This window comes from Medicago sativa, chromosome 2 (genome assembly GCF_051527215.1).
Source record: "Medicago sativa cultivar Bolivia chromosome 2, Bolivia_mono, whole genome shotgun sequence".
In the NCBI taxonomy this organism is placed as follows: Eukaryota; Viridiplantae; Streptophyta; class Magnoliopsida; order Fabales; family Fabaceae; genus Medicago; species Medicago sativa.
The window spans coordinates 83,840,257-83,984,435 of NC_140750.1; positions in this window are offsets into that span (position 1 = coordinate 83,840,257).

Below are 144,179 nucleotides of genomic sequence, written 5' to 3' on the forward strand. Positions count from 1 at the left end.
TCGAAAACGAGTAATGTCCTAAATTAACGAGGATATTTTCTTAACCTCCATTTTGGCCGAATTTTTAGAGAATGCAAAAATATCCCATGGAAGTCGTAGTTATGTTGTTTACCTATCCAACGAATTGTCACATGCTAAGATTCAATACAAATCGGCCACATTATGTCCTTCCTACTAAAAAAGGGTTGAAAACGAGTTATGTCCTAAATTAACGAGGAGATTTTCTTAACCTCCATTTTGGCCGAATTTTTAGAGAATGCGAAAATATCCCATGGAAGTCGTAGTTATGTTGTTTATCTATCCAATGAATTGTCACATGCTAAGATTCAATGCAAATCGGCCACATTATGGCCTTCCTAGTAAAAAAGGGTCGAAAACGAGTAATGTCCTAAATTAACGACGAGATTTTCTTAACCTCCATTTTGGCCGAATTTTTAGAGAATGCAAAAATATCCCATGGAAGTCGTAGTTATGTTGTTTACCTATCCAACGAATTGTCACACGCTAAGATTCAATGCAAATCGGCCACATTATGGCCTTCCTACTAAAAAAGGGTCGAAAACGAGTAATGTCCCAAATTAACGAGGAGATTTTCTTAACCTCCATTTTGGCTGAATTTTTAGAGAATGAAAAAATATCCCATGGAAGTCGTAGTTATGTTGTTTATGCAAATCGGCCACATTATGGCCTTCCTAGTAAAAAAGGGTCGAAAACGAGTAATGTCCTAAATTAACGAGGGGATTTTCTTAACCACCCTTTTGGCCGAATTTTTAGAGAATGCAAAAATATCCCATGGAAATCGTAGGTATGTTGTTTACCTATCCAACGAATTGTCACATGCTAAGATTCAATACAAATCGGCCACTTTATGGCCTTCCTAGTAAAAATGGGTCGAAAACGAGTAACGTCCTAAATTAACGAGGAGATTTTCTTAACCTCCATTTTGGCCGAATTTTTAGAGAATGCAAAAATATCCCATGGAAGTCGTAGTTATGTGGTTTACCTATCCAACGAATTGTCACACGCTAAGATTCAATGCAAATCGGCCACATTATGGCCTTCCTACTAAAAAAGGGTCGAAAACGAGTAATGTCCCAAATTAACGAGGAGATTTTCTTAACCTCCATTTTGGCTGAATTTTTAGAGAATGCAAAAATATCCCATGGAAGTCGTAGTTATGTTGTTTATGCAAATCGGCCACATTATGGCCTTCCTAGTAAAAAAGGGTCGAAAACGAGTAATGTCCTAAATTAACGAGGGGATTTTCTTAACCACCCTTTTGGCCGAATTTTTAGAGAATGCAAAAATATCCCATGGAAATCGTAGGTATGTTGTTTACCTATCCAACGAATTGTCACATGCTAAGATTCAATACAAATCGGCCACTTTATGGCCTTCCTAGTAAAAAAGGGTCGAAAACGAGTAATGTCCTAAATTAACGAGGGGATTTTCTTAACCACCCTTTTGGCCGAATTTTTAGAGAATGCAAAAATATCCCATGGAAATCGTAGGTATGTTGTTTACCTATCCAACGAATTGTCACATGCTAAGATTCAATACAAATCGGCCACTTTATGGCCTTCCTAGTAAAAATGGGTCGAAAACGAGTAACGTCCTAAATTAACGAGGAGATTTTCTTAACCTCCATTTTGGCCGAATTTTTAGAGAATGCAAAAATATCCCATGGAAGTCGTAGTTATGTTGTTTACCTATCCAACGAATTGTCACACGCTAAGATTCAATGCAAATCGGCCACATTATGTCCTTCCTACTAAAAAAGGGTTGAAAACGAGTTATGTCCTAAATTAACGAGGAGATTTTCTTAACCTCCATTTTGGCCGAATTTTTAGAGAATGCGAAAATATCCCATGGAAGTCGTAGTTATGTTGTTTATCTATCCAATGAATTGTCACATGCTAAGATTCAATGCAAATCGGCCACATTATGGCCTTCCTAGTAAAAAAGGGTCGAAAACGAGTAATGTCCTAAATTAACGACGAGATTTTCTTAACCTCCATTTTGGCCGAATTTTTAGAGAATGCAAAAATATCCCATGGAAGTCGTAGTTATGTTGTTTACCTATCCAACGAATTGTCACACGCTAAGATTCAATGCAAATCGGCCACATTATGGCCTTCCTACTAAAAAAGGGTCGAAAACGAGTAATGTCCCAAATTAACGAGGAGATTTTCTTAACCTCCATTTTGGCTGAATTTTTAGAGAATGCAAAAATATCCCATGGAAGTCGTAGTTATGTTGTTTACCTTTCCAACGAATTGTCACATGCTAAGATTCAATGCAAATCGGCCACATTATGACCTTCCTAGTAAAAAAGGGTCGAAAACGAGTAATGTCCTAAATTAACGAGGGGATTTTCTTAACCACCCTTTTGGCCGAATTTTTAGAGAATGCAAAAATATCCCATGGAAATCGTAGGTATGTTGTTTACCTATCCAACGAATTGTCACATGCTAAGATTCAATACAAATCGGCCACTTTATGGCCTTCCTAGTAAAAATGGGTCGAAAACGAGTAACGTCCTAAATTAACGAGGAGATTTTCTTAACCTCCATTTTGGCCGAATTTTTAGAGAATGCAAAAATATCCCATGGAAGTCGTAGTTATGTTGTTTACCTATCCAACGAATTGTCACACGCTAAGATTCAATGCAAATCGGCCACATTATGTCCTTCCTACTAAAAAAGGGTTGAAAACGAGTTATGTCCTAAATTAACGAGGAGATTTTCTTAACCTCCATTTTGGCCGAATTTTTAGAGAATGCGAAAATATCCCATGGAAGTCGTAGTTATGTTGTTTATCTATCCAACGAATTGTCACATGCTAAGATTCAATGCAAATCGGCCACATTATGGCCTTCCTAGTAAAAATGGGTCGAAAACGAGTAATGTCCTAAATTAACGAGGATATTTTCTTAACCTCCATTTTGGCCGAATTTTTAGAGAATGCAAAAATATCCCATGGAAGTCGTAGTTATGTTGTTTACCTATCCAACGAATTGTCACATGCTAAGATTCAATACGAATCGGCCACATTATGTCCTTCCTACTAAAAAAGGGTTGAAAACGAGTTATGTCCTAAATTAACGAGGAGATTTTCTTAACCTCCATTTTGGCCGAATTTTTAGAGAATGCGAAAATATCCCATGGAAGTCGTAGTTATGTTGTTTATCTATCCAATGAATTGTCACATGCTAAGATTCAATGCAAATCGGCCACATTATGGCCTTCCTAGTAAAAAAGGGTCGAAAACGAGTAATGTCCTAAATTAACGACGAGATTTTCTTAACCTCCATTTTGGCCGAATTTTTAGAGAATGCAAAAATATCCCATGGAAGTCGTAGTTATGTTGTTTACCTATCCAACGAATTGTCACACGCTAAGATTCAATGCAAATCGGCCACATTATGGCCTTCCTACTAAAAAAGGGTCGAAAACGAGTAATGTCCCAAATTAACGAGGAGATTTTCTTAACCTCCATTTTGGCTGAATTTTTAGAGAATGCAAAAATATCCCATGGAAGTCGTAGTTATGTTGTTTATGCAAATCGGCCACATTATGGCCTTCCTAGTAAAAAAGGGTCGAAAACGAGTAATGTCCTAAATTAACGAGGGGATTTTCTTAACCACCCTTTTGGCCGAATTTTTAGAGAATGCAAAAATATCCCATGGAAATCGTAGGTATGTTGTTTACCTATCCAACGAATTGTCACATGCTAAGATTCAATACAAATCGGCCACTTTATGGCCTTCCTAGTAAAAATGGGTCGAAAACGAGTAACGTCCTAAATTAACGAGGAGATTTTCTTAACCTCCATTTTGGCCGAATTTTTAGAGAATGCAAAAATATCCCATGGAAGTCGTAGTTATGTTGTTTACCTATCCAACGAATTGTCACACGCTAAGATTCAATGCAAATCGGCCACATTATGTCCTTCCTACTAAAAAAGGGTTGAAAACGAGTTATGTCCTAAATTAACGAGGAGATTTTCTTAACCTCCATTTTGGCCGAATTTTTAGAGAATGCAAAAATATCCCATGGAAGTCGTAGTTATGTGGTTTACCTATCCAACGAATTGTCACACGCTAAGATTCAATGCAAATCGGCCACATTATGGCCTTCCTACTAAAAAAGGGTCGAAAACGAGTAATGTCCCAAATTAACGAGGAGATTTTCTTAACCTCCATTTTGGCTGAATTTTTAGAGAATGCAAAAATATCCCATGGAAGTCGTAGTTATGTTGTTTATGCAAATCGGCCACATTATGGCCTTCCTAGTAAAAAAGGGTCGAAAACGAGTAATGTCCTAAATTAACGAGGGGATTTTCTTAACCACCCTTTTGGCCGAATTTTTAGAGAATGCAAAAATATCCCATGGAAATCGTAGGTATGTTGTTTACCTATCCAACGAATTGTCACATGCTAAGATTCAATACAAATCGGCCACTTTATGGCCTTCCTAGTAAAAATGGGTCGAAAACGAGTAACGTCCTAAATTAACGAGGAGATTTTCTTAACCTCCATTTTGGCCGAATTTTTAGAGAATGCAAAAATATCCCATGGAAGTCGTAGTTATGTTGTTTACCTATCCAACGAATTGTCACACGCTAAGATTCAATGCAAATCGGCCACATTATGTCCTTCCTACTAAAAAAGGGTTGAAAACGAGTTATGTCCTAAATTAACGAGGAGATTTTCTTAACCTCCATTTTGGCCGAATTTTTAGAGAATGCGAAAATATCCCATGGAAGTCGTAGTTATGTTGTTTATCTATCCAAGGAATTGTCACATGCTAAGATTCAATGCAAATCGGCCACATTATGGCCTTCCTAGTAAAAAAGGGTCGAAAACGAGTAATGTCCTAAATTAACGACGAGATTTTCTTAACCTCCATTTTGGCCGAATTTTTAGAGAATGCAAAAATATCCCATGGAAGTCGTAGTTATGTTGTTTACCTATCCAACGAATTGTCACACGCTAAGATTCAATGCAAATCGGCCACATTATGGCCTTCCTACTAAAAAAGGGTCGAAAACGAGTAATGTCCCAAATTAACGAGGAGATTTTCTTAACCTCCATTTGGGCTGAATTTTTAGAGAATGCAAAAATATCCCATGGAAGTCGTAGTTATGTTGTTTACCTTTCCAACGAATTGTCACACGCTAAGATTCAATGCAAATCGGCCACATTATGACCTTCCTAGTAAAAAAGGGTCGAAAACGAGTAATGTCCCAAATTAACGAGGGGATTTTCTTAACCTCCATTTTGGCTGAATTTTTAGAGAATGCAAAAATATCCCATGGAAGTCGTAGTTATGTTGTTTATGCAAATCGGCCACATTATGGCCTTCCTAGTAAAAAAGGGTCGAAAACGAGTAATGTCCTAAATTAACGAGGGGATTTTCTTAACCACCCTTTTGGCCGAATTTTTAGAGAATGCAAAAATATCCCATGGAAATCGTAGGTATGTTGTTTACCTATCCAACGAATTGTCACATGCTAAGATTCAATACAAATCGGCCACTTTATGGCCTTCCTAGTAAAAATGGGTCGAAAACGAGTAACGTCCTAAATTAACGAGGAGATTTTCTTAACCTCCATTTTGGCCGAATTTTTAGAGAATGCAAAAATATCCCATGGAAGTCGTAGTTATGTGGTTTACCTATCCAACGAATTGTCACACGCTAAGATTCAATGCAAATCGGCCACATTATGGCCTTCCTACTAAAAAAGGGTCGAAAACGAGTAATGTCCCAAATTAACGAGGAGATTTTCTTAACCTCCATTTTGGCTGAATTTTTAGAGAATGCAAAAATATCCCATGGAAGTCGTAGTTATGTTGTTTATGCAAATCGGCCACATTATGGCCTTCCTAGTAAAAAAGGGTCGAAAACGAGTAATGTCCTAAATTAACGAGGGGATTTTCTTAACCACCCTTTTGGCCGAATTTTTAGAGAATGCAAAAATATCCCATGGAAATCGTAGGTATGTTGTTTACCTATCCAACGAATTGTCACATGCTAAGATTCAATACAAATCGGCCACTTTATGGCCTTCCTAGTAAAAATGGGTCGAAAACGAGTAACGTCCTAAATTAACGAGGAGATTTTCTTAACCTCCATTTTGGCCGAATTTTTAGAGAATGCAAAAATATCCCATGGAAGTCGTAGTTATGTTGTTTACCTATCCAACGAATTGTCACACGCTAAGATTCAATGCAAATCGGCCACATTATGTCCTTCCTACTAAAAAAGGGTTGAAAACGAGTTATGTCCTAAATTAACGAGGAGATTTTCTTAACCTCCATTTTGGCCGAATTTTTAGAGAATGCGAAAATATCCCATGGAAGTCGTAGTTATGTTGTTTATCTATCCAAGGAATTGTCACATGCTAAGATTCAATGCAAATCGGCCACATTATGGCCTTCCTAGTAAAAAAGGGTCGAAAACGAGTAATGTCCTAAATTAACGACGAGATTTTCTTAACCTCCATTTTGGCCGAATTTTTAGAGAATGCAAAAATATCCCATGGAAGTCGTAGTTATGTTGTTTACCTATCCAACGAATTGTCACACGCTAAGATTCAATGCAAATCGGCCACATTATGGCCTTCCTACTAAAAAAGGGTCGAAAACGAGTAATGTCCCAAATTAACGAGGAGATTTTCTTAACCTCCATTTGGGCTGAATTTTTAGAGAATGCAAAAATATCCCATGGAAGTCGTAGTTATGTTGTTTACCTTTCCAACGAATTGTCACACGCTAAGATTCAATGCAAATCGGCCACATTATGACCTTCCTAGTAAAAAAGGGTCGAAAACGAGTAATGTCCCAAATTAACGAGGGGATTTTCTTAACCTCCATTTTGGCTGAATTTTTAGAGAATGCAAAAATATCCCATGGAAGTCGTAGTTATGTTGTTTATGCAAATCGGCCACATTATGGCCTTCCTAGTAAAAAAGGGTCGAAAACGAGTAATGTCCTAAATTAACGAGGGGATTTTCTTAACCACCCTTTTGGCCGAATTTTTAGAGAATGCAAAAATATCCCATGGAAATCGTAGGTATGTTGTTTACCTATCCAACGAATTGTCACATGCTAAGATTCAATACAAATCGGCCACTTTATGGCCTTCCTAGTAAAAATGGGTCGAAAACGAGTAACGTCCTAAATTAACGAGGAGATTTTCTTAACCTCCATTTTGGCCGAATTTTTAGAGAATGCAAAAATATCCCATGGAAGTCGTAGTTATGTTGTTTACCTATCCAACGAATTGTCACACGCTAAGATTCAATGCAAATCGGCCACATTATGTCCTTCCTACTAAAAAAGGGTTGAAAACGAGTTATGTCCTAAATTAACGAGGAGATTTTCTTAACCTCCATTTTGGCCGAATTTTTAGAGAATGCGAAAATATCCCATGGAAGTCGTAGTTATGTTGTTTATCTATCCAAGGAATTGTCACATGCTAAGATTCAATGCAAATCGGCCACATTATGGCCTTCCTAGTAAAAAAGGGTCGAAAACGAGTAATGTCCTAAATTAACGACGAGATTTTCTTAACCTCCATTTTGGCCGAATTTTTAGAGAATGCAAAAATATCCCATGGAAGTCGTAGTTATGTTGTTTACCTATCCAACGAATTGTCACACGCTAAGATTCAATGCAAATCGGCCACATTATGGCCTTCCTACTAAAAAAGGGTCGAAAACGAGTAATGTCCCAAATTAACGAGGAGATTTTCTTAACCTCCATTTGGGCTGAATTTTTAGAGAATGCAAAAATATCCCATGGAAGTCGTAGTTATGTTGTTTACCTTTCCAACGAATTGTCACACGCTAAGATTCAATGCAAATCGGCCACATTATGACCTTCCTAGTAAAAAAGGGTCGAAAACGAGTAATGTCCCAAATTAACGAGGGGATTTTCTTAACCTCCATTTTGGCTGAATTTTTAGAGAATGCAAAAATATCCCATGGAAGTCGTAGTTATGTTGTTTATGCAAATCGGCCACATTATGGCCTTCCTAGTAAAAAAGGGTCGAAAACGAGTAATGTCCTAAATTAACGAGGGGATTTTCTTAACCACCCTTTTGGCCGAATTTTTAGAGAATGCAAAAATATCCCATGGAAATCGTAGGTATGTTGTTTACCTATCCAACGAATTGTCACATGCTAAGATTCAATACAAATCGGCCACTTTATGGCCTTCCTAGTAAAAATGGGTCGAAAACGAGTAACGTCCTAAATTAACGAGGAGATTTTCTTAACCTCCATTTTGGCCGAATTTTTAGAGAATGCAAAAATATCCCATGGAAGTCGTAGTTATGTGGTTTACCTATCCAACGAATTGTCACACGCTAAGATTCAATGCAAATCGGCCACATTATGGCCTTCCTACTAAAAAAGGGTCGAAAACGAGTAATGTCCCAAATTAACGAGGAGATTTTCTTAACCTCCATTTTGGCTGAATTTTTAGAGAATGCAAAAATATCCCATGGAAGTCGTAGTTATGTTGTTTATGCAAATCGGCCACATTATGGCCTTCCTAGTAAAAAAGCGTCGAAAACGAGTAATGTCCTAAATTAACGAGGGGATTTTCTTAACCACCCTTTTGGCCGAATTTTTAGAGAATGCAAAAATATCCCATGGAAATCGTAGGTATGTTGTTTACCTATCCAACGAATTGTCACATGCTAAGATTCAATACAAATCGGCCACTTTATGGCCTTCCTAGTAAAAATGGGTCGAAAACGAGTAACGTCCTAAATTAACGAGGAGATTTTCTTAACCTCCATTTTGGCCGAATTTTTAGAGAATGCAAAAATATCCCATGGAAGTCGTAGTTATGTTGTTTACCTATCCAACGAATTGTCACACGCTAAGATTCAATGCAAATCGGCCACATTATGTCCTTCCTACTAAAAAAGGGTTGAAAACGAGTTATGTCCTAAATTAACGAGGAGATTTTCTTAACCTCCATTTTGGCCGAATTTTTAGAGAATGCAAAAATATCCCATGGAAGTCGTAGTTATGTGGTTTACCTATCCAACGAATTGTCACACGCTAAGATTCAATGCAAATCGGCCACATTATGGCCTTCCTACTAAAAAAGGGTCGAAAACGAGTAATGTCCCAAATTAACGAGGAGATTTTCTTAACCTCCATTTTGGCTGAATTTTTAGAGAATGCAAAAATATCCCATGGAAGTCGTAGTTATGTTGTTTATGCAAATCGGCCACATTATGGCCTTCCTAGTAAAAAAGGGTCGAAAACGAGTAATGTCCTAAATTAACGAGGGGATTTTCTTAACCACCCTTTTGGCCGAATTTTTAGAGAATGCAAAAATATCCCATGGAAATCGTAGGTATGTTGTTTACCTATCCAACGAATTGTCACATGCTAAGATTCAATACAAATCGGCCACTTTATGGCCTTCCTAGTAAAAATGGGTCGAAAACGAGTAACGTCCTAAATTAACGAGGAGATTTTCTTAACCTCCATTTTGGCCGAATTTTTAGAGAATGCAAAAATATCCCATGGAAGTCGTAGTTATGTTGTTTACCTATCCAACGAATTGTCACACGCTAAGATTCAATGCAAATCGGCCACATTATGTCCTTCCTACTAAAAAAGGGTTGAAAACGAGTTATGTCCTAAATTAACGAGGAGATTTTCTTAACCTCCATTTTGGCCGAATTTTTAGAGAATGCGAAAATATCCCATGGAAGTCGTAGTTATGTTGTTTATCTATCCAATGAATTGTCACATGCTAAGATTCAATGCAAATCGGCCACATTATGGCCTTCCTAGTAAAAAAGGGTCGAAAACGAGTAATGTCCTAAATTAACGACGAGATTTTCTTAACCTCCATTTTGGCCGAATTTTTAGAGAATGCAAAAATATCCCATGGAAGTCGTAGTTATGTTGTTTACCTATCCAACGAATTGTCACACGCTAAGATTCAATGCAAATCGGCCACATTATGGCCTTCCTACTAAAAAAGGGTCGAAAACGAGTAATGTCCCAAATTAACGAGGAGATTTTCTTAACCTCCATTTGGGCTGAATTTTTAGAGAATGCAAAAATATCCCATGGAAGTCGTAGTTATGTTGTTTACCTTTCCAACGAATTGTCACATGCTAAGATTCAATGCAAATCGGCCACATTATGACCTTCCTAGTAAAAAAGGGTCGAAAACGAGTAATGTCCTAAATTAACAAGGGGATTTTCTTAACCACCCTTTTGGCCGAATTTTTAGAGAATGCAAAAATATCCCATGGAAATCGTAGGTATGTTGTTTACCTATCCAACGAATTGTCACATGCTAAGATTCAATACAAATCGGCCACTTTATGGCCTTCCTAGTAAAAATGGGTCGAAAACGAGTAACGTCCTAAATTAACGAGGAGATTTTCTTAACCTCCATTTTGGCCGAATTTTTAGAGAATGCAAAAATATCCCATGGAAGTCGTAGTTATGTTGTTTACCTATCCAACGAATTGTCACACGCTAAGATTCAATGCAAATCGGCCACATTATGTCCTTCCTACTAAAAAAGGGTTGAAAACGAGTTATGTCCTAAATTAACGAGGAGATTTTCTTAACCTCCATTTTGGCCGAATTTTTAGAGAATGCGAAAATATCCCATGGAAGTCGTAGTTATGTTGTTTATCTATCCAACGAATTGTCACATGCTAAGATTCAATGCAAATCGGCCACATTATGGCCTTCCTAGTAAAAATGGGTCGAAAACGAGTAATGTCCTAAATTAACGAGGATATTTTCTTAACCTCCATTTTGGCCGAATTTTTAGAGAATGCAAAAATATCCCATGGAAGTCGTAGTTATGTTGTTTACCTATCCAACGAATTGTCACATGCTAAGATTCAATACAAATCGGCCACATTATGTCCTTCCTACTAAAAAAGGGTTGAAAACGAGTTATGTCCTAAATTAACGAGGAGATTTTCTTAACCTCCATTTTGGCCGAATTTTTAGAGAATGCGAAAATATCCCATGGAAGTCGTAGTTATGTTGTTTATCTATCCAATGAATTGTCACATGCTAAGATTCAATGCAAATCGGCCACATTATGGCCTTCCTAGTAAAAAAGGGTCGAAAACGAGTAATGTCCTAAATTAACGACGAGATTTTCTTAACCTCCATTTTGGCCGAATTTTTAGAGAATGCAAAAATATCCCATGGAAGTCGTAGTTATGTTGTTTACCTATCCAACGAATTGTCACACGCTAAGATTCAATGCAAATCGGCCACATTATGGCCTTCCTACTAAAAAAGGGTCGAAAACGAGTAATGTCCCAAATTAACGAGGAGATTTTCTTAACCTCCATTTTGGCTGAATTTTTAGAGAATGCAAAAATATCCCATGGAAGTCGTAGTTATGTTGTTTATGCAAATCGGCCACATTATGGCCTTCCTAGTAAAAAAGGGTCGAAAACGAGTAATGTCCTAAATTAACGAGGGGATTTTCTTAACCACCCTTTTGGCCGAATTTTTAGAGAATGCAAAAATATCCCATGGAAATCGTAGGTATGTTGTTTACCTATCCAACGAATTGTCACATGCTAAGATTCAATACAAATCGGCCACTTTATGGCCTTCCTAGTAAAAATGGGTCGAAAACGAGTAACGTCCTAAATTAACGAGGAGATTTTCTTAACCTCCATTTTGGCCGAATTTTTAGAGAATGCAAAAATATCCCATGGAAGTCGTAGTTATGTGGTTTACCTATCCAACGAATTGTCACACGCTAAGATTCAATGCAAATCGGCCACATTATGTCCTTCCTACTAAAAAAGGGTTGAAAACGAGTTATGTCCTAAATTAACGAGGAGATTTTCTTAACCTCCATTTTGGCCGAATTTTTAGAGAATGCGAAAATATCCCATGGAAGTCGTAGTTATGTTGTTTATCTATCCAACGAATTGTCACATGCTAAGATTCAATGCAAATCGGCCACATTATGGCCTTCCTAGTAAAAATGGGTCGAAAACGAGTAATGTCCTAAATTAACGAGGATATTTTCTTAACCTCCATTTTGGCCGAATTTTTAGAGAATGCAAAAATATCCCATGGAAGTCGTAGTTAAGTTGTTTACCTATCCAACGAATTGTCACATGCTAAGATTCAATACAAATCGGCCACTTTATGGCCTTCCTAGTAAAAATGGGTCGAAAACGAGTAATGTCCTAAATTAACGAGGAGATTTTCTTAACCTCCATTTTGGCCGAATTTTTAGAGAATGCAAAAATATCCCATGGAAGTCGTAGTTATGTTGTTTACCTATCCAACGAATTGTCACATGCTAAGATTCAATACAAATCGGCCACTTTATGGCCTTCCTAGTAAAAATGGGTCGAAAACGAGTAACGTCCTAAATTAACGAGGAGATTTTCTTAACCTCCATTTTGGCCGAATTTTTAGAGAATGCAAAAATATCCCATGGAAGTCGTAGTTATGTTGTTTACCTATCCAACGAATTGTCACACGCTAAGATTCAATGCAAATCGGCCACATTATGTCCTTCCTACTAAAAAAGGGTTGAAAACGAGTTATGTCCTAAATTAACGAGGAGATTTTCTTAACCTCCATTTTGGCCGAATTTTTAGAGAATGCGAAAATATCCCATGGAAGTCGTAGTTATGTTGTTTATCTATCCAATGAATTGTCACATGCTAAGATTCAATGCAAATCGGCCACATTATGGCCTTCCTAGTAAAAAAGGGTCGAAAACGAGTAATGTCCTAAATTAACGACGAGATTTTCTTAACCTCCATTTTGGCCGAATTTTTAGAGAATGCAAAAATATCCCATGGAAGTCGTAGGTATGTTGTTTACCTATCCAACGAATTGTCACATGCTAAGATTCAATACAAATTGGCCACTTTATGGCCTTCCTAGTAAAAATGGGTCGAAAACGAGTAATGTCCTAAATTAACGAGGAGATTTTCTTAACCTCCATTTTGGCCGAATTTTTAGAGAATGCAAAAATATCCCATGGAAGTCGTAGTTATGTTGTTTACCTATCCAACGAATTGTCACATGCTAAGATTCAATACAAATCGGCCACTTTATGGCCTTCCTAGTAAAAATGGGTCGAAAACGAGTAACGTCCTAAATTAACGAGGAGATTTTCTTAACCTCCATTTTGGCCGAATTTTTAGAGAATGCAAAAATATCCCATGGAAGTCGTAGTTATGTTGTTTACCTATCCAACGAATTGTCACACGCTAAGATTCAATGCAAATCGGCCACATTATGTCCTTCCTACTAAAAAAGGGTTGAAAACGAGTTATGTCCTAAATTAACGAGGAGATTTTCTTAACCTCCATTTTGGCCGAATTTTTAGAGAATGCGAAAATATCCCATGGAAGTCGTAGTTATGTTGTTTATCTATCCAATGAATTGTCACATGCTAAGATTCAATGCAAATCGGCCACATTATGGCCTTCCTAGTAAAAAAGGGTCGAAAACGAGTAATGTCCTAAATTAACGACGAGATTTTCTTAACCTCCATTTTGGCCGAATTTTTAGAGAATGCAAAAATATCCCATGGAAGTCGTAGTTATGTTGTTTACCTATCCAACGAATTGTCACACGCTAAGATTCAATGCAAATCGGCCACATTATGGCCTTCCTACTAAAAAAGGGTCGAAAACGAGTAATGTCCCAAATTAACGAGGAGATTTTCTTAACCTCCATTTTGGCTGAATTTTTAGAGAATGCAAAAATATCCCATGGAAGTCGTAGTTATGTTGTTTACCTTTCCAACGAATTGTCACATGCTAAGATTCAATGCAAATCGGCCACATTATGGCCTTCCTAGTAAAAAAGGGTCGAAAACGAGTAATGTCCAAAATTAACGAGGAGATTTTCTTAACCTCCATTTTGGCTGAATTTTTAGAGAATGCAAAAATATCCCATGGAAGTCGTAGTTATGTTGTTTACCTTTCCAACGAATTGTCACATGCTAAGATTCAATGCAAATCGGCCACATTATGGCCTTCCTAGTAAAAAAGGGTCGAAAACGAGTAATGTCCAAAATTAACGAGGGGATTTTCTTAACCACCCTTTTGGCCGAATTTTTAGAGAATGCAAAAATATCCCATGGAAATCGTAGGTATGTTGTTTACCTATCCAACGAATTGTCACATGCTAAGATTCAATACAAATCGGCCACTTTATGGCCTTCCTAGTAAAAATGGGTCGAAAACGAGTAACGTCCTAAATTAACGAGGAGATTTTCTTAACCTCCATTTTGGCCGAATTTTTAGAGAATGCAAAAATATCCCATGGAAGTCGTAGTTATGTTGTTTACCTATCCAACGAATTGTCACACGCTAAGATTCAATGCAAATCGGCCACATTATGTCCTTCCTACTAAAAAAGGGTTGAAAACGAGTTATGTCCTAAATTAACGAGGAGATTTTCTTAACCTCCATTTTGGCCGAATTTTTAGAGAATGCGAAAATATCCCATGGAAGTCGTAGTTATGTTGTTTATCTATCCAACGAATTGTCACATGCTAAGATTCAATGCAAATCGGCCACATTATGGCCTTCCTAGTAAAAATGGGTCGAAAACGAGTAATGTCCTAAATTAACGAGGATATTTTCTTAACCTCCATTTTGGCCGAATTTTTAGAGAATGCAAAAATATCCCATGGAAGTCGTAGTTATGTTGTTTACCTATCCAACGAATTGTCACATGCTAAGATTCAATACAAATCGGCCACTTTATGGCCTTCCTAGTAAAAATGGGTCGAAAACGAGTAATGTCCTAAATTAACGAGGAGATTTTCTTAACCTCCATTTTGGCCGAATTTTTAGAGAATGCAAAAATATCCCATGGAAGTCGTAGTTATGTTGTTTACCTATCCAACGAATTGTCACATGCTAAGATTCAATACAAATCGGCCACTTTATGGCCTTCCTAGTAAAAATGGGTCGAAAACGAGTAATGTCCTAAATTAACGAGGAGATTTTCTTAACCTCCATTTTGGCCGAATTTTTAGAGAATGCAAAAATATCCCATGGAAGTCGTAGTTATGTTGTTTACCTATCCAACGAATTGTCACATGCTAAGATTCAATACAAATCGGCCACTTTATGGCCTTCCTAGTAAAAAAGGGTCGAAAACGAGTAATGTCCTAAATTAACGAGGAGATTTTCTTATCCTCCGTTTTGGCCGAATTTTTAGAGAATGCAAAAATATCCCATGGAAGTCGTAGTTATGTTGTTTACCTATCCAACAAATTGTCACATGCTAAGATTCAATACAAATCGGCCACTTTATGGCTTTCCTAGTAAAAATGGGTCGAAAACGAGTAATGTCCTAAATTAACGACGAGATTTTCTTAACCTCCATTTTGGCCGAATTTTTAGAGAATGCAAAAATATCCCATGGAAGTCGTAGTTATGTTGTTTACCTATCCAACGAATTGTCACACGCTAAGATTCAATGCAAATCGGCCACATTATGGCCTTCCTAGTAAAAAAGGGTCGAAAACGAGTAATGTCCCAAATTAACGCAAGGATTTTCTTAACCTCCATTTTGGCTGAATTTTTAAAAAAAGCAAAAATATCCCGTGGAAGTCGTAGCTATGTTGTTTACCTATCCAACGAATTGTCCCATGCTAAGATTCAATACAAACCGGCCACTTTATGGCCTTCCTTATAAAAAAAGGGTCGAAAACGAGTAATGTCCTAAATTAACGAGGAGATTTTCTTAACCTCCGTTTTGGCCGAATTTTTAGAGAATGCAAAAATATCCCATGGAAGTCGTAGTTATGTTGTTTACCTATCCAACAAATTGTCACATGCTAAGATTCAATACAAATCGGCCACTTTATGGCTTTCCTAGTAAAAATGGGTCGAAAACGAGTAATGTCCTAAATTAACGACGAGATTTTCTTAACCTCCATTTTGGCCGAATTTTTAGAGAATGCAAAAATATCCCATGGAAGTCGTAGTTATGTTGTTTACCTATCCAACGAATTGTCACACGCTAAGATTCAATGCAAATCGGCCACATTATGGCCTTCCTAGTAAAAAAGGGTCGAAAACGAGTAATGTCCCAAATTAACGCAAGGATTTTCTTAACCTCCATTTTGGCTGAATTTTTAAAAAATGCAAAAATATCCCGTGGAAGTCGTAGCTATGTTGTTTACCTATCCAACGAATTGTCCCATGCTAAGATTCAATACAAATCGGCCACTTTATGGCCTTCCTAGTAAAAATGGGTCGAAAACGAGTAACGTCCTAAATTAACGAGGAGATTTTCTTAACCTCCATTTTGGCCGAATTTTTAGAGAATGCAAAAATATCCCATGGAAGTCGTAGTTATGTTGTTTACCTATCCAACGAATTGTCACACGCTAAGATTCAATGCAAATCGGCCACATTATGTCCTTCCTACTAAAAAAGGGTTGAAAACGAGTTATGTCCTAAATTAACGAGGAGATTTTCTTAACCTCCATTTTGGCCGAATTTTTAGAGAATGCGAAAATATCCCATGGAAGTCGTAGTTATGTTGTTTATCTATCCAACGAATTGTCACATGCTAAGATTCAATGCAAATCGGCCACATTATGGCCTTCCTAGTAAAAATGGGTCGAAAACGAGTAATGTCCTAAATTAACGAGGATATTTTCTTAACCTCCATTTTGGCCGAATTTTTAGAGAATGCAAAAATATCCCATGGAAGTCGTAGTTATGTTGTTTACCTATCCAACGAATTGTCACATGCTAAGATTCAATACAAATCGGCCACTTTATGGCCTTCCTAGTAAAAATGGGTCGAAAACGAGTAATGTCCTAAATTAACGAGGAGATTTTCTTAACCTCCATTTTGGCCGAATTTTTAGAGAATGCAAAAATATCCCATGGAAGTCGTAGTTATGTTGTTTACCTATCCAACGAATTGTCACATGCTAAGATTCAATACAAATCGGCCACTTTATGGCCTTCCTAGTAAAAATGGGTCGAAAACGAGTAATGTCCTAAATTAACGAGGAGATTTTCTTAACCTCCATTTTGGCCGAATTTTTAGAGAATGCAAAAATATCCCATGGAAGTCGTAGTTATGTTGTTTACCTATCCAACGAATTGTCACATGCTAAGATTCAATACAAATCGGCCACTTTATGGCCTTCCTAGTAAAAAAGGGTCGAAAACGAGTAATGTCCTAAATTAACGAGGAGATTTTCTTATCCTCCGTTTTGGCCGAATTTTTAGAGAATGCAAAAATATCCCATGGAAGTCGTAGTTATGTTGTTTACCTATCCAACAAATTGTCACATGCTAAGATTCAATACAAATCGGCCACTTTATGGCTTTCCTAGTAAAAATGGGTCGAAAACGAGTAATGTCCTAAATTAACGACGAGATTTTCTTAACCTCCATTTTGGCCGAATTTTTAGAGAATGCAAAAATATCCCATGGAAGTCGTAGTTATGTTGTTTACCTATCCAACGAATTGTCACACGCTAAGATTCAATGCAAATCGGCCACATTATGGCCTTCCTAGTAAAAAAGGGTCGAAAACGAGTAATGTCCCAAATTAACGCAAGGATTTTCTTAACCTCCATTTTGGCTGAATTTTTAAAAAAAGCAAAAATATCCCGTGGAAGTCGTAGCTATGTTGTTTACCTATCCAACGAATTGTCCCATGCTAAGATTCAATACAAACCGGCCACTTTATGGCCTTCCTTATAAAAAAAGGGTCGAAAACGAGTAATGTCCTAAATTAACGAGGAGATTTTCTTAACCTCCGTTTTGGCCGAATTTTTAGAGAATGCAAAAATATCCCATGGAAGTCGTAGTTATGTTGTTTACCTATCCAACAAATTGTCACATGCTAAGATTCAATACAAATCGGCCACTTTATGGCTTTCCTAGTAAAAATGGGTCGAAAACGAGTAATGTCCTAAATTAACGACGAGATTTTCTTAACCTCCATTTTGGCCGAATTTTTAGAGAATGCAAAAATATCCCATGGAAGTCGTAGTTATGTTGTTTACCTATCCAACGAATTGTCACACGCTAAGATTCAATGCAAATCGGCCACATTATGGCCTTCCTAGTAAAAAAGGGTCGAAAACGAGTAATGTCCCAAATTAACGCAAGGATTTTCTTAACCTCCATTTTGGCTGAATTTTTAAAAAATGCAAAAATATCCCGTGGAAGTCGTAGCTATGTTGTTTACCTATCCAACGAATTGTCCCATGCTAAGATTCAATACAAACCGGCCACTTTATGGCCTTCCTTATAAAAAAAGGGTCGAAAACGAGTAATGTCCTAAATTAACGAGGGGATTTTCTTAACCTCCATTTTGGCCGAATTTTTAGAGAATGCAAAAATATCCCATGGAAGTCGTAGCTATTTTGTTTACCTATCCAACGAATTTTCACATGCTAAGATTCAATACAAATCGACCACTTTATGGCCTTCCTACTAAAAAAGGGTTGAAAACGAGTAATGTCCTAAATTAACGAGGAGATTTTCTTAACCTCCATTTTGGCCGAATTTTTAGAGAATGCAAAAATATCCCATGGAAGTCGTAGTTATGTTGTTTACCTATCCAACGAATTGTCACACGCTAAGATTCAATGCAAATCGGCCACATTATGGCCTTCCTACTAAAAAAGGGTCGAAAACGAGTAATGTCCCAAATTAACGAGGAGATTTTCTTAACCTCCATTTTGGCTGAATTTTTAGAGAATGCAAAAATATCCCATGGAAGTCGTAGTTATGTTGTTTACCTTTCCAACGAATTGTCACATGCTAAGATTCAATGCAAATCGGCCACATTATGGCCTTCCTAGTAAAAAAGGGTCGAAAACGAGTAATGTCCTAAATTAACGAGGGGATTTTCTTAACCACCCTTTTGGCCGAATTTTTAGAGAATGCAAAAATATCCCATGGAAATCGTAGGTATGTTGTTTACCTATCCAACGAATTGTCACATGCTAAGATTCAATACAAATCGGCCACTTTATGGCCTTCCTAGTAAAAATGGGTCGAAAACGAGTAACGTCCTAAATTAACGAGGAGATTTTCTTAACCTCCATTTTGGCCGAATTTTTAGAGAATGCAAAAATATCCCATGGAAGTCGTAGTTATGTTGTTTACCTATCCAACGAATTGTCACACGCTAAGATTCAATGCAAATCGGCCACATTATGTCCTTCCTACTAAAAAAGGGTTGAAAACGAGTTATGTCCTAAATTAACGAGGAGATTTTCTTAACCTCCATTTTGGCCGAATTTTTAGAGAATGCGAAAATATCCCATGGAAGTCGTAGTTATGTTGTTTATCTATCCAATGAATTGTCACATGCTAAGATTCAATGCAAATCGGCCACATTATGGCCTTCCTAGTAAAAAAGGGTCGAAAACGAGTAATGTCCTAAATTAACGACGAGATTTTCTTAACCTCCATTTTGGCCGAATTTTTAGAGAATGCAAAAATATCCCATGGAAGTCGTAGTTATGTTGTTTACCTATCCAACGAATTGTCACACGATAAGATTCAATGCAAATCGGCCACATTATGGCCTTCCTAGTAAAAAAGGGTCGAAAACGAGTAATGTCCCAAATTAACGCAAGGATTTTCTTAACCTCCATTTTGGCTGAATTTTTAAAAAATGCAAAAATATCCCATGGAAGTCGTAGCTATGTTGTTTACCTATCCAACGAATTGTCCCATGCTAAGATTCAATACAAACCGGCCACTCTATGGCCTTCCTTATAAAAAAAGGGTCGAAAACGAGTAATGTCCTAAATTAACGAGGGGATTTTCTTAACCTCCATTTTGGCCGAATTTTTAGAGAATGCAAAAATATCCCATGGAAGTCGTAGCTATTTTTTTTACCTATCCAACGAATTTTCACATGCTAAGATTCAATACAAATCGACCACTTTATGGCCTTCCTACTAAAAAAGGGTTGAAAACGAGTAATGTCCTAAATTAACGAGGAGATTTTCTTAACCTCCATTTTGGCCGAATTTTTAGAGAATGCAAAAATATCCCATGGAAGTCGTAGTTATGTTGTTTACCTATCCAACGAATTGTCACACGCTAAGATTCAATGCAAATCGGCCACATTATGGCCTTCCTACTAAAAAAGGGTCGAAAACGAGTAATGTCCCAAATTAACGAGGAGATTTTCTTAACCTCCATTTTGGCTGAATTTTTAGAGAATGCAAAAATATCCCATGGAAGTCGTAGTTATGTTGTTTACCTATCCAACGAATTGTCACACGCTAAGATTCAATGCAAATCGGCCACATTATGGCCTTCCTACTAAAAAAGGGTCGAAAACGAGTAATGTCCCAAATTAACGAGGAGATTTTCTTAACCTCCATTTTGGCTGAATTTTTAGAGAATGCAAAAATATCCCATGGAAGTCGTAGTTATGTTGTTTACCTTTCCAACGAATTGTCACATGCTAAGATTCAATGCAAATCGGCCACATTATGGCCTTCCTAGTAAAAAAGGGTCGAAAACGAGTAATGTCCTAAATTAACGAGGGGATTTTCTTAACCACCCTTTTGGCCGAATTTTTAGAGAATGCAAAAATATCCCATGGAAATCGTAGGTATGTTGTTTACCTATCCAACGAATTGTCACATGCTAAGATTCAATACAAATCGGCCACTTTATGGCCTTCCTAGTAAAAATGGGTCGAAAACGAGTAACGTCCTAAATTAACGAGGAGATTTTCTTAACCTCCATTTTGGCCGAATTTTTAGAGAATGCAAAAATATCCCATGGAAGTCGTAGTTATGTTGTTTACCTATCCAACGAATTGTCACACGCTAAGATTCAATGCAAATCGGCCACATTATGTCCTTCCTACTAAAAAAGGGTTGAAAACGAGTTATGTCCTAAATTAACGAGGAGATTTTCTTAACCTCCATTTTGGCCGAATTTTTAGAGAATGCGAAAATATCCCATGGAAGTCGTAGTTATGTTGTTTATCTATCCAATGAATTGTCACATGCTAAGATTCAATGCAAATCGGCCACATTATGGCCTTCCTAGTAAAAAAGGGTCGAAAACGAGTAATGTCCTAAATTAACGACGAGATTTTCTTAACCTCCATTTTGGCCGAATTTTTAGAGAATGCAAAAATATCCCATGGAAGTCGTAGTTATGTTGTTTACCTATCCAACGAATTGTCACACGATAAGATTCAATGCAAATCGGCCACATTATGGCCTTCCTAGTAAAAAAGGGTCGAAAACGAGTAATGTCCCAAATTAACGCAAGGATTTTCTTAACCTCCATTTTGGCTGAATTTTTAAAAAATGCAAAAATATCCCATGGAAGTCGTAGCTATGTTGTTTACCTATCCAACGAATTGTCCCATGCTAAGATTCAATACAAACCGGCCACTCTATGGCCTTCCTTATAAAAAAAGGGTCGAAAACGAGTAATGTCCTAAATTAACGAGGGGATTTTCTTAACCTCCATTTTGGCCGAATTTTTAGAGAATGCAAAAATATCCCATGGAAGTCGTAGCTATTTTTTTTACCTATCCAACGAATTTTCACATGCTAAGATTCAATACAAATCGACCACTTTATGGCCTTCCTACTAAAAAAGGGTTGAAAACGAGTAATGTCCTAAATTAACGAGGAGATTTTCTTAACCTCCATTTTGGCCGAATTTTTAGAGAATGCAAAAATATCCCATGGAAGTCGTAGTTATGTTGTTTACCTATCCAACGAATTGTCACACGCTAAGATTCAATGCAAATCGGCCACATTATGGCCTTCCTACTAAAAAAGGGTCGAAAACGAGTAATGTCCCAAATTAACGAGGAGATTTTCTTAACCTCCATTTTGGCTGAATTTTTAGAGAATGCAAAAATATCCCATGGAAGTCGTAGTTATGTTGTTTACCTTTCCAACGAATTGTCACATGCTAAGATTCAATGCAAATCGGCCACATTATGGCCTTCCTAGTAAAAAAGGGTCGAAAACGAGTAATGTCCTAAATTAACGAGGGGATTTTCTTAACCACCCTTTTGGCCGAATTTTTAGAGAATGCAAAAATATCCCATGGAAATCGTAGGTATGTTGTTTACCTATCCAACGAATTGTCACATGCTTAGATTCAATACAAATCGGCCACTTTATGGCCTTCCTAGTAAAAATGGGTCGAAAACGAGTAACGTCCTAAATTAACGAGGAGATTTTCTTAACCTCCATTTTGGCCGAATTTTTAGAGAATGCAAAAATATCCCATGGAAGTCGTAGCTATGTTGTTTACCTATCCAACGAATTGTCCCATGCTAAGATTCAATACAAACCGGCCACTTTATGGCCTTCCGTATAAAAAAAGGGTCGAAAACGAGTAATGTCCTAAATTAACGAGGGGATTTTCTTAACCTCCATTTTCGCCGAATTTTTAGAGAATGCAAAAATATCCCATGGAAGTCGTAGCTATTTTTTTTACCTATCCAACGAATTTTCACATGCTAAGATTCAATACAAATCGACCACTTTATGGCCTTCCTACTAAAAAAGGGTTGAAAACGAGTAATGTCCTAAATTAACGAGGAGATTTTCTTAACCTCCATTTTGGCCGAATTTTTAGAGAATGCAAAAATATCCCATGGAAGTCGTAGTTATGTTGTTTACCTATCCAACGAATTGTCACACGCTAAGATTCAATGCAAATCGGCCACATTATGGCCTTCCTACTAAAAAAGGGTCGAAAACGAGTAATGTCCCAAATTAACGAGGAGATTTTCTTAACCTCCATTTTGGCTGAATTTTTAGAGAATGCAAAAATATCCCATGGAAGTCGTAGTTATGTTGTTTACCTTTCCAACGAATTGTCACATGCTAAGATTCAATGCAAATCGGCCACATTATGGCCTTCCTAGTAAAAAAGGGTCGAAAACGAGTAATGTCCTAAATTAACGAGGGGATTTTCTTAACCACCCTTTTGGCCGAATTTTTAGAGAATGCAAAAACATCCCATGGAAATCGTAGGTATGTTGTTTACCTATCCAACGAATTGTCACATGCTAAGATTCAATACAAATCGGCCACTTTATGGCCTTCCTAGTAAAAATGGGTCGAAAACGAGTAACGTCCTAAATTAACGAGGAGATTTTCTTAACCTCCATTTTGGCCGAATTTTTAGAGAATGCAAAAATATCCCATGGAAGTCGTAGTTATGTTGTTTACCTATCCAACGAATTGTCACACGCTAAGATTCAATGCAAATCGGCCACATTATGTCCTTCCTACTAAAAAAGGGTTGAAAACGAGTTATGTCCTAAATTAACGAGGAGATTTTCTTAACCTCCATTTTGGCCGAATTTTTAGAGAATGCGAAAATATCCCATGGAAGTCGTAGTTATGTTGTTTATCTATCCAACGAATTGTCACACGCTAAGATTCAATGCAAATCGGCCACATTATGGCCTTCCTAGTAAAAAAGGGTCGAAAACGAGTAATGTCCCAAATTAACACAAGGATTTTCTTAACCTCCATTTTGGCTGAATTTTTAAAAAATGCAAAAATATCCCATGGAAGTCGTAGCTATGTTGTTTACCTATCCAACGAATTGTCCCATGCTAAGATTCAATACAAACCGGCCACTTTATGGCCTTCCTTATAAAAAAAGGGTCGAAAACGAGTAATGTCCTAAATTAACGAGGGGATTTTCTTAACCTCCATTTTGGCCGAATTTTTAGAGAATGCAAAAATATCCCATTGAAGTCGTAGCTATTTTTTTTACCTATCCAACGAATTTTCACATGCTAAGATTCAATACAAATCGACCACTTTATAGCCTTCCTACTAAAAAAGGGTTGAAAACGAGTAATGTCCTAAATTAACGAGGAGATTTTCTTAACCTCCATTTTGGCCGAATTTTTAGAGAATGCAAAAATATCCCATGGAAGTCGTAGTTATGTTGTTTACCTATCCAACGAATTGTCACACGCTAAGATTCAATGCAAATCGGCCACATTATGGCCTTCCTACTAAAAAAGGGTCGAAAACGAGTAATGTCCCAAATTAACGAGGAGATTTTCTTAACCTCCATTTTGGCTGAATTTTTAGAGAATGCAAAAATATCCCATGGAAGTCGTAGTTATGTTGTTTACCTTTCCAACGAATTGTCACATGCTAAGATTCAATGCAAATCGGCCACATTATGGCCTTCCTAGTAAAAAAGGGTCGAAAACGAGTAATGTCCTAAATTAACGAGGGGATTTTCTTAACCACCCTTTTGGCCGAATTTTTAGAGAATGCAAAAATATCCCATGGAAATCGTAGGTATGTTGTTTACCTATCCAACGAATTGTCACATGCTAAGATTCAATACAAATCGGCCACTTTATGGCCTTCCTAGTAAAAATGGGTCGAAAACGAGTAACGTCCTAAATTAACGAGGAGATTTTCTTAACCTCCATTTTGGCCGAATTTTTAGAGAATGCAAAAATATCCCATGGAAGTCGTAGTTATGTTGTTTACCTATCCAACGAATTGTCACACGCTAAGATTCAATGCAAATCGGCCACATTATGGCCTTCCTACTAAAAAAGGGTCGAAAACGAGTAATGTCCCAAATTAACGAGGAGATTTTCTTAACCTCCATTTTGGCTGAATTTTTAGAGAATGCAAAAATATCCCATGGAAGTCGTAGTTATGTTGTTTACCTTTCCAACGAATTGTCACATGCTAAGATTCAATGCAAATCGGCCACATTATGGCCTTCCTAGTAAAAAAGGGTCGAAAACGAGTAATGTCCTAAATTAACGAGGGGATTTTCTTAACCACCCTTTTGGCCGAATTTTTAGAGAATGCAAAAATATCCCATGGAAATCGTAGGTATGTTGTTTACCTATCCAACGAATTGTCACATGCTAAGATTCAATACAAATCGGCCACTTTATGGCCTTCCTAGTAAAAATGGGTCGAAAACGAGTAACGTCCTAAATTAACGAGGAGATTTTCTTAACCTCCATTTTGGCCGAATTTTTAGAGAATGCAAAAATATCCCATGGAAGTCGTAGTTATGTTGTTTACCTATCCAACGAATTGTCACACGCTAAGATTCAATGCAAATCGGCCACATTATGTCCTTCCTACTAAAAAAGGGTTGAAAACGAGTTATGTCCTAAATTAACGAGGAGATTTTCTTAACCTCCATTTTGGCCGAATTTTTAGAGAATGCGAAAATATCCCATGGAAGTCGTAGTTATGTTGTTTATCTATCCAACGAATTGTCACATGCTAAGATTCAATGCAAATCGGCCACATTATGGCCTTCCTAGTAAAAAAGGGTCGAAAACGAGTAATGTCCTAAATTAACGAGGAGATTTTCTTAACCTCCGTTTTGGCCGAATTTTAAGAGAATGCAAAAATATCCCATGGAAGTCGTAGTTATGTTGTTTACCTATCCAACAAATTGTCACATGCTAAGATTCAATACAAATCGGCCACTTTATGGCCTTCCTAGTAAAAATGGGTCGAAAACGAGTAATGTCCTAAATTAACGAGGAGATTTTCTTAACCTCCATTTTGGCCGAATTTTTAGAGAATGCAAAAATATCCCATGGAAGTCGTAGTTATGTTGTTTACCTATCCAACGAATTGTCACATGCTAAGATTCAATACAAATCGGCCACTTTATGGCCTTCCTAGTAAAAATGAGTCGAAAACGAGTAATGTCCTAAATTAACGAGGAGATTTTCTTAACCTCCATTTTGGCCGAATTTTTAGAGAATGCAAAAATATCCCATGGAAGTCGTAGTTATGTTGTTTACCTATCCAACGAATTGTCACATGCTAAGATTCAATGCAAATCGGCCACATTATGGCCTTCCTAGTAAAAAAGGGTCGAAAACGAGTAATGTCCTAAATTAACGAGGAGATTTTCTTAACCTCCGTTTTGGCCGAATTTTTAGAGAATGCAAAAATATCCCATGGAAGTCGTAGTTATGTTGTTTACCTAGCCAACAAATTGTCACATGCTAAGATTCAATTCAAATCGGCCACTTTATGGCCTTCCTAGTAAAAATGGGTCGAAAACGAGTAATGTCCTAAATTAACGACGAGATTTTCTTAACCTCCATTTTGGCCGAATTTTTAGAGAATGCAAGAATATCCCATGGAAGTCTTAGTTATGTTGTTTACCTATCCAACGAATTGTCACCCGCTAAGATTCAATGCAAATCGGCCAGATTATGGCCTTCCTAGTAAAAAAGGGTCGAAAACGAGTAATGTCCCAAATTAACGCAAGGATTTTCTTAACCTCCATTTTGGCTGAATTTTTAAAAAATGCAAAAATATCCCATGGAAGTCGTAGCTATGTTGTTTACCTATCCAACGAATTGTCCCATGCTAAGATTCGATACAAACCGGCCACTTTATGGCCTTCCTTATAAAAAAAGGGTCGAAAACGAGTAATGTCCTAAATTAACGAGGGGATTTTCTTAACCTCCATTTTGGCCGAATTTTTAGAGAATGCAAAAATATCCCATGGAAGTCGTAGCTATTTTGTTTACCTATCCAACGAATTTTCACATGCTAAGATTCAATACAAATCGACCACTTTATGGCCTTCCTACTAAAAAAGGGTTGTAAACAAGTAATGTCCTAAATTAACGAGGAGATTTTCTTAACCTCCATTTTGGCCGAATTTTTAGAGAATGCAAAAATATCCCATGGAAGTCGTAGTTATGTTGTTTACCTATCCAACGAATTGTCACACGCTAAGATTCAATGCAAATCGGCCACATTATGGCCTTCCTACTAAAAAAGGGTCGAAAACGAGTAATGTCCCAAATTAACGAGGAGATTTTCCTAACCTCCATTTTGGCCGAATTTTTAGAGAATGCAAAAATATCCCATGGAAGTCGTAGTTATGTTGTTTACCTTTCCAACGAATTGTCACATGCTAAGATTCAATGCAAATCGGCCACATTATGGCCTTCCTAGTAAAAAAGGGTCGAAAACGAGTAATGTCCTAAATTAACGAGGGGATTTTCTTAACCTCCTTTTTGGCCGAATTTTTAGAGAATGCAAAAATATCCCATGGAAATCGTAGGTATGTTGTTTACCTATCCAACGAATTGTCACATGCTAAGATTCAATACAAATCGGCCACTTTATGGCCTTCCTAGTAAAAATGGGCCGAAAACGAGTAATGTCCTAAATTAACGAGGAGATTTTCTTAACCTCCATTTTGGCCGAATTTTTAGAGAATGCAAAAATATCCCATGGAAGTCGTAGTTATGTTGTTTACCTATCCAACGAATTGTCACACGCTAAGATTCAATGCAAATCGGCCACATTATGGCCTTCCTAGTAAAAAAGGGTCGAAAACGAGTAATGTCCTAAATTAACGAGGAGATTTTCTTATCCTCCGTTTTGGCCGAATTTTTAGAGAATGCAAAAATATCCCATGGAAGTCGTAGTTATGTTGTTTACCTATCCAACAAATTGTCACATGCTAAGATTCAATACAAATCGGCCACTTTATGGCTTTCCTAGTAAAAATGGGTCGAAAACGAGTAATGTCCTAAATTAACGACGAGATTTTCTTAACCTCCATTTTGGCCGAATTTTTAGAGAATGCAAAAATATCCCATGGAAGTCGTAGTTATGTTGTTTACCTATCCAACGAATTGTCACACGCTAAGATTCAATGCAAATCGGCCACATTATGGCCTTCCTAGTAAAAAAGGGTCGAAAACGAGTAATGTCCCAAATTAACGCAAGGATTTTCTTAACCTCCATTTTGGCTGAATTTTTAAAAAATGCAAAAATATCCCGTGGAAGTCGTAGCTATGTTGTTTACCTATCCAACGAATTGTCCCATGCTAAGATTCAATACAAACCGGCCACTTTATGGCCTTCCTTATAAAAAAAGGGTCGAAAACGAGTAATGTCCTAAATTAACGAGGAGATTTTCTTAACCTCCGTTTTGGCCGAATTTTTAGAGAATGCAAAAATATCCCATGGAAGTCGTAGTTATGTTGTTTACCTATCCAACAAATTGTCACATGCTAAGATTCAATACAAATCGGCCACTTTATGGCCTTCCTAGTAAAAATGGGTCGAAAACGAGTAATGTCCTAAATTAACGACGAGATTTTCTTAACCTCCATTTTGGCCGAATTTTTAGAGAATGCAAAAATATCCCATGGAAGTCGTAGTTATGTTGTTTACCTATCCAACGAATTGTCACACGCTAAGATTCAATGCAAATCGGCCACATTATGGCCTTCCTAGTAAAAAAGGGTCGAAAACGAGTAATGTCCCAAATTAACGCAAGGATTTTCTTAACCTCCATTTTGGCTGAATTTTTAAAAAATGCAAAAATATCCCATGGAAGTCGTAGCTATGTTGTTTACCTATCCAACGAATTGTCCCATGCTAAGATTCAATACAAACCGGCCACTCTATGGCCTTCCTTATAAAAAAAGGGTCGAAAACGAGTAATGTCCTAAATTAACGAGGGGATTTTCTTAACCTCCATTTTGGCCGAATTTTTAGAGAATGCAAAAATATCCCATGGAAGTCGTAGCTATTTTTTTTACCTATCCAACGAATTTTCACATGCTAAGATTCAATACAAATCGACCACTTTATGGCCTTCCTACTAAAAAAGGGTTGAAAACGAGTAATGTCCTAAATTAACGAGGAGATTTTCTTAACCTCCATTTTGGCCGAATTTTTAGAGAATGCAAAAATATCCCATGGAAGTCGTAGTTATGTTGTTTACCTATCCAACGAATTGTCACACGCTAAGATTCAATGCAAATCGGCCACATTATGGCCTTCCTACTAAAAAAGGGTCGAAAACGAGTAATGTCCCAAATTAACGAGGAGATTTTCTTAACCTCCATTTTGGCTGAATTTTTAGAGAATGCAAAAATATCCCATGGAAGTCGTAGTTATGTTGTTTACCTTTCCAACGAATTGTCACATGCTAAGATTCAATGCAAATCGGCCACATTATGGCCTTCCTAGTAAAAAAGGGTCGAAAACGAGTAATGTCCTAAATTAACGAGGGGATTTTCTTAACCACCCTTTTGGCCGAATTTTTAGAGAATGCAAAAATATCCCATGGAAATCGTAGGTATGTTGTTTACCTATCCAACGAATTGTCACATGCTAAGATTCAATACAAATCGGCCACTTTATGGCCTTCCTAGTAAAAATGGGTCGAAAACGAGTAACGTCCTAAATTAACGAGGAGATTTTCTTAACCTCCATTTTGGCCGAATTTTTAGAGAATGCAAAAATATCCCATGGAAGTCGTAGCTATGTTGTTTACCTATCCAACGAATTGTCACATGCTAAGATTCAATGCAAATCGGCCACATTATGGCCTTCCTAGTAAAAAAGGGTCGAAAACGAGTAATGTCCTAAATTAACGAGGGGATTTTCTTAACCACCCTTTTGGCCGAATTTTTAGAGAATGCAAAAATATCCCATGGAAATCGTAGGTATGTTGTTTACCTATCCAACGAATTGTCACATGCTAAGATTCAATACAAATCGGCCACTTTATGGCCTTCCTAGTAAAAATGGGTCGAAAACGAGTAACGTCCTAAATTAACGAGGAGATTTTCTTAACCTCCATTTTGGCCGAATTTTTAGAGAATGCAAAAATATCCCATGGAAGTCGTAGCTATGTTGTTTACCTATCCAACGAATTGTCACATGCTAAGATTCATTACAAATCGACCACTTTATGGCCTTCCTACTAAAAAAGGGTTGTAAACAAGTAATGTCCTAAATTAACGAGGAGATTTTCTTAACCTCCATTTTGGCCGAATTTTTAGAGAATGCGAAAATATCCCATGGAAGTCGTAGTTATGTTGTTTACCTTTCCAACGAATTGTCACATGCTAAGATTCAATGCAAATCTGCCACATTATGGCCTTCCTAGTAAAAAAGGGTCGAAAACGAGTAATGTCCTAAATTAACGAGGGGATTTTCTTAACCTCCTTTTTGGCCGAATTTTTAGAGAATGCAAAAATATCCCATGGAAATCGTAGGTATGTTGTTTACCTATCCAACGAATTGTCACATGCTAAGATTCAATACAAATCGGCCACTTTATGGCCTTCCTAGTAAAAATGGGCCGAAAACGAGTAATGTCCTAAATTAACGAGGAGATTTTCTTAACCTCCATTTTGGCCGAATTTTTAGAGAATGCAAAAATATCCCATGGAAGTCGTAGTTATGTTGTTTACCTATCCAACGAATTGTAACACGCTAAGATTCAATGCAAATCGGCCACATTATGGCTTTCCTACTAAAAAAGGGTTGAAAACGAGTTATGTCCTAAATTAACGAGGAGATTTTCTTAACCTCCATTTTGGCCGAATTTTTAGAGAATGCGAAAATATCCCATGGAAGTCGTAGTTATGTTGTTTATCTATCCAACGAATTGTCACATGCTAAGATTCAATGCAAATCGGCCACATTATGGCCTTCCTAGTAAAAAAGGGTCGAAAACGAGTAATGTCCTAAATTAACGAGGAGATTTTCTTAACCTCCGTTTTGGCCGAATTTTTAGAGAATGCAAAAATATCCCATGGAAGTCGTAGTTATGTTGTTTACCTATCCAAGAAATTGTCACATGCTAAGATTCAATACAAATCGGCCACTTTATGGCCTTCCTAGTAAAAATGGGTCGAAAACGAGTAATGTCCCAAATTAACGACGAGATTTTTTTAACCTCCATTTTGGCCGAATTTTTAGAGAATGCAAAAATATCCCATGGAAGTCGTAGTTATGTTGTTTACCTATCCAACGAATTGTCACACGCTAAGATTCAATGCAAATCGGCCACATTATGGCCTTCCTAGTAAAAAAGGGTCGAAAACGAGTAATGTCCCAAATTAACGCAAGGATTTTCTTAACCTCCATTTTGGCTGAATTTTTAAAAAATGCAAAAATATCCCATGGAAGTCGTAGCTATGTTGTTTACCTATCCAACGAATTGTCCCATGCTAAGATTCAATACAAACCGGCCACTTTATGGCCTTCCTTATAAAAAAAGGGTCGAAAACGAGTAATGTCCTAAATTAACGAGGGGATTTTCTTAACCTCCATTTTGGCCGAATTTTTAGAGAATGCAAAAATATCCCATGGAAGTCGTAGCTATTTTGTTTACCTATCCAACGAATTTTCACATGCTAAGATTCAATACAAATCGACCACTTTATGGCCTTCCTACTAAAAAAGGGTTGTAAACAAGTAATGTCCTAAATTAACGAGGAGATTTTATTAACCTCCATTTTGGCCGAATTTTTAGAGAATGCAAAAATATCCCATGGAAGTCGTAGTTATGTTGTTTACCTATCCAACGAATTGTCACACGCTAAGATTCAATGCAAATCGGCCACATTATGGCCTTCCTACTAAAAAAGGGTCGAAAACGAGTAATGTCCCAAATTAACGAGGAGATTTTCTTAACCTCCATTTTGGCCGAATTTTTAGAGAATGCAAAAATATCCCATGGAAGTCGTAGTTATGTTGTTTACCTATCCAACGAATTGTCACACGATAAGATTCAATGCAAATCGGCCACATTATGGCCTTCCTACTAAAAAAGGGTCGAAAACGAGTAATGTCCCAAATTAACGAGGAGATTTTCATAACCTCCATTTTGGCCGAATTTTTAGAGAATGCAAAAATATCCCATGGAAGTCGTAGTTATGTTGTTTACCTTTCCAACGAATTGTCACATGCTAAGATTCAATGCAAATCGGCCACATTATGGCCTTCCTAGTAAAAAAGGGTCGAAAACGAGTAATGTCCTAAATTAACGAGGGGATTTTCTTAACCTCCCTTTTGGCCGAATTTTTAGAGAATGCGAAAATATCCCATGGAAGTCGTAGTTATGTTGTTTACCTATCCAACGAATTGTAACACGCTAAGATTCAATGCAAATCGGCCACATTATGGCTTTCCTACTAAAAAAGGGTTGAAAACGAGTTATGTCCTAAATTAACGAGGAGATTTTCTTAACCTCCATTTTGGCCGAATTTTTAGAGAATGCGAAAATATCCCATGGAAGTCGTAGTTATGTTGTTTATCTATCCAACGAATTGTCACATGCTAAGATTCAATGCAAATCGGCCACATTATGGCCTTCCTAGTAAAAAAGGGTCGAAAACGAGTAATGTCCTAAATTAACGAGGAGATTTTCTTAACCTCCGTTTTGGCCGAATTTTTAGAGAATGCAAAAATATCCCATGGAAGTCGTAGTTATGTTGTTTACCTATCCAACAAATTGTCACATGCTAAGATTCAATACAAATCGGCCACTTTATGGCCTTCCTAGTAAAAATGGGTCGAAAACGAGTAATGTCCGAAATTAACGACGAGATTTTCTTAACCTCCATTTTGGCCGAATTTTTAGAGAATGCAAAAATATCCCATGGAAGTCGTAGTTATGTTGTTTACCTATCCAACGAATTGTCACACGCTAAGATTCAATGCAAATCGGCCACATTATGGCCTTCCTAGTAAAAAAGGGTCGAAAACGAGTAATGTCCCAAATTAACGCAAGGATTTTCTTAACCTCCATTTTGGCTGAATTTTTAAAAAATGCAAAAATATCCCATGGAAGTCGTAGCTATGTTGTTTACCTATCCAACGAATTGTCCCATGCTAAGATTCAATACAAACCGGCCACTTTATGGCCTTCCTTATAAAAAAAGGGTCGAAAACGAGTAATGTCCTAAATTAACGAGGGGATTTTCTTAACCTCCATTTTGGCCGAATTATTAGAGAAATATCCCATGGAAGTCGTAGCTATTTTGTTTACCTATCCAACGAATTTTCACATGCTAAGATTCAATACAAATCGACCACTTTATGGCCTTCCTACTAAAAAAGGGTTGTAAACAAGTAATGTCCTAAATTAACGAGGAGATTTTCTTAACCTCCATTTTGGCCGAATTTTTAGAGAATGCAAAAATATCCCATGGAAGTCGTAGTTATGTTGTTTACCTATCCAACGAATTGTCACACGCTAAGATTCAATGCAAATCGGCCACATTATGGCCTTCCTACTAAAAAAGGGTCGAAAACGAGTAATGTCCCAAATTAACGAGGAGATTTTCATAACCTCCATTTTGGCCGAATTTTTAGAGAATGCAAAAATATCCCATGGAAGTCGTAGTTATGTTGTTTACCTTTCCAACGAATTGTCACATGCTAAGATTCAATGCAAATCGGCCACATTATGGCCTTCCTAGTAAAAAAGGGTCGAAAACGAGTAATGTCCTAAATTAACGAGGGGATTTTCTTAACCTCCTTTTTGGCCGAATTTTTAGAGAATGCAAAAATATCCCATGGAAATCGTAGGTATAATGTTTACCTATCCAACGAATTGTCACATGCTAAGATTCAATACAAATCGGCCACTTTATGGCCTTCCTAGTAAAAATGGGCCGAAAACGAGTAATGTCCTAAATTAACGAGGAGATTTTCTTAACCTCCATTTTGGCCGAATTTTTAGAGAATGCAAAAATATCCCATGGAAGTCGTAGTTATGTTGTTTACCTATCCAACGAATTGTAACACGCTAAGATTCAATGCAAATCGGCCACATTATGGCTTTCCTACTAAAAAAGGGTTGAAAACGAGTTATGTCCTAAATTAACGAGGAGATTTTCTTAACCTCCATTTTGGCCGAATTTTTAGAGAATGCGAAAATATCCCATGGAAGTCGTAGTTATGTTGTTTATCTATCCAACGAATTGTCACATGCTAAGATTCAATGCAAATCGGCCACATTATGGCCTTCCTAGTAAAAAAGGGTCGAAAACGAGTAATGTCCTAAATTAACGAGGAGATTTTCTTAACCTCCGTTTTGGCCGAATTTTTAGAGAATGCAAAAATATCCAATGGAAGTCGTAGTTATGTTGTTTACCTATCCAAGAAATTGTCACATGCTAAGATTCAATACAAATCGGCCACTTTATGGCCTTCCTATTAAAAATGGGTCGAAAACGAGTAATGTCCGAAATTAACGACGAGATTTTCTTAACCTCCATTTTGGCCGAATTTTTAGAGAATGCAAAAATATCCCATGGAAGTCGTAGTTATGTTGTTTACCTATCCAACGAATTGTCACACGCTAAGATTCAATGCAAATCGGCCACATTATGGCCTTCCTAGTAAAAAAGGGTCGAAAACGAGTAATGTCCCAAATTAACGCAAGGATTTTCTTAACCTCCATTTTGGCTGAATTTTTAAAAAATGCAAAAATATCCCATGGAAGTCGTAGCTATGTTGTTTACCTATCCAACGAATTGTCCCATGCTAAGATTCAATACAAACCGGCCACTTTATGGCCTTCCTTATAAAAAAAGGGTCGAAAACGAGTAATGTCCTAAATTAACGAGGGGATTTTCTTAACCTCCATTTTGGCCGAATTTTTAGAGAATGCAAAAATATCCCATGGAAGTCGTAGCTATTTTGTTTACCTATCCAACGAATTTTCACATGCTAAGATTCAATACAAATCGACCACTTTATGGCCTTCCTACTAAAAAAGGGTTGTAAACAAGTAATGTCCTAAATTAACGAGGAGATTTTCTTAACCTCCATTTTGGCCGAATTTTTAGAGAATGCAAAAATATCCCATGGAAGTCGTAGTTATGTTGTTTACCTATCCAACGAATTGTCACACGCTAAGATTCAATGCAAATCGGCCACATTATGGCCTTCCTACTAAAAAAGGGTCGAAAACGAGTAATGTCCCAAATTAACGAGGAGATTTTCTTAACCTCCATTTTGGCCGAATTTTTAGAGAATGCAAAAATATCCCATGGAAGTCGTAGTTATGTTGTTTACCTATCCAACGAATTGTCACACGCTAAGATTCAATGCAAATCGGCCACATTATGGCCTTCCTACTAAAAAAGGGTCGAAAACGAGTAATGTCCCAAATTAACGAGGAGATTTTCATAACCTCCATTTTGGCCGAATTTTTAGAGAATGCAAAAATATCCCATGGAAGTCGTAGTTATGTTGTTTACCTTTCCAACGAATTGTCACATGCTAAGATTCAATGCAAATCGGCCACATTATGGCCTTCCTAGTAAAAAAGGGTCGAAAACGAGTAATGTCCTAAATTAACGAGGGGATTTTCTTAACCTCCCTTTTGGCCGAATTTTTAGAGAATGCGAAAATATCCCATGGAAGTCGTAGTTATGTTGTTTACCTATCCAACGAATTGTAACACGCTAAGATTCAATGCAAATCGGCCACATTATGGCTTTCCTACTAAAAAAGGGTTGAAAACGAGTTATGTCCTAAATTAACGAGGAGATTTTCTTAACCTCCATTTTGGCCGAATTTTTAGAGAATGCGAAAATATCCCATGGAAGTCGTAGTTATGTTGTTTATCTATCCAACGAATTGTCACATGCTAAGATTCAATGCAAATCGGCCACATTATGGCCTTCCTAGTAAAAAAGGGTCGAAAACGAGTAATGTCCTAAATTAACGAGGAGATTTTCTTAACCTCCGTTTTGGCCGAATTTTTAGAGAATGCAAAAATATCCCATGGAAGTCGTAGTTATGTTGTTTACCTATCCAACAAATTGTCACATGCTAAGATTCAATACAAATCGGCCACTTTATGGCCTTCCTAGTAAAAATGGGTCGAAAACGAGTAATGTCCGAAATTAACGACGAGATTTTCTTAACCTCCATTTTGGCCGAATTTTTAGAGAATGCAAAAATATCCCATGGAAGTCGTAGTTATGTTGTTTACCTATCCAACGAATTGTCACACGCTAAGATTCAATGCAAATCGGCCACATTATGGCCTTCCTAGTAAAAAAGGGTCGAAAACGAGTAATGTCCCAAATTAACGCAAGGATTTTCTTAACCTCCATTTTGGCTGAATTTTTAAAAAATGCAAAAATATCCCATGGAAGTCGTAGCTATGTTGTTTACCTATCCAACGAATTGTCCCATGCTAAGATTCAATACAAACCGGTCACTTTATGGCCTTCCTTATAAAAAAAGGGTCGAAAACGAGTAATGTCCTAAATTAACGAGGGGATTTTCTTAACCTCCATTTTGGCCGAATTATTAGAGAAATATCCCATGGAAGTCGTAGCTATTTTGTTTACCTATCCAACGAATTTTCACATGCTAAGATTCAATACAAATCGACCACTTTATGGCCTTCCTACTAAAAAAGGGTTGTAAACAAGTAATGTCCTAAATTAACGAGGAGATTTTCTTAACCTCCATTTTGGCCGAATTTTTAGAGAATGCAAAAATATCCCATGGAAGTCGTAGTTATGTTGTTTACCTATCCAACGAATTGTCACACGCTAAGATTCAATGCAAATCGGCCACATTATGGCCTTCCTACTAAAAAAGGGTCGAAAACGAGTAATGTCCCAAATTAACGAGGAGATTTTCATAACCTCCATTTTGGCCGAATTTTTAGAGAATGCAAAAATATCCCATGGAAGTCGTAGTTATGTTGTTTACCTTTCCAACGAATTGTCACATGCTAAGATTCAATGCAAATCGGCCACATTATGGCCTTCCTAGTAAAAAAGGGTCGAAAACGAGTAATGTCCTAAATTAACGAGGGGATTTTCTTAACCTCCCTTTTGGCCGAATTTTTAGAGAATGCGAAAATATCCCATGGAAGTCGTAGTTATGTTGTTTACCTATCCAACGAATTGTAACACGCTAAGATTCAATGCAAATCGGCCACATTATGGCTTTCCTACTAAAAAAGGGTTGAAAACGAGTTATGTCCTAAATTAACGAGGAGATTTTCTTAACCTCCATTTTGGCCGAATTTTTAGAGAATGCGAAAATATCCCATGGAAGTCGTAGTTATGTTGTTTATCTATCCAACGAATTGTCACATGCTAAGATTCAATGCAAATCGGCCACATTATGGCCTTCCTAGTAAAAAAGGGTCGAAAACGAGTAATGTCCTAAATTAACGAGGAGATTTTCTTAACCTCCGTTTTGGCCGAATTTTTAGAGAATGCAAAAATATCCCATGGAAGTCGTAGTTATGTTGTTTACCTATCCAACAAATTGTCACATGCTAAGATTCAATACAAATCGGCCACTTTATGGCCTTCCTAGTAAAAATGGGTCGAAAACGAGTAATGTCCGAAATTAACGACGAGATTTTCTTAACCTCCATTTTGGCCGAATTTTTAGAGAATGCAAAAATATCCCATGGAAGTCGTAGTTATGTTGTTTACCTTTCCAACGAATTGTCACATGCTAAGATTCAATGCAAATCGGCCACATTATGGCCTTCCTAGTAAAAAAGGGTCGAAAACGAGTAATGTCCTAAATTAACGAGGGGATTTTCTTAACCTCCCTTTTGGCCGAATTTTTAGAGAATGCGAAAATATCCCATGGAAGTCGTAGTTATGTTGTTTACCTATCCAACGAATTGTAACACGCTAAGATTCAATGCAAATCGGCCACATTATGGCTTTCCTACTAAAAAAGGGTTGAAAACGAGTTATGTCCTAAATTAACGAGGAGATTTTCTTAACCTCCATTTTGGCCGAATTTTTAGAGAATGCGAAAATATCCCATGGAAGTCGTAGTTATGTTGTTTATCTATCCAACGAATTGTCACATGCTAAGATTCAATGCAAATCGGCCACATTATGGCCTTCCTAGTAAAAAAGGGTCGAAAACGAGTAATGTCCTAAATTAACGAGGAGATTTTCTTAACCTCCGTTTTGGCCGAATTTTTAGAGAATGCAAAAATATCCCATGGAAGTCGTAGTTATGTTGTTTACCTATCCAACAAATTGTCACATGCTAAGATTCAATACAAATCGGCCACTTTATGGCCTTCCTAGTAAAAATGGGTCGAAAACGAGTAATGTCCGAAATTAACGACGAGATTTTCTTAACCTCCATTTTGGCCGAATTTTTAGAGAATGCAAAAATATCCCATGGAAGTCGTAGTTTTGTTGTTTACCTATCCAACGAATTGTCACACGCTAAGATTCAATGCAAATCGGCCACATTATGGCCTTCCTAGTAAAAAAGGGTCGAAAACGAGTAATGTCCCAAATTAACGCAAGGATTTTCTTAACCTCCATTTTGGCTGAATTTTTAAAAAATGCAAAAATATCCCATGGAAGTCGTAGCTATGTTGTTTACCTATCCAACGAATTGTCCCATGCTAAGATTCAATACAAACCGGCCACTTTATGGCCTTCCTTATAAAAAAAGGGTCGAAAACGAGTAATGTCCTAAATTAACGAGGGGATTTTCTTAACCTCCATTTTGGCTGAATTTTTAAAAAATGCAAAAATATCCCATGGAAGTCGTAGCTATTTTGTTTACCTATCCAACGAATTTTCACATGCTAAGATTCAATACAAATCGACCACTTTATGGCCTTCCTACTAAAAAAGGGTTGTAAACAAGTAATGTCCTAAATTAACGAGGAGATTTTCTTAACCTCCATTTTGGCCGAATTTTTAGAGAATGCAAAAATATCCCATGGAAGTCGTAGTTATGTTGTTTACCTATCCAACGAATTGTCACACGCTAAGATTCAATGCAAATCGGCCACATTATGGCCTTCCTACTAAAAAAGGGTCGAAAACGAGTAATGTCCCAAATTAACGAGGAGATTTTCATAACCTCCATTTTGGCCGAATTTTTAGAGAATGCAAAAATATCCCATGGAAGTCGTAGTTATGTTGTTTACCTTTCCAACGAATTGTCACATGCTAAGATTCAATGCAAATCGGCCACATTATGGCCTTCCTAGTAAAAAAGGGTCGAAAACGAGTAATGTCCTAAATTAACGAGGGGATTTTCTTAACCTCCCTTTTGGCCGAATTTTTAGAGAATGCGAAAATATCCCATGGAAGTCATAGTTATGTTGTTTACCTATCCAACGAATTGTAACACGCTAAGATTCAATGCAAATCGGCCACATTATGGCTTTCCTACTAAAAAAGGGTTGAAAACGAGTTATGTCCTAAATTAACGAGGAGATTTTCTTAACCTCCATTTTGGCCGAATTTTTAGAGAATGCGAAAATATCCCATGGAAGTCGTAGTTATGTTGTTTATCTATCCAACGAATTGTCACATGCTAAGATTCAATGCAAATCGGCCACATTATGGCCTTCCTAGTAAAAAAGGGTCGAAAACGAGTAATGTCCTAAATTAACGAGGAGATTTTCTTAACCTCCGTTTTGGCCGAATTTTTAGAGAATGCAAAAATATCCCATGGAAGTCGTAGTTATGTTGTTTACCTATCCAACAAATTGTCACATGCTAAGATTCAATACAAATCGGCCACTTTATGGCCTTCCTAGTAAAAATGGGTCGAAAACGAGTAATGTCCGAAATTAACGACGAGATTTTCTTAACCTCCATTTTGGCCGAATTTTTAGAGAATGCAAAAATATCCCATGGAAGTCGTAGTTTTGTTGTTTACCTATCCAACGAATTGTCACACGCTAAGATTCAATGCAAATCGGCCACATTATGGCCTTCCTAGTAAAAAAGGGTCGAAAACGAGTAATGTCCCAAATTAACGCAAGGATTTTCTTAACCTCCATTTTGGCTGAATTTTTAAAAAATGCAAAAATATCCCATGGAAGTCGTAGCTATGTTGTTTACCTATCCAACGAATTGTCCCATGCTAAGATTCAATACAAACCGGCCACTTTATGGCCTTCCTTATAAAAAAAGGGTCGAAAACGAGTAATGTCCTAAATTAACGAGGGGATTTTCTTAACCTCCATTTTGGCTGAATTTTTAAAAAATGCAAAAATATCCCATGGAAGTCGTAGCTATTTTGTTTACCTATCCAACGAATTTTCACATGCTAAGATTCAATACAAATCGACCACTTTATGGCCTTCCTACTAAAAAAGGGTTGTAAACAAGTAATGTCCTAAATTAACGAGGAGATTTTCTTAACCTCCATTTTGGCCGAATTTTTAGAGAATGCAAAAATATCCCATGGAAGTCGTAGTTATGTTGTTTACCTATCCAACGAATTGTCACACGCTAAGATTCAATGCAAATCGGCCACATTATGGCCTTCCTAGTAAAAAAGGGTCGAAAACGAGTAATGTCCCAAATTAACGCAAGGATTTTCTTAACCTCCATTTTGGCTGAATTTTTAAAAAATGCAAAAATATCCCATGGAAGTCGTAGCTATGTTGCTTACCTATCCAACGAATTGTCCCATGCTAAGATTCAATACAAACCGGCCACTTTATGGCCTTCCTTATAAAAAAAGGGTCGAAAACGAGTAATGTCCTAAATTAACGAGGGGATTTTCTTAACCTCCATTTTGGCCGAATTTTTAGAGAAATATCCCATGGAAGTCGTAGCTATTTTGTTTACCTATCCAACGAATTTTCACATGCTAAGATTCAATACAAATCGACCACTTTATGGCCTTCCTACTAAAAAAGGGTTGTAAACAAGTAATGTCCTAAATTAACGAGGAGATTTTCTTAACCTCCATTTCGGCCGAATTTTTAGAGAATGCAAAAATATCCCATGGAAGTCATAGTTATGTTGTTTACCTATCCAACGAATTGTCACACGCTAAGATTCAATGCAAATCGGCCACATTATGGCCTTCCTACTAAAAAAGGGTCGAAAACGAGTAATGTCCCAAATTAACGAGGAGATTTTCATAACCTCCATTTTGGCCGAATTTTTAGAGAATGCAAAAATATCCCATGGAAGTCGTAGTTATGTTGTTTACCTTTCCAACGAATTGTCACATGCTAAGATTCAATGCAAATCGGCCACATTATGGCCTTCCTAGTAAAAAAGGGTCGAAAACGAGTAATGTCCTAAATTAACGAGGGGATTTTCTTTACCTCCCTTTTGGCCGAATTTTTAGAGAATGCGAAAATATCCCACGGAAGTCGTAGTTATGTTGTTTACCTATCCAACGAATTGTAACACGCTAAGATTCAATGCAAATCGGCCACATTATGGCTTTCCTACTAAAAAAGGGTTGAAAACGAGTTATGTCCTAAATTAACGAGGAGATTTTCTTAACCTCCATTTTGGCCGAATTTTTAGAGAATGCAAAAATATCCCATGGAAGTCGCAGTTATGTTGTTTACCTATCCAACGAATTGTCACACGCTAAGATTCAATGCAAATCGGCCAAATTATGGCCTTCCTACTAAAAAAGGGTCGAAAACGAGTAATGTCCCAAATGAACGAGGAGATTTTCATAACCTCCATTTTGGCCGAATTGTTAGAGAATGCAAAAATATCCCATGGAAGTCGTAGTTATGTTGTTTACCTATCCAACGAATTGTCACACGCTAAGATTCAATGCAAATCGGCCACATTATGGCCTTCCTAGTAAAAAAGGGTCGAAAACGAGTAATGTCCGAAATTAACGACGAGATTTTCTTAACCTCCATTTTGGCCGAATTTTTAGAGAATGCAAAAATATCCCATGGAAGTCGTAGTTATGTTGTTTACCTATCCAACGAATTGTCACACGCTAAGATTCAATGCAAATCGGCCACATTATGGCCTTCCTAGTAAAAAAGGGTCGAAAACGAGTAATGTCCCAAATTAACGCAAGGATTTTCTTAACCTCCATTTTGGCTGAATTTTTAAAAAATGCAAAAATATCCCATGGAAGTCGTAGCTATGTTGTTTACCTATCCAACGAATTGTCCCATGCTAAGATTCAATACAAACCGGCCACTTTATGGCCTTCCTTATAAAAAAAGGGTCGAAAACGAGTAATGTCCTAAATTAACGAGGGGATTTTCTTAACCTCCATTTTGGCTGAATTTTTAAACAAATGCAAAAATATCCCATGGAAGTCGTAGCTATTTTGTTTACCTATCCAACGAATTTTCACATGCTAAGATTCAATACAAATCGACCACTTTATGGCCTTCCTACTAAAAAAGGGTTGTAAACAAGTAATGTCCTAAATTAACGAGGAGATTTTCTTAACCTCCATTTTGGCCGAATTTTTAGAGAATGCAAAAATATCCCATGGAAGTCGTAGTTATGTTGTTTACCTATCCAACGAATTGTCACACGCTAAGATTCAATGCAAATCGGCCACATTATGGCCTTCCTACTAAAAAAGGGTCGAAAACGAGTAATGTCCCAAATTAACGAGGAGATTTTCATAACCTCCATTTTGGCCGAATTGTTAGAGAATGCAAAAATATCCCATGGAAGTCGTAGTTATGTTGTTTACCTTTCCAACGAATTGTCACATGCTAAGATTCAATGCAAATCGGCCACATTATGGCCTTCCTAGTAAAAAAGGGTCGAAAACGAGTAATGTCCTAAATTAACGAGGGGATTTTCTTAACCTCCCTTTTGGCCGAATTTTTAGAGAATGCAAAAATATCCCATGGAAGTCGTAGTTATGTTGTTTACCTATCCAACGAATTGTCACACGCTAAGATTCAATGCAAATCGGCCACATTATGGCCTTCCTAGTAAAAAAGGGTCGAAAACGAGTAATGTCCGAAATTAACGACGAGATTTTCTTAACCTCCATTTTGGCCGAATTTTTAGAGAATGCCAAAATATCCCATGGAAGTCGTAGTTATGTTGTTTACCTATCCAACGAATTGTCACACGCTAAGATTCAATGCAAATCGGCCACATTATGGCTTTCCTACTAAAAAAGGGTTGAAAACGAGTTATGTCCTAAATTAACGAGGAGATTTTCTTAACCTCCATTTTGGCCGAATTTTTAGAGAATGCAAAAATATCCCATGGAAGTCGCAGTTATGTTGTTTACCTATCCAACGAATTGTCACACGCTAAGATTCAATGCAAATCGGCCAAATTATGGCCTTCCTACTAAAAAAGGGTCGAAAACGAGTAATGTCCCAAATGAACGAGGAGATTTTCATAACCTCCATTTTGGCCGAATTGTTAGAGAATGCAAAAATATCCCATGGAAGTCGTAGTTATGTTGTTTACCTATCCAACGAATTGTCACACGCTAAGATTCAATGCAAATCGGCCACATTATGGCCTTCCTAGTAAAAAAGGGTCGAAAACGAGTAATGTCCGAAATTAACGACGAGATTTTCTTAACCTCCATTTTGGCCGAATTTTTAGAGAATGCAAAAATATCCCATGGAAGTCGTAGTTATGTTGTTTACCTATCCAACGAATTGTCACACGCTAAGATTCAATGCAAATCGGCCACATTATGGCCTTCCTAGTAAAAAAGGGTCGAAAACGAGTAATGTCCCAAATTAACGCAAGGATTTTCTTAACCTCCATTTTGGCTGAATTTTTAAAAAATGCAAAAATATCCCATGGAAGTCGTAGCTATGTTGTTTACCTATCCAACGAATTGTCCCATGCTAAGATTCAATACAAACCGGCCACTTTATGGCCTTCCTTATAAAAAAAGGGTCGAAAACGAGTAATGTCCTAAATTAACGAGGGGATTTTCTTAACCTCCATTTTGGCTGAATTTTTAAACAAATGCAAAAATATCCCATGGAAGTCGTAGCTATTTTGTTTACCTATCCAACGAATTTTCACATGCTAAGATTCAATACAAATCGACCACTTTATGGCCTTCCTACTAAAAAAGGGTTGTAAACAAGTAATGTCCTAAATTAACGAGGAGATTTTCTTATCCTCCATTTTGGCCGAATTTTTAGAGAATGCAAAAATATCCCATGGAAGTCGTAGTTATGTTGTTTACCTATCCAACGAATTGTCACACGCTAAGATTCAATGCAAATCGGCCACATTATGGCCTTCCTACTAAAAAAGGGTCGAAAACGAGTAATGTCCCAAATTAACGAGGAGATTTTCATAACCTCCATTTTGGCCGAATTGTTAGAGAATGCAAAAATATCCCATGGAAGTCGTAGTTATGTTGTTTACCTTTCCAACGAATTGTCACATGCTAAGATTCAATGCAAATCGGCCACATTATGGCCTTCCTAGTAAAAAAGGGTCGAAAACGAGTAATGTCCTAAATTAACGAGGGGATTTTCTTAACCTCCCTTTTGGCCGAATTTTTAGAGAATGCAAAAATATCCCATGGAAGTCGTAGTTATGTTGTTTACCTATCCAACGAATTGTAACACGCTAAGATTCAATGCAAATCGGCCACATTATGGCTTTCCTACTAAAAAAGGGTTGAAAACGAGTTATGTCCTAAATTAACGAGGAGATTTTCTTAACCTCCATTTTGGCCGAATTTTTAGAGAATGCGAAAATATCCCATGGAAGTCGTAGTTATGTTGTTTATCTATCCAACGAATTGTCACATGCTAAGATTCAATGCAAATCGGCCACATTATGGCCTTCCTAGTAAAAAAGGGTCGAAAACGAGTAATGTCCTAAATTAACGAGGAGATTTTCTTAACCTCCGTTTTGGCCGAATTTTTAGAGAATGCAAAAATATCCCATGGAAGTCGTAGTTATGTTGTTTACCTATCCAACAAATTGTCACATGCTAAGATTCAATACAAATCGGCCACTTTATGGCCTTCCTAGTAAAAATGGGTCGAAAACGAGTAATGTCCGAAATTAACGACGAGATTTTCTTAACCTCCATTTTGGCCGAATTTTTAGAGAATGCAAAAATATCTCATGGAAGTCGTAGTTATGTTGTTTACCTATCCAACGAATTGTCACACGCTAAGATTCAATGCAAATCGGCCACATTATGGCCTTCCTAGTAAAAAAGGGTCGAAAACGAGTAATGTCCCAAATTAACGCAAGGATTTTCTTAACCTCCATTTTGGCTGAATTTTTAAAAAATGCAAAAATATCCCATGGAAGTCGTAGCTATGTTGTTTACCTATCCAACGAATTGTCCCATGCTAAGATTCAATACAAACCGGCCACTTTATGGCCTTCCTTATAAAAAAAGGGTCGAAAACGAGTAATGTCCTAAATTAACGAGGGGATTTTCTTAACCTCCATTTTGGCTGAATTTTTAAAAAATGCAAAAATATCCCATGGAAGTCGTAGCTATTTTGTTTACCTATCCAACGAATTTTCACATGCTAAGATTCAATACAAATCGACCACTTTATGGCCTTCCTACTAAAAAAGGGTTGTAAACAAGTAATGTCCTAAATTAACGAGGAGATTTTCTTAACCTCCATTTTGGCCGAATTTTTAGAGAATGCAAAAATATCCCATGGAAGTCGTAGTTATGTTGTTTACCTATCCAACGAATTGTCACACGCTAAGATTCAATGCAAATCGGCCACATTATGGCCTTCCTACTAAAAAAGGGTCGAAAACGAGTAATGTCCCAAATTAACGAGGAGATTTTCATAACCTCCATTTTGGCCGAATTGTTAGAGAATGCAAAAATATCCCATGGAAGTCGTAGTTATGTTGTTTACCTATCCAACGAATTGTCACACGCTAAGATTCAATGCAAATCGGCCACATTATGGCCTTCCTAGTAAAAAAGGGTCGAAAACGAGTAATGTCCGAAATTAACGACGAGATTTTCTTAACCTCCATTTTGGCCGAATTTTTAGAGAATGCAAAAATATCCCATGGAAGTCGTAGTTATGTTGTTTACCTATCCAACGAATTGTCACACGCTAAGATTCAATGCAAATCGGCCACATTATGGCCTTCCTAGTAAAAAAGGGTCGAAAACGAGTAATGTCCCAAATTAACGCAAGGATTTTCTTAACCTCCATTTTGGCTGAATTTTTAAAAAATGTAAAAATATCCCATGGAAGTCATAGCTATGTTGTTTACCTATCCAACGAATTGTCCCATGCTAAGATTCAATACAAACCGGCCACTTTATGGCCTTCCTTATAAAAAAAGGGTCGAAAACGAGTAATGTCCTAAATTAACGAGGGGATTTTCTTAACCTCCATTTTGGCTGAATTTTTAAACAAATGCAAAAATATCCCATGGAAGTCGTAGCTATTTTGTTTACCTATCCAACGAATTTTCACATGCTAAGATTCAATACAAATCGACCACTTTATGGCCTTCCTACTAAAAAAGGGTTGTAAACAAGTAATGTCCTAAATTAACGAGGAGATTTTCTTAACCTCCATTTTGGCCGAATTTTTAGAGAATGCAAAAATATCCCATGGAAGTCGTAGTTATGTTGTTTACCTTTCCAACGAATTGTCACATGCTAAGATTCAATGCAAATCGGCCACATTATGGCCTTCCTAGTAAAAAAGGGTCGAAAACGAGTAATGTCCTAAATTAACGAGGGGATTTTCTTAACCTCCCTTTTGGCCGAATTTTTAGAGAATGCAAAAATATCCCATGGAAGTCGTAGTTATGTTGTTTACCTATCCAACGAATTGTAACACGCTAAGATTCAATGCAAATCGGCCACATTATGGCTTTCCTACTAAAAAAGGGTTGAAAACGAGTTATGTCCTAAATTAACGAGGAGATTTTCTTAACCTCCATTTTGGCCGAATTTTTAGAGAATGCGAAAATATCCCATGGAAGTCGTAGTTATGTTGTTTATCTATCCAACAAATTGTCACATGCTAAGATTCAATGCAAATCGGCCACATTATGGCCTTCCTAGTAAAAAAGGGTCGAAAACGAGTAATGTCCTAAATTAACGAGGAGATTTTCTTAACCTCCGTTTTGGCCGAATTTTTAGAGAATGCAAAAATATCCCATGGAAGTCGTAGTTATGTTGTTTACCTATCCAACAAATTGTCACATGCTAAGATTCAATACAAATCGGCCACTTTATGGCCTTCCTAGTAAAAATGGGTCGAAAACGAGTAATGTCCGAAATTAACGACGAGATTTTCTTAACCTCCATTTTGGCCGAATTTTTAGAGAATGCAAAAATATCTCATGGAAGTCGTAGTTATGTTGTTTACCTATCCAACGAATTGTCACACGCTAAGATTCAATGCAAATCGGCCACATTATGGCCTTCCTAGTAAAAAAGGGTCGAAAACGAGTAATGTCCCAAATTAACGCAAGGATTTTCTTAACCTCCATTTTGGCTGAATTTTTAAAAAATGCAAAAATATCCCATGGAAGTCGTAGCTATGTTGTTTACCTATCCAACGAATTGTCCCATGCTAAGATTCAATACAAACCGGCCACTTTATGGCCTTCCTTATAAAAAAAGGGTCGAAAACGAGTAATGTCCTAAATTAACGAGGGGATTTTCTTAACCTCCATTTTGGCTGAATTTTTAAAAAATGCAAAAATATCCCATGGAAGTCGTAGCTATTTTGTTTACCTATCCAACGAATTTTCACATGCTAAGATTCAATACAAATCGACCACTTTATGGCCTTCCTACTAAAAAAGGGTTGTAAACAAGTAATGTCCTAAATTAACGAGGAGATTTTCTTAACCTCCATTTTGGCCGAATTTTTAGAGAATGCAAAAATATCCCATGGAAGTCGTAGTTATGTTGTTTACCTATCCAACGAATTGTCACACGCTAAGATTCAATGCAAATCGGCCACATTATGGCCTTCCTACTAAAAAAGGGTCGAAAACGAGTAATGTCCCAAATTAACGAGGAGATTTTCATAACCTCCATTTTGGCCGAATTGTTAGAGAATGCAAAAATATCCCATGGAAGTCGTAGTTATGTTGTTTACCTATCCAACGAATTGTCACACGCTAAGATTCAATGCAAATCGGCCACATTATGGCCTTCCTAGTAAAAAAGGGTCGAAAACGAGTAATGTCCGAAATTAACGACGAGATTTTCTTAACCTCCATTTTGGCCGAATTTTTAGAGAATGCAAAAATATCCCATGGAAGTCGTAGTTATGTTGTTTACCTATCCAACGAATTGTCACACGCTAAGATTCAATGCAAATCGGCCACATTATGGCCTTCCTAGTAAAAAAGGGTCGAAAACGAGTAATGTCCCAAATTAACGCAAGGATTTTCTTAACCTCCATTTTGGCTGAATTTTTAAAAAATGCAAAAATATCCCATGGAAGTCATAGCTATGTTGTTTACCTATCCAACGAATTGTCCCATGCTAAGATTCAATACAAACCGGCCACTTTATGGCCTTCCTTATAAAAAAAGGGTCGAAAACGAGTAATGTCCTAAATTAACGAGGGGATTTTCTTAACCTCCATTTTGGCTGAATTTTTAAACAAATGCAAAAATATCCCATGGAAGTCGTAGCTATTTTGTTTACCTATCCAACGAATTTTCACATGCTAAGATTCAATACAAATCGACCACTTTATGGCCTTCCTACTAAAAAAGGGTTGTAAACAAGTAATGTCCTAAATTAACGAGGAGATTTTCTTAACCTCCATTTTGGCCGAATTTTTAGAGAATGCAAAAATATCCCATGGAAGTCGTAGTTATGTTGTTTACCTATCCAACGAATTGTCACACGCTAAGATTCAATGCAAATCGGCCACATTATGGCCTTCCTACTAAAAAAGGGTCGAAAACGAGTAATGTCCCAAATTAACGAGGAGATTTTCATAACCTCCATTTTGGCCGAATTGTTAGAGAATGCAAAAATATCCCATGGAAGTCGTAGTTATGTTGTTTACCTTTCCAACGAATTGTCACATGCTAAGATTCAATGCAAATCGGCCACATTATGGCCTTCCTAGTAAAAAAGGGTCGAAAACGAGTAATGTCCTAAATTAACGAGGGGATTTTCTTAACCTCCCTTTTGGCCGAATTTTTAGAGAATGCAAAAATATCCCATGGAAATCGTAGGTATGTTGTTTACCTATCCAACGAATTGTCACATGCTAAGATTCAATACAAATCGGCCACTTTATGGCCTTCCTAGTAAAAATGGGTCGAAAACGAGTAATGTCCTAAATTAACGAGGAGATTTTCTTAACCTCCATTTTGGCCGAATTTTTAGAGAATGCAAAAATATCCCATGGAAGTCGTAGTTATGTTGTTTACCTATCCAACGAATTGTCACACGCTAAGATTCAATGCAAATCGGCCACATTATGGCCTTCCTAGTAAAAAAGGGTCGAAAACGAGTAATGTCCCAAATTAACGCAAGGATTTTCTTAACCTCCATTTTGGCTGAATTTTTAAAAAATGCAAAAATATCCCATGGAAGTCGTAGCTATGTTGTTTACCTATCCAACGAATTGTCCCATGCTAAGATTCAATACAAACCGGCCACTTTATGGCCTTCCTTATAAAAAAAGGGTCGAAAACGAGTAATGTCCTAAATTAACGAGGGGATTTTCTTAACCTCCATTTTGGCTGAATTTTTAAAAAATGCAAAAATATCCCATGGAAGTCGTAGCTATTTTGTTTACCTATCCAACGAATTTTCACATGCTAAGATTCAATACAAATCGACCACTTTATGGCCTTCCTACTAAAAAAGGGTTGTAAACAAGTAATGTCCTAAATTAACGAGGAGATTTTCTTAACCTCCATTTTGGCCGAATTTTTAGAGAATGCAAAAATATCCCATGGAAGTCGTAGTTATGTTGTTTACCTATCCAACGAATTGTCACACGCTAAGATTCAATGCAAATCGGCCACATTATGGCCTTCCTACTAAAAAAGGGTCGAAAACGAGTAATGTCCCAAATTAACGAGGAGATTTTCATAACCTCCATTTTGGCCGAATTGTTAGAGAATGCAAAAATATCCCATGGAAGTCGTAGTTATGTTGTTTACCTATCCAACGAATTGTCACACGCTAAGATTCAATGCAAATCGGCCACATTATGGCCTTCCTAGTAAAAAAGGGTCGAAAACGAGTAATGTCCGAAATTAACGACGAGATTTTCTTAACCTCCATTTTGGCCGAATTTTTAGAGAATGCAAAAATATCCCATGGAAGTCGTAGTTATGTTGTTTACCTATCCAACGAATTGTCACACGCTAAGATTCAATGCAAATCGGCCACATTATGGCCTTCCTAGTAAAAAAGGGTCGAAAACGAGTAATGTCCCAAATTAACGCAAGGATTTTCTTAACCTCCATTTTGGCTGAATTTTTAAAAAATGCAAAAATATCCCATGGAAGTCATAGCTATGTTGTTTACCTATCCAACGAATTGTCCCATGCTAAGATTCAATACAAACCGGCCACTTTATGGCCTTCCTTATAAAAAAAGGGTCGAAAACGAGTAATGTCCTAAATTAACGAGGGGATTTTCTTAACCTCCATTTTGGCTGAATTTTTAAACAAATGCAAAAATATCCCATGGAAGTCGTAGCTATTTTGTTTACCTATCCAACGAATTTTCACATGCTAAGATTCAATACAAATCGACCACTTTATGGCCTTCCTACTAAAAAAGGGTTGTAAACAAGTAATGTCCTAAATTAACGAGGAGATTTTCTTAACCTCCATTTTGGCCGAATTTTTAGAGAATGCAAAAATATCCCATGGAAGTCGTAGTTATGTTGTTTACCTATCCAACGAATTGTCACACGCTAAGATTCAATGCAAATCGGCCACATTATGGCCTTCCTACTAAAAAAGGGTCGAAAACGAGTAATGTCCCAAATTAACGAGGAGATTTTCATAACCTCCATTTTGGCCGAATTGTTAGAGAATGCAAAAATATCCCATGGAAGTCGTAGTTATGTTGTTTACCTTTCCAACGAATTGTCACATGCTAAGATTCAATGCAAATCGGCCACATTATGGCCTTCCTAGTAAAAAAGGGTCGAAAACGAGTAATGTCCTAAATTAACGAGGGGATTTTCTTAACCTCCCTTTTGGCCGAATTTTTAGAGAATGCAAAAATATCCCATGGAAATCGTAGGTATGTTGTTTACCTATCCAACGAATTGTCACATGCTAAGATTCAATACAAATCGGCCACTTTATGGCCTTCCTAGTAAAAATGGGTCGAAAACGAGTAATGTCCTAAATTAACGAGGAGATTTTCTTAACCTCCATTTTGGCCGAATTTTTAGAGAATGCAAAAATATCCCATGGAAGTCGTAGTTATGTTGTTTACCTATCCAACGAATTGTCACACGCTAAGATTCAATGCAAATCGGCCACATTATGGCCTTCCTACTAAAAAAGGGTCGAAAACGAGTAATGTCCCAAATTAACGAGGAGATTTTCATAACCTCCATTTTGGCCGAATTGTTAGAGAATGCAAAAATATCCCATGGAAGTCGTAGTTATGTTGTTTACCTTTCCAACGAATTGTCACATGCTAAGATTCAATGCAAATCGGCCACATTATGGCCTTCCTAGTAAAAAAGGGTCGAAAACGAGTAATGTCCTAAATTAACGAGGGGATTTTCTTAACCTCCCTTTTGGCCGAATTTTTAAAGAATGCAAAAATATCCCATGGAAATCGTAGGTATGTTGTTTACCTATCCAACGAATTGTCACATGCTAAGATTCAATACAAATCGGCCACTTTATGGCCTTCCTAGTAAAAATGGGTCGAAAACGAGTAATGTCCTAAATTAACGAGGAGATTTTCTTAACCTCCATTTTGGCCGAATTTTTAGAGAATGCAAAAATATCCCATGGAAGTCGTAGTTATGTTGTTTACCTATCCAACGAATTGTCACACGCTAAGATTCAATGCAAATCGGCCACATTATGGCCTTCCTACTTAAAAAGGGTTGAAAACGAGTTATGTCCTAAATTAACGAGGAGATTTTCTTAACCTCCATTTTGGCCGAATTTTTAGAGAATGCAAAAATATCCCATGGAAGTCGTAGTTATGTTGTTTATCTATCCAACGAATTGTCACATGCTAAGATTCAATGCAAATCGGCCACATTATGGCCTTCCTAGTAAAAAAGGGTCGAAAACGAGTAATGTCCTAAATTAACGAGGAGATTTTCTTAACCTCCGTTTTGGCTGAATTTTTAAAAAATGCAAAAATATCCCATGGAAGTCGTAGCTATGTTGTTTACCTATAAAACGAATTGTCCCATGCTAAGATTCAATACAAACCGGCCACTTTATGGCCTTCCTTATAAAAAAAGGGTCGAAAACGAGTAATGTCCTAAATTAACGAGGGGATTTTCTTAACCTCCATTTTGGCCGAATTTTTAGAGAATGCAAAAATATCCCGTGGAAGTCGTAGCTATTTTGTTTACCTATCCAACGAATTTTCACATGCTAAGATTCAATACAAATCGACCACTTTATGGCCTTCCTACTAAAAAAGGGTTGAAAACGAGTAATGTCCTAAATTAACGAGGAGATTTTCTTAACCTCCATTTTGGCCAAATTTTTAGAGAATGCAAAAATATCCCATGGAAATCGTAGTTATGTTGTTTACCTATCCAACGAATTGTCACACGCTAAGATTCAATGCAAATCGGCCACATTATGGCCTTCCTACTAAAAAAGGGTCGAAAACGAGTAATGTCCCAAATTAACGAGGAGATTTTCTTAACCTCCATTTTGGCCGAATTTTTAGAGAATGCAAAAATATCCCATGGAAGTCGTAGTTATGTTGTTTACCTTTCCAACGAATTGTCACATGCTAAGATTCAATGCAAATCGGCCACATTATGGCCTTCCTAGTAAAAAAGGGTCGAAAACGAGTAATGTCCTAAATTAACGAGGGGATTTTCTTAACCTCCCTTTTGGCCGAATTTTTAGAGAATGCAAAAATATCCCATGGAAGTCGTAGCTATTTTGTTTACCTATCCAACGAATTTTCACATGCTAAGATTCAATACAAATCGACCACTTTATGGCCTTCCTACTAAAAAAGGGTTGTAAACAAGTAATGTCCTAAATTAACGAGGAGATTTTCTTAACCTCCATTTTGGCCGAATTTTTAGAGAATGCAAAAATATCCCATGGAAGTCGTAGTTATGTTGTTTACCTATCCAACGAATTGTCACACGCTAAGATTCAATGCAAATCGGCCACATTATGGCCTTCCTACTAAAAAAGGGTCGAAAACGAGTAATGTCCCAAATTAACGAGGAGATTTTCTTAACCTCCATTTTGGCCGAATTTTTAGAGAATGCAAAAATATCCCGTGGAAGTCGTAGTTATGTTGTTTACCTTTCCAACGAATTGTCACATGCTAAGATTCAATGCAAATCGGCCACATTATGGCCTTCCTAGTAAAAAAGGGTCGAAAACGAGTAATGTCCTAAATTAACGAGGGGATTTTCTTAACCTCCCTTTTGGCCGAATTTTTAGAGAATGCAAAAATATCCCATGGAAATCGTAGGTATGTTGTTTACCTATCCAACGAATTGTCACATGCTAAGATTCAATACAAATCTGCCACTTTATGGCCTTCCTAGTAAAAATGGGTCGAAAACGAGTAATGTCCTAAATTAACGAGGAGATTTTCTTAACCTCCATTTTGGCCGAATTTTTAGAGAATGCAAAAATATCCCATGGAAGTCGTAGTTATGTTGTTTACCTATCCAACGAATTGTCACACGCTAAGATTCAATGCAAATCGGCCACATTATGGCCTTCCTACTAAAAAAGGGTTGAAAACGAGTTATGTCCTAAATTAACGAGGAGATTTTCTTAACCTCCATTTTGGCCGAATTTTTAGAGAATGCGAAAATATCCCATGGAAGTCGTAGTTATGTTGTTTATCTATCCAACGAATTGTCCCATGCTAAGATTCAATACAAACCGGCCACTTTATGGCCTTCCTTATAAAAAAAGGGTCGAAAACGAGTAATGTCCTAAATTAACGAGGGGATTTTCTTAACCTCCATTTTGGCCGAATTTTTAGAGAATGCAAAAATATCCCATGGAAGTCGTAGCTATTTTGTTTACCTATCCAACGAATTTTCACATGCTAAGATTCAATACAAATCGACCACTTTATGGCCTTCCTACTAAAAAAGGGTTGAAAACGAGTAATGTCCTAAATTAACGAGGAGATTTTCTAAACCTCCATTTTGGCCGAATTTTTAGAGAATGCAAAAATATCCCATGGAAGTCGTAGTTATGTTGTTTACCTATCCAACGAATTGTCACACGCTAAGATTCAATGCAAATCGGCCACATTATGGCCTTCCTACTAAAAAAGGGTCGAAAACGAGTAATGTCCCAAATTAACGAGGAGATTTTCTTAACCTCCATTTTGGCCGAATTTTTAGAGAATGCAAAAATATCCCATGGAAGTCGTAGTTATGTTGTTTACCTTTCCAACGAATTGTCACATGCTAAGATTCAATGCAAATCGGCCACATTATGGCCTTCCTAGTAAAAAAGGGTCGAAAACGAGTAATGTCCTAAATTAACGAGGGGATTTTCTTAACCTCCCTTTTGGCCGAATTTTTAGAGAATGCAAAAATATCCCATGGAAATCGTAGGTATGTTGTTTACCTATCCAACGAATTGTCACATGCTAAGATTCAATACAAATCTGCCACTTTATGGCCTTCCTAGTAAAAATGGGTCGAAAACGAGTAATGTCCTAAATTAACGAGGAGATTTTCTTAACCTCCATTTTGGCCGAATTTTTAGAGAATGCAAAAATATCCCATGGAAGTCGTAGTTATGTTGTTTACCTATCCAACGAATTGTCACACGCTAAGATTCAATGCAAATCGGCCACATTATGGCCTTCCTACTAAAAAAGGGTTGAAAACGAGTTATGTCCTAAATTAACGAGGAGATTTTCTTAACCTCCATTTTGGCCGAATTTTTAGAGAATGCGAAAATATCCCATGGAAGTCGTAGTTATGTTGTTTATCTATCCAACGAATTGTCCCATGCTAAGATTCAATACAAACCGGCCACTTTATGGCCTTCCTTATAAAAAAAGGGTCGAAAACGAGTAATGTCCTAAATTAACGAGGGGATTTTCTTAACCTCCATTTTGGCCGAATTTTTAGAGAATGCAAAAATATCCCATGGAAGTCGTAGCTATTTTGTTTACCTATCCAACGAATTTTCACATGCTAAGATTCAATACAAATCGACCACTTTATGGCCTTCCTACTAAAAAAGGGTTGAAAACGAGTAATGTCCTAAATTAACGAGGAGATTTTCTAAACCTCCATTTTGGCCGAATTTTTAGAGAATGCAAAAATATCCCATGGAAGTCGTAGTTATGTTGTTTACCTATCCAACGAATTGTCACACGCTAAGATTCAATGCAAATCGGCCACATTATGGCCTTCCTACTAAAAAAGGGTCGAAAACGAGTAATGTCCCAAATTAACGAGGAGATTTTCTTAACCTCCATTTTGGCCGAATTTTTAGAGAATGCAAAAATATCCCATGGAAGTCGTAGTTATGTTGTTTACCTTTCCAACGAATTGTCACATGCTAAGATTCAATGCAAATCGGCCACATTATGGCCTTCCTAGTAAAAAAGGGTCGAAAACGAGTAATGTCCTAAATTAACGAGGGGATTTTCTTAACCTCCCTTTTGGCCGAATTTTTAGAGAATGCAAAAATATCCCATGGAAATCGTAGGTATGTTGTTTACCTATCCAACGAATTGTCACATGCTAAGATTCAATACAAATCTGCCACTTTATGGAATTCCTAGTAAAAATGGGTCGAAAACGAGTAATGTCCTAAATTAACGAGGAGATTTTCTTAACCTCCATTTTGGCCGAATTTTTAGAGAATGCAAAAATATCCCATGGAAGTCGTAGTTATGTTGTTTACCTATCCAACGAATTGTCAAACGCTAAGATTCAATGCAAATCGGCCACATTATGGCCTTCCTACTAAAAAAGGGTTGAAAACGAGTTATGTCCTAAATTAACGAGGAGATTTTCTTAACCTCCATTTTGGCCGAATTTTTAGAGAATGCGAAAATATCCCATGGAAGTCGTAGTTATGTTGTTTATCTATCCAACGAATTGTCCCATGCTAAGATTCAATACAAACCGGCCACTTTATGGCCTTCCTTATAAAAAAAGGGTCGAAAACGAGTAATGTCCTAAATTAACGAGGGGATTTTCTTAACCTCCATTTTGGCCGAATTTTTAGAGAATGCAAAAATATCCCATGGAAGTCGTAGCTATTTTGTTTACCTATCCAACGAATTTTCACATGCTAAGATTCAATACAAATCGACTACTTTATGGCCTTCCTACTAAAAAAGGGTTGAAAACGAGTAATGTCCTAAATTAACGAGGAGATTTTCTAAACCTCCATTTTGGCCGAATTTTTAGAGAATGCAAAAATATCCCACGGAAGTCATAGTTATGTTGTTTACCTATCCAACGAATTGTCACACGCTAAGATTCAATGCAAATCGGCCACATTATGGCCTTCCTACTAAAAAAGGGTCGAAAACGAGTAATGTCCCAAATTAACGAGGAGATTTTCTTAACCTCCATTTTGGCCGAATTTTTAGAGAATGCAAAAATATCCCATGGAAGTCGTAGTTATGTTGTTTACCTTTCCAACGAATTGTCACATGCTAAGATTCAATGCAAATCGGCCACATTATGGCCTTCCTAGTAAAAAAGGGTCGAAAACGAGTAATGTCCTAAATTAACGAGGGGATTTTCTTAACCTCCCTTTTGGCCGAATTTTTAGAGAATGCAAAAATATCCCATGGAAATCGTAGGTATGTTGTTTACCTATCCAACGAATTGTCACATGCTAAGATTCAATACAAATCGGCCACTTTATGGCCTTCCTAGTAAAAATGGGTCGAAAACGAGTAATGTCCTAAATTAACGAGGAGATTTTCTTAACCTCCATTTTGGCCGAATTTTTAGAGAATGCAAAAATATCCCATGGAAGTCGTAGTTATGTTGTTTACCTATCCAACGAATTGTCACACGCTAAGATTCAATGCAAATCGGCCACATTATGGCCTTCCTACTAAAAAAGGGTTGAAAACGAGTTATGTCCTAAATTAATGAGGAGATTTTCTTAACCTCCATTTTGGCCGAATTTTTAGAGAATGCGAAAATATCCCATGGAAGTCGTAGTTATGTTGTTTATCTATCCAACGAATTGTCACACGCTAAGATTCAATGCAAATCGACCACTTTATGGTCTTCCTACTAAAAAAGGGTTGAAAACGAGTAATGTCCTAAATTAACGAGTAGATTTTCTAAACCTCCATTTTGGCCGAATTTTTAGAGAATGCAAAAATATCCCATGGAAGTCGTAGTTATGTTGTTTACCTATCCAACGAATTGTCACACGCTAAGATTCAATGCAAATCGGCCACATTATGGCCTTCCTACTAAAAAAGGGTCGAAAACGAGTAATGTCCCAAATTAACGAGGAGATTTTCTTAACCTCCATTTTGGCCGAATTTTTAGAGAATGCAAAAATATCCCATGGAAGTCGTAGTTATGTTGTTTACCTTTCCAACGAATTGTCACATGCTAAGATTCAATGCAAATCGGCCACATTATGGCCTTCCTAGTAAAAAAGGGTCGAAAACGAGTAATGTCCTAAATTAACGAGGGGATTTTCTTAACCTCCCTTTTGGCCGAATTTTTAGAGAATGCAAAAATATCCCATGGAAATCGTAGGTATGTTGTTTACCTATCCAACGAATTGTCACATGCTAAGATTCAATACAAATCGGCCACTTTATGGCCTTCCTAGTAAAAATGGGTCGAAAACGAGTAATGTCCTAAATTAACGAGGAGATTTTCTTAACCTCCATTTTGGCCGAATTTTTAGAGAATGCAAAAATATCCCATGGAAGTCGTAGTTATGTTGTTTACCTATCCAACGAATTGTCACACGCGAAGATTCAATGCAAATCGGCCACATTATGGCCTTCCTACTAAAAAAGGGTTGAAAACGAGTTATGTCCTAAATTAATGAGGAGATTTTCTTAACCTCCATTTTGGCCGAATTTTTAGAGAATGCGAAAATATCCCATGGATGTCGTAGTTATGTTGTTTATCTATCCAACGAATTGTCACATGCTAAGATTCAATGCAAATCGGCCACATTATGGCCTTCCTAGTAAAAAAGGGTCGAAAACGAGTAATGTCCTAAATTAACGAGGAGATTTTCTTAACCTCCGTTTTGGCCGAATTTTTAGAGAATGCAAAAATATCCCATGGAAGTCGTAGTTATGTTGTTTACCTATCCAACAAATTGTCACATGCTAAGATTCAATACAAATTGGCCACTTTATGGCCTTCCTAGTAAAAATGGGTCGAAAACAAGTAATGTCCTAACTTAACGAGGAGATTTTCTTAACCTCCATTTTGGCCAAATTTTTAGAGAATGCAAAAATATCCCATGGAAGTCGTAGTTATGTTGTTTACCTATCCAATGAATTGTCACATGCTAAGATTCAATACAAATCGGCCACTTTATGGCCTTCCTAGTAAAAATGGGTCGAAAACGAGTAATGTCCTAAATTAACGAGGAGATTTTCTTAACCTCCATTTCGGCCGAATTTTTAGAGAATGCAAAAATATCCCATGGAAGTCGTAGTTATGTTGTTTACCTATCCAATGAATTGCCACATGCTAACATTCAATACAAATCGGCCACTTTATGGCCTTCCTAGTAAAAATGGGTCGAAAACGAGTAATGTCCTAAATTAACGACGAGATTTTCTTAACCTCCATTTTGGCCGAATTTTTAGAGAATGCAAAAATATCCCATGGAAGTCGTAGTTATGTTGTTTACCTATCCAACGAATTGTCACACGCTAAGATTCAATGCAAATCGGCCACATTATGGCCTTCCTACTAAAAAAGGGTTGAAAACGAGTTATGTCCTAAATTAATGAGGAGATTTTCTTAACCTCCATTTTGGCCGAATTTTTAGAGAATGCGAAAATATCCCATGGATGTCGTAGTTATGTTGTTTATCTATCCAACGAATTGTCACATGCTAAGATTCAATGCAAATCGGCCACATTATGGCCTTCCTAGTAAAAAAGGGTCGAAAACGAGTTATGTCCTAAATTAACGAGGAGATTTTCTTAACCTCCGTTTTAGCCGAATTTTTAGAGAATGCAAAAATATCCCATGGAAATCGTAGGTATGTTGTTTACCTATCCAACGAATTGTCACATGCTAAGATTCAATACAAATCGGCCACTTTATGGCCTTCCTAGTAAAAATGGGTCGAAAACGAGTAATGTCCTAAATTAACGAGGAGATTTTCTTAACCTCCATTTTGGCCGAATTTTTAGAGAATGCAAAAATATCCCATGGAAGTCGTAGTTATGTTGTTTACCTATCCAACGAATTGTCACACGCGAAGATTCAATGCAAATCGGCCACATTATGGCCTTCCTACTAAAAAAGGGTTGAAAACGAGTTATGTCCTAAATTAATGAGGAGATTTTCTTAACCTCCATTTTGGCCGAATTTTTAGAGAATGCGAAAATATCCCATGGATGTCGTAGTTATGTTGTTTATCTATCCAACGAATTGTCACATGCTAAGATTCAATGCAAATCGGCCACATTATGGCCTTCCTAGTAAAAAAGGGTCGAAAACGAGTAATGTCCTAAATTAACGAGGAGATTTTCTTAACCTCCGTTTTGGCCGAATTTTTAGAGAATGCAAAAATATCCCATGGAAGTCGTAGTTATGTTGTTTACCTATCCAACAAATTGTCACATGCTAAGATTCAATACAAATTGGCCACTTTATGGCCTTCCTAGTAAAAATGGGTCGAAAACAAGTAATGTCCTAACTTAACGAGGAGATTTTCTTAACCTCCATTTTGGCCAAATTTTTAGAGAATGCAAAAATATCCCATGGAAGTCGTAGTTATGTTGTTTACCTATCCAATGAATTGTCACATGCTAAGATTCAATACAAATCGGCCACTTTATGGCCTTCCTAGTAAAAATGGGTCGAAAACGAGTAATGTCCTAAATTAACGAGGAGATTTTCTTAACCTCCATTTCGGCCGAATTTTTAGAGAATGCAAAAATATCCCATGGAAGTCGTAGTTATGTTGTTTACCTATCCAATGAATTGCCACATGCTAACATTCAATACAAATCGGCCACTTTATGGCCTTCCTAGTAAAAATGGGTCGAAAACGAGTAATGTCCTAAATTAACGACGAGATTTTCTTAACCTCCATTTTGGCCGAATTTTTAGAGAATGCAAAAATATCCCATGGAAGTCGTAGTTATGTTGTTTACCTATCCAACGAATTGTCACACGCTAAGATTCAATGCAAATCGGCCACATTATGGCCTTCCTACTAAAAAAGGGTTGAAAACGAGTTATGTCCTAAATTAATGAGGAGATTTTCTTAACCTCCATTTTGGCCGAATTTTTAGAGAATGCGAAAATATCCCATGGATGTCGTAGTTATGTTGTTTATCTATCCAACGAATTGTCACATGCTAAGATTCAATGCAAATCGGCCACATTATGGCCTTCCTAGTAAAAAAGGGTCGAAAACGAGTTATGTCCTAAATTAACGAGGAGATTTTCTTAACCTCCGTTTTAGCCGAATTTTTAGAGAATGCAAAAATATCCCATGGAAGTCGTAGTTATGTTGTTTACCTATCCAACAAATTGTCACATGCTAAGCTTCAATACAAATCGGCCACTTTATGGCCTTCCTAGTAAAAATGGGTCGAAAACGAGTAATGTCCTAAATTAACGAGGAGATTTTCTTAACCTCCATTTTGGCCGAATTTTTAGAGAATGCAAAAATATCCCATGGAAGTCGTAGTTATGTTGTTTACCTATCCAACGAATTGTCACACGCTAAGATTCAATGCAAATCGGCCACATTATGGCCTTCCTACTAAAAAAGGGTCGAAAACGAGTAATGTCCCATATTAACGAGGAGATTTTCTTAACCTCCATTGTGGCTGAATTTTTAGAGAATGCAAAAATATCCCATGGAAGTCGTAGTTATGTTGTTTACCTATCCAACGAATTTTCACATGCTAAGATTCAATACAAATCGGCCACTTTACGGCCTTCCTAGTAAAAATGGGTCGAAAACGAGTAATGTCCTAAATTAACGAGGAGATTTTCTTAACCTCCATTTTGGCCGAAGTTTTAGAGAATGCAAAAATATCCCATGGAAGTCGTAGTTATGTTGTTTACCTATCCAACGAATTGTCACACGCTAAGATTCAATGCAAATCGGCCACATTATGGCCTTCCTACTAAAAAAGGGTCGAAAACGAGTAATGTCCCAAATTAACGAGGAGATTTTCTTAACTTCCATTTTGGCCGAATTTTTAGAGAATGCAAAAATATCCCATGGAAGTCGTAGTTATGTTGTTTACCTATCCAACGAATTGTCACACGCTAAGATTCAATGCAAATCGGCCACATTATGGCCTTCCTACTAAAAAAGGGTCGAAAACGAGTAATGTCCCAAATTAACGAGGAGATTTTCTTAACCTCCATTTTGGCCGAATTTTTAGAGAATGCAAAAATATCCCATGGAAGTCGTAGTTATGTTGTTTACCTTTCCAACGAATTGTCACATGCTAAGATTCAATGCAAATCGGCCACATTATGGCCTTCCTAGTAAAAAAGGGTCGAAAACGAGTAATGTCCTAAATTAACGAGGGGATTTTCTTAACCTCCCTTTTGGCCGAATTTTTAGAGAATGCAAAAATATCCCATGGAAGTCGTAGCTATTTTGTTTACCTATCCAACGAATTTTCACATGCTAAGATTCAATACAAATCGACCACTTAATGGCCTTCCTACTAAAAAAGGGTTGTAAACAAGTAATGTCCTAAATTAACGAGGAGATTTTCTTAACCTCCATTTTGGCCGAATTTTTAGAGAATGCAAAAATATCCCATGGAAGTCGTAGTTATGTTGTTTACCTATCCAACGAATTGTCACACGCTAAGATTCAATGCAAATCGGCCACATTATGGCCTTCCTACTAAAAAAGGGTCGAAAACGAGTAATGTCCTAAATTAACGAGGGGATTTTCTTAACCTCCGTTTTGGCCGAATTTTTAGAGAATGCAAAAATATCCCATGGAAGTCGTAGCTATTTTGTTTACCTATCCAACGAATTGTCACATGCTAAGATTCAATGCAAATCGGCCACATTATGGCCTTCCTAGTAAAAAAGGGTTGTAAACAAGTAATGTCCTAAATTAACGAGGAGATTTTCTTAACCTCCATTTTGGCCGAATTTTTAGAGAATGCAAAAATATCCCATGGAAGTCGTAGTTATGTTGTTTACCTATCCAACGAATTGTCACACGCTAAGATTCAATGCAAATCGGCCACATTATGGCCTTCCTACTAAAAAAGGGTCGAAAACGAGTAATGTCCCATATTAACGAGGAGATTTTCTTAACCTTCATTGTGGCTGAATTTTTAGAGAATGCAAAAATATCCCATGGAAGTCGTAGTTATGTTGTTTACCTATCCAACGAATTGTCACACGCTAAGATTCAATACAAATCGGCCACTTTACGGCCTTCCTAGTAAAAATGGGTCGAAAACGAGTAATGTCCTAAATTAACGAGGAGATTTTCTTAACCTCCGTTTTGGCTGAATTTTTAAAAAATGCAAAAATATCCCATGGAAGTCGTAGCTATGTTGTTTACCTATCCAACGAATTGTCCCATGCTAAGATTCAATACAAACCGGCCACTTTATGGCCTTCCTTATAAAAAAAGGGTCGAAAACGAGTAATGTCCTAAATTAACGAGGGGATTTTCTTAACCTCCATTTTGGCCGAATTTTTAGAGAATGCAAAAATATCCCATGGAAGTCGTAGTTATGTTGTTTACCTATCCAACGAATTGTCACACGCTAAGATTCAATGCAAATCGGCCACATTATGGCCTTCCTACTAAAAAAGGGTCGAAAACGAGTAATGTCCCAAATTAACGAGGAGATTTTCTTAACCTCCATTTTGGCCGAATTTTTAGAGAATGCAAAAATATCCCATGGAAGTCGTAGTTATGTTGTTTACCTTTCCAACGAATTGTCACATGCTAAGATTCAATGCAAATCGGCCACATTATGGCCTTCCTAGTAAAAAAGGGTCGAAAACGAGTAATGTCCTAAATTAACGAGGGGATTTTCTTAACCTCCCTTTTGGCCGAATTTTTAGAGAATGCAAAAATATCCCATGGAAGTTGTAGCTATTTTGTTTACCTATCCAACGAATTTTCACATGCTAAGATTCAATACAAATCGACCACTTTATGGCCTTCCTACTAAAAAAGGGTTGTAAACAAGTAATGTCCTAAATTAACGATTAGATTTTCTTAACCTCCATTTTGGCCGAATTTTTAGAGAATGCAAAAATATCCCATGGAAGTCGTAGTTATGTTGTTTACCTATCCAACGAATTGTCACACGCTAAGATTCAATGCAAATCGGCCACATTATGGCCTTCCTACTAAAAAAGGGTCGAAAACGAGTAATGTCCCAAATTAACGAGGAGATTTTCTTAACCTCCATTTTGGCCGAATTTTTAGAGAATGCAAAAATATCCCATGGAAGTCGTAGTTATGTTGTTTACCTTTCCAACGAATTGTCACATGCTAAGATTCAATGCAAATCGGCCACATTATGGCCTTCCTAGTAAAAAAGGGTCGAAAACGAGTAATGTCCTAAATTAACGAGGAGATTTTCTTAACCTCCGTTTTGGCTGAATTTTTAAAAAATGCAAAAATATCCCATGGAAGTCGTAGCTATGTTGTTTACCTATCCAACGAATTGTCCCATGCTAAGATTCAATACAAACCGGCCACTTTATGGCCTTCCTTATAAAAAAAGGGTCGAAAACGAGTAATGTCCTAAATTAACGAGGGGATTTTCTTAACCTCCATTTTGGCCGAATTTTTAGAGAATGCAAAAATATCCCATGGAAGTCGTAGCTATTTTGTTTACCTATCCAACGAATTTTCACATGCTAAGATTCAATACAAATCGACCACTTTATGGCCTTCCTACTAAAAAAGGGTTGAAAACGAGTAATGTCCTAAATTAACGAGGAGATTTTCTAAACCTCCATTTTGGCCGAATTTTTAGAGAATGCAAAAATATCCCATGGAAGTAGTAGTTATGTTGTTTACCTATCCAACGAATTGTCACACGCTAAGATTCAATGCAAATCGGCCACATTATGGCCTTCCTACTAAAAAAGGGTCGAAAACGAGTAATGTCCCAAATTAACGAGGAGATTTTCTTAACCTCCATTTTGGCCGAATTTTTAGAGAATGCAAAAATATCCCATGGAAGTCGTAGTTATGTTGTTTACCTATCCAACGAATTGTCACACGCTAAGATTCAATGCAAATCGGCCACATTATGGCCTTCCTACTAAAAAAGGGTCGAAAACGAGTAATGTCCCAAATTAACGAGGAGATTTTCTTAACCTCCATTTTGGCCGAATTTTTAGAGAATGCAAAAATATCCCATGGAAGTCGTAGTTATGTTGTTTACCTTTCCAACGAATTGTCACATGCTAAGATTCAATGCAAATCGGCCACATTATGGCCTTCCTAGTAAAAAAGGGTCGAAAACGAGTAATGTCCTAAATTAACGAGGAGATTTTCTTAACCTCCGTTTTGGCTGAATTTTTAAAAAATGCAAAAATATCCCATGGAAGTCGTAGCTATGTTGTTTACCTATCCAACGAATTGTCCCATGCTAAGATTCAATACAAACCGGCCACTTTATGGCCTTCCTTATAAAAAAAGGGTCGAAAACGAGTAATGTCCTAAATTAACGAGGGGATTTTCTTAACCTCCCTTTTGGCCGAATTTTTAGAGAATGCAAAAATATCCCATGGAAGTTGTAGCTATTTTGTTTACCTATCCAACGAATTTTCACATGCTAAGATTCAATACAAATCGACCACTTTATGGCCTTCCTACTAAAAAAGGGTTGTAAACAAGTAATGTCCTAAATTAACGATTAGATTTTCTTAACCTCCATTTTGGCCGAATTTTTAGAGAATGCAAAAATATCCCATGGAAGTCGTAGTTATGTTGTTTACCTATCCAACGAATTGTCACACGCTAAGATTCAATGCAAATCGGCCACATTATGGCCTTCCTACTAAAAAAGGGTCGAAAACGAGTAATGTCCCAAATTAACGAGGAGATTTTCTTAACCTCCATTTTGGCCGAATTTTTAGAGAATGCAAAAATATCCCATGGAAGTCGTAGTTATGTTGTTTACCTTTCCAACGAATTGTCACATGCTAAGATTCAATGCAAATCGGCCACATTATGGCCTTCCTAGTAAAAAAGGGTCGAAAACGAGTAATGTCCTAAATTAACGAGGAGATTTTCTTAACCTCCGTTTTGGCTGAATTTTTAAAAAATGCAAAAATATCCCATGGAAGTCGTAGCTATGTTGTTTACCTATCCAACGAATTGTCCCATGCTAAGATTCAATACAAACCGGCCACTTTATGGCCTTCCTTATAAAAAAAGGGTCGAAAACGAGTAATGTCCTAAATTAACGAGGGGATTTTCTTAACCTCCATTTTGGCCGAATTTTTAGAGAATGCAAAAATATCCCATGGAAGTCGTAGCTATTTTGTTTACCTATCCAACGAATTTTCACATGCTAAGATTCAATACAAATCGACCACTTTATGGCCTTCCTACTAAAAAAGGGTTGTAAACAAGTAATGTCCTAAATTAACGATTAGATTTTCTTAACCTCCATTTTGGCCGAATTTTTAGAGAATGCAAAAATATCCCATGGAAGTCGTAGTTATGTTGTTTACCTATCCAACGAATTGTCACACGCTAATATTCAATGCAAATCGGCCACATTATGGCCTTCCTACTAAAAAAGGGTCGAAAACGAGTAATGTCCCAAATTAACGAGGAGATTTTCTTAACCTCCATTTTGGCCGAATTTTTAGAGAATGCAAAAATATCCCATGGAAGTCGTAGTTATGTTGTTTACCTTTCCAACGAATTGTCACATGCTAAGATTCAATGCAAATCGGCCACATTATGGCCTTCCTAGTAAAAAAGGGTCGAAAACGAGTAATGTCCTAAATTAACGAGGGGATTTTCTTAACCTCCCTTTTGGCCGAATTTTTAGAGAATGCAAAAATATCCCATGGAAGTTGTAGCTATTTTGTTTACCTATCCAACGAATTTTCACATGCTAAGATTCAATACAAATCGACCACTTTATGGCCTTCCTACTAAAAAAGGGTTGTAAACAAGTAATGTCCTAAATTAACGATTAGATTTTCTTAACCTCCATTTTGGCCGAATTTTTAGAGAATGCAAAAATATCCCATGGAAGTCGTAGTTATGTTGTTTACCTATCCAACGAATTGTCACACGCTAAGATTCAATGCAAATCGGCCACATTATGGCCTTCCTACTAAAAAAGGGTCGAAAACGAGTAATGTCCCAAATTAACGAGGAGATTTTCTTAACCTCCATTTTGGCCGAATTTTTAGAGAATGCAAAAATATCCCATGGAAGTCGTAGTTATGTTGTTTACCTTTCCAACGAATTGTCACATGCTAAGATTCAATGCAAATCGGCCACATTATGGCCTTCCTAGTAAAAAAGGGTCGAAAACGAGTAATGTCCTAAATTAACGAGGAGATTTTCTTAACCTCCGTTTTGGCTGAATTTTTAAAAAATGCAAAAATATCCCATGGAAGTCGTAGCTATGTTGTTTACCTATCCAACGAATTGTCCCATGCTAAGATTCAATACAAACCGGCCACTTTATGGCCTTCCTAGTAAAAAAGGGTCGAAAACGAGTAATGTCCTAAATTAACGAGGGGATTTTCTTAACCTCCATTTTGGCCGAATTTTTAGAGAATGCAAAAATATCCCATGGAAGTCGTAGCTATTTTGTTTACCTATCCAACGAATTTTCACATGCTAAGATTCAATACAAATCGACCACTTTATGGCCTTCCTACTAAAAAAGGGTTGAAAACGAGTAATGTCCTAAATTAACGAGGAGATTTTCTAAACCTCCATTTTGGCCGAATTTTTAGAGAATGCAAAAATATCCCATGGAAGTAGTAGTTATGTTGTTTACCTATCCAACGAATTGTCACACGCTAAGATTCAATGCAAATCGGCCACATTATGGCCTTCCTACTAAAAAAGGGTCGAAAACGAGTAATGTCCCAAATTAACGAGGAGATTTTCTTAACCTCCATTTTGGCCGAATTTTTAGAGAATGCAAAAATATCCAATGGAAGTCGTAGTTATGTTGTTTACCTTTCCAACGAATTGTCACATGCTAAGATTCAATGCAAATCGGCCACATTATGGCCTTCCTAGTAAAAAAGGGTCGAAAACGAGTAATGTCCTAAATTAACGAGGGGATTTTCTTAACCTCCCTTTTGGCCGAATTTTTAGAGAATGCAAAAATATCCCATGGAAATCGTAGGTATGTTGTTTACCTATCCAACAAATTGTCACATGCTAAGATTCAATACAAATCGGCCACTTTATGGCCTTCCTAGTAAAAATGGGTCGAAAACGAGTAATGTCCTAAATTAACGAGGAGATTTTCTTAACCTCCATTTTGGCCGAATTTTTAGAGAATGCAAAAATATCCCATGTAAGTCGTAGTTATGTTGTTTACCTATCCAACGAATTGTCACACGCTAAGATTCAATGCAAATCGGCCACATTATGGCCTTCCTACTAAAAAAGGGTCGAAAACGAGTAATGTCCCAAATTAACGAGGAGATTTTCTTAACCTCCATTTTGGCCGAATTTTTAGAGAATGCAAAAATATCCCATGGAAGTCGTAGTTATGTTGTTTACCTTTCCAACGAATTGTCACATGCTAAGATTCAATGCAAATCGGCCACATTATGGCCTTCCTAGTAAAAAAGGGTCGAAAACGAGTAATGTCCTAAATTAACGAGGGGATTTTCTTAACCTCCCTTTTGGCCGAATTTTTAGAGAATGCAAAAATATCCCATGGAAGTCGTAGCTATTTTGTTTACATATCCAACGAATTTTCACATGCTAAGATTCAATACAAATCGACCACTTTATGGCCTTCCTACTAAAAAAGGGTTGTAAACAAGTAATGTCCTAAATTAACGATTAGATTTTCTTAACCTCCATTTTGGCCGAATTTTTAGAGAATGCAAAAATATCCCATGGAAGTCGTAGTTATGTTGTTTACCTATCCAACGAATTGTCACACGCTAAGATTCAATGCAAATCGGCCACATTATGGCCTTCCTACTAAAAAAGGGTCGAAAACGAGTAATGTCCCAAATTAACGAGGAGATTTTCTTAACCTCCATTTTGGCCGAATTTTTAGAGAATGCAAAAATATCCCATGGAAGTCGTAGTTATGTTGTTTACCTTTCCAACGAATTGTCACATGCTAAGATTCAATGCAAATCGGCCACATTATGGCCTTCCTAGTAAAAAAGGGTCGAAAACGAGTAATGTCCTAAATTAACGAGGAGATTTTCTTAACCTCCGTTTTGGCTGAATTTTTAAAAAATGCAAAAATATCCCATGGAAGTCGTAGCTATGTTGTTTACCTATCCAACGAATTGTCCCATGCTAAGATTCAATACAAACCGGCCACTTTATGGCCTTCCTTATAAAAAAAGGGTCGAAAACGAGTAATGTCCTAAATTAACGAGGGGATTTTCTTAACCTCCATTTTGGCCGAATTTTTAGAGAATGCAAAAATATCCCATGGAAGTCGTAGTTATGTTGTTTACCTATCCAACGAATTGTCACACGCTAAGATTCAATGCAAATCGGCCACATTATGGCCTTCCTACTAAAAAAGGGTCGAAAACGAGTAATGTCCCAAATTAACGAGGAGATTTTCTTAACCTCCATTTTGGCCGAATTTTTAGAGAATGCAAAAATATCCCATGGAAGTCGTAGTTATGTTGTTTACCTTTCCAACGAATTGTCACATGCTAAGATTCAATGCAAATCGGCCACATTATGGCCTTCCTAGTAAAAAAGGGTCGAAAACGAGTAATGTCCTAAATTAACGAGGGGATTTTCTTAACCTCCCTTTTGGCCGAATTTTTAGAGAATGCAAAAATATCCCATGGAAGTCGTAGCTATTTTGTTTACCTATCCAACGAATTTTCACATGCTAAGATTCAATACAAATCGACCACTTTATGGCCTTCCTACTAAAAAAGGGTTGTAAACAAGTAATGTCCTAAATTAACGATTAGATTTTCTTAACCTCCATTTTGGCCGAATTTTTAGAGAATGCAAAAATATCCCATGGAAGTCGTAGTTATGTTGTTTACCTATCCAACGAATTGTCACACGCTAAGATTCAATGCAAATCGGCCACATTATGGCCTTCCTACTAAAAAAGGGTCAAAAACGAGTAATGTCCCAAATTAACGAGGAGATTTTCTTAACCTCCATTTTGGCCGAATTTTTAGAGAATGCAAAAATATCCCATGGAAGTCGTAGTTATGTTGTTTACCTTTCCAACGAATTGTCACATGCTAAGATTCAATGCAAATCGGCCACATTATGGCCTTCCTAGTAAAAAAGGGTCGAAAACGAGTAATGTCCTAAATTAACGAGGAGATTTTCTTAACCTCCGTTTTGGCTGAATTTTTAAAAAATGCAAAAATATCCCATGGAAGTCGTAGCTATGTTGTTTACCTATCCAACGAATTGTCCCATGCTAAGATTCAATACAAACCGGCCACTTTATGGCCTTCCTTATAAAAAAAGGGTCGAAAACGAGTAATGTCCTAAATTAACGAGGGGATTTTCTTAACCTCCATTTTGGCCGAATTTTTAGAGAATGCAAAAATATCCCATGGAAGTCGTAGTTATGTTGTTTACCTATCCAACGAATTGTCACACGCTAAGATTCAATGCAAATCGGCCACATTATGGCCTTCCTACTAAAAAAGGGTCGAAAACGAGTAATGTCCCAAATTAACGAGGAGATTTTCTTAACCTCCATTTTGGCCGAATTTTTAGAGAATGCAAAAATATCCCATGGAAGTCGTAGTTATGTTGTTTACCTTTCCAACGAATTGTCACATGCTAAGATTCAATGCAAATCGGCCACATTATGGCCTTCCTAGTAAAAAAGGGTCGAAAACGAGTAATGTCCTAAATTAACGAGGGGATTTTCTTAACCTCCCTTTTGGCCGAATTTTTAGAGAATGCAAAAATATCCCATGGAAGTCGTAGCTATTTTGTTTACCTATCCAACGAATTTTCACATGCTAAGATTCAATACAAATCGACCACTTTATGGCCTTCCTACTAAAAAAGGGTTGTAAACAAGTAATGTCCTAAATTAACGATTAGATTTTCTTAACCTCCATTTTGGCCGAATTTTTAGAGAATGCAAAAATATCCCATGGAAGTCGTAGTTATGTTGTTTACCTATCCAACGAATTGTCACACGCTAAGATTCAATGCAAATCGGCCACATTATGGCCTTCCTACTAAAAAAGGGTCGAAAACGAGTAATGTCCCAAATTAACGAGGAGATTTTCTTAACCTCCATTTTGGCCGAATTTTTAGAGAATGCAAAAATATCCCATGGAAGTCGTAGTTATGTTGTTTACCTTTCCAACGAATTGTCACATGCTAAGATTCAATGCAAATCGGCCACATTATGGCCTTCCTAGTAAAAAAGGGTCGAAAACGAGTAATGTCCTAAATTAACGAGGAGATTTTCTTAACCTCCGTTTTGGCTGAATTTTTAAAAAATGCAAAAATATCCCATGGAAGTCGTAGCTATGTTGTTTACCTATCCAACGAATTGTCCCATGCTAAGATTCAATACAAACCGGCCACTTTATGGCCTTCCTTATAAAAAAAGGGTCGAAAACGAGTAATGTCCTAAATTAACGAGGGGATTTTCTTAACCTCCATTTTGGCCGAATTTTTAGAGAATGCAAAAATATCCCATGGAAGTCGTAGCTATTTTGTTTACCTATCCAACGAATTTTCACATGCTAAGATTCAATACAAATCGACCACTTTATGGCCTTCCTCCTAAAAAAGGGTTGAAAACGAGTAATGTCCTAAATTAACGAGGAGATTTTCTAAACCTCCATTTTGGCCGAATTTTTAGAGAATGCAAAAATATCCCATGGAAGTAGTAGTTATGTTGTTTACCTATCCAACGAATTGTCACACGCTAAGATTCAATGCAAATCGGCCACATTATGGCCTTCCTACTAAAAAAGGGTCGAAAACGAGTAATGTCCCAAATTAACGAGGAGATTTTCTTAACCTCCATTTTGGCCGAATTTTTAGAGAATGCAAAAATATCCAATGGAAGTCGTAGTTATGTTGTTTACCTTTCCAACGAATTGTCACATGCTAAGATTCAATGCAAATCGGCCACATTATGGCCTTCCTAGTAAAAAAGGGTCGAAAACGAGTAATGTCCTAAATTAACGAGGGGATTTTCTTAACCTCCCTTTTGGCCGAATTTTTAGAGAATGCAAAAATATCCCATGGAAATCGTAGGTATGTTGTTTACCTATCCAACAAATTGTCACATGCTAAGATTCAATACAAATCGGCCACTTTATGGCCTTCCTAGTAAAAATGGGTCGAAAACGAGTAATGTCCTAAATTAACGAGGAGATTTTCTTAACCTCCATTTTGGCCGAATTTTTAGAGAATGCAAAAATATCCCATGTAAGTCGTAGTTATGTTGTTTACCTATCCAACGAATTGTCACACGCTAAGATTCAATGCAAATCGGCCACATTATGGCCTTCCTACTAAAAAAGGGTTGAAAACGAGTTATGTCCTAAATTAACGAGGAGATTTTCTTAACCTCCATTTTGGCCGAATTTTTAGAGAATGCGAAAATATCCCATGGAAGTCGTAGTTATGTTGTTTATCTATCCAACGAATTGTCACATGCTAAGATTCAATGCAAATCGGCCACATTATGGCCTTCCTAGTAAAAAAGGGTCGAAAACGAGTAATGTCCTAAATTAACGAGGAGATTTTCTTAACCTCCGTTTTGGCTGAATTTTTAAAAAATGCAAAAATATCCCATGGAAGTCGTAGCTATATTGTTTACCTATCCAACGAATTGTCCCATGCTAAGATTCAATACAAACCGGCCACTTTATGGCCTTCCTTATAAAAAAAGGGTCGAAAACGAGTAATGTCCTAAATTAACGAGGGGATTTTCTTAACCTCCATTTTGGCCGAATTTTTAGAGAATGCAAAAATATCCCATGGAAGTCGTAGCTATTTTGTTTACCTATCCAACGAATTTTCACATGCTAAGATTCAATACAAATCGACCACTTTATGGCCTTCCTACTAAAAAAGGGTTGAAAACGAGTAATGTCCTAAATTAACGAGGAGATTTTCTAAACCTCCATTTTGGCCGAATTTTTAGAGAATGCAAAAATATCCCATGGAAGTAGTAGTTATGTTGTTTACCTATCCAACGAATTGTCACACGCTAAGATTCAATGCAAATCGGCCACATTATGGCCTTCCTACTAAAAAAGGGTCGAAAACGAGTAATGTCCCAAATTAACGAGGAGATTTTCTTAACCTCCATTTTGGCCGAATTTTTAGAGAATGCAAAAATATCCCATGGAAGTCGTAGTTATGTTGTTTACCTTTCCAACGAATTGTCACATGCTAAGATTCAATCCAAATCGGCCACATTATGGCCTTCCTAGTAAAAAAGGGTCGAAAACGAGTAATGTCCTAAATTAACGAGGGGATTTTCTTAACCTCCCTTTTGGCCGAATTTTTAGAGAATGCAAAAATAACCCATGGAAATCGTAGGTATGTTGTTTACCTATCCAACGAATTGTCACATGCTAAGATTCAATACAAATCGGCCACTTTATGGCCTTCCTAGTAAAAATGGGTCGAAAACGAGTAATGTCCTAAATTAACGAGGAGATTTTCTTAACCTCCATTTTGGCCGAATTTTTAGAGAATGCAAAAATATCCCATGGAAGTCGTAGTTATGTTGTTTACCTATCCAACGAATTGTCACACGCTAAGATTCAATGCAAATCGGCCACATTATGGCCTTCCTACTAAAAAAGGGTTGAAAACGAGTTATGTCCTAAATTAACGAGGAGATTTTCTTAACCTCCATTTTGGCCGAATTTTTAGAGAATGCGAAAATATCCCATGGAAGTCGTAGTTATGTTGTTTATCTATCCAACGAATTGTCACATGCTAAGATTCAATGCAAATCGGCCACATTATGGCCTTCCTAGTAAAAAAGGGTCGAAAACGAGTAATGTCCTAAATTAACGAGGAGATTTTCTTAACCTCCGTTTTGGCCGAATTTTTAGAGAATGCAAAAATATCCCATGGAAGTCGTAGTTATGTTGTTTACCTATCCAACAAATTGTCACATGCTAAGATTCAATACAAATTGGCCACTTTATGGCCTTCCTAGTAAAAATGGGTCGAAAACAAGTAATGTCCTAACTTAACAAGGAGATTTTCTTAACCTCCATTTTGGCCGAATTTTTAGAGAATGCAAAAATATCCCATGGAAGTCGTAGTTATGTTGTTTACCTATCCAACAAATTGTCACATGCTAAGATTCAATACAAATCGGCCACTTTATGGCCTTCCTAGTAAAAATGGGTTGAAAACGAGTTATGTCCTAAATTAACGAGGAGATTTTCTTAACCTCCATTTTGGCCGAATTTTTAGAGAATGCGAAAATATCCCATGGAAGTCGTAGTTATGTTTTTTATCTATCCAATGAATTGTCACATGCTAAGATTCAATGCAAATCGGCCACATTATGGCCTTCCTAGTAAAAAAGGGTCGAAAACGAGTAATGTCCTAAATTAACGAGGAGATTTTCTTAACCTCCGTTTTAGCCGAATTTTTAGAGAATGCAAAAATATCCCATGGAAGTCGTAGTTATGTTGTTTACCTTTCCAACGAATTGTCACATGCTAAGATTCAATCCAAATCGGCCACATTATGGCCTTCCTAGTAAAAAAGGGTCGAAAACGAGTAATGTCCTAAATTAACGAGGGGATTTTCTTAACCTCCCTTTTGGCCGAATTTTTAGAGAATGCAAAAATAACCCATGGAAATCGTAGGTATGTTGTTTACCTATCCAACGAATTGTCACATGCTAAGATTCAATACAAATCGGCCACTTTATGGCCTTCCTAGTAAAAATGGGTCGAAAACGAGTAATGTCCTAAATTAACGAGGAGATTTTCTTAACCTCCATTTTGGCCGAATTTTTAGAGAATGCAAAAATATCCCATGGAAGTCGTAGTTATGTTGTTTACCTATCCAACGAATTGTCACACGCTAAGATTCAATGCAAATCGGCCACATTATGGCCTTCCTACTAAAAAAGGGTTGAAAACGAGTTATGTCCTAAATTAACGAGGAGATTTTCTTAACCTCCATTTTGGCCGAATTTTTAGAGAATGCAAAAATATCCCATGGAAGTCGTAGTTATGTTGTTTATCTATCCAACGAATTGTCACATGCTAAGATTCAATGCAAATCGGCCACATTATGGCCTTCCTAGTAAAAAAGGGTCGAAAACGAGTAATGTCCTAAATTAACGAGGAGATTTTCTTAACCTCCGTTTTGGCCGAATTTTTAGAGAATGCAAAAATATCCCATGGAAGTCGTAGTTATGTTGTTTACCTATCCAACAAATTGTCACATGCTAAGATTCAATACAAATTGGCCACTTTATGGCCTTCCTAGTAAAAATGGGTCGAAAACAAGTAATGTCCTAACTTAACAAGGAGATTTTCTTAACCTCCATTTTGGCCGAATTTTTAGAGAATGCAAAAATATCCCATGGAAGTCGTAGTTATGTTGTTTACCTATCCAACGAATTGTCACATGCTAAGATTCAATACAAATCGGCCACTTTATGGCCTTCCTAGTAAAAATGGGTTGAAAACGAGTTATGTCCTAAATTAACGAGGAGATTTTCTTAACCTCCATTTTGGCCGAATTTTTAGAGAATGCAAAAATATCCCATGGAAGTCGTAGTTATGTTGTTTACCTATCCAACGAATTGTCACATGCTAAGATTCAATACAAATCGGCCACTTTATGGCCTTCCTAGTAAAAATGGGTTGAAAACGAGTAATGTCCTAAATTAACGAGGAGATTTTCTTAACCTCCGTTTTAGCCGAATTTTTAGAGAATGCAAAAATATCCCATGGAAGTCGTAGTTATGTTGTTTACCTATCCAACAAATTGTCACATGCTAAGATTCAATACAAATCGGCCACTTTATGGCCTTCCTAGTAAAAATGGGTCGAAAACGAGTAATGTCCTAAATTAACGAGGAGATTTTCTTAACCTCCCTTTTGGCCGAATTTTTAGAGAATGCAAAAATATCCCATGGAAATCGTAGGTATGTTGTTTACCTATCCAACGAATTGTCACATGCTAAGATTCAATACAAATCGGCCACTTTATGGCCTTCCTAGTAAAAATGGGTCGAAAACGAGTAATGTCCTAAATTAACGAGGAGATTTTCTTAACCTCCATTTTGGCCGAATTTTTAGAGAATGCAAAAATATCCCATGGAAGTCGTAGTTATGTTGTTTACCTATCCAACGAATTGTCACACGCTAAGATTCAATGCAAATCGGCCACATTATGGCCTTCCTACTAAAAAAGGGTTGAAAACGAGTTATGTCCTAAATTAACGAGGAGATTTTCTTAACCTCCGTTTTGGCCGAATTTTTAGAGAATGCAAAAATATCCCATGGAAGTCGTAGTTATGTTGTTTACCTATCCAACAAATTGTCACATGCTAAGATTCAATACAAATTGGCCACTTTATGGCCTTCCTAGTAAAAATGGGTCGAAAACAAGTAATGTCCTAACTTAACGAGGAGATTTTCTTAACCTCCATTTTGGCCAAATTTTTAGAGAATGCAAAAATATCCCATGGAAGTCGTAGTTATGTTGTTTACCTATCCAACGAATTGTCACATGCTAAGATTCAATACAAATCGGCCACTTTATGCCCTTCCTAGTAAAAATGGGTTGAAAACGAGTTATGTCCTAAATTAACGAGGAGATTTTCTTAACCTCCATTTTGGCCGAATTTTTAGAGAATGCGAAAATATCCCATGGAAGTCGTAGTTATGTTGTTTATCTATCCAATGAATTGTCACATGCTAAGATTCAATACAAATTGGCCACTTTATGGCCTTCCTAGTAAAAATGGGTCGAAAACAAGTAATGTCCTAACTTAACGAGGAGATTTTCTTAACCTCCATTTTGGCCAAATTTTTAGAGAATGCAAAAATATCCCATGGAAGTCGTAGTTATGTTGTTTACCTATCCAACGAATTGTCACATGCTAAGATTCAATATAAATCGGCCACTTTATGCCCTTCCTAGTAAAAATGGGTTGAAAACGAGTTATGTCCTAAATTAACGAGGAGATTTTCTTAACCTCCATTTTGGCCGAATTTTTAGAGAATGCGAAAATATCCCATGGAAGTCGTAGTTATGTTGTTTATCTATCCAATGAATTGTCACATGCTAAGATTCAATGCAAATCGGCCACATTATGGCCTTCCTAGTAAAAAAGGGTCGAAAACGAGTAATGTCCTAAATTAACGAGGAGATTTTCTTAACCTCCGTTTTAGCCGAATTTTTAGAGAATGCAAAAATATCCCATGGAAGTCGTAGTTATGTTGTTTACCTATCCAACAAATTGTCACATGCTAAGATTCAATACAAATCGGCCACTTTATGGCCTTCCTAGTAAAAATGGGTCGAAAACGAGTAATGTCCTAAATTAACGAGGAGATTTTCTTAACCTCCATTTTGGCCGAATTTTTAGAGAATGCAAAAATATCCTATGGAAGTCGTAGTTATGTTGTTTACCTATCCAACGAATTGTCACACGCTAAGATTCAATGCAAATCGGCCACATTATGGCCTTCCTACTAAAAAAGGGTGGAAAACGAGTAATGTCCCAAATTAACGAGGAGATTTTCTTAACCTCCATTGTGGCTGAATTTTTATAGAATGCAAAAATATCCCATGGAAGTCGTAGTTATGTTGTTTACCTATCCAACGAATTGTCACATGCTAAGATTCAATACAAATCGGCCACTTTATGGCCTTCCTAGTAAAAATGGGTCAAAAACGAGTAATGTCCTAAATTAACGAGGAGATTTTCTTAACCTCAATTTTGGCCGAATTTTTAGAGAATGCAAAAATATCCCATGGAAGTCGTAGTTATGTTGTTTACCTATCCAACGAATTGTCACACGCTAAGATTCAATGCAAATCGGCCACAGTATGGCCTTCCTACTAAAAAAGGGTCGAAAACGAGTAATGTCCTAAATTAACGAGGAGATTTTCTTAACCTCCGTTTTGGCCGAATTTTTAGAGAATGCAAAAATATCCCATGGAAAACGTAGTTATGTTGTTTACCTATCCAACAAATTGTCACATGCTAAGATTCAATACAAATCGGCCACTTTATGGCCTTCCTAGTAAAAATGGGTCGAAAACGAGTAATGTCCTAAATTAACGAGGAGATTTTCTTAACCTCCATTTTGGCCGAATTTTTAGAGAATCCAAAAATATCCCATGGAAGTCGTAGCTATGTTGTTTACCTATCCAACGAATTGTCACATGCTAAGATTCAATACAAATCGGCCACTTTATGGCCTTCCTAGTAAAAATGGGTCGAAAATGAGTAATGTCCTAAATTAACGAGGAGATTTTCTTAACCTCCATTTTGGCCGAATTTTTAGAGAATGCAAAAATATCCCATGGAAGTCGTAGCTATGTTGTTTACCTATCCAACGAATTGTCACATGCTAAGATTCAATACAAATCGGCCACTTTATGGCCTTCCTAGTAAAAATGGGTCGAAAACGAGTAATGTCCTAAATTAACGATGAGATTTTCTTAACCTCCGTTTTGGCTGAATTTTTAAAAAATGCAAAAATATCCCATGGAAGTCGTAGCTATGTTGTTTACCTATCCAACGAATTGTCCCATGCTAAGATTCAATACAAACCGGCCACTTTATGGCCTTCCTTATAAAAAAAGGGTCGAAAACGAGTAATGTCCTAAATTAACGAGGGGATTTTCTTAACCTCCATTTTGGCCGAATTTTTAGAGAATGCAAAAATATCCCATGGAAGTCGTAGCTATTTTGTTTACCTATCCAATGAATTTTCACATGCTAAGATTCAATACAAATCGACCACTTTATGGCCTTCCTACTAAAAAAGGGTTGAAAACGAGTAATGTCCTAAATTAACGAGGAGATTTTCTTAACCTCCATTTTGGCCGAATTTTTGGAGAATGCAAAAATATCCCATGGAAGTCGTAGTTATGTTGTTTACCTTTCCAACGAATTGTCACATGCTAAGATTCAATGCAAATCGGCCACATTATGGCCTTCCTAGTAAAAAAGGGTCGAAAACGAGTAATGTCCTAAATTAACGAGGGGATTTTCTTAACCTCCCTTTTGGCCGAATTTTTAGAGAATGCAAAAATATCCCATGGAAATCGTAGGTATGTTGTTTACCTATCCAACGAATTGTCACATGCTAAGATTCAATACAAATCGGCCACTTTATGGCCTTCCTAGTAAAAATGGGTCGAAAACGAGTAATGTCCTAAATTAACGAGGAGATTTTCTTAACCTCCATTTTGGCCGAATTTTTAGAGAATGCAAAAATATCCCATGGAAGTCGTAGTTATGTTGTTTACCTATCCAACGAATTGTCACACGCTAAGATTCAATGCAAATCGGCCACATTATGGCCTTCCTACTAAAAAAGGGTTGAAAACGAGTTATGTCCTAAATTAACGAGGAGATTTTCTTAACCTCCATTTTGGCCTAATTTTTAGAGAATGCGAAAATATCCCATGGAAGTCGTAGTTATGTTGTTTATCTATCCAACGAATTGTCACATGCTAAGATTCAATGCAAATCGGCCACATTATGGCCTTCCTAGTAAAAAAGGGTCGAAAACGAGTAATGTCCTAAATTAACGAGGAGATTTTCTTAACCTCCGTTTTGGCCGAATTTTTAGAGAATGCAAAAATATCCCATGGAAGTCGTAGTTATGTTGTTTACCTATCCAACGAATTGTCACATGCTAAGATTCAATACAAATCGGCCACTTTATGGCCTTCCTAGTAAAAATGGGTCGAAAACGAGTAATGTCCTAAATTAACGAGGAGATTTTCTTAACCTCCATTTTGGCCGAATTTTTAGAGAATGCAAAAATATCCCATGGAAGTCGTAGTTATGTTGTTTACCTATCCAACGAATTGTCACACGCTAAGATTCAATGCAAATCGGCCACATTATGGCCTTCCTACTAAAAAAGGGTCGAAAACGAGTAATGTCCTAAATTAACGAGGAGATTTTCTTAACCTCCGTTTTGGCCGAATTTTTAGAGAATGCAAAAATATCCCATGGAAGACGTAGTTATGTTGTTTACCTATCCAACAAATTGTCACATGCTAAGATTCAATACAAATCGGCCACTTTATGGCCTTCCTAGTAAAAATGGGTCGAAAACGAGTAATGTCCTAAATTAACGAGGAGATTTTCTTAACCTCCATTTTGGCCGAATTTTTAGAGAATGCAAAAATATCCCATGGAAGTCGTAGCTATGTTGTTCACCTATCCAACGAATTGTCACATGCTAAGATTCAATACAAATCGGCCACTTTATGGCCTTCCTAGTAAAAATGGGTCGAAAACGAGTAATGTCCTAAATTAACGAGGAGATTTTCTTAACCTCCATTTTGGCCGAATTTTTAGAGAATGCAAAAATATCCCATGGAAGTCGTAGCTATGTTGTTTACCTATCCAACGAATTTTCACATGCTAAGATTCAATACAAATCGACCACTTTATGGCCTTCCTACTAAAAAAGGGTTGAAAACGAGTAATGTCCTAAATTAACGAGGAGATTTTCTTAACCTCCATTTTGGCCGAATTTTTAGAGAATGCAAAAATATCCCATGGAAGTCGTAGTTATGTTGTTTACCTATCTAACGAATTGTCACACGCTAAGATTCAATGCAAATCGGCCACATTATGGCCTTCCTACTAAAAAAGGGTCGAAAACGAGTAATGTCCCAAATTAACGAGGAGATTTTCTTAACCTCCATTTTGGCCGAATTTTTAGAGAATGTAAAAATATCCCATGGAAGTCGTAGTTATGTTGTTTACCTTTCCAACGAATTGTCACATGCTAAGATTCAATGCAAATCGGCCACATTATGGCCTTCCTAGTAAAAAAGGGTCGAAAACGAGTAATGTCCTAAATTAACGAGGAGATTTTCTTTACCTCCATTTTGGCCGAATTTTTAGAGAATGCAAAAATATCCCATGGAAGTCGTAGTTATGTTGTTTACATATCCAACGAATTGTCACACGCTAAGATTCAATACAAATCGACCACTTTATTGCCTTCCTATTAAAAAAGGGTCGAAAACGAGTAATGTCCCAAATTAACGAGGAGATTTTCTTAACCTCCATTTTGGCCGAATTTTTAGAGAATGCAAAAATATCCCATGGAAGTCGTAGTTTTGCCACTTTATGGCCTTCCTAGTAAAAATGGGTCAAAAACGAGTAATGTCCTAAATTAACGAGGAGATTTTCTTAACCTCCATTTTGGCCGAATTTTTAGAGAATGCAAAAATATCCCATGGAAGTCGTAGTTATGTTGTTTACCTATCCAACGAATTATCACATGCTAAGATTCAATACAAATCGGCCACTTTATGGCCTTCCTAGTAAAAATGGGTCGAAATCGAGTAATGTCCTAAATTAACGAGGAGATTTTCTTAACCTCCGTTTTAACTGAATTTTTAAAAAATGCAAAACTATCCCATGGAAGTCGTAGCTATGTTGTTTACCTATCCAACGAATTGTCACACGCTAAGATTCAATACAAACCGGCCACTTTATGGCCTTCCTTATAAAAAAAGGGTCGAAAACGAGTAATGTCCTAAATTAACGAGGGGATTTTCTTAACCTCCATTTTGGCCGAATTTTTAGAGAATGCAAAAATATCCCATGGAAGTCGTAGCTATTTTGTTTACCTATCCAATGAATTTTCACATGCTAAGATTCAATACAAATCGACCACTTTATGGCCTTCCTACTAAAAAAGGGTTGAAAACGAGTAATGTCCTAAATTAACGAGGAGATTTTCTTAACCTCCATTTTGGCCGAATTTTTAGAGAATGCAAAAATATCCCATGGAAGTCGTAGTTATGTTGTTTATCTATCCAACGAATTGTCACACGCTAAGATTCAATGCAAATCGGCCACATTATGGCCTTCCTACTAAAAAAGGGTCGAAAACGAGTAATGTCCCAAATTAACGAGGAGATTTTCTTAACCTCCATTTTGGCCGAATTTTTAGAGAATGCAAAAATATCCCATGGAAGTCGTAGTTATGTTGTTTACCTATCCAACGAATTGTCACATGCTAAGATTCAATACAAATCGGCCACTTTATGGCCTTCCTAGTAAAAATGGGTCGAAAACGAGTAATGTCCTAAATTAACGAGGAGATTTTCTTAACCTCCATTTTGGCCGAATTTTTAGAGAATGCAAAAATATCCCATGGAAGTCGTAGTTATGTTGTTTACCTATCCAACGAATTGTCACACGCTAAGATTCAATGCAAATCGGCCACATTATGGCCTTCCTACTAAAAAAGGGTCGAAAACGAGTAATGTCCTAAATTAACGAGGAGATTTTCTTAACCTCCGTTTTGGCCGAATTTTTAGAGAATGCAAAAATATCCCATGGAAGACGTAGTTATGTTGTTTACCTATCCAACAAATTGTCACATGCCAAGATTCAATACAAATCGGCCACTTTATGGCCTTCCTAGTAAAAATGGGTCGAAAACGAGTAATGTCCTAAATTAACGAGGAGATTTTCTTAACCTCCATTTTGGCCGAATTTTTAGAGAATGCAAAAATATCCCATGGAAGTCGTAGCTATGTTGTTCACCTATCCAACGAATTGTCACATGCTAAGATTCAATACAAATCGGCCACTTTATGGCATTCCTAGTAAAAATGGGTCGAAAACGAGTAATGTCCTAAATTAACGAGGAGATTTTCTTAACCTCCATTTTGGCCGAATTTTTAGAGAATGCAAAAATATCCCATGGAAGTCGTAGCTATGTTGTTTACCTATCCAACGAATTTTCACATGCTAAGATTCAATACAAATCGACCACTTTATGGCCTTCCTACTAAAAAAGGGTTGAAAACGAGTAATGTCCTAAATTAACGAGGAGATTTTCTTAACCTCCATTTTGGCCGAATTTTTAGAGAATGCAAAAATATCCCATGGAAGTCGTAGTTATGTTGTTTACCTATCCAACGAATTGTCACACGCTAAGATTCAATGCAAATCGGCCACATTATGGCCTTCCTACTAAAAAAGGGTCGAAAACGAGTAATGTCCCAAATTAACGAGGAGATTTTCTTAACCTCCATTTTGGCCGAATTTTTAGAGAATGCAAAAATATCCCATGGAAGTCGTAGTTATGTTGTTTACCTTTCCAACGAATTGTCACATGCTAAGATTCAATGCAAATCGGCCACATTATGGCCTTCCTAGTAAAAAAGGGTCGAAAACGAGTAATGTCCTAAATTAACGAGGAGATTTTCTTTACCTCCATTTTGGCCGAATTTTTAGAGAATGCAAAAATATCCCATGGAAGTCGTAGTTATGTTGTTTACATATCCAACGAATTGTCACACGCTAAGATTCAATACAAATCGACCACTTTATTGCCTTCCTACTAAAAAAGGGTCGAAAACGAGTAATGTCCCAAATTAACGAGGAGATTTTCTTAACCTCCATTTTGGCCGAATTTTTAGAGAATGCAAAAATATCCCATGGAAGTCGTAGTTTTGTTGTTTACCTTTCCAACGAATTGTCACATGCTAAGATTCAATGCAAATCGACCACATTATGGCCTTCCTAGTAAAAATGGGTCGAAAACGAGTAACGTCCTAAATTAACGAGGAGATTTTCTTAACCTCCATTTTGGCCGAATTTTTAGTGAATGCAAAAATATCCCATGGAAGTCGTAGCTATGTTGTTTACCTATCCAACGAATTTTCACATGCTAAGATTCAATACAAATCGACCACTTTATGGCCTTCCTACTAAAAAAGGGTTGAAAACGAGTAATGTCCTAAATTAACGAGGAGATTTTCTTAACCTCCATTTTGGCCGAATTTTTAGAGAATGCAAAAATATCCCATGGAAGTCGTAGTTATGTTGTTTACCTATCCAACGAATTGTCACACGCTAAGATTCAATGCAAATCGGCCACATTATGGCCTTCCTACTAAAAAAGGGTCGAAAACGAGTAATGTCCCAAATTAACGAGGAGATTTTCTTAACCTCCATTTTGGCCGAATTTTAAGAGAATGCAAAAATATCCCATGGAAGTCGTAGTTATGTTGTTTACCTTTCCAACGAATTGTCACATGCTAAGATTCAATGCAAATCGGCCACATTATGGCCTTCCTAGTAAAAAAGTGTCGAAAACGAGTAATGTCCTAAATTAACGAGGAGATTTTCTTTACCTCCATTTTGGCCGAATTTTTAGAGAATGCAAAAATATCCCATGGAAGTCGTAGTTATGTTGTTTACATATCCAACGAATTGTCACACGCTAAGATTCAATACAAATTGACCACTTTATGGCCTTCCTAGTAAAAATGGGTCGAAAACGAGTAATGTCCCAAATTAACGAGGAGATTTTCTTAACCTCCATTTTGGCCGAATTTTTAGAGAATGCAAAAATATCCCATGGAAGTCGTAGTTTTGTTGTTTACCTTTCCAACGAATTGTCACATGCTAAGATTCAATGCAAATCGACCACATTATGGCCTTCCTAGTAAAAATGGGTCGAAAACGAGTAATGTCCTAAATTAACGAGGAGATTTTCTTAACCTCCATTTTGGCCGAATTTTTAGAGAATGCAAAAATATCCCATGGAAGTCGTAGCTATGTTGTTTACCTATCCAACGAATTTTCACATGCTAAGATTCAATACAAATCGACCACTTTATGGCCTTCCTACTAAAAAAGGGTTGAAAACGAGTAATGTCCTAAATTAACGAGGAGATTTTCTTAACCTCCATTTTGGCCGAATTTTTAGAGAATGCAAAAATATCCCATGGAAGTCGTAGTTATGTTGTTTACCTATCCAACGAATTGTCACACGCTAAGATTCAATGCAAATCGGCCACATTATGGCCTTCCTAGTAAAAAAGGGTCGAAAACGAGTAATGTCCTAAATTAACGAGGAGATTTTCTTTACCTCCGTTTTGGCCGAATTTTTAGAGAATGCAAAAATATCCCATGGAAGACGTAGTTATGTTGTTTACCTATCCAACAAATTGTCACATGCCAAGATTCAATACAAATCGGCCACTTTATGGCCTTCCTAGTAAAAATGGGTCGAAAACGAGTAATGTCCTAAATTAACGAGGAGATTTTCTTAACCTCCATTTTGGCCGAATTTTTAGAGAATGCAAAAATATCCCATGGAAGTCGTAGTTATGTTGTTTACCTATCCAACGAATTGTCACACGCTAAGATTCAATGCAAATCGGCCACATTATGGCCTTCCTACTAAAAAAGGGTCGAAAACGAGTAATGTCCCAAATTAACGAGGAGATTTTCTTAACCTCCATTTTGGCCGAATTTTTAGAGAATGCAAAAATATCCCATGGAAGTCGTAGTTATGTTGTTTACCTATCCAACGAATTGTCACATGCTAAGATTCAATACAAATCGGCCACTTTATGGCCTTCCTAGTAAAAATGGGTCGAAAACGAGTAATGTCCTAAATTAACGAGGAGATTTTCTTAACCTCCATTTTGGCCGAATTTTTAGAGAATGCAAAAATATCCCATGGAAGTCGTAGTTATGTTGTTTACCTATCCAACGAATTGTCACACGCTAAGATTCAATGCAAATCGGCCACATTATGGCCTTCCTACTAAAAAAGGGTCGAAAACGAGTAATGTCCTAAATTAACGAGGAGATTTTCTTAACCTCCGTTTTGGCCGAATTTTTAGAGAATGCAAAAATATCCCATGGAAGACGTAGTTATGTTGTTTACCTATCCAACAAATTGTCACATGCCAAGATTCAATACAAATCGGCCACTTTATGGCCTTCCTAGTAAAAATGGGTCGAAAACGAGTAATGTCCTAAATTAACGAGGAGATTTTCTTAACCTCCATTTTGGCCGAATTTTTAGAGAATGCAAAAATATCCCATGGAAGTCGTAGCTATGTTGTTCACCTATCCAACGAATTGTCACATGCTAAGATTCAATACAAATCGGCCACTTTATGGCATTCCTAGTAAAAATGGGTCGAAAACGAGTAATGTCCTAAATTAACGAGGAGATTTTCTTAACCTCCATTTTGGCCGAATTTTTAGAGAATGCAAAAATATCCCATGGAAGTCGTAGCTATGTTGTTTACCTATCCAACGAATTTTCACATGCTAAGATTCAATACAAATCGACCACTTTATGGCCTTCCTACTAAAAAAGGGTTGAAAACGAGTAATGTCCTAAATTAACGAGGAGATTTTCTTAACCTCCATTTTGGCCGAATTTTTAGAGAATGCAAAAATATCCCATGGAAGTCGTAGTTATGTTGTTTACCTATCCAACGAATTGTCACACGCTAAGATTCAATGCAAATCGGCCACATTATGGCCTTCCTACTAAAAAAGGGTCGAAAACGAGTAATGTCCCAAATTAACGAGGAGATTTTCTTAACCTCCATTTTGGCCGAATTTTTAGAGAATGCAAAAATATCCCATGGAAGTCGTAGTTATGTTGTTTACCTTTCCAACGAATTGTCACATGCTAAGATTCAATGCAAATCGGCCACATTATGGCCTTCCTAGTAAAAAAGGGTCGAAAACGAGTAATGTCCTAAATTAACGAGGAGATTTTCTTTACCTCCATTTTGGCCGAATTTTTAGAGAATGCAAAAATATCCCATGGAAGTCGTAGTTATGTTGTTTACATATCCAACGAATTGTCACACGCTAAGATTCAATACAAATCGACCACTTTATTGCCTTCCTACTAAAAAAGGGTCGAAAACGAGTAATGTCCCAAATTAACGAGGAGATTTTCTTAACCTCCATTTTGGCCGAATTTTTAGAGAATGCAAAAATATCCCATGGAAGTCGTAGTTTTGTTGTTTACCTTTCCAACGAATTGTCACATGCTAAGATTCAATGCAAATCGACCACATTATGGCCTTCCTAGTAAAAATGGGTCGAAAACGAGTAACGTCCTAAATTAACGAGGAGATTTTCTTAACCTCCATTTTGGCCGAATTTTTAGTGAATGCAAAAATATCCCATGGAAGTCGTAGCTATGTTGTTTACCTATCCAACGAATTTTCACATGCTAAGATTCAATACAAATCGACCACTTTATGGCCTTCCTACTAAAAAAGGGTTGAAAACGAGTAATGTCCTAAATTAACGAGGAGATTTTCTTAACCTCCATTTTGGCCGAATTTTTAGAGAATGCAAAAATATCCCATGGAAGTCGTAGTTATGTTGTTTACCTATCCAACGAATTGTCACACGCTAAGATTCAATGCAAATCGGCCACATTATGGCCTTCCTACTAAAAAAGGGTCGAAAACGAGTAATGTCCCAAATTAACGAGGAGATTTTCTTAACCTCCATTTTGGCCGAATTTTTAGAGAATGCAAAAATATCCCATGGAAGTCGTAGTTATGTTGTTTACCTTTCCAACGAATTGTCACATGCTAAGATTCAATGCAAATCGGCCACATTATGGCCTTCCTAGTAAAAAAGTGTCGAAAACGAGTAATGTCCTAAATTAACGAGGAGATTTTCTTTACCTCCATTTTGGCCGAATTTTTAGAGAATGCAAAAATATCCCATGGAAGTCGTAGTTATGTTGTTTACATATCCAACGAATTGTCACACGCTAAGATTCAATACAAATTGACCACTTTATGGCCTTCCTAGTAAAAATGGGTCGAAAACGAGTAATGTCCCAAATTAACGAGGAGATTTTCTTAACCTCCATTTTGGCCGAATTTTTAGAGAATGCAAAAATATCCCATGGAAGTCGTAGTTTTGTTGTTTACCTTTCCAACGAATTGTCACATGCTAAGATTCAATGCAAATCGACCACATTATGGCCTTCCTAGTAAAAATGGGTCGAAAACGAGTAATGTCCTAAATTAACGAGGAGATTTTCTTAACCTCCATTTTGGCCGAATTTTTAGAGAATGCAAAAATATCCCATGGAAGTCGTAGCTATGTTGTTTACCTATCCAACGAATTTTCACATGCTAAGATTCAATACAAATCGACCACTTTATGGCCTTCCTACTAAAAAAGGGTTGAAAACGAGTAATGTCCTAAATTAACGAGGAGATTTTCTTAACCTCCATTTTGGCCGAATTTTTAGAGAATGCAAAAATATCCCATGGAAGTCGTAGTTATGTTGTTTACCTATCCAACGAATTGTCACACGCTAAGATTCAATGCAAATCGGCCACATTATGGCCTTCCTAGTAAAAAAGGGTCGAAAACGAGTAATGTCCTAAATTAACGAGGAGATTTTCTTTACCTCCGTTTTGGCCGAATTTTTAGAGAATGCAAAAATATCCCATGGAAGACGTAGTTATGTTGTTTACCTATCCAACAAATTGTCACATGCCAAGATTCAATACAAATCGGCCACTTTATGGCCTTCCTAGTAAAAATGGGTCGAAAACGAGTAATGTCCTAAATTAACGAGGAGATTTTCTTAACCTCCATTTTGGCCGAATTTTTAGAGAATGCAAAAATATCCCATGGAAGTCGTAGTTATGTTGTTTACCAATCCAACGAATTGTCACACGCTAAGATTCAATGCAAATCGGCCACATTATGGCCTTCCTACTAAAAAAGGGTCGAAAACGAGTAATGTCCCAAATTAACGAGGAGATTTTCTTAACCTCCATTTTGGCCGAATTTTTAGAGAATGCAAAAATATCCCATGGAAGTCGTAGTTATGTTGTTTACCTTTCCAACGAATTGTCACATGCTAAGATTCAATGCAAATCGGCCACATTATGGCCTTCCTAGTAAAAAAGGGTCGAAAACGAGTAATGTCCTAAATTAACGAGGAGATTTTCTTTACCTCCATTTTGGCCGAATTTTTAGAGAATGCAAAAATATCCCATGGAAGTCGTAGTTATGTTGTTTACATATCCAACGAATTGTCACACGCTAAGATTCAATACAAATCGACCACTTTATTGCCTTCCTACTAAAAAAGGGTCGAAAACGAGTAATGTCCCAAATTAACGAGGAGATTTTCTTAACCTCCATTTTGGCCGAATTTTTAGAGAATGCAAAAATATCCCATGGAAGTCGTAGTTTTGTTGTTTACCTTTCCAACGAATTGTCACATGCTAAGATTCAATGCAAATCGACCACATTATGGCCTTCCTAGTAAAAAAGGGTCGAAAACGAGTAATGTCCTAAATTAACGAGGAGATTTTCTTAACCTCCATTTTGGCCGAATTTTTAGAGAATGAAAAAATATCCCATGGAAGTCGTAGTTATGTTGTTTACATATCCAACGAATTGTCACACGCTAAGATTCAATACAAATCGGCCACTTTATGGCCTTCCTAGTAAAAATGGGTCAAAAACGAGTAATGTCCTAAATTAACGAGGAGATTTTCTTAACCTCCATTTTGGCCGAATTTTTAGAGAATGCAAAAATATCCCATGGAAGTCGAAGTTATGTTGTTTACATATCCAACGAATTGTCACACGCTAAGATTCAATACAAATCGGCCACTTTATGGCCTTCCTAGTAAAAATGGGTCAAAAACGAGTAATGTCCTAAATTAACGAGGAGATTTTCTTAACCTCCGTTTTGGCTGAATTTTTAAAAAATGCAAAAATATCCCATGGAAGTCGTAGCTATGTTGTTTACCTATCCAACGAATTGTCACACGCTAAGATTCAATACAAACCGGCCACTTTATGGCCTTCCTTATATAAAAAGGGTCGAAAACGAGTAATGTCCTAAATTAACGAGGGGATTTTCTTAACCTCCATTTTGGCCGAATTTTTAGAGAATGCAAAAATATCCCATGGAAGTCGTAGCTATTTTGTTTACCTATCCAATGAATTTTCACATGCTAAGATTCAATACAAATCGACCACTTTATGGCCTTCCTACTAAAAAAGGGTTGAAAACGAGTAATGTCCTAAATTAACGAGGAGATTTTCTTAACCTCCATTTTGGCCGAATTTTTAGAGAATGCAAAAATATCCCATGGAAGTCGTAGTTATGTTGTTTACCTATCCAACGAATTGTCACACGCTAAGATTCAATGCAAATCGGCCACATTATGGCCTTCCTACTAAAAAAGGGTCGAAACGAGTAATGTCCCAAATTAACGAGGAGATTTTCTTAACCTCCATTTTGGCCAAATTTTTAGAGAATGCAAAAATATCCCATGGAAGTCGTAGTTATGTTGTTTACCTATCCAACGAATTGTCACACGCTAAGATTCAATGCAAATCGGCCACATTATGGCCTTCCTACTAAAAAAGGGTCAAAAACGAGTAATGTCCCAAATTAACGAGGAGATTTTCTTAACCTCCGTTTTGGCCGAATTTTTAGAGAATGCAAAAATATCCCATGGAAGACGTAGTTATGTTGTTTACCTATCCAACAAATTGTCACAAGCTAAGATTCAATACAAATCGGCCACTTTATGGCCTTCCTAGTAAAAATGGGTCGAAAACGAGTAATGTCCTAAATTAACGAGGAGATTTTCTTAACCTCCATTTTGGCCGAATTTTTAGAGAATGCAAAAATATCCCATGGAAGTCGTAGCTATGTTGTTTACCTATCCAACGAATTGTCACATGCTAAGATTCAATGCAAATCGGCCACATTATGGCCTTCCTAGTAAAAAAGGGTCGAAAACGAGTAATGTCCTAAATTAACGAGGAGATTTTCTTAACCTCCATTTTGGCCGAATTTTTAGAGAATGCAAAAATATCCCATGGAAGTCGTAGTTATGTTGTTTACATATCCAACGAATTGTCACACGCTAAGATTCAATACAAATCGACCACTTTATGGCCTTCCTACTAAAAAAGGGTCGAAAACGAGTAATGTCCCAAATTAACGAGGAGATTTTCTTAACCTCCATTTTGGCCGAATTTTTAGAGAATGCAAAAATATCCCATGGAAGTCGTAGTTTTGTTGTTTACCTTTCCAACGAATTGTCACATGCTAAGATTCAATGCAAATCGGCCACATTATGGCCTTCCTAGTAAAAAAGGGTCAAAAACGAGTAATGTCCTAAATTAACGAGGAGATTTTCTTAACCTCCATTTTGGCCGAATTTTTAGAGAATGCAAAAATATCCCATGGAAGTTGTAGTTATGTTGTTTACATATCCAACGAATTGTCACACGCTAAGATTCAATACAAATCGGCCACTTTATGGCCTTCCTAGTAAAAATGGGTCAAAAACGAGTAATGTCCCAAATTAACGAGGATATTTTCTTAACCTCCATTGTGGCTGAATTTTTAAAGAATGCAAAAATATCCCATGGAAGTCGTAGTTATGTTGTTTACCTATCCAACGAATTGTCACTTGCTAAGATTCAATACAAATCGGCCACTTTATGGCCTTCCTAGTAAAAATGGGTCGAAAACGAGTAATGTCCTAAATTAACGAGGAGATTTTCTTAACCTCCGTTTTGGCTGAATTTTTAAAAAATGCAAAAATATCCCATGGAAGTCGTAGCTATGTTGTTTACCTATCCAACGAATTGTCACACGCTAAGATTCAATACAAACCGGCCACTTTATGGCCTTCCTTATATAAAAAGGGTCGAAAACGAGTAATGTCCTAAATTAACGAGGGGATTTTCTTAACCTCCATTTTGGCCGAATTTTTAGAGAATGCAAAAATATCCCATGGAAGTCGTAGCTATTTTGTTTACCTATCCAACGAATTGTCACACGCTAAGATTCAATACAAATCGACCACTTTATGGCCTTCCTACTAAAAAAGGGTTGAAAACGAGTAATGTCCTAAATTAACGAGGATATTTTCTTAACCTCCATTGTGGCTGAATTTTTAAAGAATGCAAAAATATCCCATGGAAGTCGTAGTTATGTTGTTTACCTATCCAACGAATTGTCACACGCTAAGATTCAATGCAAATCGGCCACATTATGGCCTTCCTACTAAAAAAGGGTCGAAAACGAGTAATGTCCCAAATTAACGAGGAGATTTTCTTAACCTCCATTTTGGCCAAATTTTTAGAGAATGCAAAAATATCCCATGGAAGTCGTAGTTATGTTGTTTACCTATCCAACGAATTGTCACACGCTAAGATTCAATGCAAATCGGCCACATTATGGCCTTCCTACTAAAAAAGGGTCGAAAACGAGTAATGTCCCAAATTAACGAGGAGATTTTCTTAACCTCCGTTTTGGCCGAATTTTTAGAGAATGCAAAAATATCCCAGGGAAGACGTAGTTATGTTGTTTACCTATCCAACAAATTGTCACATGCTAAGATTCAATACAAATCGGCCACTTTATGGCCTTCCTAGTAAAAATGGGTCGAAAACGAGTAATGTCCTAAATTAACGAGGAGATTTTCTTAACCTCCATTTTGGCCAAATTTTTAGAGAATGCAAAAATATCCCATGGAAGTCGTAGTTTTGTTGTTTACCTATCCAACGAATTGTCACACGCTAAGATTCAATGCAAATCGGCCACATTATGGCCTTCCTACTAAAAAAGGGTCGAAAACGAGTAATGTCCTAAATTAACGAGGAGATTTTCTTAACCTTCGTTTTGGCCGAATTTTTAGAGAATGCAAAAATATCCCATGGAAGACGTAGTTATGTTGTTTACCTATCCAACAAATTGTCACATGCTAAGATTCAATACAAATCGGCCACTTTATGGCCTTCCTAGTAAAAATGGGTCGAAAACGAGTAATGTCCCAAATTAACGAGGATATTTTCTTAACCTCCATTTTGGCCGAATTTTTAGAGAATGCAAAAATATCCCATGGAAGTTGTAGTTATGTTGTTTACATATCCAACGAATTGTCACTTGCTAAGATTCAATACAAATCGGCCACTTTATGGCCTTCCTAGTAAAAATGGGTCGAAAACGAGTAATGTCCTAAATTAACGAGGAGATTTTCTTAACCTCCATTTTGGCCGAATTTTTAGAGAATGCAAAAATATCCCATGGAAGTCGTAGTTATGTTGTTTATCTATCCAACGAATTGTCACACGCTAAGATTCAATGCAAATCGGCCACATTATGGCCTTCCTACTAAAAAAGGGTCGAAAACGAGTAATGTCCTAAATTAACGAGGAGATTTTCTTAACCTCCATTTTGGCCGAATTTTTAGAGAATGCAAAAATATCCCATGGAAGTTGTAGTTATGTTGTTTACATATCCAACGAATTGTCACACGCTAAGATTCAATACAAATCGGCCACTTTATGGCCTTCCTAGTAAAAATGGGTCAAAAACGAGTAATGTCCCAAATTAACGAGGATATTTTCTTAACCTCCATTGTGGCTGAATTTTTAAAGAATGCAAAAATATCCCATGGAAGTCGTAGTTATGTTGTTTACCTATCCAACGAATTGTCACTTGCTAAGATTCAATACAAATCGGCCACTTTATGGCCTTCCTAGTAAAAATGGGTCGAAAACGAGTAATGTCCTAAATTAACGAGGAGATTTTCTTAACCTCCGTTTTGGCTGAATTTTTAAAAAATGCAAAAATATCCCATGGAAGTCGTAGCTATGTTGTTTACCTATCCAACGAATTGTCACACGCTAAGATTCAATACAAACCGGCCACTTTATGGCCTTCCTTATATAAAAAGGGTCGAAAACGAGTAATGTCCTAAATTAACGAGGGGATTTTCTTAACCTCCATTTTGGCCGAATTTTTAGAGAATGCAAAAATATCCCATGGAAGTCGTAGCTATTTTGTTTACCTATCCAACGAATTGTCACACGCTAAGATTCAATACAAATCGACCACTTTATGGCCTTCCTACTAAAAAAGGGTTGAAAACGAGTAATGTCCTAAATTAACGAGGATATTTTCTTAACCTCCATTGTGGCTGAATTTTTAAAGAATGCAAAAATATCCCATGGAAGTCGTAGTTATGTTGTTTACCTATCCAACGAATTGTCACACGCTAAGATTCAATGCAAATCGGCCACATTATGGCCTTCCTACTAAAAAAGGGTCGAAAACGAGTAATGTCCCAAATTAACGAGGAGATTTTCTTAACCTCCATTTTGGCCAAATTTTTAGAGAATGCAAAAATATCCCATGGAAGTCGTAGTTATGTTGTTTACCTATCCAACGAATTGTCACACGCTAAGATTCAATGCAAATCGGCCACATTATGGCCTTCCTACTAAAAAAGGGTCGAAAACGAGTAATGTCCCAAATTAACGAGGAGATTTTCTTAACCTCCGTTTTGGCCGAATTTTTAGAGAATGCAAAAATATCCCAGGGAAGACGTAGTTATGTTGTTTACCTATCCAACAAATTGTCACATGCTAAGATTCAATACAAATCGGCCACTTTATGGCCTTCCTAGTAAAAATGGGTCGAAAACGAGTAATGTCCTAAATTAACGAGGAGATTTTCTTAACCTCCATTTTGGCCAAATTTTTAGAGAATGCAAAAATATCCCATGGAAGTCGTAGTTTTGTTGTTTACCTATCCAACGAATTGTCACACGCTAAGATTCAATGCAAATCGGCCACATTATGGCCTTCCTACTAAAAAAGGGTCGAAAACGAGTAATGTCCTAAATTAACGAGGAGATTTTCTTAACCTTCGTTTTGGCCGAATTTTTAGAGAATGCAAAAATATCCCATGGAAGACGTAGTTATGTTGTTTACCTATCCAACAAATTGTTACATGCTAAGATTCAATACAAATCGGCCACTTTATGGCCTTCCTAGTAAAAATGGGTCGAAAACGAGTAATGTCCCAAATTAACGAGGATATTTTCTTAACCTCCATTTTGGCCGAATTTTTAGAGAATGCAAAAATATCCCATGGAAGTTGTAGTTATGTTGTTTACATATCCAACGAATTGTCACTTGCTAAGATTCAATACAAATCGGCCACTTTATGGCCTTCCTAGTAAAAATGGGTCGAAAACGAGTAATGTCCTAAATTAACGAGGAGATTTTCTTAACCTCCATTTTGGCCGAATTTTTAGAGAATGCAAAAATATCCCATGGAAGTCGTAGTTATGTTGTTTATCTATCCAACGAATTGTCACACGCTAAGATTCAATGCAAATCGGCCACATTATGGCCTTCCTACTAAAAAAGGGTCGAAAACGAGTAATGTCCCAAATTAACGAGGAGATTTTCTTAACCTCCATTTTGGCCAAATTTTTAGAGAATGCAAAAATATCCCATGGAAGTCGTAGTTATGTTGTTTACCTATCCAACAAATTGTCACACGCTAAGATTCAATGCAAATCGGCCACATTATGGCCTTCCTACTAAAAAAGGGTCGAAAACGAGTAATGTCCCAAATTAACGAGGAGATTTTCTTAACCTCCGTTTTGGCCGAATTTTTAGAGAATGCAAAAATATCCCAGGGAAGACGTAGTTATGTTGTTTACCTATCCAACAAATTGTCACATGCTAAGATTCAATACAAATCGGCCACTTTATGGCCTTCCTAGTAAAAATGGGTCGAAAACGAGTAATGTCCTAAATTAACGAGGAGATTTTCTTAACCTCCATTTTGGCCAAATTTTTAGAGAATGCAAAAATATCCCATGGAAGTCGTAGTTTTGTTGTTTACCTTTCCAACGAATTGTCACACGCTAAGATTCAATGCAAATCGGCCACATTATGGCCTTCCTAGTAAAAAAGGGTCGAAAACGAGTAATGTCCTAAATTAACGAGGAGATTTTCTTAACCTCCATTTTGGCCGAATTTTTAGAGAATGCAAAAATATCCCATGGAAGTTGTAGTTATGTTGTTTACATATCCAACGAATTGTCACACGCTAAGATTCAATACAAATCGGCCACTTTATGGCCTTCCTAGTAAAAATGGGTCAAAAACGAGTAATGTCCCAAATTAACGAGGATATTTTCTTAACCTCCATTGTGGCTGAATTTTTAAAGAATGCAAAAATATCCCATGGAAGTCGTAGTTATGTTGTTTACCTATCCAACGAATTGTCACTTGCTAAGATTCAATACAAATCGGCCACTTTATGGCCTTCCTAGTAAAAATGGGTCGAAAACGAGTAATGTCCGAAATTAACGAGGAGATTTTCTTAACCTCCATTTTGGCCGAATTTTTAGAGAATGCAAAAATATCCCATGGAAGTCGTAGTTATGTTGTTTATCTATCCAACGAATTGTCACACGCTAAGATTCAATGCAAATCGGCCACATTATGGCCTTCCTACTAAAAAAGGGTCGAAAACGAGTAATGTCCTAAATTAACGAGGAGATTTTCTTAACCTCCGTTTTGGCCGAATTTTTAGAGAATGCAAAAATATCTCATGGAAGTCGTAGTTATGTTGTTTACCTATCCAACGAATTGTCACATGCTAAGATTCAATACAAATCGGCCACTTTATGGCCTTCCTAGTAAAAATGGGTCGAAAACGAGTAATGTCCTAAATTAACGAGGAGATTTTCTTAACCTCCATTTTGGCCGAATTTTTAGAGAATGCAAAAATATCCCATGGAAGTCGTAGTTATGTTGTTTACCTATCCAACGAATTGTCACACGCTAAGATTCAATGCAAATCGGCCACATTATGGCCTTTCTACTAAAAAAGGGTCGAAAACGAGTAATGTCCTAAATTAACGAGGAGATTTTCTTAACCTTCGTTTTGGCCGAATTTTTAGAGAATGCAAAAATATCCCATGGAAGACGTAGTTATGTTGTTTACCTATCCAACAAATTGTCACATGCTAAGATTCAATACAAATCGGCCACTTTATGGCCTTCCTAGTAAAAATGGGTCGAAAACGAGTAATGTCCCAAATTAACGAGGATATTTTCTTAACCTCCATTTTGGCCGAATTTTTAGAGAATGCAAAAATATCCCATGGAAGTCGTAGTTATGTTGTTTACCTATCCAACGAATTGTCACACGCTAAGATTCAATGCAAATCGGCCACATTATGGCCTTCCTACTAAAAAAGGGTCGAAAACGAGTAATGTCCTAAATTAACGAGGAGATTTTCTTAACCTTCGTTTTGGCCGAATTTTTAGAGAATGCAAAAATATCCCATGGAAGACGTAGTTATGTTGTTTACCTATCCAACAAATTGTCACATGCTAAGATTCAATGCAAATCGGCCACATTATGGCCTTCCTAGTAAAAAAGGGTCGAAAACGAGTAATGTCCTAAATTAACGAGGAGATTTTCTTAACCTCCATTTTGGCCGAATTTTTAGAGAATGCAAAAATATCCCATGGAAGTTGTAGTTATGTTGTTTACATATCCAACGAATTGTCACACGCTAAGATTCAATACAAATCGGCCACTTTATGGCCTTCCTAGTAAAAATGGGTCAAAAACGAGTAATGTCCCAAATTAACGAGGATATTTTCTTAACCTCCATTGTGGCTGAATTTTTAAAGAATGCAAAAATATCCCATGGAAGTCGTAGTTATGTTGTTTACCTATCCAACGAATTGTCACTTGCTAAGATTCAATACAAATCGGCCACTTTATGGCCTTCCTAGTAAAAATGGGTCGAAAACGAGTAATGTCCGAAATTAACGAGGAGATTTTCTTAACCTCCATTTTGGCCGAATTTTTAGAGAATGCAAAAATATCCCATGGAAGTCGTAGTTATGTTGTTTATCTATCCAACGAATTGTCACACGCTAAGATTCAATGCAAATCGGCCACATTATGGCCTTCCTACTAAAAAAGGGTCGAAAACGAGTAATGTCCTAAATTAACGAGGAGATTTTCTTAACCTCCGTTTTGGCCGAATTTTTAGAGAATGCAAAAATATCTCATGGAAGTCGTAGTTATGTTGTTTACCTATCCAACGAATTGTCACATGCTAAGATTCAATACAAATCGGCCACATTATGGCCTTCCTAGTAAAAATGGGTCGAAAACGAGTAATGTCCCAAATTAACGAGGATATTTTCTTAACCTCCACTGTGGCCGAATTTTTAGAGAATGCAAAAATATCCCATGGAAGTTGTAGTTATGTTGTTTACATATCCAACGAATTGTCACACGCTAAGATTCAATACAAATCGGCCACTTTATGGCCTTCCTAGTAAAAATGGGTCAAAAACGAGTAATGTCCCAAATTAACGAGGATATTTTCTTAACCTCCATTGTGGCTGAATTTTTAAAGAATGCAAAAATATCCCATGGAAGTCGTAGTTATGTTGTTTACCTATCCAACGAATTGTCACTTGCTAAGATTCAATACAAATCGGCCACTTTATGGCCTTCCTAGTAAAAATGGGTCGAAAACGAGTAATGTCCGAAATTAACGAGGAGATTTTCTTAACCTCCATTTTGGCCGAATTTTTAGAGAATGCAAAAATATCCCATGGAAGTCGTAGTTATGTTGTTTATCTATCCAACGAATTGTCACACGCTAAGATTCAATGCAAATCGGCCACATTATGGCCTTCCTACTAAAAAAGGGTCGAAAACGAGTAATGTCCTAAATTAACGAGGAGATTTTCTTAACCTCCGTTTTGGCCGAATTTTTAGAGAATGCAAAAATATCTCATGGAAGTCGTAGTTATGTTGTTTACCTATCCAACGAATTGTCACATGCTAAGATTCAATACAAATCGGCCACTTTATGGCCTTCCTAGTAAAAATGGGTCGAAAACGAGTAATGTCCTAAATTAACGAGGAGATTTTCTTAACCTCCATTTTGGCCGAATTTTTAGAGAATGCAAAAATATCCCATGGAAGTCGTAGTTATGTTGTTTACCTATCCAACGAATTGTCACACGCTAAGATTCAATGCAAATCGGCCACATTATGGCCTTTCTACTAAAAAAGGGTCGAAAACGAGTAATGTCCTAAATTAACGAGGAGATTTTCTTAACCTTCGTTTTGGCCGAATTTTTAGAGAATGCAAAAATATCCCATGGAAGACGTAGTTATGTTGTTTACCTATCCAACAAATTGTCACATGCTAAGATTCAATACAAATCGGCCACTTTATGGCCTTCCTAGTAAAAATGGGTCGAAAACGAGTAATGTCCCAAATTAACGAGGATATTTTCTTAACCTCCATTTTGGCCGAATTTTTAGAGAATGCAAAAATATCCCATGGAAGTCGTAGTTATGTTGTTTACCTATCCAACGAATTGTCACACGCTAAGATTCAATGCAAATCGGCCACATTATGGCCTTCCTACTAAAAAAGGGTCGAAAACGAGTAATGTCCTAAATTAACGAGGAGATTTTCTTAACCTTCGTTTTGGCCGAATTTTTAGAGAATGCAAAAATATCCCATGGAAGACGTAGTTATGTTGTTTACCTATCCAACAAATTGTCACATGCTAAGATTCAATGCAAATCGGCCACATTATGGCCTTCCTAGTAAAAAAGGGTCGAAAACGAGTAATGTCCTAAATTAACGAGGAGATTTTCTTAACCTCCATTTTGGCCGAATTTTTAGAGAATGCAAAAATATCCCATGGAAGTTGTAGTTATGTTGTTTACATATCCAACGAATTGTCACACGCTAAGATTCAATACAAATCGGCCACTTTATGGCCTTCCTAGTAAAAATGGGTCAAAAACGAGTAATGTCCCAAATTAACGAGGATATTTTCTTAACCTCCATTGTGGCTGAATTTTTAAAGAATGCAAAAATATCCCATGGAAGTCGTAGTTATGTTGTTTACCTATCCAACGAATTGTCACTTGCTAAGATTCAATACAAATCGGCCACTTTATGGCCTTCCTAGTAAAAATGGGTCGAAAACGAGTAATGTCCGAAATTAACGAGGAGATTTTCTTAACCTCCATTTTGGCCGAATTTTTAGAGAATGCAAAAATATCCCATGGAAGTCGTAGTTATGTTGTTTATCTATCCAACGAATTGTCACACGCTAAGATTCAATGCAAATCGGCCACATTATGGCCTTCCTACTAAAAAAGGGTCGAAAACGAGTAATGTCCTAAATTAACGAGGAGATTTTCTTAACCTCCGTTTTGGCCGAATTTTTAGAGAATGCAAAAATATCTCATGGAAGTCGTAGTTATGTTGTTTACCTATCCAACGAATTGTCACATGCTAAGATTCAATACAAATCGGCCACATTATGGCCTTCCTAGTAAAAATGGGTCGAAAACGAGTAATGTCCCAAATTAACGAGGATATTTTCTTAACCTCCACTGTGGCCGAATTTTTAGAGAATGCAAAAATATCCCATGGAAGTCGTAGTTATGTTGTTTACCTATCCAACGAATTGTCACTTGCTAAGATTCAATACAAATCGGCCACTTTATGGCCTTCCTAGTAAAAATGGGTCGAAAACGAGTAATGTCCTAAATTAACGAGGAGATTTTCTTAACCTCCATTTTGGCCGAATTTTTAGAGAATGCAAAAATATCCCATGGAAGTTGTAGTTATGTTGTTTACATATCCAACGAATTGTCACACGCTAAGATTCAATACAAATCGGCCACTTTATGGCCTTCCTAGTAAAAATGGGTCAAAAACGAGTAATGTCCCAAATTAACGAGGATATTTTCTTAACCTCCATTGTGGCTGAATTTTTAAAGAATGCAAAAATATCCCATGGAAGTCGTAGTTATGTTGTTTACCTATCCAACGAATTGTCACTTGCTAAGATTCAATACAAATCGGCCACTTTATGGCCTTCCTAGTAAAAATGGGTCGAAAACGAGTAATGTCCTAAATTAACGAGGAGATTTTCTTAACCTCCATTTTGGCCGAATTTTTAGAGAATGCAAAAATATCCCATGGAAGTCGTAGTTATGTTGTTTATCTATCCAACGAATTGTCACACGCTAAGATTCAATGCAAATCGGCCACATTATGGCCTTCCTACTAAAAAAGGGTCGAAAACGAGTAATGTCCCAAATTAACGAGGAGATTTTCTTAACCTCCGTTTTGGCTGAATTTTTAGAGAATGCAAAAATATCTCATGGAAGTCGTAGTTATGTTGTTTACCTATCCAACGAATTGTCACATGCTAAGATTCAATACAAATCGGCCACTTTATGGCCTTCCTAGTAAAAATGGGTCGAAAACGAGTAATGTCCCAAATTAACGAGGATATTTTCTTAACCTCCATTTTGGCCGAATTTTTAGAGAATGCAAAAATATCCCATGGAAGTTGTAGTTATGTTGTTTACATATCCAACGAATTGTCACACGCTAAGATTCAATACAAATCGGCCACTTTATGGCCTTCCTAGTAAAAATGGGTCGAAAACGAGTAATGTCCTAAATTAACGAGGAGATTTTCTTAACCTCCATTTTGGCCGAATTTTTAGAGAATGCAAAAATATCCCATGGAAGTCGTAGTTATGTTGTTTATCTATCCAACGAATTGTCACACGCTAAGATTCAATACAAATCGGCCACATTATGGCCTTCCTACTAAAAAAGGGTCGAAAACGAGTAATGTCCTAAATTAACGAGGAGATTTTCTTAACCTCCGTTTTGGCCGAATTTTTAGAGAATGCAAAAATATCTCATGGAAGTCGTAGTTATGTTGTTTACCTATCCAACGAATTGTCACATGCTAAGATTCAATGCAAATCGGCCACTTTATGGCCTTCCTACTAAAAAAGGGTCGAAAACGAGTAATGTCCTAAATTAACGAGGAGATTTTCTTAACCTCCGTTTTGGCCGAATTTTTAGAGAATGCAAAAATATCTCATGGAAGTCGTAGTTATGTTGTTTACCTATCCAACGAATTGTCACATGCTAAGATTCAATACAAATCGGCCACTTTATGGCCTTCCTAGTAAAAATGGGTCGAAAACGAGTAATGTCCTAAATTAACGAGGAGATTTTCTTAACCTCCATTTTGGCCGAATTTTTAGAGAATGCAAAAATATCCCATGGAAGTCGTAGTTATGTTGCTTACCTATCCAACGAATTGTCACACGCTAAGATTCAATGCAAATCGGCCACATTATGGCCTTCCTACTAAAAAAGGGTCGAAAACGAGTAATGTCCTAAATTAACGAGGAGATTTTCTTAACCTCCGTTTTGGCCGAATTTTTAGAGAATGCAAAAATATCCCATGGAAGACGTAGTTATGTTGTTTACCTATCCAACAAATTGTCACATGCTAAGATTCAATACAAATCGGCCACTTTATGGCCTTCCTAGTAAAAATGGGTCGAAATCGAGTAATGTCCTAAATTAACGAGGAGATTTTCTTAACCTCCATTTTGGCCGAATTTTTAGAGAATGCGAAAATATCCCATGGAAGTCGTAGTTATGTTGTTTATCTATCCAACGAATTGTCACATGCTAAGATTCAATGCAAATCGGCCACATTATGGCCTTCCTAGTAAAAAAGGGTCGAAAACGAGTAATTTCCTAAATTAACGAGGAGATTTTCTTAACCTCCGTTTTGGCCGAATTTTTAGAGAATGCAAAAATATCCCATGGAAGTCGTAGTTATGTTGTTTACCTATCCAACGAATTGTCACACGCTAAGATTCAATGCAAATCGGCCACATTATGGCCTTCCTACTAAAAAAGGGTCGAAAACGAGTAATGTCCTAAATTAACGAGGAGATTTTCTTAACCTCCGTTTTGGCCGAATTTTTAGAGAATGCAAAAATATCCCATGGAAGTCGTAGTTATGTTGTTTACCTATCCAACGAATTGTCACACGCTAAGATTCAATGCAAATCGGCCACATTATGGCCTTCCTACTAAAAAAGGGTCGAAAACGAGTAATGTCCTAAATTAACGAGGAGATTTTCTTAACCTCCGTTTTGGCCGAATTTTTAGAGAATGCAAAAATATCCCATGGAAGACGTAGTTATGTTGTTTACCTATCCAACAAATTGTCACATGCTAAGATTCAATACAAATCGGCCACTTTATGGCCTTCCTAGTAAAAAAGGGTCGAAAACGAGTAATGTCCTAAATTAACGAGGAGATTTTCTTAACCTCCATTTTGGCCGAATTTTTAGAGAATGCAAAAATATCCCATGGAAGTTGTAGTTATGTTGTTTACATATCCAACGAATTGTCACACGCTAAGATTCAATACAAATCGGCCACTTTATGGCCTTCCTAGTAAAAATGGGTCAAAAACGAGTAATGTCCCAAATTAACGAGGATATTTTCTTAACCTCCACTGTGGCTGAATTTTTAAAGAATGCAAAAATATCCCATGGAAGTCGTAGTTATGTTGTTTACCTATCCAACGAATTGTCACTTGCTAAGATTCAATACAAATCGGCCACTTTATGGCCTTCCTAGTAAAAATGGGTCGAAAACGAGTAATGTCCTAAATTAACGAGGAGATTTTCTTAACCTCCATTTTGGCCGAATTTTTAGAGAATGCAAAAATATCCCATGGAAGTCGTAGTTATGTTGTTTATCTATCCAACGAATTGTCACACGCTAAGATTCAATGCAAATCGGCCACATTATGGCCTTCCTACTAAAAAAGGGTCGAAAACGAGTAATGTCCTAAATTAACGAGGAGATTTTCTTAACCTCCGTTTTGGCCGAATTTTTAGAGAATGCAAAAATATCTCATGGAAGTCGTAGTTATGTTGTTTACCTATCCAACGAATTGTCACATGCTAAGATTCAATACAAATCGGCCACTTTATGGCCTTCCTAGTAAAAATGGGTCGAAAACGAGTAATGTCCTAAATTAACGAGGAGATTTTCTTAACCTCCATTTTGGCCGAATTTTTAGAGAATGCAAAAATATCCCATGGAAGTCGTAGTTATGTTGTTTACCTATCCAACGAATTGTCACACGCTAAGATTCAATGCAAATCGGCCACATTATGGCCTTCCTACTAAAAAAGGGTCGAAAACGAGTAATGTCCTAAATTAACGAGGAGATTTTCTTAACCTCCGTTTTGGCCGAATTTTTAGAGAATGCAAAAATATCCCATGGAAGACGTAGTTATGTTGTTTACCTATCCAACAAATTGTCACATGCTAAGATTCAATACAAATCGGCCACTTTATGGCCTTCCTAGTAAAAATGGGTCGAAATCGAGTAATGTCCTAAATTAACGAGGAGATTTTCTTAACCTCCGTTTTGGCCGAATTTTTAGAGAATGCAAAAATATCCCATGGAAGTCGTAGTTATGTTGTTTACCTATCCAACGAATTGTCACACGCTAAGATTCAATGCAAATCGGCCACATTATGGCCTTCCTACTAAAAAAGGGTCGAAAACGAGTAATTTCCTAAATTAACGAGGAGATTTTCTTAACCTCCGTTTTGGCCGAATTTTTAGAGAATGCAAAAATATCCCATGGAAGTCGTAGTTATGTTGTTTACCTATCCAACGAATTGTCACACGCTAAGATTCAATGCAAATCGGCCACATTATGGCCTTCCTACTAAAAAAGGGTCGAAAACGAGTAATGTCCTAAATTAACGAGGAGATTTTCTTAACCTCCATTTTGGCCGAATTTTTAGAGAATGCAAAAATATCCCATGGAAGACGTAGTTATGTTGTTTACCTATCCAACAAATTGTCACATGCTAAGATTCAATACAAATCGGCCACTTTATGGCCTTCCTAGTAAAAATGGGTCGAAAACGAGTAATGTCCTAAATTAACGAGGAGATTTTCTTAACCTCCATTTTGGCCGGATTTTTAGAGAATGCAAAAATATCCCATGGAAGTCGTAGCTATGTTGTTTACCTATCCAACGAATTGTCACATGCTAAGATTCAATACAAATCGGCCACTTTATGGCCTTCCTAGTAAAAATGGGTCGAAAACGAGTAATGTCCTAAATTAACGAGGAGATTTTCTTAACCTCCATTTTGGCCGAATTTTTAGAGAATGCAAAAATATCCCATGGAAGTCGTAGCTATGTTGTTTACCTATCCAACGAATTGTCACATGCTAAGATTCAATGCAAATCGGCCACATTATGGCCTTCCTAGTAAAAAAGGGTCGAAAACGAGTAATGTCCTAAATTAACGAGGAGATTTTCTTAACCTCCGTTTTGGCCGAATTTTTAGAGAATGCAAAAATATCCCATGGAAGTCGTAGTTATGTTGTTTACCTATCCAACGAATTGTCACACGCTAAGATTCAATGCAAATCGGCCACATTATGGCCTTCCTACTAAAAAAGGGTCGAAAACGAGTAATGTCCTAAATTAACGAGGAGATTTTCTTAACCTCCGTTTTGGCCGAATTTTTAGAGAATGCAAAAATATCCCATGGAAGTCGTAGTTATGTTGTTTACCTATCCAACGAATTGTCACACGCTAAGATTCAATGCAAATCGGCCACATTATGGCCTTCCTACTAAAAAAGGGTCGAAAACGAGTAATGTCCTAAATTAACGAGGAGATTTTCTTAACCTCCGTTTTGGCCGAATTTTTAGAGAATGCAAAAATATCCCATGGAAGACGTAGTTATGTTGTTTACCTATCCAACAAATTGTCACATGCTAAGATTCAATACAAATCGGCCACTTTATGGCCTTCCTAGTAAAAAAGGGTCGAAAACGAGTAATGTCCTAAATTAACGAGGAGATTTTCTTAACCTCCATTTTGGCCGAATTTTTAGAGAATGCAAAAATATCCCATGGAAGTTGTAGTTATGTTGTTTACATATCCAACGAATTGTCACACGCTAAGATTCAATACAAATCGGCCACTTTATGGCCTTCCTAGTAAAAATGGGTCAAAAACGAGTAATGTCCCAAATTAACGAGGATATTTTCTTAACCTCCACTGTGGCTGAATTTTTAAAGAATGCAAAAATATCCCATGGAAGTCGTAGTTATGTTGTTTACCTATCCAACGAATTGTCACTTGCTAAGATTCAATACAAATCGGCCACTTTATGGCCTTCCTAGTAAAAATGGGTCGAAAACGAGTAATGTCCTTAATTAACGAGGAGATTTTCTTAACCTCCATTTTGGCCGCATTTTTAGAGAATGCAAAAATATCCCATGGAAGTCGTAGTTATGTTGTTTATCTATCCAACGAATTGTCACACGCTAAGATTCAATGCAAATCGGCCACATTATGGCCTTCCTACTAAAAAAGGGTCGAAAACGAGTAATGTCCTAAATTAACGAGGAGATTTTCTTAACCTCCGTTTTGGCCGAATTTTTAGAGAATGCAAAAATATCTCATGGAAGTCGTAGTTATGTTGTTTACCTATCCAACGAATTGTCACATGCTAAGATTCAATACAAATCGGCCACTTTATGGCCTTCCTAGTAAAAATGGGTCGAAAACGAGTAATGTCCTAAATTAACGAGGAGATTTTCTTAACCTCCATTTTGGCCGAATTTTTAGAGAATGCAAAAATATCCCATGGAAGTCGTAGTTATGTTGTTTACCTATCCAACGAATTGTCACACGCTAAGATTCAATGCAAATCGGCCACATTATGGCCTTCCTACTAAAAAAGGGTCGAAAACGAGTAATGTCCTAAATTAACGAGGAGATTTTCTTAACCTCCGTTTTGGCCGAATTTTTAGAGAATGCAAAAATATCCCATGGAAGACGTAGTTATGTTGTTTACCTATCCAACAAATTGTCACATGCTAAGATTCAATACAAATCGGCCACTTTATGGCCTTCCTAGTAAAAATGGGTCGAAATCGAGTAATGTCCTAAATTAACGAGGAGATTTTCTTAACCTCCATTTTGGCCGAATTTTTAGAGAATGCAAAAATATCCCATGGAAGTCGTAGTTTTGTTGTTTACCTTTCCAACGAATTGTCACATGCTAAGATTCAATGCAAATCGGCCACATTATGGCCTTCCTAGTAAAAAAGGGTCGAAAACGAGTAATTTCCTAAATTAACGAGGAGATTTTCTTAACCTCCGTTTTGGCCGAATTTTTAGAGAATACAAAAATATCCCATGGAAGTCGTAGTTATGTTGTTTACCTATCCAACGAATTGTCACACGCTAAGATTCAATGCAAATCGGCCACATTATGGCCTTCCTACTAAAAAAGGGTCGAAAACGAGTAATGTCCTAAATTAACGAGGAGATTTTCTTAACCTCCGTTTTGGCCGAATTTTTAGAGAATGCAAAAATATCCCATGGAAGACGTAGTTATGTTGTTTACCTATCCAACAAATTGTCACATGCTAAGATTCAATACAAATCGGCCACTTTATGGCCTTCCTAGTAAAAATGGGTCGAAAACGAGTAATGTCCTAAATTAACGAGGAGATTTTCTTAACCTCCATTTTGGCCGGATTTTTAGAGAATGCAAAAATATCCCATGGAAGTCGTAGCTATGTTGTTTACCTATCCAACGAATTGTCACATGCTAAGATTCAATACAAATCGGCCACTTTATGGCCTTCCTAGTAAAAATGGGTCGAAAACGAGTAATGTCCTAAATTAACGAGGAGATTTTCTTAACCTCCATTTTGGCCGAATTTTTAGAGAATGCAAAAATATCCCATGGAAGTCGTAGCTATGTTGTTTACCTATCCAACGAATTGTCACATGCTAAGATTCAATGCAAATCGGCCACATTATGGCCTTCCTAGTAAAAAAGGGTCGAAAACGAGTAATGTCCTAAATTAACGAGGAGATTTTCTTAACCTCCATTTTGGCCAAATTTTTAGAGAATGCAAAAATATCCCATGGAAGTCGTAGTTTTGTTGTTTACCTTTCCAACGAATTGTCACATGCTAAGATTCAATGCAAATCGGCCACATTATGGCCTTCCTAGTAAAAAAGGGTCGAAAACGAGTAATGTCCTAAATTAACGAGGAGATTTTCTTAACCTCCATTTTGGCCGAATTTTTAGAGAATGCAAAAATATCCCATGGAAGTCGTAGTTATGTTGTTTATCTATCCAACGAATTGTCACACGCTAAGATTCAATGCAAATCGGCCACATTATGGCCTTCCTACTAAAAAAGGGTCGAAAACGAGTAATGTCCTAAATTAACGAGGAGATTTTCTTAACCTCCGTTTTGGCCGAATTTTTAGAGAATGCAAAAATATCTCATGGAAGTCGTAGTTATGTTGTTTACCTATCCAACGAATTGTCACATGCTAAGATTCAATACAAATCGGCCACTTTATGGCCTTCCTAGTAAAAATGGGTCGAAAACGAGTAATGTCCTAAATTAACGAGGAGATTTTCTTAACCTCCATTTTGGCCGAATTTTTAGAGAATGCAAAAATATCCCATGGAAGTCGTAGTTATGTTGTTTACCTATCCAACGAATTGTCACACGCTAAGATTCAATGCAAATCGGCCACATTATGGCCTTCCTACTAAAAAAGGGTCGAAAACGAGTAATGTCCTAAATTAACGAGGAGAATTTCTTAACCTCCGTTTTGGCCGAATTTTTAGAGAATGCAAAAATATCCCATGGAAGACGTAGTTATGTTGTTTACCTATCCAACAAATTGTCACATGCTAAGATTCAATACAAATCGGCCACTTTATGGCCTTCCTAGTAAAAATGGGTCAAAATCGAGTAATGTCCTAAATTAACGAGGAGATTTTCTTAACCTCCATTTTGGCCGAATTTTTAGAGAATGCAAAAATATCCCATGGAAGTCGTAGTTTTGTTATTTACCTTTCCAACGAATTGTCACATGCTAAGATTCAATGCAAATCGGCCACATTATGGCCTTCCTAGTAAAAAAGGGTCGAAAACGAGTAATTTCCTAAATTAACGAGGAGATTTTCTTAACCTCCGTTTTGGCCGAATTTTTAGAGAATGCAAAAATATCCCATGGAAGTCGTAGTTATGTTGTTTACCTATCCAACGAATTGTCACACGCTAAGATTCAATGCAAATCGGCCACATTATGGCCTTCCTACTAAAAAAGGGTCGAAAACGAGTAATGTCCTAAATTAACGAGGAGATTTTCTTAACCTCCGTTTTGGCCGAATTTTTAGAGAATGCAAAAATATCCCATGGAAGTCGTAGTTATGTTGTTTACCTATCCAACGAATTGTCACACGCTAAGATTCAATGCAAATCGGCCACATTATGGCCTTCCTACTAAAAAAGGGTCGAAAACGAGTAATGTCCTAAATTAACGAGGAGATTTTCTTAACCTCCGTTTTGGCCGAATTTTTAGAGAATGCAAAAATATCCCATGGAAGACGTAGTTATGTTGTTTACCTATCCAACAAATTGTCACATGCTAAGATTCAATACAAATCGGCCACTTTATGGCCTTCCTAGTAAAAATGGGTCAAAATCGAGTAATGTCCTAAATTAACGAGGAGATTTTCTTAACCTCCATTTTGGCCGAATTTTTAGAGAATGCAAAAATATCCCATGGAAGTCGTAGTTTTGTTATTTACCTTTCCAACGAATTGTCACATGCTAAGATTCAATGCAAATCGGCCACATTATGGCCTTCCTAGTAAAAAAGGGTCGAAAACGAGTAATTTCCTAAATTAACGAGGAGATTTTCTTAACCTCCGTTTTGGCCGAATTTTTAGAGAATGCAAAAATATCCCATGGAAGTCGTAGTTATGTTGTTTACCTATCCAACGAATTGTCACACGCTAAGATTCAATGCAAATCGGCCACATTATGGCCTTCCTACTAAAAAAGGGTCGAAAACGAGTAATGTCCTAAATTAACGAGGAGATTTTCTTAACCTCCGTTTTGGCCGAATTTTTAGAGAATGCAAAAATATCCCATGGAAGACGTAGTTATGTTGTTTACCTATCCAACAAATTGTCACATGCTAAGATTCAATACAAATCGGCCACTTTATGGCCTTCCTAGTAAAAATGGGTCGAAATCGAGTAATGTCCTAAATTAACGAGGAGATTTTCTTAACCTCCATTTTGGCCGAATTTTTAGAGAATGCAAAAATATCCCATGGAAGTCGTAGTTTTGTTGTTTACCTTTCCAACGAATTGTCACATGCTAAGATTCAATGCAAATCGGCCACATTATGGCCTTCCTAGTAAAAAAGGGTCGAAAACGAGTAATTTCCTAAATTAACGAGGAGATTTTCTTAACCTCCGTTTTGGCCGAATTTTTAGAGAATGCAAAAATATCCCATGGAAGTCGTAGTTATGTTGTTTACCTATCCAACGAATTGTCACACGCTAAGATTCAATGCAAATCGGCCACATTATGGCCTTCCTACTAAAAAAGGGTCGAAAACGAGTAATGTCCTAAATTAACGAGGAGATTTTCTTAACCTCCGTTTTGGCCGAATTTTTAGAGAATGCAAAAATATCCCATGGAAGACGTAGTTATGTTGTTTACCTATCCAACAAATTGTCACATGCTAAGATTCAATACAAATCGGCCACTTTATGGCCTTCCTAGTAAAAATGGGTCGAAAACGAGTAATGTCCTAAATTAACGAGGAGATTTTCTTAACCTCCATTTTGGCCGGATTTTTAGAGAATGCAAAAATATCCCATGGAAGTCGTAGCTATGTTGTTTACCTATCCAACGAATTGTCACATGCTAAGATTCAATACAAATCGGCCACTTTATGGCCTTCCTAGTAAAAATGGGTCGAAAACGAGTAATGTCCTAAATTAACGAGGAGATTTTCTTAACCTCCATTTTGGCCGAATTTTTAGAGAATGCAAAAATATCCCATGGAAGTCGTAGCTATGTTGTTTACCTATCCAACGAATTGTCACATGCTAAGATTCAATGCAAATCGGCCACATTATGGCCTTCCTAGTAAAAAAGGGTCGAAAACGAGTAATGTCCTAAATTAACGAGGAGATTTTCTTAACCTCCATTTTGGCCAAATTTTTAGAGAATGCAAAAATATCCCATGGAAGTCGTAGTTTTGTTGTTTACCTTTCCAACGAATTGTCACATGCTAAGATTCAATGCAAATCGGCCACATTATGGCCTTCCTAGTAAAAAAGGGTCGAAAACGAGTAATGTCCTAAATTAACGAGGAGATTTTCTTAACCTCCATTTTGGCCGAATTTTTAGAGAATGCAAAAATATCCCATGGAAGTCGTAGTTATGTTGTTTATCTATCCAACGAATTGTCACACGCTAAGATTCAATGCAAATCGGCCACATTATGGCCTTCCTACTAAAAAAGGGTCGAAAACGAGTAATGTCCTAAATTAACGAGGAGATTTTCTTAACCTCCGTTTTGGCCGAATTTTTAGAGAATGCAAAAATATCTCATGGAAGTCGTAGTTATGTTGTTTACCTATCCAACGAATTGTCACATGCTAAGATTCAATACAAATCGGCCACTTTATGGCCTTCCTAGTAAAAATGGGTCGAAAACGAGTAATGTCCTAAATTAACGAGGAGATTTTCTTAACCTCCATTTTGGCCGAATTTTTAGAGAATGCAAAAATATCCCATGGAAGTCGTAGTTATGTTGTTTACCTATCCAACGAATTGTCACACGCTAAGATTCAATGCAAATCGGCCACATTATGGCCTTCCTACTAAAAAAGGGTCGAAAACGAGTAATGTCCTAAATTAACGAGGAGAATTTCTTAACCTCCGTTTTGGCCGAATTTTTAGAGAATGCAAAAATATCCCATGGAAGACGTAGTTATGTTGTTTACCTATCCAACAAATTGTCACATGCTAAGATTCAATACAAATCGGCCACTTTATGGCCTTCCTAGTAAAAATGGGTCAAAATCGAGTAATGTCCTAAATTAACGAGGAGATTTTCTTAACCTCCATTTTGGCCGAATTTTTAGAGAATGCAAAAATATCCCATGGAAGTCGTAGTTTTGTTATTTACCTTTCCAACGAATTGTCACATGCTAAGATTCAATGCAAATCGGCCACATTATGGCCTTCCTAGTAAAAAAGGGTCGAAAACGAGTAATTTCCTAAATTAACGAGGAGATTTTCTTAACCTCCGTTTTGGCCGAATTTTTAGAGAATGCAAAAATATCCCATGGAAGTCGTAGTTATGTTGTTTACCTATCCAACGAATTGTCACACGCTAAGATTCAATGCAAATCGGCCACATTATGGCCTTCCTACTAAAAAAGGGTCGAAAACGAGTAATGTCCTAAATTAACGAGGAGATTTTCTTAACCTCCGTTTTGGCCGAATTTTTAGAGAATGCAAAAATATCCCATGGAAGACGTAGTTATGTTGTTTACCTATCCAACAAATTGTCACATGCTAAGATTCAATACAAATCGGCCACTTTATGGCCTTCCTAGTAAAAATGGGTCGAAAACGAGTAATGTCCTAAATTAACGAGGAGATTTTCTTAACCTCCATTTTGGCCGGATTTTTAGAGAATGCAAAAATATCCCATGGAAGTCGTAGCTATGTTGTTTACCTATCCAACGAATTGTCACATGCTAAGATTCAATACAAATCGGCCACTTTATGGCCTTCCTAGTAAAAATGGGTCGAAAACGAGTAATGTCCTAAATTAACGAGGAGATTTTCTTAACCTCCATTTTGGCCGAATTTTTAGAGAATGCAAAAATATCCCATGGAAGTCGTAGTTTTGTTGTTTACCTTTCCAACGAATTGTCACATGCTAAGATTCAATGCAAATCGGCCACATTATGGCCTTCCTAGTAAAAAAGGGTCGAAAACGAGTAATTTCCTAAATTAACGAGGAGATTTTCTTAACCTCCGTTTTGGCCGAATTTTTAGAGAATGCAAAAATATCCCATGGAAGTCGTAGTTATGTTGTTTACCTATCCAACGAATTGTCACACGCTAAGATTCAATGCAAATCGGCCACATTATGGCCTTCCTACTAAAAAAGGGTCGAAAACGAGTAATGTCCTAAATTAACGAGGAGATTTTCTTAACCTCCGTTTTGGCCGAATTTTTAGAGAATGCAAAAATATCCCATGGAAGACGTAGTTATGTTGTTTACCTATCCAACAAATTGTCACATGCTAAGATTCAATACAAATCGGCCACTTTATGGCCTTCCTAGTAAAAATGGGTCGAAAACGAGTAATGTCCTAAATTAACGAGGAGATTTTCTTAACCTCCATTTTGGCCGGATTTTTAGAGAATGCAAAAATATCCCATGGAAGTCGTAGCTATGTTGTTTACCTATCCAACGAATTGTCACATGCTAAGATTCAATACAAATCGGCCACTTTATGGCCTTCCTAGTAAAAATGGGTCGAAAACGAGTAATGTCCTAAATTAACGAGGAGATTTTCTTAACCTCCATTTTGGCCGAATTTTTAGAGAATGCAAAAATATCCCATGGAAGTCGTAGCTATGTTGTTTACCTATCCAACGAATTGTCACATGCTAAGATTCAATGCAAATCGGCCACATTATGGCCTTCCTAGTAAAAAAGGGTCGAAAACGAGTGATGTCCTAAATTAACGAGGAGATTTTCTTAACCTCCATTTTGGCCAAATTTTTAGAGAATGCAAAAATATCCCATGGAAGTCGTAGTTTTGTTGTTTACCTTTCCAACGAATTGTCACATGCTAAGATTCAATGCAAATCGGCCACATTATGGCCTTCCTAGTAAAAAAGGGTCGAAAACGAGTAATGTCCTAAATTAACGAGGAGATTTTCTTAACCTCCATTTTGGCCGAATTTTTAGAGAATGCAAAAATATCCCATGGAAGTCGTAGTTATGTTGTTTATCTATCCAACGAATTGTCACACGCTAAGATTCAATGCAAATCGGCCACATTATGGCCTTCCTACTAAAAAAGGGTCGAAAACGAGTAATGTCCTAAATTAACGAGGAGATTTTCTTAACCTCCGTTTTGGCCGAATTTTTAGAGAATGCAAAAATATCTCATGGAAGTCGTAGTTATGTTGTTTACCTATCCAACGAATTGTCACATGCTAAGATTCAATACAAATCGGCCACTTTATGGCCTTCCTAGTAAAAATGGGTCGAAAACGAGTAATGTCCTAAATTAACGAGGAGATTTTCTTAACCTCCATTTTGGCCGAATTTTTAGAGAATGCAAAAATATCCCATGGAAGTCGTAGTTATGTTGTTTACCTATCCAACGAATTGTCACACGCTAAGATTCAATGCAAATCGGCCACATTATGGCCTTCCTACTAAAAAAGGGTCGAAAACGAGTAATGTCCTAAATTAACGAGGAGAATTTCTTAACCTCCGTTTTGGCCGAATTTTTAGAGAATGCAAAAATATCCCATGGAAGACGTAGTTATGTTGTTTACCTATCCAACAAATTGTCACATGCTAAGATTCAATACAAATCGGCCACTTTATGGCCTTCCTAGTAAAAATGGGTCAAAATCGAGTAATGTCCTAAATTAACGAGGAGATTTTCTTAACCTCCATTTTGGCCGAATTTTTAGAGAATGCAAAAATATCCCATGGAAGTCGTAGTTTTGTTATTTACCTTTCCAACGAATTGTCACATGCTAAGATTCAATGCAAATCGGCCACATTATGGCCTTCCTAGTAAAAAAGGGTCGAAAACGAGTAATTTCCTAAATTAACGAGGAGATTTTCTTAACCTCCGTTTTGGCCGAATTTTTAGAGAATGCAAAAATATCCCATGGAAGTCGTAGTTATGTTGTTTACCTATCCAACGAATTGTCACACGCTAAGATTCAATGCAAATCGGCCACATTATGGCCTTCCTACTAAAAAAGGGTCGAAAACGAGTAATGTCCTAAATTAACGAGGAGATTTTCTTAACCTCCGTTTTGGCCGAATTTTTAGAGAATGCAAAAATATCCCATGGAAGACGTAGTTATGTTGTTTACCTATCCAACAAATTGTCACATGCTAAGATTCAATACAAATCGGCCACTTTATGGCCTTCCTAGTAAAAATGGGTCGAAAACGAGTAATGTCCTAAATTAACGAGGAGATTTTCTTAACCTCCATTTTGGCCGGATTTTTAGAGAATGCAAAAATATCCCATGGAAGTCGTAGCTATGTTGTTTACCTATCCAACGAATTGTCACATGCTAAGATTCAATACAAATCGGCCACTTTATGGCCTTCCTAGTAAAAATGGGTCGAAAACGAGTAATGTCCTAAATTAACGAGGAGATTTTCTTAACCTCCATTTTGGCCGGATTTTTAGAGAATGCAAAAATATCCCATGGAAGTCGTAGTTTTGTTGTTTACCTTTCCAACGAATTGTCACATGCTAAGATTCAATGCAAATCGGCCACATTATGGCCTTCCTAGTAAAAAAGGGTCGAAAACGAGTAATTTCCTAAATTAACGAGGAGATTTTCTTAACCTCCGTTTTGGCCGAATTTTTAGAGAATGCAAAAATATCCCATGGAAGTCGTAGTTATGTTGTTTACCTATCCAACGAATTGTCACACGCTAAGATTCAATGCAAATCGGCCACATTATGGCCTTCCTACTAAAAAAGGGTCGAAAACGAGTAATGTCCTAAATTAACGAGGAGATTTTCTTAACCTCCGTTTTGGCCGAATTTTTAGAGAATGCAAAAATATCCCATGGAAGACGTAGTTATGTTGTTTACCTATCCAACAAATTGTCACATGCTAAGATTCAATACAAATCGGCCACTTTATGGCCTTCCTAGTAAAAATGGGTCGAAAACGAGTAATGTCCTAAATTAACGAGGAGATTTTCTTAACCTCCATTTTGGCCGGATTTTTAGAGAATGCAAAAATATCCCATGGAAGTCGTAGCTATGTTGTTTACCTATCCAACGAATTGTCACATGCTAAGATTCAATACAAATCGGCCACTTTATGGCCTTCCTAGTAAAAATGGGTCGAAAACGAGTAATGTCCTAAATTAACGAGGAGATTTTCTTAACCTCCATTTTGGCCGAATTTTTAGAGAATGCAAAAATATCCCATGGAAGTCGTAGCTATGTTGTTTACCTATCCAACGAATTGTCACATGCTAAGATTCAATGCAAATCGGCCACATTATGGCCTTCCTAGTAAAAAAGGGTCGAAAACGAGTAATGTCCTAAATTAACGAGGAGATTTTCTTAACCTCCATTTTGGCCGAATTTTTAGAGAATGCAAAAATATCCCATGGAAGTCGTAGTTTTGTTGTTTACCTTTCCAACGAATTGTCACATGCTAAGATTCAATGCAAATCGGCCACATTATGGCCTTCCTAGTAAAAAAGGGTCGAAAACGAGTAATGTCCTAAATTAACGAGGAGATTTTCTTAACCTCCATTTTGGCCGAATTTTTAGAGAATGCAAAAATATCCCATGGAAGTCGTAGTTATGTTGTTTATCTATCCAACGAATTGTCACACGCTAAGATTCAATGCAAATCGGCCACATTATGGCCTTCCTACTAAAAAAGGGTCGAAAACGAGTAATGTCCTAAATTAACGAGGAGATTTTCTTAACCTCCGTTTTGGCCGAATTTTTAGAGAATGCAAAAATATCTCATGGAAGTCGTAGTTATGTTGTTTACCTATCCAACGAATTGTCACATGCTAAGATTCAATACAAATCGGCCACTTTATGGCCTTCCTAGTAAAAATGGGTCGAAAACGAGTAATGTCCTAAATTAACGAGGAGATTTTCTTAACCTCCATTTTGGCCGAATTTTTAGAGAATGCAAAAATATCCCATGGAAGTCGTAGTTATGTTGTTTACCTATCCAACGAATTGTCACACGCTAAGATTCAATGCAAATCGGCCACATTATGGCCTTCCTACTAAAAAAGGGTCGAAAACGAGTAATGTCCTAAATTAACGAGGAGATTTTCTTAACCTCCATTTTGGCCGAATTTTTAGAGAATGCAAAAATATCCCATGGAAGTCGTAGTTTTGTTGTTTACCTTTCCAACGAATTGTCACATGCTAAGATTCAATGCAAATCGGCCACATTATGGCCTTCCTAGTAAAAAAGGGTCGAAAACGAGTAATGTCCTAAATTAACGAGGAGATTTTCTTAACCTCCATTTTGGCCGAATTTTTAGAGAATGCAAAAATATCCCATGGAAGTCGTAGTTATGTTGTTTATCTATCCAACGAATTGTCACACGCTAAGATTCAATGCAAATCGGCCACATTATGGCCTTCCTACTAAAAAAGGGTCGAAAACGAGTAATGTCCTAAATTAACGAGGAGATTTTCTTAACCTCCGTTTTGGCCGAATTTTTAGAGAATGCAAAAATATCTCATGGAAGTCGTAGTTATGTTGTTTACCTATCCAACGAATTGTCACATGCTAAGATTCAATACAAATCGGCCACTTTATGGCCTTCCTAGTAAAAATGGGTCGAAAACGAGTAATGTCCTAAATTAACGAGGAGATTTTCTTAACCTCCATTTTGGCCGAATTTTTAGAGAATGCAAAAATATCCCATGGAAGTCGTAGTTATGTTGTTTACCTATCCAACGAATTGTCACACGCTAAGATTCAATGCAAATCGGCCACATTATGGCCTTCCTACTAAAAAAGGGTCGAAAACGAGTAATGTCCTAAATTAACGAGGAGATTTTCTTAACCTCCGTTTTGGCCGAATTTTTAGAGAATGCAAAAATATCCCATGGAAGACGTAGTTATGTTGTTTACCTATCCAACAAATTGTCACATGCTAAGATTCAATACAAATCGGCCACTTTATGGCCTTCCTAGTAAAAATGGGTCGAAAACGAGTAATGTCCTAAATTAACGAGGAGATTTTCTTAACCTCCATTTTGGCCGGATTTTTAGAGAATGCAAAAATATCCCATGGAAGTCGTAGCTATGTTGTTTACCTATCCAACGAATTGTCACATGCTAAGATTCAATACAAATCGGCCACTTTATGGCCTTCCTAGTAAAAATGGGTCGAAAACGAGTAATGTCCTAAATTAACGAGGAGATTTTCTTAACCTCCATTTTGGCCGGATTTTTAGAGAATGCAAAAATATCCCATGGAAGTCGTAGCTATGTTGTTTACCTATCCAACGAATTGTCACATGCTAAGATTCAATACAAATCGGCCACTTTATGGCCTTCCTAGTAAAAATGGGTCGAAAACGAGTAATGTCCTAAATTAACGAGGAGATTTTCTTAACCTCCATTTTGGCCGGATTTTTAGAGAATGCAAAAATATCCCATGGAAGTCGTAGTTTTGTTGTTTACCTTTCCAACGAATTGTCACATGCTAAGATTCAATGCAAATCGGCCACATTATGGCCTTCCTAGTAAAAAAGGGTCGAAAACGAGTAATTTCCTAAATTAACGAGGAGATTTTCTTAACCTCCGTTTTGGCCGAATTTTTAGAGAATGCAAAAATATCCCATGGAAGTCGTAGTTATGTTGTTTACCTATCCAACGAATTGTCACACGCTAAGATTCAATGCAAATCGGCCACATTATGGCCTTCCTACTAAAAAAGGGTCGAAAACGAGTAATGTCCTAAATTAACGAGGAGATTTTCTTAACCTCCGTTTTGGCCGAATTTTTAGAGAATGCAAAAATATCCCATGGAAGACGTAGTTATGTTGTTTACCTATCCAACAAATTGTCACATGCTAAGATTCAATACAAATCGGCCACTTTATGGCCTTCCTAGTAAAAATGGGTCGAAAACGAGTAATGTCCTAAATTAACGAGGAGATTTTCTTAACCTCCATTTTGGCCGGATTTTTAGAGAATGCAAAAATATCCCATGGAAGTCGTAGCTATGTTGTTTACCTATCCAACGAATTGTCACATGCTAAGATTCAATACAAATCGGCCACTTTATGGCCTTCCTAGTAAAAATGGGTCGAAAACGAGTAATGTCCTAAATTAACGAGGAGATTTTCTTAACCTCCATTTTGGCCGAATTTTTAGAGAATGCAAAAATATCCCATGGAAGTCGTAGCTATGTTGTTTACCTATCCAACGAATTGTCACATGCTAAGATTCAATGCAAATCGGCCACATTATGGCCTTCCTAGTAAAAAAGGGTCGAAAACGAGTAATGTCCTAAATTAACGAGGAGATTTTCTTAACCTCCATTTTGGCCGAATTTTTAGAGAATGCAAAAATATCCCATGGAAGTCGTAGTTTTGTTGTTTACCTTTCCAAAGAATTGTCACATGCTAAGATTCAATGCAAATCGGCCACATTATGGCCTTCCTAGTAAAAAAGGGTCGAAAACGAGTAATGTCCTAAATTAACGAGGAGATTTTCTTAACCTCCATTTTGGCCGAATTTTTAGAGAATGCAAAAATATCCCATGGAAGTCGTAGTTATGTTGTTTATCTATCCAACGAATTGTCACACGTTAAGATTCAATGCAAATCGGCCACATTATGGCCTTCCTACTAAAAAAGGGTCGAAAACGAGTAATGTCCTAAATTAACGAGGAGATTTTCTTAACCTCCGTTTTGGCCGAATTTTTAGAGAATGCAAAAATATCTCATGGAAGTCGTAGTTATGTTGTTTACCTATCCAACGAATTGTCACATGCTAAGATTCAATACAAATCGGCCACTTTATGGCCTTCCTAGTAAAAATGGGTCGAAAACGAGTAATGTCCTAAATTAACGAGGAGATTTTCTTAACCTCCATTTTGGCCGAATTTTTAGAGAATGCAAAAATATCCCATGGAAGTCGTAGTTATGTTGTTTACCTATCCAACGAATTGTCACACGCTAAGATTCAATGCAAATCGGCCACATTATGGCCTTCCTACTAAAAAAGGGTCGAAAACGAGTAATGTCCTAAATTAACGAGGAGATTTTCTTAACCTCCATTTTGGCCGAATTTTTAGAGAATGCAAAAATATCCCATGGAAGTCGTAGTTTTGTTGTTTACCTTTCCAACGAATTGTCACATGCTAAGATTCAATGCAAATCGGCCACATTATGGCCTTCCTAGTAAAAAAGGGTCGAAAACGAGTAATGTCCTAAATTAACGAGGAGATTTTCTTAACCTCCATTTTGGCCGAATTTTTAGAGAATGCAAAAATATCCCATGGAAGTCGTAGTTATGTTGTTTATCTATCCAACGAATTGTCACACGCTAAGATTCAATGCAAATCGGCCACATTATGGCCTTCCTACTAAAAAAGGGTCGAAAACGAGTAATGTCCTAAATTAACGAGGAGATTTTCTTAACCTCCGTTTTGGCCGAATTTTTAGAGAATGCAAAAATATCTCATGGAAGTCGTAGTTATGTTGTTTACCTATCCAACGAATTGTCACATGCTAAGATTCAATACAAATCGGCCACTTTATGGCCTTCCTAGTAAAAATGGGTCGAAAACGAGTAATGTCCTAAATTAACGAGGAGATTTTCTTAACCTCCATTTTGGCCGAATTTTTAGAGAATGCAAAAATATCCCATGGAAGTCGTAGTTATGTTGTTTACCTATCCAACGAATTGTCACACGCTAAGATTCAATGCAAATCGGCCACATTATGGCCTTCCTACTAAAAAAGGGTCGAAAACGAGTAATGTCCTAAATTAACGAGGAGATTTTCTTAACCTCCATTTTGGCCGAATTTTTAGAGAATGCAAAAATATCCCATGGAAGTCGTAGTTTTGTTGTTTACCTTTCCAACGAATTGTCACATGCTAAGATTCAATGCAAATCGGCCACATTATGGCCTTCCTAGTAAAAAAGGGTCGAAAACGAGTAATGTCCTAAATTAACGAGGAGATTTTCTTAACCTCCATTTTGGCCGAATTTTTAGAGAATGCAAAAATATCCCATGGAAGTCGTAGTTATGTTGTTTATCTATCCAACGAATTGTCACACGCTAAGATTCAATGCAAATCGGCCACATTATGGCCTTCCTACTAAAAAAGGGTCGAAAACGAGTAATGTCCTAAATTAACGAGGAGATTTTCTTAACCTCCGTTTTGGCCGAATTTTTAGAGAATGCAAAAATATCTCATGGAAGTCGTAGTTATGTTGTTTACCTATCCAACGAATTGTCACATGCTAAGATTCAATACAAATCGGCCACTTTATGGCCTTCCTAGTAAAAATGGGTCGAAAACGAGTAATGTCCTAAATTAACGAGGAGATTTTCTTAACCTCCATTTTGGCCGAATTTTTAGAGAATGCAAAAATATCCCATGGAAGTCGTAGTTATGTTGTTTACCTATCCAACGAATTGTCACACGCTAAGATTCAATGAAAATCGGCCACATTATGGCCTTCCTACTAAAAAAGGGTCGAAAACGAGTAATGTCCTAAATTAACGAGGAGATTTTCTTAACCTCCGTTTTGGCCGAATTTTTAGAGAATGCAAAAATATCCCATGGAAGACGTAGTTATGTTGTTTACCTATCCAACAAATTGTCACATGCTAAGATTCAATACAAATCGGCCACTTTATGGCCTTCCTAGTAAAAATGGGTCAAAATCGAGTAATGTCCTAAATTAACGAGGAGATTTTCTTAACCTCCATTTTGGCCGAATTTTTAGAGAATGCAAAAATATCCCATGGAAGTCGTAGTTTTGTTGTTTACCTTTCCAACGAATTGTCACATGCTAAGATTCAATGCAAATCGGCCACATTATGGCCTTCCTAGTAAAAAAGGGTCGAAAACGAGTAATTTCCTAAATTAACGAGGAGATTTTCTTAACCTCCGTTTTGGCCGAATTTTTAGAGAATGCAAAAATATCCCATGGAAGTCGTAGTTATGTTGTTTACCTATCCAACGAATTTTCACACGCTAAGATTCAATGCAAATCGGCAACATTATGGCCTTCCTACTAAAAAAGGGTCGAAAACGAGTAATGTCCTAAATTAACGAGGAGATTTTCTTAACCTCCGTTTTGGCCGAATTTTTAGAGAATGCAAAAATATCCCATGGAAGACGTAGTTATGTTGTTTACCTATCCAACAAATTGTCACATGCTAAGATTCAATACAAATCGGCCACTTTATGGCCTTCCTAGTAAAAATGGGTCGAAAACGAGTAATGTCCTAAATTAACGAGGAGATTTTCTTAACCTCCATTTTGGCCGGATTTTTAGAGAATGCAAAAATATCCCATGGAAGTCGTAGCTATGTTGTTTACCTATCCAACGAATTGTCACATGCTAAGATTCAATACAAATCGGCCACTTTATGGCCTTCCTAGTAAAAATGGGTCGAAAACGAGTAATGTCCTAAATTAACGAGGAGATTTTCTTAACCTCCATTTTGGCCGAATTTTTAGAGAATGCAAAAATATCCCATGGAAGTCGTAGCTATGTTGTTTACCTATCCAACGAATTGTCACATGCTAAGATTCAATGCAAATCGGCCACATTATGGCCTTCCTAGTAAAAAAGGGTCGAAAACGAGTAATGTCCTAAATTAACGAGGAGATTTTCTTAACCTCCGTTTTGGCCGAATTTTTAGAGAATGCAAAAATATCCCATGGAAGTCGTAGTTATGTTGTTTACCTATCCAACGAATTGTCACACGCTAAGATTCAATGCAAATCGGCCACATTATGGCCTTCCTACTAAAAAAGGGTCGAAAACGAGTAATGTCCTAAATTAACGAGGAGATTTTCTTAACCTCCGTTTTGGCCGAATTTTTAGAGAATGCAAAAATATCCCATGGAAGTCGTAGTTATGTTGTTTACCTATCCAACGAATTGTCACACGCTAAGATTCAATGCAAATCGGCCACATTATGGCCTTCCTACTAAAAAAGGGTCGAAAACGAGTAATGTCCTAAATTAACGAGGAGATTTTCTTAACCTCCGTTTTGGCCGAATTTTTAGAGAATGCAAAAATATCCCATGGAAGTCGTAGTTATGTTGTTTACCTATCCAACGAATTGTCACACGCTAAGATTCAATGCAAATCGGCCACATTATGGCCTTCCTACTAAAAAAGGGTCGAAAACGAGTAATGTCCTAAATTAACGAGGAGATTTTCTTAACCTCCGTTTTGGCCGAATTTTTAGAGAATGCAAAAATATCCCATGGAAGACGTAGTTATGTTGTTTACCTATCCAACAAATTGTCACATGCTAAGATTCAATACAAATCGGCCACTTTATGGCCTTCCTAGTAAAAAAGGGTCGAAAACGAGTAATGTCCTAAATTAACGAGGAGATTTTCTTAACCTCCATTTTGGCCGAATTTTTAGAGAATGCAAAAATATCCCATGGAAGTTGTAGTTATGTTGTTTACATATCCAACGAATTGTCACACGCTAAGATTCAATACAAATCGGCCACTTTATGGCCTTCCTAGTAAAAATGGGTCAAAAACGAGTAATGTCCCAAATTAACGAGGATATTTTCTTAACCTCCACTGTGGCTGAATTTTTAAAGAATGCAAAAATATCCCATGGAAGTCGTAGTTATGTTGTTTACCTATCCAACGAATTGTCACTTGCTAAGATTCAATACAAATCGGCCACTTTATGGCCTTCCTAGTAAAAATGGGTCGAAAACGAGTAATGTCCTAAATTAACGAGGAGATTTTCTTAACCTCCATTTTGGCCGAATTTTTAGAGAATGCAAAAATATCCCATGGAAGTCGTAGTTTTGTTGTTTACCTTTCCAACGAATTGTCACATGCTAAGATTCAATGCAAATCGGCCACATTATGGCCTTCCTAGTAAAAAAGGGTCGAAAACGAGTAATTTCCTAAATTAACGAGGAGATTTTCTTAACCTCCGTTTTGGCCGAATTTTTAGAGAATGCAAAAATATCCCATGGAAGTCGTAGTTATGTTGTTTACCTATCCAACGAATTTTCACACGCTAAGATTCAATGCAAATCGGCAACATTATGGCCTTCCTACTAAAAAAGGGTCGAAAACGAGTAATGTCCTAAATTAACGAGGAGATTTTCTTAACCTCCGTTTTGGCCGAATTTTTAGAGAATGCAAAAATATCCCATGGAAGACGTAGTTATGTTGTTTACCTATCCAACAAATTGTCACATGCTAAGATTCAATACAAATCGGCCACTTTATGGCCTTCCTAGTAAAAATGGGTCGAAAACGAGTAATGTCCTAAATTAACGAGGAGATTTTCTTAACCTCCATTTTGGCCGGATTTTTAGAGAATGCAAAAATATCCCATGGAAGTCGTAGCTATGTTGTTTACCTATCCAACGAATTGTCACATGCTAAGATTCAATACAAATCGGCCACTTTATGGCCTTCCTAGTAAAAATGGGTCGAAAACGAGTAATGTCCTAAATTAACGAGGAGATTTTCTTAACCTCCATTTTGGCCGAATTTTTAGAGAATGCAAAAATATCCCATGGAAGTCGTAGCTATGTTGTTTACCTATCCAACGAATTGTCACATGCTAAGATTCAATGCAAATCGGCCACATTATGGCCTTCCTAGTAAAAAAGGGTCGAAAACGAGTAATGTCCTAAATTAACGAGGAGATTTTCTTAACCTCCGTTTTGGCCGAATTTTTAGAGAATGCAAAAATATCCCATGGAAGTCGTAGTTATGTTGTTTACCTATCCAACGAATTGTCACACGCTAAGATTCAATGCAAATCGGCCACATTATGGCCTTCCTACTAAAAAAGGGTCGAAAACGAGTAATGTCCTAAATTAACGAGGAGATTTTCTTAACCTCCGTTTTGGCCGAATTTTTAGAGAATGCAAAAATATCCCATGGAAGTCGTAGTTATGTTGTTTACCTATCCAACGAATTGTCACACGCTAAGATTCAATGCAAATCGGCCACATTATGGCCTTCCTACTAAAAAAGGGTCGAAAACGAGTAATGTCCTAAATTAACGAGGAGATTTTCTTAACCTCCGTTTTGGCCGAATTTTTAGAGAATGCAAAAATATCCCATGGAAGTCGTAGTTATGTTGTTTACCTATCCAACGAATTGTCACACGCTAAGATTCAATGCAAATCGGCCACATTATGGCCTTCCTACTAAAAAAGGGTCGAAAACGAGTAATGTCCTAAATTAACGAGGAGATTTTCTTAACCTCCGTTTTGGCCGAATTTTTAGAGAATGCAAAAATATCCCATGGAAGACGTAGTTATGTTGTTTACCTATCCAACAAATTGTCACATGCTAAGATTCAATACAAATCGGCCACTTTATGGCCTTCCTAGTAAAAAAGGGTCGAAAACGAGTAATGTCCTAAATTAACGAGGAGATTTTCTTAACCTCCATTTTGGCCGAATTTTTAGAGAATGCAAAAATATCCCATGGAAGTTGTAGTTATGTTGTTTACATATCCAACGAATTGTCACACGCTAAGATTCAATACAAATCGGCCACTTTATGGCCTTCCTAGTAAAAATGGGTCAAAAACGAGTAATGTCCCAAATTAACGAGGATATTTTCTTAACCTCCACTGTGGCTGAATTTTTAAAGAATGCAAAAATATCCCATGGAAGTCGTAGTTATGTTGTTTACCTATCCAACGAATTGTCACTTGCTAAGATTCAATACAAATCGGCCACTTTATGGCCTTCCTAGTAAAAATGGGTCGAAAACGAGTAATGTCCTAAATTAACGAGGAGATTTTCTTAACCTCCATTTTGGCCGAATTTTTAGAGAATGCAAAAATATCCCATGGAAGTCGTAGTTATGTTGTTTATCTATCCAACGAATTGTCACACGCTAAGATTCAATGCAAATCGGCCACATTATGGCCTTCCTACTAAAAAAGGGTCGAAAACGAGTAATGTCCTAAATTAACGAGGAGATTTTCTTAACCTCCGTTTTGGCCGAATTTTTAGAGAATGCAAAAATATCTCATGGAAGTCGTAGTTATGTTGTTTACCTATCCAACGAATTGTCACATGCTAAGATTCAATACAAATCGGCCACTTTATGGCCTTCCTAGTAAAAATGGGTCGAAAACGAGTAATGTCCTAAATTAACGAGGAGATTTTCTTAACCTCCATTTTGGCCGAATTTTTAGAGAATGCAAAAATATCCCATGGAAGTCGTAGTTATGTTGTTTACCTATCCAACGAATTGTCACACGCTAAGATTCAATGCAAATCGGCCACATTATGGCCTTCCTACTAAAAAAGGGTCGAAAACGAGTAATGTCCTAAATTAACGAGGAGATTTTCTTAACCTCCGTTTTGGCCGAATTTTTAGAGAATGCAAAAATATCCCATGGAAGACGTAGTTATGTTGTTTACCTATCCAACAAATTGTCACATGCTAAGATTCAATACAAATCGGCCACTTTATGGCCTTCCTAGTAAAAATGGGTCGAAATCGAGTAATGTCCTAAATTAACGAGGAGATTTTCTTAACCTCCATTTTGGCCGAATTTTTAGAGAATGCAAAAATATCCCATGGAAGTCGTAGTTTTGTTGTTTACCTTTCCAACGAATTGTCACATGCTAAGATTCAATGCAAATCGGCCACATTATGGCCTTCCTAGTAAAAAAGGGTCGAAAACGAGTAATTTCCTAAATTAACGAGGAGATTTTCTTAACCTCCGTTTTGGCCGAATTTTTAGAGAATGCAAAAATATCCCATGGAAGTCGTAGTTATGTTGTTTACCTATCCAACGAATTGTCACACGCTAAGATTCAATGCAAATCGGCCACATTATGGCCTTCCTACTAAAAAAGGGTCGAAAACGAGTAATGTCCTAAATTAACGAGGAGATTTTCTTAACCTCCGTTTTGGCCGAATTTTTAGAGAATGCAAAAATATCCCATGGAAGACGTAGTTATGTTGTTTACCTATCCAACAAATTGTCACATGCTAAGATTCAATACAAATCGGCCACTTTATGGCCTTCCTAGTAAAAATGGGTCGAAAACGAGTAATGTCCTAAATTAACGAGGAGATTTTCTTAACCTCCATTTTGGCCGAATTTTTAGAGAATGCAAAAATATCCCATGGAAGTCGTAGCTATGTTGTTTACCTATCCAACGAATTGTCACATGCTAAGATTCAATACAAATCGGCCACTTTATGGCCTTCCTAGTAAAAATGGGTCGAAAACGAGTAATGTCCTAAATTAACGAGGAGATTTTCTTAACCTCCATTTTGGCCGAATTTTTAGAGAATGCAAAAATATCCCATGGAAGTCGTAGCTATGTTGTTTACCTATCCAACGAATTGTCACATGCTAAGATTCAATGCAAATCGGCCACATTATGGCCTTCCTAGTAAAAAAGGGTCGAAAACGAGTAATGTCCTAAATTAACGAGGAGATTTTCTTAACCTCCATTTTGGCCGAATTTTTAGAGAATGCAAAAATATCCCATGGAAGTCGTAGTTTTGTTGTTTACCTTTCCAACGAATTGTCACATGCTAAGATTCAATGCAAATCGGCCACATTATGGCCTTCCTAGTAAAAAAGGGTCGAAAACGAGTAATTTCCTAAATTAACGAGGAGATTTTCTTAACCTCCATTTTGGCCGAATTTTTAGAGAATGCAAAAATATCCCATGGAAGTCGTAGTTATGTTGTTTACATATCCAACGAATTGTCACACGCTAAGATTCAATACAAATCAGCCACTTTATGGCCTTCCTAGTAAAAATGGGTCAAAAACGAGTAATGTCCTAAATTAACGAGGAGATTTTCTTAACCTCCATTTTGGCCGAATTTTTAGAGAATGCAAAAATATCCCATGGCAGTCGTAGTTATGTTGTTTACCTATCCAACGAATTGTCACACGCTAAGATTCAATGCAAATCGGCCACATTATGGCCTTCCTACTAAAAAAGGGTCGAAAACGAGTAATGTCCCAAATTAACGAGGAGATTTTCTTAACCTCCATTGTGGCTGAATTTTTAGAGAATGCAAAAATATCCCATGGAAGTCGTAGTTATGTTGTTTGCCTATCCAACGAATTGTCACTTGCTAAGATTCAATACAAATCGGCCACTTTATGGCTTTCCTAGTAAAAATGGGTCGAAAACGAGTAATGTCCTAAATTAACGAGGAGATTTTCTTAACCTCCATTTTGGCCGAATTTTTAGAGAATGCAAAAATATCCCATAGAAGTCGTAGTTATGTTGTTTATCTATCCAACGAATTGTCACACGCTAAGATTCAATGCAAATCGGCCACATTATGGCCTTCCTACTAAAAAAGGGTCGAAAACGAGTAATGTCCTAAATTAACGAGGAGATTTTCTTAACCTCCGTTTTGGCCGAATTTTTAGAGAATGCAAAAATATCCCATGGAAGTCGTAGTTATGTTGTTTACCTATCCAACGAATTGTCACATGCTAAGATTCAATACAAATCGGCCACTTTATGGCCTTCCTAGTAAAAATGGGTCGAAAACGAGTAATGTCCTAAATTAACGAGGAGATTTTCTTAACCTCCATTTTGGCCGAATTTTTAGAGAATGCAAAAATATCCCATGGAAGTCGTAGTTATGTTGTTTACCTATCCAACGAATTGTCACACGCTAAGATTCAATGCAAATCGGCCACATTATGGCCTTCCTACTAAAAAAGGGTCGAAAACGAGTAATGTCCTAAATTAACGAGGAGATTTTCTTAACCTCCGTTTTGGCCGAATTTTTAGAGAATGCAAAAATATCCCATGGAAGACGTAGTTATGTTGTTTACCTATCCAACAAATTGTCACATGCTAAGATTCAATACAAATCGGCCACTTTATGGCCTTCCTAGTAAAAATGGGTCGAAAACGAGTAATGTCCTAAATTAACGAGGAGATTTTCTTAACCTCCATTTTGGCCGAATTTTTAGAGAATGCAAAAATATCCCATGGAAGTCGTAGTTATGTTGTTTACCTATCCAACGAATTGTCACATGCTAAGATTCAATACAAATCGGCCACTTTATGGCCTTCCTAGTAAAAATGGGTCGAAAACGAGTAATGTCCTAAATTAACGAGGAGATTTTCTTAACCTCCATTTTGGCCGAATTTTTAGAGAATGCAAAAATATCCCATGGAAGTCGTAGTTATGTTGTTTACCTATCCAACGAATTGTCACACGCTAAGATTCAATGCAAATCGGCCACATTATGGCCTTCCTACTAAAAAAGGGTCGAAAACGAGTAATGTCCTAAATTAACGAGGAGATTTTCTTAACCTCCGTTTTGGCCGAATTTTTAGAGAATGCAAAAATATCCCATGGAAGTCGTAGTTATGTTGTTTACCTATCCAACGAATTGTCACACGCTAAGATTCAATGCAAATCGGCCACATTATGGCCTTCCTACTAAAAAAGGGTCGAAAACGAGTAATGTCCTAAATTAACGAGGAGATTTTCTTAACCTCCGTTTTGGCCGAATTTTTAGAGAATGCAAAAATATCCCATGGAAGACGTAGTTATGTTGTTTACCTATCCAACAAATTGTCACATGCTAAGATTCAATACAAATCGGCCACTTTATGGCCTTCCTAGTAAAAATGGGTCGAAAACGAGTAATGTCCTAAATTAACGAGGAGATTTTCTTAACCTCCATTTTGGCCGAATTTTTAGAGAATGCAAAAATATCCCATGGAAGTCGTAGCTATGTTGTTTACCTATCCAACGAATTGTCACATGCTAAGATTCAATGCAAATCGGCCACATTATGGCCTTCCTAGTAAAAAAGGGTCGAAAACGAGTAATGTCCTAAATTAACGAGGAGATTTTCTTAACCTCCATTTTGGCCGAATTTTTAGAGAATGCAAAAATATCCCATGGAAGTCGTAGTTTTGTTGTTTACCTTTCCAACGAATTGTCACATGCTAAGATTCAATGCAAATCGGCCACATTATGGCCTTCCTAGTAAAAAAGGGTCGAAAACGAGTAATTTCCTAAATTAACGAGGAGATTTTCTTAACCTCCATTTTGGCCGAATTTTTAGAGAATGCAAAAATATCCCATGGAAGTCGTAGTTATGTTGTTTACCTATCCAACGAATTGTCACACGCTAAGATTCAATGCAAATCGGCCACATTATGGCCTTCCTACTAAAAAAGGGTCGAAAACGAGTAATGTCCCAAATTAACGAGGAGATTTTCTTAACCTCCATTGTGGCTGAATTTTTAGAGAATGCAAAAATATCCCATGGAAGTCGTAGTTATGTTGTTTACCTATCCAACGAATTGTCACTTGCTAAGATTCAATACAAATCGGCCACTTTATGGCTTTCCTAGTAAAAATGGGTCGAAAACGAGTAATGTCCTAAATTAACGAGGAGATTTTCTTAACCTCCGTTTTGGCCGAATTTTTAGAGAATGCAAAAATATCCCATGGAAGTCGTAGTTATGTTGTTTATCTATCCAACGAATTGTCACACGCTAAGATTCAATGCAAATCGGCCACATTATGGCCTTCCTACTAAAAAAGGGTCGAAAACGAGTAATGTCCTAAATTAACGAGGAGATTCTCTTAACCTCCGTTTTGGCCGAATTTTTAGAGAATGCAAAAATATCCCATGGAAGTCGTAGTTATGTTGTTTACCTATCCAACGAATTGTCACATGCTAAGATTCAATACAAATCGGCCACTTTATGGCCTTCCTAGTAAAAATGGGTCAAAAACGAGTAATGTCCTAAATTAACGAGGAGATTTTCTTAACCTCCATTTTGGCCGAATTTTTAGAGAATGCAAAAATATCCCATGGAAGTCGTAGTTATGTTGTTTACCTATCCAACGAATTGTCACACGCTAAGATTCAATGCAAATCGGCCACATTATGGCCTTCCTACTAAAAAATGGTCGAAAACGAGTAATGTCCCAAATTAACGAGGAGATTTTCTTAACCTCCATTGTGGCTGAATTTTTAGAGAATGCAAAAATATCCCATGGAAGTCGTAGTTATGTTGTTTACCTATCCAACGAATTGTCACTTGCTAAGATTCAATACAAATCGGCCACTTTATGGCTTTCCTAGTAAAAATGGGTCGAAAACGAGTAATGTCCTAAATTAACGAGGAGATTTTCTTAACCTCCATTTTGGCCGAATTTTTAGAGAATGCAAAAATATCCCATGGAAGTCGTAGTTATGTTGTTTATCTATCCAACGAATTGTCACACGCTAAGATTCAATGCAAATCGGCCACATTATGGCCTTCCTACTAAAAAAGGGTCGAAAACGAGTAATGTCCTAAATTAACGAGGAGATTTTCTTAACCTCCGTTTTGGCCGAATTTTTAGAGAATGCAAAAATATCCCATGGAAGTCGTAGTTATGTTGTTTACCTATCCAACGAATTGTCACATGCTAAGATTCAATACAAATCGGCCACTTTATGGCCTTCCTAGTAAAAATGGGTCGAAAACGAGTAATGTCCTAAATTAACGAGGAGATTTTCTTAACCTCCATTTTGGCCGAATTTTTAGAGAATGCAAAAATATCCCATGGAAGTCGTAGTTATGTTGTTTACCTATCCAACGAATTGTCACACGCTAAGATTCAATGCAAATCGGCCACATTATGGCCTTCCTACTAAAAAAGGGTCGAAAACGAGTAATGTCCTAAATTAACGAGGAGATTTTCTTAACCTCCGTTTTGGCCGAATTTTTAGAGAATGCAAAAATATCCCATGGAAGACGTAGTTATGTTGTTTACCTATCCAACAAATTGTCACATGCTAAGATTCAATACAAATCGGCCACTTTATGGCCTTCCTAGTAAAAATGGGTCGAAAACGAGTAATGTCCTAAATTAACGAGGAGATTTTCTTAACCTCCATTTTGGCCGAATTTTTAGAGAATGCAAAAATATCCCATGGAAGTCGTAGTTATGTTGTTTACCTATCCAACGAATTGTCACACGCTAAGATTCAATGCAAATCGGCCACATTATGGCCTTCCTACTAAAAAAGGGTCGAAAACGAGTAATGTCCTAAATTAACGAGGAGATTTTCTTAACCTCCGTTTTGGCTGAATTTTTAGAGAATGCAAAAATATCCCATGGAAGACGTAGTTATGTTGTTTACCTATCCAACAAATTGTCACATGCTAAGATTCAATACAAATCGGCCACTTTATGGCCTTCCTAGTAAAAATGGGTCGAAAACGAGTAATGTCCTAAATTAACGAGGAGATTTTCTTAACCTCCATTTTGGCCGGATTTTTAGAGAATGCAAAAATATCCCATGGAAGTCGTAGCTATGTTGTTTACCTATCCAACGAATTGTCACATGCTAAGATTCAATACAAATCGGCCACTTTATGGCCTTCCTAGTAAAAATGGGTCGAAAACGAGTAATGTCCTAAATTAACGAGGAGATTTTCTTAACCTCCATTTTGGCCGAATTTTTAGAGAATGCAAAAATATCCCATGGAAGTCGTAGTTATGTTGTTTACCTATCCAACGAATTGTCACACGCTAAGATTCAATGGAAATCGGCCACATTATGGCCTTCCTACTAAAAAAGGGTCGAAAACGAGTAATGTCCTAAATTAACGAGGAGATTTTCTTAACCTCCGTTTTGGCCGAATTTTTAGAGAATGCAAAAATATGCCATGGAAGACGTAGTTATGTTGTTTACCTATCCAACAAATTGTCACATGCTAAGATTCAATACAAATCGGCCACTTTATGGCCTTCCTAGTAAAAATGGGTCGAAAACGAGTAATGTCCTAAATTAACGAGGAGATTTTCTTAACCTCCATTGTGGCTGAATTTTTAGAGAATGCAAAAATATCCCATGGAAGTCGTAGTTATGTTGTTTACCTATCCAACGAATTGTCACTTGCTAAGATTCAATACAAATCGGCCACTTTATGGCTTTCCTAGTAAAAATGGGTCGAAAACGAGTAATGTCCTAAATTAACGAGGAGATTTTCTTAACCTCCATTTTGGCCGAATTTTTAGAGAATGCAAAAATATCCCATGGAAGTCGTAGTTATGTTGTTTACCTATCCAACGAATTGTCACACGCTAAGATTCAATGCAAATCGGCCACATTATGGCCTTCCTACTAAAAAAGGGTCGAAAACGAGTAATGTCCTAAATTAACGAGGAGATTTTCTTAACCTCCGTTTTGGCCGAATTTTTAGAGAATGCAAAAATATCCCATGGAAGACGTAGTTATGTTGTTTACCTATCCAACAAATTGTCACATGCTAAGATTCAATACAAATCGGCCACTTTATGGCATTCCTAGTAAAAATGGGTCGAAAACGAGTAATGTCCTAAATTAACGAGGAGATTTTCTTAACCTCCATTGTGGCTGAATTTTTAGAGAATGCAAAAATATCCCATGGAAGTCGTAGTTATGTTGTTTACCTATCCAACGAATTGTCACTTGCTAAGATTCAATACAAATCGGCCACTTTATGGCTTTCCTAGTAAAAATGGGTCGAAAACGAGTAATGTCCTAAATTAACGAGGAGATTTTCTTAACCTCCATTTTGGCCGAATTTTTAGAGAATGCAAAAATATCCCATGGAAGTCGTAGTTATGTTGTTTACCTATCCAACGAATTGTCACACGCTAAGATTCAATGCAAATCGGCCACATTATGGCCTTCCTACTAAAAAAGGGTCGAAAACGAGTAATGTCCTAAATTAACGAGGAGATTTTCTTAACCTCCGTTTTGGCCGAATTTTTAGAGAATGCAAAAATATCCCATGGAAGACGTAGTTATGTTGTTTACCTATCCAACAAATTGTCACATGCTAAGATTCAATACAAATCGGCCACTTTATGGCCTTCCTAGTAAAAATGGGTCGAAAACGAGTAATGTCCTAAATTAACGAGGAGATTTTCTTAACCTCCATTTTGGCCGAATTTTTAGAGAATGCAAAAATATCCCATGGAAGTCGTAGTTATGTTGTTTACCTATCCAACGAATTGTCACACGCTAAGATTCAATGCAAATCGGCCACATTATGGCCTTCCTACTAAAAAAGGGTCGAAAACGAGTAATGTCCTAAATTAACGAGGAGATTTTCTTAACCTCCGTTTTGGCTGAATTTTTAGAGAATGCAAAAATATCCCATGGAAGACGTAGTTATGTTGTTTACCTATCCAACAAATTTTCACATGCTAAGATTCAATACAAATCGGCCACTTTATGGCCTTCCTAGTAAAAATGGGTCGAAAACGAGTAATGTCCTAAATTAACGAGGAGATTTTCTTAACCTCCATTTTGGCCGGATTTTTAGAGAATGCAAAAATATCCCATGGAAGTCGTAGCTATGTTGTTTACCTATCCAACGAATTGTCACATGCTAAGATTCAATACAAATCGGCCACTTTATGGCCTTCCTAGTAAAAATGGGTCGAAAACGAGTAATGTCCTAAATTAACGAGGAGATTTTCTTAACCTCCATTTTGGCCGAATTTTTAGAGAATGCAAAAATATCCCATGGAAGTCGTAGTTATGTTGTTTACCTATCCAACGAATTGTCACACGCTAAGATTCAATGGAAATCGGCCACATTATGGCCTTCCTACTAAAAAAGGGTCGAAAACGAGTAATGTCCTAAATTAACGAGGAGATTTTCTTAACCTCCGTTTTGGCCGAATTTTTAGAGAATGCAAAAATATGCCATGGAAGACGTAGTTATGTTGTTTACCTATCCAACAAATTGTCACATGCTAAGATTCAATACAAATCGGCCACTTTATGGCCTTCCTAGTAAAAATGGGTCGAAAACGAGTAATGTCCTAAATTAACGAGGAGATTTTCTTAACCTCCATTGTGGCTGAATTTTTAGAGAATGCAAAAATATCCCATGGAAGTCGTAGTTATGTTGTTTACCTATCCAACGAATTGTCACTTGCTAAGATTCAATACAAATCGGCCACTTTATGGCTTTCCTAGTAAAAATGGGTCGAAAACGAGTAATGTCCTAAATTAACGAGGAGATTTTCTTAACCTCCATTTTGGCCGAATTTTTAGAGAATGCAAAAATATCCCATGGAAGTCGTAGTTATGTTGTTTATCTATCCAACGAATTGTCACACGCTAAGATTCAATGCAAATCGGCCACATTATGGCCTTCCTACTAAAAAAGGGTCGAAAACGAGTAATGTCCTAAATTAATGAGGAGATTTTCTTAACCTCCGTTTTGGCCGAATTTTTAGAGAATGCAAAAATATCCCATGGAAGTCGTAGTTATGTTGTTTACCTATCCAACGAATTGTCACATGCTAAGATTCAATACAAATCGGCCACTTTATGGCCTTCCTAGTAAAAATGGGTCGAAAACGAGTAATGTCCTAAATTAACGAGGAGATTTTCTTAACCTCCATTTTGGCCGAATTTTTAGAGAATGCAAAAATATCCCATGGAAGTCGTAGTTATGTTGTTTACCTATCCAACGAATTGTCACACGCTAAGATTCAATGCAAATCGGCCACATTATGGCCTTCCTACTAAAAAAGGGTCGAAAACGAGTAATGTCCTAAATTAACGAGGAGATTTTCTTAACCTCCGTTTTGGCCGAATTTTTAGAGAATGCAAAAATATGCCATGGAAGACGTAGTTATGTTGTTTACCTATCCAACAAATTGTCACATGCTAAGATTCAATACAAATCGGCCACTTTATGGCCTTCCTAGTAAAAATGGGTCGAAAACGAGTAATGTCCTAAATTAACGAGGAGATTTTCTTAACCTCCATTGTGGCTGAATTTTTAGAGAATGCAAAAATATCCCATGGAAGTCGTAGTTATGTTGTTTACCTATCCAACGAATTGTCACTTGCTAAGATTCAATACAAATCGGCCACTTTATGGCTTTCCTAGTAAAAATGGGTCGAAAACGAGTAATGTCCTAAATTAACGAGGAGATTTTCTTAACCTCCATTTTGGCCGAATTTTTAGAGAATGCAAAAATATCCCATGGAAGTCGTAGTTATGTTGTTTATCTATCCAACGAATTGTCACACGCTAAGATTCAATGCAAATCGGCCACATTATGGCCTTCCTACTAAAAAAGGGTCGAAAACGAGTAATGTCCTAAATTAACGAGGAGATTTTCTTAACCTCCGTTTTGGCCGAATTTTTAGAGAATGCAAAAATATCCCATGGAAGTCGTAGTTATGTTGTTTACCTATCCAACGAATTGTCACATGCTAAGATTCAATACAAATCGGCCACTTTATGGCCTTCCTAGTAAAAATGGGTCGAAAACGAGTAATGTCCTAAATTAACGAGGAGATTTTCTTAACCTCCATTTTGGCCGAATTTTTAGAGAATGCAAAAATATCCCATGGAAGTCGTAGTTATGTTGTTTACCTATCCAACGAATTGTCACACGCTAAGATTCAATGCAAATCGGCCACATTATGGCCTTCCTACTAAAAAAGGGTCGAAAACGAGTAATGTCCTAAATTAACGAGGAGATTTTCTTAACCTCCGTTTTGGCCGAATTTTTAGAGAATGCAAAAATATCCCATGGAAGACGTAGTTATGTTGTTTACCTATCCAACAAATTGTCACATGCTAAGATTCAATACAAATCGGCCACTTTATGGCCTTCCTAGTAAAAATGGGTCGAAAACGAGTAATGTCCTAAATTAACGAGGAGATTTTCTTAACCTCCATTTTGGCCGAATTTTTAGAGAATGCAAAAATATCCCATGGAAGTCGTAGTTATGTTGTTTACCTATCCAACGAATTGTCACACGCTAAGATTCAATGCAAATCGGCCACATTATGGCCTTCCTACTAAAAAAGGGTCAAAAACGAGTAATGTCCTAAATTAACGAGGAGATTTTCTTAACCTCCGTTTTGGCTGAATTTTTAGAGAATGCAAAAATATCCCATGGAAGACGTAGTTATGTTGTTTACCTATCCAACAAATTGTCACATGCTAAGATTCAATACAAATCGGCCACTTTATGGCCTTCCTAGTAAAAATGGGTCGAAAACGAGTAATGTCCTAAATTAACGAGGAGATTTTCTTAACCTCCATTGTGGCTGAATTTTTAGAGAATGCAAAAATATCCCATGGAAGTCGTAGTTATGTTGTTTACCTATCCAACGAATTGTCACTTGCTAAGATTCAATACAAATCGGCCACTTTATGGCTTTCCTAGTAAAAATGGGTCGAAAACGAGTAATGTCCTAAATTAACGAGGAGATTTTCTTAACCTCCATTTTGGCCGAATTTTTAGAGAATGCAAAAATATCCCATGGAAGTCGTAGTTATGTTGTTTATCTATCCAACGAATTGTCACACGCTAAGATTCAATGCAAATCGGCCACATTATGGCCTTCCTACTAAAAAAGGGTCGAAAACGAGTAATGTCCTAAATTAACGAGGAGATTTTCTTAACCTCCGTTTTGGCCGAATTTTTAGAGAATGCAAAAATATGCCATGGAAGACGTAGTTATGTTGTTTACCTATCCAACAAATTGTCACATGCTAAGATTCAATACAAATCGGCCACTTTATGGCCTTCCTAGTAAAAATGGGTCGAAAACGAGTAATGTCCTAAATTAACGAGGAGATTTTCTTAACCTCCATTGTGGCTGAATTTTTAGAGAATGCAAAAATATCCCATGGAAGTCGTAGTTATGTTGTTTACCTATCCAACGAATTGTCACTTGCTAAGATTCAATACAAATCGGCCACTTTATGGCCTTCCTAGTAAAAATGGGTCGAAAACGAGTAATGTCCTAAATTAACGAGGAGATTTTCTTAACCTCCATTTTGGCCGAATTTTTAGAGAATGCAAAAATATCCCATGGAAGTCGTAGTTATGTTGTTTACCTATCCAACGAATTGTCACACGCTAAGATTCAATGCAAATCGGCCACATTATGGCCTTCCTACTAAAAAAGGGTCGAAAACGAGTAATGTCCTAAATTAACGAGGAGATTTTCTTAACCTCCGTTTTGGCTGAATTTTTAGAGAATGCAAACATATCCCATGGAAGACGTAGTTATGTTGTTTACCTATCCAACAAATTGTCACATGCTAAGATTCAATACAAATCGGCCACTTTATGGCCTTCCTAGTAAAAATGGGTCGAAAACGAGTAATGTCCTAAATTAACGAGGAGATTTTCTTAACCTCCATTGTGGCTGAATTTTTAGAGAATGCAAAAATATCCCATGGAAGTCGTAGTTATGTTGTTTACCTATCCAACGAATTGTCACTTGCTAAGATTCAATACAAATCGGCCACTTTATGGCTTTCCTAGTAAAAATGGGTCGAAAACGAGTAATGTCCTAAATTAACGAGGAGATTTTCTTAACCTCCATTTTGGCCGAATTTTTAGAGAATGCAAAAATATCCCATGGATGTCGTAGTTATGTTGTTTATCTATCCAACGAATTGTCACACGCTAAGATTCAATGCAAATTGGCCACATTATGGCCTTCCTACTAAAAAAGGGTCGAAAACGAGTAATGTCCTAAATTAACGAGGAGATTTTCTTAACCTCCGTTTTGGCCGAATTTTTAGAGAATGCAAAAATATCCCATGGAAGTCGTAGTTATGTTGTTTACCTATCCAACGAATTGTCACATGCTAAGATTCAATACAAATCGGCCACTTTATGGCCTTCCTAGTAAAAATGGGTCGAAAACGAGTAATGTCCTAAATTAACGAGGAGATTTTCTTAACCTCCATTTTGGCCGAATTTTTAGAGAATGCAAAAATATCCCATGGAAGTCGTAGTTATGTTGTTTACCTATCCAACGAATTGTCACACGCTAAGATTCAATGCAAATCGGCCACATTATGGCCTTCCTACTAAAAAAGGGTCGAAAACGAGTAATGTCCTAAATTAACGAGGAGATTTTCTTAACCTCCGTTTTGGCCGAATTTTTAGAGAATGCAAAAATATCCCATGGAAGACGTAGTTATGTTGTTTACCTATCCAACAAATTGTCACATGCTAAGATTCAATACAAATCGGCCACTTTATGGCCTTCCTAGTAAAAATGGGTCGAAAACGAGTAATGTCCTAAATTAACGAGGAGATTTTCTTAACCTCCATTTTGGCCGAATTTTTAGAGAATGCAAAAATATCCCATGGAAGTCGTAGTTATGTTGTTTACCTATCCAACGAATTGTCACACGCTAAGATTCAATGCAAATCGGCCACATTATGGCCTTCCTACTAAAAAAGGGTCGAAAACGAGTAATGTCCTAAATTAACGAGGAGATTTTCTTAACCTCCGTTTTGGCTGAATTTTTAGAGAATGCAAAAATATCCCATGGAAGACGTAGTTATGTTGTTTACCTATCCAACAAATTGTCACATGCTAAGATTCAATACAAATCGGCCACTTTATGGCCTTCCTAGTAAAAATGGGTCGAAAACGAGTAATGTCCTAAATTAACGAGGAGATTTTCTTAACCTCCATTTTGGCCGGATTTTTAGAGAATGCAAAAATATCCCATGGAAGTCGTAGCTATGTTGTTTACCTATCCAACGAATTGTCACATGCTAAGATTCAATACAAATCGGCCACTTTATGGCCTTCCTAGTAAAAATGGGTCGAAAACGAGTAATGTCCTAAATTAACGAGGAGATTTTCTTAACCTCCATTTTGGCCGAATTTTTAGAGAATGCAAAAATATCCCATGGAAGTCGTAGTTATGTTGTTTACCTATCCAACGAATTGTCACACGCTAAGATTCAATGCAAATCGGCCACATTATGGCCTTCCTACTAAAAAAGGGTCGAAAACGAGTAATGTCCTAAATTAACGAGGAGATTTTCTTAACCTCCGTTTTGGCCGAATTTTTAGAGAATGCAAAAATATGCCATGGAAGACGTAGTTATGTTGTTTACCTATCCAACAAATTGTCACATGCTAAGATTCAATACAAATCGGCCACTTTATGGCCTTCCTAGTAAAAATGGGTCGAAAACGAGTAATGTCCTAAATTAACGAGGAGATTTTCTTAACCTCCATTTTGGCCGAATTTTTAGAGAATGCAAAAATATCCCATGGAAGTCGTAGCTATGTTGTTTACCTATCCAACGAATTGTCACATGCTAAGATTCAATGCAAATCGGCCACATTATGGCCTTCCTAGTAAAAAAGGGTCGAAAACGAGTAATGTCCTAAATTAACGAGGAGATTTTCTTAACCTCCATTTTGGCCGAATTTTTAGAGAATGCAAAAATATCCCATGGAAGTCGTAGTTTTGTTGTTTACCTTTCCAACGAATTGTCACATGCTAAGATTCAATGCAAATCGGCCACACTATGGCCTTCCTAGTAAAAAAGGGTCGAAAACGAGTAATTTCCTAAATTAACGAGGAGATTTTCTTAACCTCCATTTTGGCCGAATTTTTAGAGAATGCAAAAATATCCCATGGAAGTCGTAGTTATGTTGTTTACATATCCAACGAATTGTCACACGCTAAGATTCAATACAAATCGGCCACTTTATGGCCTTCCTAGTAAAAATGGGTCAAAAACGAGTAATGTCCTAAATTAACGAGGAGATTTTCTTAACCTCCATTTTGGCCGAATTTTTAGAGAATGCAAAAATATCCCATGGAAGTCGTAGTTATGTTGTTTACCTATCCAACGAATTGTCACACGCTAAGATTCAATGCAAATCGGCCACATTATGGCCTTCCTACTAAAAAAGGGTCGAAAACGAGTAATGTCCCAAATTAACGAGGAGATTTTCTTAACCTCCATTGTGGCTGAATTTTTAGAGAATGCAAAAATATCCCATGGAAGTCGTAGTTATGTTGTTTACCTATCCAACGAATTGTCACTTGCTAAGATTCAATACAAATCGGCCACTTTATGGCCTTCCTAGTAAAAATGGGTCGAAAACGAGTAATGTCCTAAATTAACGAGGAGATTTTCTTAACCTCCATTTTGGCCGAATTTTTAGAGAATGCAAAAATATCCCATGGAAGTCGTAGTTATGTTGTTTATCTATCCAACGAATTGTCACACGCTAAGATTCAATGCAAATCGGCCACATTATGGCCTTCCTACTAAAAAAGGGTCGAAAACGAGTAATGTCCTAAATTAACGAGGAGATTTTCTTAACCTCCGTTTTGGCCGAATTTTTAGAGAATGCAAAAATATCCCATGGAAGTCGTAGTTATGTTGTTTACCTATCCAACGAATTGTCACACGCTAAGATTCAATGCAAATCGGCCACATTATGGCCTTCCTACTAAAAAAGGGTCGAAAACGAGTAATGTCCTAAATTAACGAGGAGATTTTCTTAACCTCCGTTTTGGCCGAATTTTTAGAGAATGCAAAAATATCCCATGGAAGACGTAGTTATGTTGTTTACCTATCCAACAAATTGTCACATGCTAAGATTCAATACAAATCGGCCACTTTATGGCCTTCCTAGTAAAAATGGGTCGAAAACGAGTAATGTCCTAAATTAACGAGGAGATTTTCTTAACCTCCATTTTGGCCGAATTTTTAGAGAATGCAAAAATATCCCATGGAAGTCGTAGCTATGTTGTTTACCTATCCAACGAATTGTCACATGCTAAGATTCAATACAAATCGGCCACTTTATGGCCTTCCTAGTAAAAATGGGTCGAAAACGAGTAATGTCCTAAATTAACGAGGAGATTTTCTTAACCTCCATTTTGGCCGAATTTTTAGAGAATGCAAAAATATCCCATGGAAGTCGTAGTTATGTTGTTTACCTATCCAACGAATTGTCACACGCTAAGATTCAATGCAAATCGGCCACATTATGGCCTTCCTACTAAAAAAGGGTCGAAAACGAGTAATGTCCTAAATTAACGAGGATATTTTCTTAACCTCCGTTTTGGCCGAATTTTTAGAGAATGCAAAAATATCCCATGGAAGACGTAGTTATGTTGTTTACCTATCCAACGAATTGTCACTTGCTAAGATTCAATACAAATCGGCCACTTTATGGCCTTCCTAGTAAAAATGGGTCGAAAACGAGTAATGTCCTAAATTAACGAGGAGATTTTCTTAACCTCCATTTTGGCCGAATTTTTAGAGAATGCAAAAATATCCCATGGAAGTCGTAGTTATGTTGTTTATCTATCCAACGAATTGTCACACGCTAAGATTCAATGCAAATCGGCCACATTATGGCCTTCCTACTAAAAATGGGTTGAAAACGAGTAATGTCCTAAATTAACGAGGAGATTTTCTTAACCTCCGTTTTGGCCGAATTTTTAGAGAATGCAAAAATATCCCATGGAAGTCGTAGTTATGTTGTTTACCTATCCAACGAATTGTCACATGCTAAGATTCAATCCAAATCGGCCACTTTATGGCCTTCCTAGTAAAAATGGGTCGAAAACGAGTAATGTCCTAAATTAACGAGGAGATTTTCTTAACCTCCATTTTGGCCGAATTTTTAGAGAATGCAAAAATATCCCATGGAAGTCGTAGTTATGTTGTTTACCTATCCAACGAATTGTCACACGCTAAGATTCAATGCAAATCGGCCACATTATGGCCTTCCTACTAAAAAAGGGTCGAAAACGAGTAATGTCCTAAATTAACGAGGAGATTTTCTTAACCTCCGTTTTGGCCGAATTTTTAGAGAATGCAAAAATATCCCATGGAAGTCGTAGTTATGTTGTTTACCTATCCAACGAATTGTCACATGCTAAGATTCAATACAAATCGGCCACTTTATGGCCTTCCTAGTAAAAATGGGTCGAAAACGAGTAATGTCCTAAATTAACGAGGAGATTTTCTTAACCTCCATTTTGGCCGAATTTTTAGAGAATGCAAAAATATCCCATGGAAGTCGTAGTTATGTTGTTTACCTATCCAACGAATTGTCACACGCTAAGATTCAATGCAAATCGGCCACATTATGGCCTTCCTACTAAAAAAGGGTCGAAAACGAGTAATGTCCTAAATTAACGAGGAGATTTTCTTAACCTCCGTTTTGGCCGAATTTTTAGAGAATGCAAAAATATCCCATGGAAGACGTAGTTATGTTGTTTACCTATCCAACAAATTGTCACATGCTAAGATTCAATACAAATCGGCCACTTTATGGCCTTCCTAGTAAAAATGGGTCGAAAACGAGTAATGTCCTAAATTAACGAGGAGATTTTCTTAACCTCCATTTTGGCCGAATTTTTAGAGAATGCAAAAATATCCCATGGAAGTCGTAGTTATGTTGTTTACCTATCCAACGAATTGTCACACGCTAAGATTCAATGCAAATCGGCCACATTATGGCCTTCCTACTAAAAAAGGGTCGAAAACGAGTAATGTCCTAAATTAACGAGGAGATTTTCTTAACCTCCGTTTTGGCTGAATTTTTAGAGAATGCAAAAATATCCCATGGAAGACGTAGTTATGTTGTTTACCTATCCAACAAATTGTCACATGCTAAGATTCAATACAAATCGGCCACTTTATGGCCTTCCTAGTAAAAATGGGTCGAAAACGAGTAATGTCCTAAATTAACGAGGAGATTTTCTTAACCTCCATTTTGGCCGGATTTTTAGAGAATGCAAAAATATCCCATGGAAGTCGTAGCTATGTTGTTTACCTATCCAACGAATTGTCACATGCTAAGATTCAATACAAATCGGCCACTTTATGGCCTTCCTAGTAAAAATGGGTCGAAAACGAGTAATGTCCTAAATTAACGAGGAGATTTTCTTAACCTCCATTTTGGCCGAATTTTTAGAGAATGCAAAAATATCCCATGGAAGTCGTAGTTATGTTGTTTACCTATCCAACGAATTGTCACACGCTAAGATTCAATGCAAATCGGCCACATTATGGCCTTCCTACTAAAAAAGGGTCGAAAACGAGTAATGTCCTAAATTAACGAGGAGATTTTCTTAACCTCCGTTTTGGCCGAATTTTTAGAGAATGCAAAAATATGCCATGGAAGACGTAGTTATGTTGTTTACCTATCCAACAAATTGTCACATGCTAAGATTCAATACAAATCGGCCACTTTATGGCCTTCCTAGTAAAAATGGGTCGAAAACGAGTAATGTCCTAAATTAACGAGGAGATTTTCTTAACCTCCATTTTGGCCGAATTTTTAGAGAATGCAAAAATATCCCATGGAAGTCGTAGCTATGTTGTTTACCTATCCAACGAATTGTCACATGCTAAGATTCAATGCAAATCGGCCACATTATGGCCTTCCTAGTAAAAAAGGGTCGAAAACGAGTAATGTCCTAAATTAACGAGGAGATTTTCTTAACCTCCATTTTGGCCGAATTTTTAGAGAATGCAAAAATATCCCATGGAAGTCGTAGTTTTGTTGTTTACCTTTCCAACGAATTGTCACATGCTAAGATTCAATGCAAATCGGCCACACTATGGCCTTCCTAGTAAAAAAGGGTCGAAAACGAGTAATTTCCTAAATTAACGAGGAGATTTTCTTAACCTCCATTTTGGCCGAATTTTTAGAGAATGCAAAAATATCCCATGGAAGTCGTAGTTATGTTGTTTACATATCCAACGAATTGTCACACGCTAAGATTCAATACAAATCGGCCACTTTATGGCCTTCCTAGTAAAAATGGGTCAAAAACGAGTAATGTCCTAAATTAACGAGGAGATTTTCTTAACCTCCATTTTGGCCGAATTTTTAGAGAATGCAAAAATATCCCATGGAAGTCGTAGTTATGTTGTTTACCTATCCAACGAATTGTCACACGCTAAGATTCAATGCAAATCGGCCACATTATGGCCTTCCTACTAAAAAAGGGTCGAAAACGAGTAATGTCCCAAATTAACGAGGAGATTTTCTTAACCTCCATTGTGGCTGAATTTTTAGAGAATGCAAAAATATCCCATGGAAGTCGTAGTTATGTTGTTTACCTATCCAACGAATTGTCACTTGCTAAGATTCAATACAAATCGGCCACTTTATGGCCTTCCTAGTAAAAATGGGTCGAAAACGAGTAATGTCCTAAATTAACGAGGAGATTTTCTTAACCTCCATTTTGGCCGAATTTTTAGAGAATGCAAAAATATCCCATGGAAGTCGTAGTTATGTTGTTTATCTATCCAACGAATTGTCACACGCTAAGATTCAATGCAAATCGGCCACATTATGGCCTTCCTACTAAAAAAGGGTCGAAAACGAGTAATGTCCTAAATTAACGAGGAGATTTTCTTAACCTCCGTTTTGGCCGAATTTTTAGAGAATGCAAAAATATCCCATGGAAGTCGTAGTTATGTTGTTTACCTATCCAACGAATTGTCACACGCTAAGATTCAATGCAAATCGGCCACATTATGGCCTTCCTACTAAAAAAGGGTCGAAAACGAGTAATGTCCTAAATTAACGAGGAGATTTTCTTAACCTCCGTTTTGGCCGAATTTTTAGAGAATGCAAAAATATCCCATGGAAGA